Source organism: Marmota monax, unplaced genomic scaffold, assembly GCF_021218885.2.
Source record: "Marmota monax isolate L192 unplaced genomic scaffold, Marmota_monax_Labrador192_F-V1.1 WCK01_AAM20220418_F8-fsc00534, whole genome shotgun sequence".
NCBI classification, from domain to species: Eukaryota; Metazoa; Chordata; class Mammalia; order Rodentia; family Sciuridae; genus Marmota; species Marmota monax.
This window is the reverse complement of record NW_026692813.1, coordinates 110,564-254,742: the sequence shown is the minus strand read 5'-3', so window position 1 is coordinate 254,742 and position 144,179 is coordinate 110,564. Positions and strand designations below refer to the sequence as shown.

The window sequence follows — 144,179 nt, the reverse complement described above, 5'->3', positions numbered from 1 at the left end:
TTGGACCTTGATCACCCAAAGATCCCTCCAATAAGTGTTTCCTCCCTGTCTCTTTTTCTTTACAGAGGAGCATGTGCACATTGCTCTTTACTGAAATCTCTGTGAATAAAAGAAACAGAAACTTGTCTGCTTCAATTTTAGAGCTGGGTTCAGAGTTATGAATTTAGAAACTTGCTACTTCAGTTTGCCATGACCACCAAGTGAATATACATATTAGGATTAATTCAGTTCAAGATCTCTTGGTAGTGATAGTAGAGGAGCATTCACTACAATCTTCTTTTTGGTTCTCTGTGAGAGAATCAGATTTGAAAAGCAGAGGGTTCTTGGGGAAGTAAGGTGAAACGTGGAGCTGTAACCCAACACAGCTCATTTAATTCAGCTCTTCTGTTTATGATAATGCTGAAAACAAGAAAGAATGAATGGCATTTAGGTCTGGGTCATATAAAATTTTAGTAACAGTGGAGCTTGCAAACCAGGTCTTTAGTCTTAACCCAGGGCTTGCTCCATTCACCAATAATCCCTACATTTTTTTTCTTTTGCCTGCTGGATCTAAGCCATATCCCAGAAAGACTTTAATGTGACTTACATAAATATGTAGAAAAAAGAATTAGGGAGACTAGAGAATGAAAAAGAAATAGACAAAATAATGTGGAGCCAGAAATCAGGTAATTATTCCAAACTTAGTTTGAGGAATTCTGCATATTTCTGGGAGACAAGTTGCAAATTCTGGTGTAAACTTACTAGCTGTCACCCAAAGAGGAACAAATGATTACTTTCTTTTTAAAGGTTAAGCATATACCTCCTGGATGGATGCATGCAGCCATCCACTTCTGTATATTCATTTGAGCAATGAAAGCATACAGAACTTATAAAAAATGTCATAGAAACTTTACATGTAAGAATAAAAAATTGGAAACAATCCAAATTTCTATTAACAGGTGAATGGCCAAATTGTGGAATATTCCAACAAGATATTACTTAGAAATGAAAAGGAATGAGCTGCTATACACCACAGCATGGAGGATTCTCAAAAAATTATATTGAATGAAAGAAGTCAGACTTCTGGGTGCAGCAGAATGCATCTATAATCCCAGCTACTGGGGGGGGGGGGGCTGCAGCAGGAAGATAGCAAGTTCAAGGCCAGCCTCAGCAATTTAGCAAGACCCTGTCTCAGAATGAAAGGGCTAACTGAACCTCTGAAACCTTGAGCCCAAAATAAACTTTTTCTTCTTCCTAAAAAGAAATAAATAAATAAATAAAAGGGCTGAGGATGTAGTTCAGCATTAGAGTCTTTGTATAACATGTGTGAGGTCCTCATTTCAATCTCCAGTAACACATAGACTGAAAGATTCCTTTATAAAACTCTAGAAAAGGCAGACTATTGTGATGGAAATCAGATCAAAGGTTGTTGGGAATGAGGAATGCTGGTTAGGGTGGAAGTAAGGCCATGAGAAAAGCTTTGGGGAGGCTGGTATGTTCTTTCATGATTGCTTGATGGTTTTATAGTGCACACACAGTCAACACAAAATTTACATTTAAGTATGTGTAATTTATACATAAAATAGTAAGAAAAAAAAGGTATTGCTTATATGACTGGAAAAGTACAGGTATTTCTACCATGGAGATGTGGGATAAACTTTTCCTCTTGAGAATTTCACAGTGTTGCTTCTTGTAATCTTCCCTAATGGCAACCAATGGAAATCAGTGGCAGAATGCCAAATCACCTGTGAGCAAGAACATTTCTACCAAGGGTGGGTATGTGGAGATAATTAGGAGGTGAAAATGATGCATTTTAAATATACAGCTCTCCCATGGTCTGCTTCAGCCTGGAGATTCAATTTTTCAGTGATTAGAGGAAAAGCTTATTGTTTTAGCAATCTATAGGCAACTCTTTCTAAATGCTACTTCTATCTATGGGAGTTTTGATAAGTACTGAAGAGCAATAGTATTGAAGTTTTACTCTGATAAAATTAGAGTAGAGAAGGCCGTGTTGTCTCTCTGGGAAGGGAAGAAGTAACCATTTATGTCCCTTCACTTTAATGTTTTGAGTATAGTATTTCCTTACTTTTTGTGGCTCTCTGACAGTTTTCACAGGAATCAATGTGTTCTCTCCAATCAGAAAAGACTTTCTGGGCAAAATCACTCCTGTATTTAATTGGTACTCACTACAGTGTCAAACAGAGCAATGGCACAAAATTAAGGTGTTGGGAATACTAAAAAGTATGTGGGTTATATTTTTAATTATGGATGAATTCTTGCATCTTGAGGGTATTTTTTCACTTTTTGCATTTTTAAAATTTCATTTTATTTTTTACACAAATGGAGCACAACTTTTCATTTCTTTGGTTGTACATGATATAGAGTCACACCATTCATGCAAACTGCATCACTGTAGTGTGCTGATTTTAAGTCCTTTGGGTATAGACCAAGGAATGGGAGAGCTGAGTCAAATGGTGGTTCCATTCCAAGTTTGAAGGCATTTTTTTAAATTAACTAGTTCAGCTTATTTATTTGTTCTGAGGGTCGCTGACTCCAGAGCATTTCATTGCTGTTATATTTGCTCTTCATTATCCTGGTTGTTTCTAGCTTACCTTTGTGCTGTGTGGCAGTTTCCTATCATCTTGTTTTATGGAGCTTCTTTCTGTACCTTCCTTTGGGTCTCATTGGTCCCAGTGCCACTGATACAAAGAATATCCTTTTTTCTCCAGTGAAGGCATGAAATATGAGCTGGATGTTATGCTCTGTGATGATCTGTCTGACTCATTGTTGAGAAGTTTTTGAGATACTAGTTTGTGCCAGATACTAAACTTGGTGCTTACAAGTCTATAAATTCTCACAAAACCACAAAGAAATAGATTCCATTGTTATTTTGATTTTATGCATAAGGAGATTAAGGCTCAAACAGATTACATCATTTGCTTGTTGCAAGAAATTAAATTCAAATCTATCTGACATCAGAATCTATTCTCTTAACCACTGTGTCGTGCTGATTTTCACATGAACTTACCTTCATTGAATGTTTTCTGGCCCTTCTTCACATTTTAGGAGATTTGCTTTTTGACTAGGAACCGAACCTCCATATGACCTAGCTACACTACTCTACAGCATTTATCTAAAAGAATTAAAATCAGCATACTATAGTGATACATGTTTACCTATGTTTATAGCAGCAAAATACATAATAACCAAAGTATGGAACCAATCTAGGTGTTTGTCAGTGGGTGAATGATAAAGAAAATGTGGTATATAGTCACAATGGAATTCTACTCAGTCATAAGGAACAAAATTATGTCTTCTGCAAAGAAAATGGATGGAACCTGAGAATGTCATGTTAAGTGAAATAAGTCAGTGCTTTCTCTCAGATGTGTAAGCTAGAGAGAAAAACGGAAAAGAAAAAGGAAAGCGGTTGGTGGAAACTCATGAAGATAGATGAGTTCAAAAGAGTAGCGGAAGGGGACTTAGGAAGGGAGGAAAGGAGGCAAATTGAAAGTACTGATGAATGAAATAGACCAAATCATACTGTGTACATGTCTAAATATGTGACAAGAGAGCTTGCTTGCTAATATGTATAATTATAATGCACCAATAAAAATTTTTTAAAAAGAGATTTGTTTTTTGCCTGGTGATAGATTTTATTAGGGATAATTACATATTGCTACCATATTAGCCAGGAGTATTACCCAGAAAACAAATGTCTTCCCTAGAATGTATAAATGTTAAATGACTTTAAGGATCATTGCTGAAAATTTTATTACCTTGACAGTCTGGTGGAGTTGTAACTTTTCTCTTAGTTTTCAGATTGTTCTTCTTGTAAAATTGATCCTCTATCTTGAGTTTCATGTTTATTTAGATTATGTGAATACCAAGGGGGTTTTCAGGGGCTTGACTCCAAGTAGTTCTTCAGGCTAAGTCTGTCTTCTTGACAGGGTGGTCCTACCCCAGGTGAGACTCATGCCTCCTTTGCTCCACCCCTTCCTTTGCTCCTCCATGTTTTCAGATTGACTAGGGGTCCTGGCTGCAGTCATCATTGTCGCTCTCCTTGTCAAACCTCTGCAGGCCCCATTTTCTGGATGGTTCTCTTTAGGGCAGCCTTGACATCAGTGTTCCTCAGGCTATAGATGATGGGGTTGAGGATAGGGGTGATCACAGCATAGAAGAGATACAGCAGAGGGTCAGTGGCTGGATCATAGCTGGCCTTTGGGCGAATATAGATAAAGATGGCAGTGCCATAGAAGAGGGAGACCACGACCAGGTGGGAGGAACAAGTGGAGAAGGCCTTGTGGCGGCCAGCTGCAGATGGGATCCATAAGATAGCAGCCAGGATACGCCCATAGGAGCTCAAGATGAGGCCAAAGGGGCAGAGGATGATGAGGGCAGCAGCCAGGATAATCTGCAATTCATTGAGTGAGGTGTCTCCACACACCAGCTGCAGGACAGGCTGGATCTCACAAAAGAAGTGAGGGATGGTGTTGACCACAGAAGGGCAAGGAGAAGATGAAGGAGGTGTGGCCCAGCCCCACCATGGCTCCGCAGGCCCAAGCTGAGCCGGCGAGCTGCAGACACACCCGGCGGCTCAGCAGTAGCGGGTAGCGGAGGGGCTCGCAGATGGCTGCGTAGCGGTCATAGGCCATGGCCGCCAGGAGGCAACACTTGGTGGCACCAAAAAAGAGGAAAAAGAACATCTGGAGGGCACAGCCCCAGTGGGGGATGTGGCGCTGACCAGTGAGGCGGTGGTGAAGCAGCAGGGGCACCGTGACCGACGTGTACCCAATCTCCAGGGCCAAGAGGATTCAGAGGAAGAAGTACTTGGGGGACCTTAGTGCAGGGTCCACTGAGACCAGCGCCACAATGAGGAGGTTGCCTGTGACGGTGAGCAGGTAGACCGTGAGAAAGAGAGAGAAGAGCAAGCCCTGAACGTGGGCCAGGCGGGAGAAACCTACAAGAACGAATTCAGTTACCACCATGGAAGCATTCATGCCCATCCTGCTCACATCCCTTTTGATGGGAAGAAAAAGACACGGCAAAGAAGAGTCGCCATAGTGGAATTGTGACGAGGTCAAAAATGACCTCTCTCTGCATTGGATCAAAGCCCTGGGACTCCCTTTCTTTTAGGCTTTCAGTGTCTTTGAAATGAGGCAGCCCAACTGCCCCCACCCTGGCCCACTCTTGGAACCCTGGGCAAATATTTGTCTCTCTGAGCCCAGCTGTCTTGATCTCTTCCTGATGGTGCCTACTTTCAGGTGAAGCATTGAATTTGGTTTGGTTTCTCCTGGGTGAAGTGTTGGATCATTCTAACCCCCTTTTCTCCGTTTCCTAGCCTTGCTGCAGGGCTGGGGATGGAATTTTCCCTCCCAGCAGATGTTTTTCTGCTCAAAGCCAGACTTTGTTCTGTGTTCAGGACATGAAAAAACCTATTCCAAGTAAAGAGGATTTCCTTTCCTTTCCTCTCTCCTGAAGCCTTTTGTGTTTCTTTTCCTTTTTTCACATGTTTTTCTTTTCTCTCAACTTGGCTTTTCTCTGGCCTAATGTTTACCTCTTCCTCTCTATTTCCTGCCCCTTTCCAGGTATTATTCCAGTTACCAGATGCCCTCAACCTCTTCCTTTTCTATCATTTCACCATGAGATGAACTTCAAGGTTTTCAGTGGGGAGAGAAGGGATTGGATAGATCATTTCTTTTAAGGCAGTTAAGCAGTTCAATTTTCCAGAGGATCTTTCTAGTTTAAAAAAAAATGTTCTGGAAGGAGATAACAAGACCTTTCTAGTTGCTTATTTCTGTATCTTACAGCCTCTCAAACTTCATCCCTTTATATCATAACACATATACAAATCCCCAGACCACTCACATAAACTCTACATATGCATACACTAACATATTGTGTTTCTAAATATAAGCACAGGAGAATAACCTAACATCCTCAGATGCTAGATTCACTTAAAGTCAAATACACACACTGTATACAAATACGAATTTCATTACAAATAACAATGAAAGTCAAAACTCATTAAACATAAAAATATTAACACAGAAAGATACACATAAATAGATACATAAATCCAAATTCTGTGCAAAATAACCATATTTAAGAATGCATATTAGAAATACAAGTGCACACATTGATATCCTTTTGCAGTTGAGAATCTCTGGTTTATTCCATGTTGTTCACTGTTTTCCAGGATATTGTTGGAATAGTGTTTTTCTGTTTGGAGAAATAAGTAGTCTAAAGGCAGGTGGCTTTGATGATTTGCTTATTTTATCCTCTCTTTACATAGCAGATCCTCATGAGAAACATACTCATAGGTTTGGTGTCTCTGTAAGGTCTCTGACGACCTGAGTCTCCAGTATATTTGACTTTCCAATGGGAAATAACTAATTAATCTGTTATTTTAGATTTAGTTCCTTAGATCACCAAAAGTATAGGATGACCTGTCAAGAATATTTCAGAGACAATGTCCAGGAATATTGGTTTCTTTTAACTCTCCCATAATACCTCTGGGTTGATCTTTTTATGTTCTTTTTCTTTCTCAAAATTTTCTTCTGTCACTGTCAATGTCCTACTACACCCACAAAAAGTAATAATGCCACTTTACCTATCTTACGGAATTTGATATAGTTTAATAATAAATTTATTTTTAGCTATACACAGAATCTCATGTATTTCAGTTATTTTACATAGAGTTAAGAATATAGATGATAAATAAACATATTTTGACTAGTGAGCTGATTGATAATAGTTATTTTACTGATCAGAGCATGTCACATAGCTATGCCTAACTTCAAAGGGATTGTGGAAGATTGTACTTTCTAAAGATACTGTTGGGTGTGTGGGAGACCTTGCCTTTTTGGTTTTATTTCCCCCATTGGGTTTCTCCCAGCTGAATTTAAGTTTCTGTCTCGCAGAGAAACATCACATAATCCCTTACCCCTCCCTCTCCTCTTTGAAGGGCGCAAAATCAAAAGTTTTCTGGACCAATCCCTGGGAGACACAGTGTCCACTTGCTGTTCCTGAGTCACCCTGCCAATCAGCACCCACCAAGTCACCGAGCAACCCTTCTTAAGCTGAAGCTTGCGAGCTCACCCTCTCTGCTCTCTTTCTCTGCTCTCTTCCTCTCTGGTCTCTGTTCTCTTCCTTTCCTTTCTGCTGCTCTATTCCTTTCCTTTTCTTCTTCTTTGTGAAGTCCCCCTAATAAAATCTTTTGGTTGAACTTCCTTCTTGGGTGAGTCACTCATCTTTCAATACCCATAAGAATTCTTTCTTACCCTCATACTGTTCTATAATATCACCTTGCTTCTTCTCCATCAAAAAGTGAAGCCTATTTCCCCTAACTTGTGTAAATCCATTTGGGCTTTGATCATTTCAACCCATAGAGCAAGACTGATAGTATGATATGTGATTTCTGAGGCTGGATAATAAAAGGTGATGCCACTTCTGCCTTGTGTCTTGGAATATTTACACTTGGACCCCCTTACCTACCATGTAAGAAGTCCAGCTGTGAGGAGCCAAGACACATGCAGAGTCCACAGGAGGTACTCCAGTGAGCAAATTTAAAAATCATCTTAGACCAATACCAGACATGTGAGTGATGATTCCAACCAGAGGATTCTGGATCCCAGCTGTCAAACCACCTTTTGAAGTCTTTGAGTCTTCCAAGTTGATGTCTCATACATTGCAGGGCAAGACAAAACATGTTGCTTTGCTGTTATAGAATGACATTATATAGACATTTTCTTTCTCCTCTCGGTTTAATTCAAATGTTAAAACCTAACTCTCAGTGTGGTAGGATTTGGAGGTGGGGCCTTTGGGATGTGATTAGTGATAGACCCAGCCTGATTTTCTCTTAAAATTGGGAGCCATCTTGCCACAAACCCATGAAAATATAATTTCGGCTTTACTATAAATTACTACAAATCCTGAACTAGCTTGGAATGCCTGCCCCTGCTTTGAACTCACCCATGCCAGGCTCTCTGACCAGATTGAAGTCCTCTCTGAAACTTTAGTGATGCCTCATAAATCTTGGCCTTCCCTGGCCAGATACTGACCCTCTCTGAGGCTCTGATGACCTTCATAAATTGTGATGCCTGGGCCAGCAAAAATGTAAACTAGCTTTTTTTTTTTGTTATCTGTAAGCCCCTTTGTGTAACTTTTTGGGCTATAAAGCTGGGCTGTAAGAAAGATTCAGTGCTGTCTTGTTCCTGCAGTTTTTGTGGGGAGAGGCAGCCCAGCTGGTAGAAATAATAAGCTTGCTTTAATTTGATTTTAATTGAAGTCAGTGGTATTTTCTTGTGTCCTGATCTAACAATTAGTTCATAAGGATGGGGTCCTCCTGAGTGGGATTGCTGCCCTTATGAAAGAGTGGTGGACAGCTTTTTCACCACTGTGACCAAAAGACCTGATAAGAACAATTTTACAGGAGGGGAAGTTTATTTTGCAGCTCATGGATTCAGAGGTTGCAATGCACATGTGGCAAATTCCAATGCTCTGGGCCCAATTTTGAGGCATAACAACAAGATGAAAAGATGTGAAGGAGGAAATTGGTGGAGGAGAAAATCAGCAGGGGGGAATGTTTGGGGAGTGAGCACAAAAGAGTTTATCAGGAACAAAATGCAAACCCCAAAGGCATGCCCTCATTTGAAAGATATGGAAAATAAGTCCAAGGGCATTTTCCCCAAGTTATTGTCATTTAAAATCCAGGCCTCAGCCAGAATAGGAACATAAAAGGAACTTGCACAATTAACTGACACCCCCCCCCCCCCATGGGTCACCTGACCCCAATACAATAAGCCCCAGGAAATTCCCTGTTCACCTTCCTGTCCAACCCTAATGAATCAGGTAGACCCCAATACAATGAACCCCAGGAATTACCTTCCAGTTCCATCCTAAAAGAAGCCTGTTTAACCCAGAAGCTTTCTCCAATTCATGCCATTTTCTGCTCTGAAAATGAGCTGCACCAGGGTTCTACCAATTGAATCCACAGCTAAATACTGAATAAAGAAAATCTTGCTGATCCACGGTTTGCTTCCTGTCTCTCACTTTCATCATGTGTGTATCATTTGTCCTAACACCAGTGACCCACCACCAGCCACACCCTACCTGTCAACCTGTCTACAGTGGTTTTCAGGAAGAAATAGCAAGGAGCTTTGGAAGACTCTTAATGAGGACAGTGGAGAAAATATTAAAGGCAAGTGAGGGAAATGTTACCAGAAGCTGGAGGAAAAAGATCCTTGTATGTAGCAGCAGAAAATGTAGCACTGTGGAAATAAAAAAAAAAAAAAGGACTTTGTGAACTGATAGGCCTGGTTAAGAGTTTTTTACTTAGAATGCTGAAAGTGCCTGCAGGGGGGTTCTTTTAACCAAAGGTACAGAGAGAAGTGAATAAAGAAGGGATTTTTCCATTTTCAAGCAAAAAGTTAAAATATAGTATCTAGGTCTTGTAGGGTTTTAGATTTAATCTATGCCAAAATATCTTAGGGTAGAGATGTTGTCCATCAGTCTAACAAGGAGCCTAAGATAGAGACAGACTTCTGTTTAAGTACTATTTATACAATAAAAACTGGATTACAAATTGAGTCACAGGAAGCCTATAAAGTTTTTAAAGGAATTGTATCAACTTAGCTGAAAAGATAGATATATTACTAAACAAAGGAAAACTTTTGGATCTCTGAACTATTTTATGTGGGAGGCAGGCTGAGAAATTTCCTTAGATACAACAGAAGCTGTCTGAAAAAAGAAGGATGATTCAGAGGTAAAACGAAAGAGCCAGAAGATGGAAGCAATGATCATATAGTTGTCACTTGGTGACTGTGAGGGTTTAGTTTCAGGATTCCCTTTGCATACTAAAATTCATGGATGCTAAAGTCTCTTGTACAAAATGGCACAGTATTTGCATATAAACTGTGAATATCTCCCCTATATGTTTGAATGATCTCTGGATTACATATAATTCCTACTAAAATATAAATAGTTGTAATAGTATAAGTATTATATAAATAGCTTATACACCATGTAAATAGCTGTCATACTCGGTTGTTTAGGGAATAATGATAAGGAAAAAGGCCTCTATATGTTCAATGTAGATGCAATTTTTGGGAGGAAGAGGAATATTTTCTGTCTACACTAGGTCAAATCTCCAGATGTGGAACCCATGGGTACAAAAGACCAACGATATGTTTTCTCACCAAATATACACTATGAAAAATTATAAGTATATTATGACAAATTATACAAAAATTTTATAACAATTCTATTTTGTTTCTTCTATAGCTTTAAAAAACTTAGGAACTTAATGAATTTATCCTCTTGTCCTTTTTGCATTATGAGTGTTGATATTTTTGATTTGGGACTCACCTCTGCCATAACTTCATTATAAATTTCATCCATTAGGATTATAAAGTGCTCTTCTGCTATGATATGAAGAAATCTATCTAACAATAGAAGTATGGTGCCTGTAATTTTTCTTATTTCATCTGCTTGATGTATATTTGATCCTTCCTTAATTTTCCATCTTGTTGAATCACTTTGTTTTAGATTTGTCTCTCTTAAAAAGTAGAACTGTATTTTGTTTTGTTAAAAAAAAAATTTGTTTTTTTTTATTTCAAATAGATGAGTTTTTTTTTAAATTTACCACTTATTTATATATGTCCATCCACTATAGAAGGAGGTGGTAAGAGAGAAAAAAACTTGGAAATGTATCTTGCTTATCAGTGACTCTTAGGGTAAACCTAGATTTGAGGGTATTAAAGAATATTTGAAAGAAGAGGAAGTAGAGATAGTGGGCAGGAAACTATTTTTACCAATTTGGAAGTCAGAGATTGAGTAAAAAGAGGGCTGAAATGTTTTACAGAACTAACATAGGCCTGTATTTGGCATCAGCTATGATGTTTTTTGAAAGGTAAAGAAGCAACTTGAGATGGTAGAAAGTGCATACTATTTGGAATCAAACAAAATTGCTTTCAACTTTGACTAACACTTATCAACTGCCAAAACTCAGGTGTAAAACTGAAGACTTAAGAATAAAACAGTCACTAATATGGTATTATGTAAAAATGTCGATGTGTAACCAATGTGATTCTGCAACTTGTATTTGGGGTAAAAATGGGAGTTCATAACCCACTTGAATCAAATGTATGAAAGATGATATGTCATGAGCTTTGTAATGTTTTGAACAACCAATAAAAAAAAAGAAAAAAAAAGAATGACACAGCAAATGCCAGTTAACATTCTTTCTCTGTCCTCCTCCTTATTCAAGAATATCTGTGTTTCTTTTATGATATTATTCATCTGTGATATAAACTGAGACATGTATCTTTACTCATATTTGAAAGACTCATATATGTGTATTCACAATAAACTCTGATTCTGTTCTTTTTTTCTTTTCAGGGTTGGATCCTATATTCCCATTAGCTGTAGCATATTAATTACGCTAAATTAAAATGAGTCCTATTTTCACTATGTTTTTTTTAAACCCCTTGCAAAAGGTGCTACAAGCTAAAAATAACAGGTCACACTTGCATGTTCCATCAGGAGGCTATAACAGTGTGAGTGCTGCCACATGATGGGAATGGTAAGCAGCAGTCCACAGCCCATGCAGCACCCTCTCAGGCCTTCGTTTGGTGCATCCAGCATTTTGCTTTCTGTGTTTCTGTAAATATGTCTTTGTATTAAATAATTTTACTGTGGGCCTCTTTTGAAGCTTGTTCTGCCTTATTTCGTCCACTAATTTAAAACTGAGAGGGATACTTGTAGTGAATATTGGAGTGGTACTGTGTTCCAGGAATGTGCTGTGTTTTATAAACTTTTAATTTTTCTGATATATATATATATATATATATATATATATATATCAGAAAAATTTGAAATTTGAAGTTAGTCTTGTTATATTACTACGAATGGGTACATAAGTGAGAAAGTGCTTCTCTCAAAACTTATTCTAGGCCTGGGGTATAGTTTTGTTTTTCATTTCTTAATTGGTATATTATAGTTGCACATAATGGTGGGCTTCATCATTACACATTTGTATATGCACACAATATAACAATATAATTAACCAATATTACTCCAAATAACAATATAATTTACCAGTATTACTCCCCAGTATTTCCCTTTTCCCTTCCTTTCTCCCTGTGAGAATGTAGTTTAGTGGTAGAGTGCTTGATTAGTATGTGGGAGGCCCTGGTTTCAATCCCTAGCATGGTGAAAACAACAACAATTAAACTGGATGTAAGGATTCATGAACTTGAACAGGGAAAATTACATCTTTATTTCTTATTAAAATTTATTTAAATTTAATGATTCTTTATGAATTTGACAAAAAAATAAAAACACATTAGTATTAGTACCTGTAACTTTGTTACCAATATAAAAGTACAATCTTTTTATCCCATTAGACTTACTTAGATATCTCAAAATATTGTTTATAGTTATTATTTTTTAAATTTTAAAATTTGTTTTAATTATTTATACATGACAGTAGAATGCATTTATGCACTTTTACATGTCATACATATGTGGGATATAATTTCTCATTTTTCTGAGTGTACATGTTGCAGAATCATATTGGTCATGTATTCACATATATGCATATAGTAATAATGTTTGTTTCATTCTACTATCTTTCATATACCCACATCTCTTCCCCTTCCCTCCCATCACTTCCATCTATCTAATCTAAGGTAATGCTATTCTTCTCTAGTGCCCCCCCTCCTTGCCCCCTTATTGTGAATTAGCATTCACATATTAGAGAAAATATTCAGCCTTTGATTTTGTGAGATTGGCTTATTTTGTTTAACATAATATTCTCCAATACAACCATTTACTGGCAAATTCCATAATTTCACTCTTCTTTAAAGCTGAGTAATATTCCATCAAGTATACATACCACATTTTCTTTATCCATTCATGTATTGAGGGACACCTAGCTTGGTTCCATAGTCTAGCTATTATGAATTGAGCTGCTATACACATTGTTCTGGCTGTGTCATTATAGTATGCTGATCTTAAGTCCTTTGGGTATAAACCTAGGGGTGGGATAGCTGGTTCAAATGGTGGTTCCATTCCCAATTTTCTGAGAAATTTCCATAATGCTTTCCATAGTGGTTGCACAAATTTGCAGTCCCACCAGCAATATATGAATGTACCTTTTTCACCATATCCTCACCAACATTTGTTGTTGCCTGTATTTTTGATGATTGCTGTTCTGACAGGAATGAGGTAAAATCTTAGAGTAGTTTTGATTTGCATTTCTCTCATTGCTAGAGATGTTGAACATTTTTCATATATTTGTTGATCAATTGTATTTCTTTTGTATTAACTCAAAATTTTAGCAGTTATTAGAGTTGCTGCTGATAGGTTGGCTAGCTGTCAGGCAACTTTGCAAGTGATTTCAGAGTGATAAGATACCACATTGGTAGTGACTGAGATACTTACATTATTTTATAATGTTCTGAATTGAGTATTATTTATTGATCAATATGTGAACAGAAGTACACCTTTTGTTTGTTAAAGTTTGTTAGACTAATATAAAAATAGCAAAATAGACAGCCATAAAAAGGAATAAAGTTCTGATATTTGCTGCAATATGAACAAACCTTCAAGATGTCAAAAAAAGTAAAATGAGTGAGCCAGAAAACAACAATAACAACAAATATTATATAATTCTGTTTATGTGAAATATCTAGGATAAGCATATTCATAGTCACAGAAAATAGATTCCATGTTACTGTGGGCAAGAGGGAGGAGGAGATAAGTAACTATGATGTAATGGGTACAGAGATTTTGTTTGGGTGATGAAAATTCTGGAAGTAGATAGTGATGACCATGGCACAATATTGTAAATGTAATTAATGCTTCTGGATTATATGCTTAAAGATATTTAAAATGGCAGACTTAATGTTGATGTATTTTACCTTAAAAATAATACAAAGTTAAAAAAAAAGTACAGAGTTTAAGAAAAAGTTTGCCCAATGTTATAGTTTAAATGAGAATTCCTAACTTTTTGTGATGGTGGTATAGGCTTGTGTAATTGATTCCTGGGTCACAGTGTGCCAGTCCAATTCCAACACTTTGATGGTGAAGAAAATAGTTGAAAGGAATATTGTACTTTTGTTAACTGATGAAAAAAAGATCTTATATCGGTTATCTAAAATGTTGGAAGTTTTATAGGTAACAGAGGTTTATTTATTTATTTATTTTTAGATTCTTTTTTGATATTATTTTTGATATAAAGTTGACATTGGTTATGAAAGTTGATAATGTACACAGTTTATTAATTAATCAGAATGGATTATTGTTATACTTCCCCTTTGTACAATTAAATTTTCAGTAAAAATCATGAAATTAAATTCATCATTGCCGGGTTTCTGTTCTCACGACTAAAAGGCTCAGGGGTCACTCTAGTTAAACTGGGCTAACTGGGCTGCACGAAATAACCACACAAGAGACACAAATACCTTTTTTCTTTGGGGTTGCTGTGATGGCTCCTCTGACCTTAAGGGTCTGCAGAGTTCGAGAGCATGCGCTGACCCCTTTTATTGAGGAGAAGCTATTCAAATGAGGCAAGGGGTCAGGTTTCAGGAGGCTGAGTCTATCTTCATGATGTCCACTGTCAGTAGGTTGATGGACACCTGGGTAGGCCACACCCAAGGGCACCGTAAGAGGAGGGGACACACACAAGGCACTTCCATGGAAGATTCTATCCTAAACAGGGCAAGGGGTTATATTACAAAGAAACAAGTGAGCATAGCTTCATCCATGGGGCTGTAGCAAGACACACCCATTTCTGTGACTGAGCGCCTGAGCACCCAGCTGGGGAGTGTAACTCAGTCACCCATAAGGTTGGACTCCCACACATCATAATGCTCAGAAAAGAAGTGCAGGTAGAGAAATGTCCTTTTACTGAACTTTGAATATGTATTCATGTCAAACAATAAAAAAGGAAAAGGTAAGAAATGATATAGAAAGAAGTATATTAATTTTTTTTGCAAAAACTTGTACATACATGTTGATCTATTATAGTAATGAGAAATAAAACCTCAGTTTAATAACTATTAAAAAATAACAATTAAAAATAATATATTTCAATTGAAAAGATATTATTTAGTAAAATTTATTCAATGAAAATACTTATTTCACATACAAATTTGTACTTTAGAAACACAAAAATTACACCTTACAGTTCATGCTGTTTCACTAATTTAAGTTTTAACCACAAATAAAAACTCCAAATGACAGCAGAGAATGAAATTGAAGTCACATTTGTTTTTGCCCTTGTCTTTAAGTCACTATACCATCTTTGTTTATTTAGAATCTAATTTTTCAAAGTAAGAAGGTGGTACTATGGGGTTTAGAGAAATGGACTCAGTTCTGAAATGAACTAGAGATTCCAAATCATTTCATACTTACTCTAAATTAATGCCAGTACTTGGTAGCTGAGTTCAAAATGACCAGTGTTACTATTTAGCAGGGAATTATTATTTGAATTAACTTCCATGTAGTATATAATGTTTACTAAAGTTTAAGTGTAACAATGTACTAATTTGAAGCTTACAGATATTATTAAAACTCAATAGTAGCATTAAAAGCAGAGAGATTCCAAATAAATAAGCTTATATGCCACCTCAAGGCCATAGAAAAAGGACAAACTAATTCCAAATCCAGTAGAAGAAGCAAAATAATTAAGAACAGAGCCAAATTTAATTAAATTGAGAATAATAAAATAATACAAAACAATGCAATGAAGAATTGCTTTTTCAAAAAGATAAATAAGACAGATAAACCCTTAGCCAAACTAACTAAAAGAAAGAGAGAGAAGACTCAAATTAAATAGATTAGAGGTGAGAAAGACCCTTCTGAAACCCAGAGAATTATCAGAACCTATTTTGAAAATTTATACTTCAATGAACTAGAAAACCTAGAAGACATTGACAAATTTGTAGACACATATAACCTGCCCAAATTGAATCAGGAAGATATAAAATCCCAAACAGATCAATATCAAGTAATAAAATTGAAACAGCAATTGAAAGCCTCCCTGAAATCAGAAGCCCAGGACCTGATGGATTCTCAACTGATTTCTACCAGACCTTTACAGAAGAACTAATACCAGTCTTTCTTAAATTATTCCATGAAATTGAAAGGGAGGGAACACTCCCAAATACATTCTATGAAGCCAGTACAACCCTGATACTAAAACCAGACAAAGATGCATCAATTTAAGAAAATTACAGATCAATATTCCTGATGAACATAGATGCAAAAGTCTTTAATTAAATATTAGCAAACTGCATTACAAAATACTTCAAAAAGATAATACACCACAATCAAGTAGGTTTCATTCCAAGGAAGCAAGGTTGGTTCAACATAAGAAAATCAATAAATGTAATTTTTCACTTTTAAGGACTACCCGTATTAAGGACAAGAATCACATGATCACCTCAACAGATACAGAAAAGGCCTTGGATAAAATCTAACATCTATTCATATTAAAAATGCTGGAGAATCTAGGGATTGAAGGAACTTACTTCAATAATGTAAAGGCCATTTATGACACTCAAAGTTAATGTCATAATGCATAAAGAAAAACTGAAATTGTTTCCTTTAGATTCAGGAACAAGACAAACTATTCACTCTCACCGCTCCTACTCAATATATTCTTTGAAACACTAGCCAGTGTGACAGGCAAGAAAAGGAAATCAAAGGGATGCAAATAGGAAAATAAGAGGTCAAGATATCCTTGTGTACCTATGACATTATCCAGTTTCTAGAAGACACACAAAACTCCACAGAAGACTTCTAGAGCTGATAAATGAGTTAAAAAATGTAGCAGGATATAAGATTAACACCCATAAATCAATAGCTTTTCTATACTCCAACAGTGATTCAGCTGAGGAAGAAATCCGAAAAACCACCTCATTCCCAATAACTCAAAACCAAAACAGAAACAAAGCAAAACAAAAAGCTTGGGAATTAATCTAACCAAGGAGGGAAAAAGCCATATAATAAAATTTATATAACACTGAAGAAAGAAATTGAGGAAGACCTATAAAGATGGAAAGACATCCCATGTTCTTGAATAGGCAGGATTAATATTGTCAAAATGGCTATACTATCAAAAGCAATATACAGATTCAATGAAATTCCCATCAAAATACCAATAACATTCTTCACAGAATTAGAAAAAAAACATTTTTGAATTTGTTTGGCAGAATAAGAAAACCAGATTAGCCAAAGCAATTTTTTTAAAAAATATTTATTTAGTTGTAGATGAATGCACAGCATCTTTATTTAATATGGTGCTGAGTATTGAACCCAGTGCCTCACACATGTGAGGAAATCACTTTACCACTGAGCTATAGCCCCAGCCCCTAGGAAAAGCAATATTAAGGAAGAAAAGTGAAGCAGGAGGTATCATAATACCTGATCTGAAATTGTAGTAATGAAGACAGCATGGTATTAGAATTAATATAGACATGAAGACCAATAGAACAGAAGAGAAGACACCCAGACAAATCCACATACTTAAAAACCATCTGATACTTAATAAAAGTGCCAAAAATATATTTGGGAGAAAAGACAGCCTTTTAAACAAATGATGCTGGGAATACTGGATAACTATATGTAGAAAAATATAAACAGATCCCTGTCTCTCATCCTGTACTCAAATCAAAATGGATCAAAGATATAGGAATTAGACTAGAAACTTTGTAACTGCTATAAGAAAACAGGATCAAAATTCCATCATATTGGTGCTTGCACCTACTTCCTCAACAAGACTCCAAAAATCACGAAAACGCTTCTGCCCAGGAAAAGAAATGATTAAGAGGGTGAAGAAAGAGCCTACAGAATAGGAGAAAATCATGGTCATTTACTCCTCTGATAGGGGATTAACATTCAGAAGATATAAAGAACTCAAAAAACCTAATAACCCAATCAACAAGTGGGCAAAAGAATTAAATGGAAACTTCTCAAAAAAACAAAACACATATGGCCAACAAATATATACACACATACATATACATATATATAAAGTTCAACATTTCTAACAGGAAAATGCAAATCAAAAACTACTCTAGAAATTTCTTCTTACTCTAGTCAGAATGGCAAGGATGAAGAATACAAACTACAATATGCTGGTGAGGTTGTGAGGAGAAATGTACACTTGTCTACTGTTGATTGATCTGCAGGCTGCATGGGCTTTCTCTCATCCAGGGAGGAGGTGCACGGTACAAGGAGAGTATGGCTGTGGAGTAACTAATCAAGACCTCTGGAGACCAAGCAGGAAGCAGGTCTAATTTTATAGCACAGTTACCATGTACATATACTCAGGCAGTAGCTAGGAAGATTATAGGCAGCCACCAATACAATTTCTTGCTAACTGTCCTTGTCCTTGACCAAATGAGGAGTGGGCTATGGAGCAAGTGCAGGGACTGCAACACATGGCCTCACACCCAAGGCTGTGCCTATGGGGTGAGTGGCCTGATGTTCACGCGCTTAGCAGAGGGGAGTGGCCTGCCACTCAGAGGCCCTTAACATATGCCATGTACGCAGTACTCCATGCACTTGTTCCCATAGCAGACTAGTATAACTACTCTGGAAACAGTATGAAGATTCCTTAAAAAACTAGGGCTAGAACCACCCATGACCTATCTATCCCAGTCCTTGTTATTTTTCCAAAAGATCTAAAATCAGCATACTATAGCTATATAGCCACCTCCGTGTTTATAGTAGCACAATTCATAATAACTAAATTATGAAATAAACCCAGGTGCCCATCAATAGATAAATGGAATAAGAAGTCATGACACACACACACACACACACACACACACACAAAACACACACACAATGGAGTTGTACTAAGCAATAAAGAAGAATGAAGTTATGGCATTTGCCCTTAAATGCATGGAAAAGGAGAATATTGTGCTAAGTGAAATAAGCCACACTCAGAAACTAAAAGGTCAAATGTTTTCTCTCATGTGTAGAAACAAGAGTAAAATAAAGGAAAGAGGGATAGCAGGATAGAATATCGTAAAAAGGAGAGAGAGAGACAGAGTGGAGGAATGGGAAAGGGGAGGCAACACAGTATGAATTTTTTAGAAAATCATGTTTAGTGTATATGAACTCAAATACTATGTATAATTATATGCTCTAATAAAAATTTGTAATAAATGAAAAAAACTCAAAAGAAGTCGTAGCAAGTTGGCCCAACAAGAAACATGTGTGCGTGTGTGTGTGCGTGTATATGTGCATGCGCTGGCGCTCCTAGGTGGGGAGGAATATTTTGTTACTGACATCTTTGTCATTGCATGGATATAAGACATATAGTCAGTCATATAGACTGACTACAGCTGGTTTTGTTATTGTTTTAAAATGCACTCCCTCATTGCCCACATCTGAGCAAACTTGCTCCCGTGGCCTTATCCTTAGTACTCCACTGGTACAAGTTGTGTTCTTACAATATTACTTTTAAAAATTTCCTGTATTTAAAAAATAAAATCATGAGCAGATGGAGAACCACCAGAAACAGAGATCATTAATTTTAGAGAGACTTAGAAGCATGTGCAGCAGTAGCTGAAATTCATTCAGGGCACTGCTTGTAAACTACTGTAAATAATATAACCCAATTTTAACTCCCACTTAAACCATAAAAAAACTTAAACTTTAAACAAATTATAAAACTACTTTTATTTGGAGTAACTTTTTTGATTTTTAAAATATTAAATATAATGTTTAAATTTAACTATTCTAAGAAGATACTTAAAATATTCTGCAGTTTTATTTGGCATTGAAATTTCTTATTCAATGTAGATAAAACCATGTGAAAATTTAGTCCAAAAGTGATTTGAATAAATATTTTATTTTAGCTCTATTTTATATTTTATAGACTTAATTAAATTGAAATGTTAAAGAAAGTTTGATGAAAATTTAGCATTTTAGAATTTCACTTGTATTAACAAATAGGTAAAGACATACAAATGCCACAGTGTAGTGTGGAAAAATTCTTTTGAATAGAAACATGAAGCCAGACAAATTGAAAGACTACCTCAGGTCTGTTTATTTTTAAAACACACAAAAATGGATATATATATATATATATATATATATATATATATATATATATATATATATTTTTTTTTTTTTATTTTGGGGTGTGTGTGTGTGTGTGTGTGTGTGTGAAGATCACTCAAACTGAAAAAACTGGAATACTGAAAATCATAGATTTGCTGATTCATTGAAATCATTTATTTACTTCCTTTTTTGCAGTGCTAGAGGTGGAAGCCAGGGCTTCAAGCATGCTAGGCCATCACTCAACCACTGAGCCACAACCAGCTCTCATTGCAACATTCTCTTAGCACACACAGATTGTTCCAGATCTCTCAATAAAAAAGCCTGACTTGGAGTACTTTAGTGCAGCTGCCTAATCTGAGTATGGGGAGACAGATTATGAGTAAGAACTGAATATCAACTTGTAGCTGTTCAGTTGTTAAAGAGGAGATTTATCCTGGTGTAGGCCATTTTCTTTAAACATTTCAAAATAGATAATTCAGGAACAGCAACCTTAACATTGCTTTTCTGTGTACAACTGGTGAAACTGTAGCAATCTGTCAATGTGCTCTTTTCTTTTGGCCTTGCTCATGTTGATGCTATCAGAGAATTATAATTTAAAAAAAATGAAGGCTATTGATGTTTTGGAAATGGTAAGTTTTTTTTTTTCCTAAATAAAGGTTGAAAAGGAAAGCTTCACACTGCTGGGAGGAAGTTCTGTGATGTTTGACAAGACATTTGACATTAATTAGTGAGGAAGGAAGCTCCCACATTCTTGTCACTCACTGCATTTTATACCAGCCTGCTCTGGAAATGCAGATGTTTCCCACAACACTGGAAGTCAATCAAAGGCTAGCATAAGCAGGGCTCTGTATTACTAAATTAAGAAAAAGATTTTGTCAAGAAATAAGGATAATAACATTAAGTGCCTATCTGTGATATAGTCTGGCTTTCAGAAGTTTAGTATTTCAATGAAAGTTTAGTATTTTAATAAACATACTCCAAAGTTTGGAAAACTTTGGAACACAGATCTTTCAATAATTCAGGCTCATCTGACTGATATTTGTAACTATACATAGGAATACAAAATCTTTTATTTGCAAGTTTTAAAAAATTTCAAACTGTTTAGTTAAATTTTCTTTTTGACTGAAATGGCTATAAGCAATTCCTAATCAAGACTTTCAAATTACTATCTCTTATTTTCTTTTTTCGCTTTATTAAGGTAGAATTGACAAATAAAAGTTGTTTGTATTTATGGTATATAACATTATATTTTGAGACATAAATGTATACTTTGTGAGATGATTAAATGAAGTTAATATCTATCACTTCACATACTTTTGTGATTATACTATTTAATATCTACTCTCTTGGTAACTTTTACTTATACATTACATTTTTATTAACTATAGTCAATGTCTGTATAGTAGATCTCCAGAATTTATTCATCTTGCCTAACTGAAACTTTGTATCCTTGGACCAACATCTTCCCATTTCTGCCTATTTACCCTCAGGCCTTCGCAACTGCTATTCTACTACCTGCTTTTGTGAATTTTACTTTTTTAATGTTCACATAAATGAGATCATGTAGTATTTATCTGGTATATTTCACTTAGCATAATGATGTTGTCCCAAATGACAGGACTTTCTGATTTTAAAGGACTGAATAATATTTGTATATGTATAAATATATTTTATACTATTTATATACACATGCACAAGTGTACACACACGTACACATACATACACACCAACCATATTTTATTTATCCATTGATGGATCCTTTGGTTGATTCTTGGCTACTGTGAGTAGTTGAAAATCCTGAAGTCACCATTATGGATGCTACTGAAAAATTAAAATCTTTCTTGATTAAATTAGAAGATGTTCTTTTATTTTCTGTGTCATGCAGTGTGCATCATTTGACTTCTTGATAATGAGCATCTTTTATCTTTATATCCAGAAAGAACTGCATTTCGTTAAAAAATGAGTATTTGAGCTGATCTTTGTAATTATGCTTGATGGAGACTAATGTAATCAAATGAATCAATACTTGTTCATTGCTTTACATGTTATTAAGTCAAGAACAGTCTTCTGAGGGAATTTTTTATTGTTTTTTGTTACATTTTTATTACTTTTTTAAAATTGTTCTTTTATTACTTCCCCAGAAGTCTTATCAGATTCACGAATTGATAACTGATGCAAGCTACTGAGGAAGGACTACAAACATCATTTCCATTTCATTATGCTAATATTAATGTGAAATTATCCATTTCTTTCCCCCTAAGAACAGCTGGCCAACTGAAGGAGCAGGCAGCATATGGACAGTATGCTTTGTAGGAGAAGACTTTTTTTTTTCATTTAAAATATGCCCAGATAACTCATACAAGGCAAATAAATAAATTTAATATTTTTTAAAGAGGCTACATGACAAAGAAAATGAATAAAGAAGATTTTATTCTGGATAGTCATCCAGCTTTGCTTTCTTCTGGTTACCTATGTGGCCCCATCACTGAGACTGCTTGCTTGCCTGGCAGATTCTTTGGATCCGGGACACCAACACCTTCAGAGATTCCTTGACATCCTTGTGACAGAGTGTATAGATGAGAAGATTAAGAAGTGGGATGACTGAGTAGAAAATAGCCACAATCTTATTGATGTTTGACTCATATTTTACTGCCGGGCGGACATACATGAAGATGAGGATACCAAAGTAGATGGTGGGCTGTGCAGGTAGAGAAGGCTTTGCGTTGGGCTGCAGCTAAGGCCATAGCTAATATTGTGGCCAGGATTTGGGCATAGGAAGCCATGGTAAAGGCTAGGGCTCCTAGGATACTGGCAGTGCTAAAAGCATAGCCTACTGCTTGAATGACATATGTGTCTATGCAGGAAAGGTGGAAAATGTGATCTGCATCACAGAAGTGGTTGATCTGGTTTGGTGTGCAAAAAGAGATTTGTGCAAGGAGAAAGGAGTGGAACATGGGACAGAGGAAACCCACAAACCAGCAGATCCCAGCCCGGGTTGCACACGTTTGGGGACTGAACAACAGTGGGTAGTGGAGTGGGTGAAAAATGGCAGCATAGCGGTCAAAGGCCATGGTGGTGAGGATGAAGAGCTCAGTGGCAGCCAAGGAGAAAAAGAAGTAATACTGAGTGATGCAGCTGGGAACTGAGATGACCCCTTGGGCACTTAGAATGTTGGCCAGCATCTTGGGCAGAGTGACTATGGTATACCAGAGCTCTACTAAGGAGAGGTTGCAGATGAAGAAGTACATGGGAGTGTGGAGGCGCCCATCCAGGGCCACAAGGAGCACAATGAGTGCATTACCTACTAAGGACAAGAGGTAGACCAGGAGGAAGAGGGAGAAGAAGAGCACCTGGAGATGTGGGGAGCTGGAAAATCTCAGGAAAACAAATTCAGTCACCAATGTGCGGTTGACTTTCTCCATTTAGCCAGTTGAGTCAACTGGACAAGGAAAGGGGAGGGGAGTGTTTGAAGATCTTAGATGTCCTGGGTTATGTGGTTATCTAGTTATCTCTGGTCAACCACTATGGATGCTCAGTCTCTCAATATTCCCTTCTGTTTACTCCTTGGCTACCTACAACTTTCTAAACAGTCACAAGTACCATATTTCTTAAAAAGTAGAATACTGAATATTCAAAGCCATCTCTCTCCCCTAATTGAAATAGATATGCCACATTTCCCAGGAGTACCCATAATTCCCAGAAATTAGAGGAGAAGGCTCTGAATCTATGGATCTTTCTAGACTGAGCATGTGACATGCCTTACTTCCACATATAGATTAAATCATATGTTGATATGTTGATGCCAACTTCTTTGGCATAAAATCCCCAGCAATTTATGAATTATCCTGAAATCTCTACATATTGATTACTGTATACCCTTGTGCCCTCTCTGACCCTAAGATTCTTTCACCATCAAGATTGTAGAGGATGTGGAATCTTCCTGTTCTGTTATTCTCCTGTTCTGTCAATGGCCATTGGATCTCTTGAGGTAAAGATGGAGAGTGTGTCTGCCCTTTGTACAGGTTTCAATATGGATGGAATAGAGGCCTTTCAGAGAGACTTCTGGATTTGTATCTCTCAGGCAGAATAGGAAGGACCTTGCTTAGTTAAAGGTAAGAAGAGGAACATGTTTCAAGAGGAGAGGGTAAATTCAGGCTGGAATTCTCAGGTGGGAATTTGGGGATGGATTAGGGTCTTTAAAAGGAAAACAACTATTATTGATGTGAGAGCAAACTCAAAGAGACCAGAAATGCAAACTCAGAGGAAACAGGTTTTCTGGGTTAACATTAACATTGGGAAGGATGGAGATAATAGTGTTGACACTATAAAGTAGGAGTTTTACCCAGATTTCCAATTCTTGATTTTCTTTCTTTGAAGTGCCTCTAAAAATGGAAACATCAAAAGTATTCATCATTAGGAGTTAGGCTTATATGCTACACATCAAAAATCATGGGTAATTGTTCTGACACAATGTAAAGAGAAAAAGTGATACAATGCAAAACCCAATATCTGGTATATATTCTCAAGGTGTCAGATTATTGTAAGATTACCAGTCACTTTAAATGTAGGTTTCTGTATCCAAATATCTTATAATAAAGACATTTTTATATCATCAGAGACTATTTTAATTAAACTATTTATTTTGATGTCAGAGATTTGTTGTTAACAGAGAAAAGACTAGAGATATTGTTAAGTGTTAAAAAAAAAGTATCACCTGAAATTTTCATATTCAGTGACTGGCAATGTTTATATTTGGAGTGTTTATTTACAGGCTACTTAATTTGAATGCATGCATTTAAACATGCTTATATCCACACAGAAATGCACACTTGAAACCATAAAAAGACATTACCTTAATTGCTCATTTTCTTTCAATTCTCCTTTCACCAATTTGGTGAGGGTTTCAGCCAGTTTCCCTTGTTTAGTAGTCCTTTGTAGACCCTGCAAATATGGTCTCACCCTGTATGTCCATAAAAATGTAATTTTAGGTTTACTAGTGGGATTTTTTTCTCGTTTTCCCAAAGCTCATTCTAAATTCACATTTCCTGAGCAATCTGCCCGCTCCTGGCATTGGTTGCTAAGTGATATGTTAGTAGAAACAAAACTCCAGACCCCAGCCTCCACCTTCTCCAGACCCCAAGTGTTTAAGAGGGAGTTGAGAGGAGAGAAGTTGGTTATGCTTATGAGGAAGGCAAGGTTTGTGAAGACAGGCTGTCCCTTCTTCTGCCCTTCCAAAGGGGTAAGAGAATTAATTTTCAATTTTTCTTTCCAGCCAGAGAAAAGGGGAGTCTGTGGAGAGAGGAGGCTTGATTTCTGGTTTCTTACCTGGATTCAGCCACTGGGCTTGCTTACCAGCAGTATCTAACAAGAAAGGAGCCATATGGGAGATGATGTCATGGGACCTTAAGGCAGAGAAGAAAGAGACAGGCCCTGATTCCTTGAATTACTGCTTTTTCAGGGTCTGAAAGGTTATAGAAGATGAATTCTATCTACAGGGATAGGCCAAAATTAGGGTCAGGAAGGGTAGATGAGTTCAGGGCTGTGCTAGATTTTAGATCAAAGAGTACAAGCATTAGGAATTTGGTATGAGGCCTGTAGCTGAGACTTAATTGGAAGATGAAGATGAGTAGGTGGCCAAGACTATGGGAGCTGGTTACCACTGTCTAAGTGAATCATTCCAAGAGCTAAAGCAGAAGCTGACATCAGCAGAGAAGAGATGCAGCTTTACCAATACTTTGTTCTGTCCCCCCTCACTCCCAGCACCAGGTGGGTGTGGGGAGCTGGTAAGAGAGGTCAATTCTGTCCTATGTACTCAAGCTGCTAGTGCTGGCTGTTGACTGGTGTTATTGAAAAAAAAAAGGAAATTTAAAGTAAAAATTGTGATCGAAACTTAAAAATAAACAGGTCTTTGTGTGCAAAATTATACCTTAACAAAAAGAGGAAAAGGACAGCTTTATTAACAGTTTTAATACTTTTAAACTAAAGGTGACTCACAAATGAGGGAATCTGACTGAGGATCATTAAGAAAATCAGCTATCCAATAGATAGAGAGGGAACAAGCAGAGTGTAGCTTATGCCAGTTATTACAAACATAAAACTGTTTCAAATTTACAACCCATACCTTGAGATGCCTTAGTAAAAAAAAAAAATCTACATATTTTTACACACACACACACACACACACACACACTGATGCACATTTAACATTCAGCAAACATAATTGTCAAAGGCAGCTTTTCTTGTTCTTCATAGAACCAACAGGATCCTTCCAGCCTCAGTCCCTTTGGTTTGTAAAATAGCAACCATCTTTCTTGATTTATTTAAGAAGACTTAACCAGCTGTCCTAATGCAATGACCTTTATATTCTGGTGTTTACAGAGGGCTATGGAGTTTGTTAGATTGGCAATTGGACCTACAAGTTCTAAGCCAAACACTTCATCTATATTGAGTGGCCTGAAGCCCAGAGAGGAAATAAGTAGGTGGCTTTTTGAGTCATAAAAGTGGTGTGTACTAACGTGAGAACTGGAGCCCTCTGTTCTTCTGGTCCCCAGGTTTATCTGTTGGCTTGTATTTTTAATCATATCTTTAATTCTCACGTGAATGATTTTGTCTTTCCTATGGGACTGGGAAATTTTCTCAGCATCCATGTATCACAAGACCCTTCTTTTTCCAGGGACAGGTTCTCAGCATGCTGCCAGACTCAGGATGGGAGGAATAGATTTGTGCCTGACACTTTTACTTTTTCCCCCATTTATATTTTTTCCCTTCCATATATTTTTTCTCCTTTTTAATGATACTGCTGGCCAGTGATTGGTACAGACATAGAATGGGTGAGGTCAGGTGGTTTTACAGGGAACAACCCAAAATTCACCTCTAACCATTGAGTTAACTCACATAGAGAATTCTGTGGATGGCAAAAAAATGTGAAAATTTACATTGTTCATTTCTCTCCCACAAAACTGTGGCTTAATCTTTACCTTATATTGCTCAACAGTGGTTGCTTTCATGTGTATCTCTTCTAATCTGACTTTCTTCACAGTTTTGCAAAGAAAAGTGACATAATCAATTGTTTTCTCAGAGATATCTTAAAGTTAATTTTTAATAAAATTATATATTTACCTGGTTTAAAAATTAAATAGTAAATGAAAGTACAAAATAAAAAGTAATCTATTTTATACTTCTGAAGAAGTTTCAGAGGGAAACTAGAATGAGAGAAAAAGTGAATTCTCTAACGTGAGAGAGTTGAAAGTGCAATTCCTTAATTACTAGCTCAGATTCTAGGCATGAATATTACAGTGCAAGTGATGATAAGTACAACTTCCTGTTGGAGAATGGATAGAGTGGGGCACAAGGAGTTTCTGAGTATAATTTAGCCCTCTCCCTCACCTCAGAAACTGATGGAGGATTTTTTCTTTCTCATTAATCACCTCACATTTTATCTAGATAGGGGAAGAAGTACTCCAAACTCCTCTTCAGTTCAATGAAGCTCCAAATATCCTTTGAAAGCATCCTATGCTGACTTTTCTGGGCTTCAGTTGGCTCTCTCTCTTCCTCCCTCCCTTCTAAAATAGGGATAGCTCAAAATAGTTCTGAGCTATTGGAGAGACTATCTGGCTCACCTTCATTAATTACACTCCATCTTTATGTTTCTAATCTGTTTTGAATGATCAAGGACAGGCTTTAGGCAGAGGTCAGGAATGGAGAGGTTAATACTCACCAATGATGAGAATGAGCCCAGAATGATGCTCAGCTGGTTTAAAAAGAAAGGGCACAGTTTTTGCCATAAAAAAACAGTGAGAAAGATCAACTGAGGAAGAAAGTTTGGAGAGAAGTTCCAAGTGCCCCTCTTTTGGAACTATATTCAGCCTAGATGTTGGGGGCTCCTTGAGGATGTGAATCTTCAGAAAATTCTTCCAGTTTATTTCTCATTTATCAAGCCTTCAAGCTCTGGGATGGTTGCCCTGGGTGTGGATTGTTATTGGTGTGAGATTCTTCTTGTGGGAATGTCCCTCCCAAGACCCAGGCACACAGAGGTGGCACACAGAGATGATTGTCAGAAACTTGGCAGACAAACACCTTCCTCAGGGACAAAGAGCCCTGTCAGGGCAGGCTGCTCTCTGGAGAGGGACCACGTCTACCTGTCCTTGTGGGGAGCAGGCTTATTGGGCCAAGTTCTTCTCTCCTGCTTTATGAAATGTCAGCACTGAGACTACAGGTTCTTGAATTCCGTAAGATGTTTTGTTCTTCAACCACATCCACTGAACAAGCCCACCCCACACAGGGTCCTGTAGTTTCAGGATCTTCTGCTACAATCACTAATGACGTTTATTAATGGGAAGTGCATCTGATACTTCTTTTGGTGTTGAAAACAAATATTTTCTCTTAGGCATTAGGCAAAACATTCCTTTGTGGGAATAAAGACAATCAGGAAGGCATGGAAAAATCAGCAGTCATTTCCCTGAGCCCCTGAAGGAAGAAATCCTTCCTGCAGATCTGTGATAGGAACAGAAGACCCCCCACCAAGTCTGAAGAAGGATCATTACAGTAAATGTTATATTATTTACTCTAAGATAATACTTCTTCTTTTTTTCTTCTTCCAATTTTGGAACCTAAACTTTAATCAATTTCCTCAGGATATGTTTGAGTGGTGACCATTTTTTGATGGTGATACATGTTTTTCTATGTTTTATAAAATAAAGGGCCATAATGGCCCAGCAGGATTCCAGTTTGTTAGCATTTCATATTTATAAGTCATGTTATAGAATTCTTCTCTTCCCCTACATTACTTAAAACTATCTCTCTGCTGTCATGTATAACAAATTAGAGTAAATAAACAAAAAAAAAAAACAAATAGGAAGGGATCCTCTGAAGAATTAAATGATGGTGTTCTTTATAGAGATTGCATCAAGCTTAAAACCAGGAATGTTATTTTTGGTGGGATTTTCAGAGCATAATTGGCAAATAGCATTTTTATTTATTTGGTAATCTCAGATGAACTTTTATAAGAGTTTTTTCTAATACAATATTCTTTGTCAGAAGAGTTGACTTACTAAAATAATTTGGTATCCTATATCATTTTTAATTGCTATCCTATAGTTTTGAGAAAAAATACCACCATATGAAAAACTACAATACTATAATCCTAATATTTTTGTGATATTGTCTTTGTGATATTGAATACATACATATGCTCATGCATAATTTTCTGGTCTGAGTGTATAGGCTAAACAATTGTCCTTATTTTCAAATTCAATAAAACTAGATAAAGCACACACACACAAAAAAAAAAACAACATAAACAGACATTCAAAAAGCAATGAAGTAGGGCTGGGGTCATAGCTTAGTGGTAGAGCACTTGCCTAGCCTGTGTGAAGCACAGGGTTCGATTCTCAGCACCACATATAAATAAATAAAGGTCCATTGACAACTGAAAAAATATTTTTTAAAAAAGCAATGAAGTGAGTACCATGTATTGAAAAACTTAAGGGACTCCTTATTTAAAATATTTAAATAGTTAAGGACTAAGCCAAGCTGGAAAATAATATTGGAGGGGATATTTCTGTTGTAAATTTTAATGTTGAATCTTCATGAGCTCTACTACTTCTCATTAAATTTCTTTGTTCCACTAAGTATTTTGTCCAAATTTGATAACCTGACTTAACAAAATTCTATGAGAGTTATCTGATAATTCTTTCATATGCTTATAATTGAGGGCAACATATAAGCTAATTTTATACATTCCTCATTCACTTCATTTCTGCCTAGACCCTTATAAAGTTAATTGATTAAAATTACTATTACTGGCATATCACAATAGTTTCAATGTCAAAGCAACAGACTTCAATTTCCATGATTGGTAACATCTTATTTACTTTTTCCAATCCGTACCACCCAAAGTTATTAATATTTTGACCTCTATTGACATAACAGTTATATGCATGTTTTAGAAACATATGCTACTTGATATCAATAAATGGATTTTCTTTTTAAAAAATTGGTTCTTTTTTCTTATATATGAGAGTAGAATACATTTTGACATAATTACATAAGCATGGAATGTCTAAGATAATACTTTTAATGTACTATTTAGGAGGCTGTTTTAAAGCCAACCCTTTTTGAAACTGGAAGTACACAAAAGCTCATCTGATGCATGCTCTTTCTCCTCTCCCCTATTCTGTGTTTCTTTTTTTCTTATTGCATCCTAGGATATAGCAGAGAGCTATAAATAAAGCAGAGAGCTGTGATCCTGGCCAGAGATCAAATTCTAGCTGTATGACTGACCCTTTCTGTAAGGTTGGACAGTTCACTTTACTCTCCTGAGTTTTCTTTAAAGTGAAAATAGAACTTATTATTTGCTGCAGTTATGCTTTATACAGTACCCTTGAACATGGACATAGCCAGTATCGAATCCTGCCTTGATATAGTGAAAATGCAGGGTTATATTCCTGTGGGCCTATGGTCACATTTTCATCAACTGATTAATAAATAGCCATGTTTGTTTTTCTGCTTAAAGACACCTTATTTAATAAATATTGTTGACTAACATTGAACTCATGACTCAAGTCTCTCTAACAACCTACAGAATGGGAGAAGATTTCTGCCACTTGCTCCCAGAAAGGGTATATCCAGAATATATATAGAATATGTCAGTATTCTCTCTTTCCATATATATATATATATATATATATATATATATATATATATATAATCTAAATAATTCAAAAAACTTAATACTTCCAGACCTCTAAATGACCCAATTAATAAATGGACAAAATACCTAAACAGATACTTTTTAAAAGAAGAAATACAAATGGCAAACAAATTTATGACAAAATGTTCAACATCTCTAGAAATAGGAAAACACATATCAAAACTACTTTTAGACTTCATCTCACTACAGCCAGAATACTCATACATTCTTGGTGGGACTGCAAATTATGATAGCCACTCTCTGGAAAGCAGTACAAAGTTTTCTCAAAAAAAAAACTAGAAATGGAAACATCATATGACCTGGTTATCTGACTCCATGATATTTATCCAAAAGAACTAAAATCAGTATAGTATAGCAACACAATTCAAAATAGCTGACTTATGGAACCAGCCAAGATGCCCTTCAACAGATGAATGGATAAAAAATGTAATACATATATATAATGGAGTTTCAGCCATAAAGAAAAATGAATTATGACATTTGCTTAAAACTGGATGGGACTGGAGAACATTATGGTAAGTGAAGTAAGCCAGACTCAGCACATCAAAAGGTGAATGCTTTTTCTTGTATATGGAAGCTAAAGCAAAATTAGGAAATAAAAAAGGTGGGGGTGGGGGGATCCCATGAAAAATCGAAGAGAAATCAGTGGAGTAGAAGAAGAAGAAGAAGATTGAAGGGGACAGAGGAGGGATGAGAAAAGAGATAACAGTGAAATAAAAGTGAGAAAACTATCCTTTGTACATATATGAATATACCACAGTGAATTTTACCTTATATTTATCTATAATACACTAATTGAAAAAACTATGAATAATAGAAGACTGGTAAAATAGAGGAAAGAGATCAGGGGGACAGGGGAAGTACTGGGGACTGAATTGGAGCAAATTATGTTCCATTCTTGTATAATTACGTCAAAATGAACCCAATATTATGTATAACTGTAATGCACTAATAAAAATTATATTAAACATTTATCCAACACATGTATTTTCTCAGTAAGGCCCATCCATGCTTAGGAACACTAGACAGCACTTCAGCATCACACACAGGGCCGTTTTAATCAGTGAAATCACAACAAAACTGAAACAAACAAAATGTAACACTAACTATACTATGAAAAGGACACTTGCTTACAGTATGAGAGCTGAAACAAGAAGGCAAAGCATTTCCTTCTAACCTCTAGCTGGGAGAGTACATATTGCAAGGTTCAAACCTTTTGTACTCTGCTCATGCCCATGTCCATGCATTATTGGGAAAGTTGACTTGGGGGTTACAAATACCAATTTTGCAGACCTGCTCCATGTTAGGAAAATAAAATGGAGGCCAATAATCTTGAAATTCCTTCAGTTTGGAATATGTACAAATTGCTTAGTCTACTAAGATTAGGGTTCTTTTATCAACCACAAATTGCTGAGGAATGAAATTAGACAATGTATGTGAAACTAATGGGAGAGTAAGTCTGTGGTTCCCACTCCAGTCTTGATACAGAGCCCTCTCCCCCCTCTCCCCCTCCCCCCATCTCCCCCCCCCATGCCCCAGTGAGTTTGTATTTTATAGGGTGGGCAGGGGCAGTGAGGTGGAGCTATGACTGAAATCAGACTGGTTTAAGTCCACGCTCCATGTTCTTAGAGTACAGAACTGTTCTAGGTGCTAAAATTAAAAACAAACAAACAAACAAAAAAACCCATTTGATTCTCTAAATGAACTTGGGTTGTACTTGGACAAAGGATAGGCCTTTCCCTGATACAAAAAGAAATTCTGAAATTAATAAGAAAGATAATCCATATCAGAATAGGTAAAAGATATGAAAAAGTGAGCACAGAAAGACAAAATAAACAAATGGAGGAAGATATTCAGGTTGCCATTGCTTATTGGAAATGCATATAAAAACAATGATTAGACAATGTATTTAGATTAGCAAATATGAAAACTGTGTTAAGACCCGATGCTTATGAAAAGTCTGAGCATTTCTTTTTATGTTCTTTTGAGAATTATAATTGCAATCTGGCAATACTTATTGGAGTTATGAAAGTGCATGTATTTTGAGCCAAGAATCACTTTGAAAATTTATCTGCTGAAAAGGAGAGATTGATAGGTAAAGACTTATAGAACAAGAAATCTAGTGCATCACTGTTTGTAATAAAATATACTTATAATGATCTAAATATATAGTCTTAGAGAAATGGTTGAGTTCAATATGGTATATTCAAGTTAAAGACTCAATATAGGAACTAAAACCATATCAGTGCTGTACATGTATGTGAGGATTTATTTATAAAAGTATTTTCATACTCATGGAGCAAAGTGGAGAAAGATACACAACTGATTCTGAGCCTGGGTTACATGAGGAGGAGCTGAGTGGAGGTTTTATGGGGGAAATGCATATGAAAGATTAAAGAACAGTAGAAAGTCACAAAAAGAAGGACTCGACAAACAGCTCTAAACACCCTATGCATACATTATATAGTACTGTTATATGATACACAAAATCATATTTTGTGTATATTTTTCTTTCAAAGAGACATTTTAACAAGAAAATCTCTACTACTTTGTAAGGATACCTATGATGTGTTGAGGTATATATACATTGTTTAGTGCAAGAAGTAATCTTTATTATACCATGTATATTGTGAACCTACTTTGTTGAAAAGAAACATGTGAACACTGAAGTCAACAACTAATTCACCAGGTAAGAGAAGTAATGCCTGTGTGTGTGTGTGTGTGTGTACTATCAGACTATAAGTTTGATGAAATATTTATAAAGAAGAATGATGTAATATTCAGTTTACTTTAGGACTATTTTATTTAAAATGTCTATCTGTACCTACCTACCTACCTACCTACCTATTTACCACTATCTATCTTTGTTTAAAGTAAAAATATGCAAAGAGTCCCACTAGACTTTTCCATTGGCTGGAGGGGAAAGAATTAAAAGTGTAATGTAATTATTACTTTTTTAATTAAAAAACTAAAAAAGTAAAGAGCTAGTTTACTTTTAGTTAACAAGTAAAAAATGTAGAAACATTTTTACGTGGTAAAACGTTAAGAATACATTCAATAATAGTTTTATCTTTTTAATACTCCAGATTTCTGCTACTCTTAACAGGAATCTAGGCACACCTAGAGATAGTAATTTCTTTCTTTTTTTGTTAAATATATTTTTTTAGTTGTATCTGGATGCAATATCTTTATTTATTTATTTTGATATGGTGCTGAGGATCAAACCCAGTGCCTCACGTGTGAAGCAGGTGCTCTACCACTGAGCTACAGCCCCAGCCCTAGAGATAGTAGTTTCTTGACCATGCATATACAAACATATGTGAGCGGTATGTGTGTGTGTGTGTGTGTGTGTGTGTATATATATATATATATATATATATATATATACACATACATATATAAACACAAATGAGAACACACCAAACATGCTGTTTTTCACCCTTTTTTCATTTAAAAAATTGTTGAACACTTTGCTACTTATGGAAATAAAAATAAAGGGAAAAATATGAAAGACAGTCACCAATATCTTGACCGGTTTCATCAATCAGTTGAAATGTTCAGGGGAGGAGAAAGAGTAAATCTAATTTTTCTTAGAAAATAGTATTTTAAAATGTATGATATGTCAAGATCATTGTATTGTCATGAGCAACTAATAAAAAAATTAAAATAAAATAAAAAGAAAATAGTATTGTAGGGGGAAGTACTGATAATTAATATTGGCCAAATTATAGTATTACATTGTGTGTATGAATATGAAACATCAAATTCCACCATTTATGTACAACTTTAATGGACCAATAAAATATGGAAAAAAGAAAATAGTATTTTATTTTAATTGTTACAATAAGGATGCATCACATTTATGATTTAAACTACTGAATTAAAAAACATAGGGTGGTTCATGGGCTAACATCCATGATGAACACAGATGTAAAAATCCTCAGAAAACACTAGCAAATTGAATTCAATAGCGTGTTGAAGTGATCTTTGGAATATAAGAATGGTTTAACATATACAAATCAATAAATATGATATTTAACATAAGCAGAATGATCAAAATTAAATAATTACTTCAACGGAGTACACAATGGAGAAAGGATAGTCACTTTGGTGATGGGAAAATTTGATTCCATGTCCACATATTGAAGAATGACCTTATACCCTTATTACACACCTTATACAAAAATAAACTTTAAATGGATTAAAGACTTAAATGTGAAACTGAAACTGTAAAACTACTAGACAAAAAGATAAAATTGCATGACATTGGTCTGGGTGAGATTTCTTGGATATGATCCCCAAAACACAGGAACAAAAGCAAAAATAAACAAAAAGAATTGTATCAAACAAAATCTTCTACACAGCAAAGGAAATAATTCATAGAGTGAAGATACAACTCATGGGTTGAGAGAAAATACTTGCAAACCTGTATTTATAATAAGGGGCTAATATCCAAAACATATAAGGAACTCAAAAAATCAATAGCAAGAAAAAAAATAACTCAATTAGAAAATGGGCACAAGACCTGAATAGACATTTCTTAAAATAAAACATAGAAATGGCCATCACATATATGAAAAAATGATCAACACCATTAATCATCAGAGAAATGCAAACTGAAGCCACAATGAGATATCACCTCGTAATTGCTAGAATGGCTATTATCAAAAAGAGGAAAGATAACAAGTGCTGGTGGGGATGTGGAGAAAAGAAAACTCTTTATACTGTTAGTATGAATGTAAATTAGTACAGTCATTATGGAAAACAGCATAATGATCCCTGAAAAAAAAATAGAACTATCATATGATTCTGAAATCCCTTGTCTGTGTATGTATTCAAAGAAAATGAAATCAATATCTTGAACAGATATCTGAATGCCCATGTTCATTGCAGCACTATTCATAATAGCAAAGATATGGGATCAATTAAGTGCCCATGAAAGAAGAATGAACAAAGAAAATGTGGTATGCATACACAATAAAATACTACATAGCCTTGAAGAAGATCTTGACAATTGTGGCAACATGGATGAATCTGGAGGAAATCATGTCCCCGACCAAAGGTGACATCTATTGAAATAGTAGCCTGAGGTGCTGAGAGGGCCTGGGCTGGAATGAGAGTTGAAATCAGGCCTCTGGAAGGACTGCTACTGGTGGTGAGCATTTAGGGTTGCTGCAGGGAAATTAGAGATATTCAGAGGGAGGGATGGGGAAGAGTTTGGGAATCATGGGAAAAGATGTCTGGAGAAGTTGACAGCATTTGTCCCCAAGGGGATGAAAAGGAAGATTGCCACATGGCTCTTTCAGTTTCTGCTCCATTTTTGGTCAAGTCAACAGTTTAGGAACCTCTCCCAAAACAAAACAAGAACCTTAGGGGCTGTTACATCTTTATTTAAGGCTACTGTCTAGTAAAGCCGTAATTGGTTCTCAGGGGCCTCTCCCTTCTCAGCAATTGCCAGCCCTCCCTGGTGATAAAAGCAAGGGCTTCCAAAGGACAAAGTAGTTTGGAAGCTAGAAAAGGGGATGGAAGCTGGAGAAGAGAATGGCTCAGGGGTGGAGGGTCACAAGGCTAATATTTATCCTGAATTATTTCAGTTTGAACTCAAAAAGGGAGGGAACTGAAAGTAAGTAACTCCACCATTCTGAAGTCTTAGCCAATCTCAGCAGGTCGTCTTCTCTGCACAGTCTTGTCTTTAGAGAGCAGGGATGTTATTTCAGGTGAGCATCCTATTTTTGAATACATAGATCCTTTAAAAAAGTTAAATGGTTGGTTTTTATAGCCATTTCTCTTCTAAATAGTAACAAATTTCAATTAATTTAGAGTCCAAATATCTCTATTTAAAGAAGCATTTTATGAAATCCCACAGTCTTTCTTCAGAATCCTAATGTTGGTATTTCCTTCATTGGAGTTCAGAAGTTGATGTGTATTCCTTTTGGCTGTACTAGCTTACTCCCTCCCCCTTCTTTCTCCTGGAGAAGGAAATTATAGCTATGCATGTTCTCCAACCCCTAGTTCATGTGCTGTGGTGTAGAAAGAGGCAGGGCCCTCTCAATTTTTTTTTTTTTTTCGTGGTGGAAATTTGTCCTTCTTCATAGCATGAAAAAAATTGGATTGTGCTTAAAATGATAAAGTTTTCTTTTAAAGCCATTAACATGTATTTTTGCTATGTTATTCAGTAATTGCCAAAGAGAACTAAAGAATCAAAAGATTAAAAAAATCAAACTAAATTAAAGTTTATTTAACGATTGTTTCTGTTTATAAAAGCATGTTCAACAGACATTGAAAAAATACATGAGAATAAGTTTTTCTTTAATTTCCTGAAGATAAATTGAAATGTATAGTTTGGTATATATTTCTTTAAATATGTTTTTTCTGGAATATTATTTAAATTTCTCTTCCAGAAATAGTGATAGTTTTAAATGAAGGCTCTTGAAATCTGGGTTGGATGAGGGCTGTGGATTTATCTAGGCTTGTTTACAATTGGAATAGACAGATATTTTGCACTATTCTCATTTTCTTACCAGTTATTGTGATGAAATTCGTTTTTTGGGGGGGGGGTCAGGTTACTGGGATTGAACCCAAATCACATCCCCAGCCCTTTTTATTTTGAGACAGGTTCTTGCTAAATTGCTTAGGGCCTTGCTAAATCACTGAGGCTGGCCTCAAATTTGTGATCCTCCTGTCTCAGCCTCCTAAGTTGCTGGGGTTACAGGTCTATGCCACCATTCCACCAATTAAAATTCACCTTGATTTCAAACTTTTCCTGCATGTTTTGAATTTTTCAAGTTCAGCTTCATTCCTTGGCATTTCACAACTCAGTAGCTTCTGCTATTGCTTGACCGCATTCTGTTTTTAGGAACAAAGGCCTTTCATCTACCCCACTGTTGCTATGTGTTTCCGGTTTCTTTATAGTCCTCACATCTCACTACCTTCTACTTTGTCCTCCTCTCCACTCCCAACACTTTGAACAATAGGGCTGGAAATATGGTGTTCTAAAAATTCAGGATGATGCTTGTTTCTTACATGAGAATAATATTCATATGGAAGAACTTTTGCACACTTCAAAGAACAATATGGCTATGGAGATGAATACAGCCATATATCCATATACATTGTTCACAGACTATGAACACACACACACACACATACACACACACATTTGAATTAGGAGTCCAATTTGTAGATAGAAAGTATAAGGATTTGTTTGTTTGTTTGAGGATAACTAGCTCTTGTGCAAGTGGGGTTTACTACTTTGGCCTCATTTGAAAAATTTCTTCATACCCTAAGTTGTCTATAATAGTTTGGATGTGAGGTGTCCTCTGAAAGCTTATGTGTGGAATGTAGGAATGTTCAGAGGTGAAATTATTAGATTATGAAGCTTATAACCTAATTCAGTGCATTAATCCGTTTGTAAAGACTACTTTACTGGGTGGTAACTGTAGGCAAGTGGAGTGTGGCTAGAGAAAGAAGGTCACTGGGGCATGCCTTTGAGATTTTTATTTTTTTTCTTTTTTTTATTTGTTTAAATTAGTTACACATGACAGTACAATGATCTTGACATATCATACATTTGAATCAGATGGGATATAATTTCTCATTTTTCTGAGTGTACAGGTTGCAGAATTACACTGGTCATGCAGTCACGTATATACCACAGCACCAGGGAAAAAAAAAAAGAAGTGAGGTTTTTATTTTGTCCCTGTGCCCTGGCGCTCGCTTGCTGCCCCCAGCCCCCCTGGTTTCCTTCAGCTGGGAAACTTTCCTGTGCTACACCCTTCTGCCCATGTGTTCTGCCCAGAACAATGGAACTAGCTGATCATTGCTCTGCAATCATGAGCCCCAAATAAACTTTTCATCCTCTAAGTTGTTATTTTAAGGTATTTTGATCCCAGCTATAACTAACACACTGTCCATAAAATTTATATTTTAAGTTTTTTCTTTACTTTTATTCCTCTAAGCTGTTGTTTTTTAACAACAAATCATTATTGTTTAACCTTGTACAATGGCTTATGAAGGTAAGTGGTGCCTGGAGATATTGCAAATTTTTCTCTTTCCATATTGGTTGAAGGGTAAGGTATTCAAGACTGTAGTCTTTCTGATGTCCTATGGATTGTCACCCTGGATAGATGACTTCAATTTCCTACTCTCTTTACTTTTGCATTTAGAAGTAAATGAAATGTCTTCTTTTTATTTCCCGACTTGCTATTGTCCTAATTCTGCATTTCTTGAAATAGACTGTCCAGAATGATTGGAATGAGAGTGATGATAAAGGTTTCTTTTGAGCAAAGTCATCAAGTAGATTGGAATAGGCACAGGTCAGCTTTACAAAAAATAATTGTGAAATTTTCATTTATCCTTACTACCCTTTCTTCTATCCCACCTCTTACAAATTTCATGGAACTAAAGGGCTGTCACAAAAAAGGAATTTTCTTTATGAACTAGAGCATAAATGAGAGGAAACTCTAGGAAAGCAAAACCTGGCTCACTTTAGAAACAAATTGCCAAAAGTCGGTGTGATCCATGATGACACTGGGGGAGTGGTGGTGGTGAGCTTTTTATTACTGAAAGTGTTCTAGCCTGATTTGTATACTCACTTCTCTTCTGTGAAGGATAACGCATAAATAATCCAAATGGCAGATTGGATGTGGACCAGATAAAATAATCTAGGAGTCAAAGTAAATCCCAGAGGAGTGCTAAATTCATATCACAAGGAAACACAGATGGGAACAGAGGGTAAGGGAATAGCTTCTAGAGGTAGGAGTTGGAGAATGGTAACAGAATCTGTGGATTTTATGGTGTATAAAGTAATGAACTTTCTACTTGTTGCATACTGTAGTAGATACAATATTCTAGTTCCTATCCTAAATAAATTTGTAATCTTTTGGGAAAGAAAAGTGCATACAATAAAATAAGGAATGAAGAATTCAAGGCAGTGTGCATTTGCACACCAAGTATCAGTTGGGTGGGGACATCTTTTCTTTCCTTCTTGCTACCTGGGATTTAGCCTCTTATCTAAATATAGGCTGAGCTATTCCACTCTACTGTTTAAAAGCCTTCAGCTGTACCTTGTTGCCTCTAGGATACAGCTGCTGCTGCTGGCCCGCCTCTCTTGTTATTCACCTGCATCCTAATGCTCCCTCAGAGACAAGTTTAATTAATACTGGATACTTAACCCTCCCACACCTCTTTTCTTCTTCACTTTCTGCTTTTTTTTTTTAGCCTCAGTGTCTACTCATGGTTTTCTCTTTACCTGGAATGCTCTCATCTCCATTATTTCCATTTTCCAGAGTAATGGGGAGTTAGTCTAGCCTCACTTCCTCCTGGAAGATTTCTTTCAGGTTGAATTCCCTAACTTTCTTTCAGTGTATTGCCATTATCTGATGATGTTACATAAGATTATAAACTTCTTAAGGTCATGGCCTCAATTTATTTGACCTGGTATCCTTGGAAACTAGTGTAATATCTTCTATAGACCAGATACTTAGTACTTGATTACTCAAGAAATAAAGGGCTCCATTAGTGAAGGAGGCTTCTTGGGGAGATGAAATTTAAGCTGGTCTTTGAGAATTTAAAAGTGAGCAGGGGAGTGGAAAATGGGATTCCTTGCCTTAAAATAACATGCAGTGAGAAGTCTCCCAATGACTTTGGCCCTGAGTCATTCATTTTCCCACCTCAAATTGAATTGAGTCATTCAATTTCCCATAGAATTGCTATTCTATGCTGTTTGCATTAAAGAACTTACATTTTATGTGATGATAAATATGTTTATGAATCTCATAATATAGAAATCAACACTTAAATTTTATATATGTGAACATAAATGATTAACCCTATTTTTTCCTCTATTATTCTCCTCTGCTCTGAATTATACAACATATTCTCATTGCCTTTAGTAAAAATCACACATCATCTTGGATAGTATCCAAAAATCCACCCTAATGGTATACAAATTCATTTTTAATATCTTTAAAAAATGCCATGCTCAATTATGCCTCCTGATTTTCATATATGCTCTCCTGTTAGGGGTACCTTACCCAATTCCCTACCTTTTACCTGGTCCTCTCTTACCTGGCCTTCAAAACAGCCTATAAGTTGCATTCTTCAGGAAGACTTCCCTGACCTTGATTCCTATACCCTTTGCCCCACAGCCTTGATCACGTTTTTTTTTCTCTCTGCACCCATACTTCCCTCTCATAATTATTCATCACATTTTAACTATTAACTCTTGCACAGTATTGAAAGAATGAAGCTAGTAGTTCAAGAAAGTTATTTTGGTAAGAGAGAGTCATAAACAGAGACTAGATGACAACACAGTAGATCATCAGCCTCATGTAAGAGTAGGAAGAGAGGGAGAAATATATATATATATATATATATATATATATATATATATATATATATATATATATATATATATATAAATTTCCCAGGGAATAGTTGATGAAATTTCACTGATTGTAGATGGAGAAGGAAAAAGGGTGTTGAAATAAAGATGACTCTGAGAGAGTGACCACGGGATTCACATAGAACTTAAAAGCCACTCATAAAAATGCTGGCTATAGCTGTGGAGGGTAAAAGGGTCTGTTGTTTTGGAATATGTCTACCAGACATTTGGAGGAAATAACACTGGTGCAGATGAAGGAAACCATGACTGGTTATACAGATTTGGCTGCTAGAATTCACTGTATAATAGCAGGTGGAATTAGTAGGTCAAAGGGTTTTGAGAGACTAAAATTGTGTTTAATTCTCTTGAACCTTGAACATGCACAATTAAGGAAGGCAGAGAAGAAAGAGAGCTGGAGAATGAGTAACAAATGAAGAGGGGATAGACAAAGACTTTTTAAAAGTAATTCTCATTTGAAGACTCATTTTCATCCTTTTTGTTTTAGTCCTATGAATCTTATGTTTGCTATAGAAGAAATAGAGATGCACAACAATTTCTCCTAGAGATGCACTAAAATTTCTCCAATTACTGCCAAATAGAAACCTGGATGATCCACATGCAAATTGCCTCCTTAGAAAACCAAACTATTGCTGAATTTGTCCTCCTTGGCTTCTATGACATCCCTGAGCTTCATTTCCTTTTCTTTATTGTGTTCACTGTTGTCTACGCCTTCATTGTCATAGGGAATATGCTGATCATTGTGGTAGTGATTAGCTCCCAGAGGCTGCACACGCCCATGTACTTCTTTCTGGCTAATCTGTCCTTCCTGGAGATCCTCTATACATCCACAGTGGTGCCGAAAATGCTGGAGGGCTTCCTGCAGGAGGCAGCCATCTCTGTGACTGGTTGCTTGACCCAGTTCTTCATCCTTGGTTCTCTAGCCACAGCAGAATGCTTCCTACTGGCTGTTATGGCATATGATTGCTTCTTGGCAATTTGCTACCCACTCCGCTATCTACTCCTGATGGAGCCTAGATGGTGCATGGGGCTGGTGGTCACAGCCTGGTTGTCTGGCTTCATGGTAGATGGATTGGTTGTGGTCCTGATGGCCCAGCTGAGGTTCTGTGGCTCCAACCACATGGATTGCTTTTACTGTGACTTCATGCCTTTGGTGGTCCTGACTTACTCTGATCCCAGAGTAGCCCAGGTAACAACATTTGTTCTCTCTGTAGTCTTCCTAACTGTTCCATTTGGACTGATTCTGACATCCTATGCTCACATCATGGTGACTTTGCTGAGAGTTCCTGCTGAGGCCAGCAGGAGAAAGGCTTTTTCCAGATGCTCCTCCCACCTTGCTGTAGTGTCCACCTTCTATGGAACTCTCATGGTCTTGTACATTGTGCCCTCGGCTGTCCACTCCCAGCTCCTCTCCAAGGTCTTTGCCTTGTTCTATACTATGGTCACTCCCATCTTCAATCCTGTCATCTACACCCTCAGGAATGAGGAGGTTCATCAGGCACTACAAAGGCTTCTTCAAAATAAAAAAAAAATGGAAACATTTGGTTGAAGAAAGAGGGTAGTGAAGATTTTGTTTTGGATTTTGACGACTCCACTGAGAAGTCTCTAGAAGTGGCTGGAAAGGAATAACTGTTCTATTCCAACCTTCTCCTTTGGCTCTCCTGTAGTTAAACCAAAATACAACAAAAAAGAAGATGCAGAGCAGTACTTTTCAAATGTTAGTTTAAAAACTTATTTAAACTTTTTTTAGTTCTTTATTAAATATGCCATAAATATTACCCTGATTTTATCATTACCCATAGTACATGCTATATATGTATTGAATATGAATATATGAAGTGAATTTTCACATTGTTCCCCATAAATAAGTAAAGTAATAATAAGAAAAATGAAAATAGAGAAGCAAAACAGTAATATCAAAACAAATTTAGAAATATTAACTATATTATTGCTAGATGATATTTCAAAATTTCTTTCTACTTATTTATGTATCATAGAGCTTGAAATCTGGTTTTTATTGAGCACTCTGTCATGAACAACTTCCTGTATTAAAAATATCTACTTATTTATTCTTTTGGGCTTTATAGTATTGCTAACCATGATTTGCTTAAATAATCTTCTATTGGTAGGAATATTTTAGTTGTAATTAGTTCTTTTATTATGTGTACATTGTGAACATTCAGGTTTTTCTATAATACATTTTTTGGACATAAATTGCTAGGTCTAAGGATATGTATATTTAAAAATATTTAAAGATGAATTCATTTTACTTATTTATTTTTAATTTTTTATTGTAGAAGATTTAAAATGTATACAAAAATAGAGAGAATGGCACAGTGAGTCCCAATTTGCCATCTGGCTTCAACATAAACATTTGGCTAACTTTGTTTGAATTCCCTACAGCTCCTTTTTGCTTGTTTGTTTTGCTAGAAAATAGCACCACACAAATAAAAGTAGATGTAAAGTAATGCATTCTGTCTTATCAATGGGAAGGAAAGAAACAAATTCCAGATGCTGGGTAAATATGTTGTGCACATATATATTCCACATGTATTTAGTATATTCCTTTCCTGATACAGACATTAAAAAACCATGCCCACCAGGACATTAGAGTACTTAACAAAATTATCAATATTTCCTTAATATCATATAATACACAAGACATGTTCAAATTTCTCCATTGATCTTTAAATAATTTCTTAAAATTAGCCAGAGGCTATATCAGCTTGGATTATCCATTCAATCATTATTGGCTTGAAAATAATTTCTGAATACCTGCTCTGGCAAGTCATTAGATTAGAATTGAAAAGAAGGTATTAACTTCTAGATGAGCCAGGAAGAAATTATAGACTCAGATGTGAACATGGATAAGAGAATGTAGTCTGAGAACTTCAGAAATATTCTTCTTAAGGCAAAGTTATATCTACCCATGTATCAAGTTATTCACCCAAATAGAATTAATCATTAAGTATTTCAACTGATCACATAATTCATAATGTGCAATAATATGAAATACAGTGGATGATACAAATTAATAGAACACATAGTCTTCTTTTGATATAATGTATATGGTGTATAAAGGAACACAGGCCAAAAACATCATAATGACTAAAAAAATAGTGTGTACTGTTTTTATAATGCAAAGATATCACCCACATCACCCATCGTCAGTCTGTATTTGAAGGATCAGTTCATTCATAGAGCAATAAACTATTTTATTTTTTTCACTTAAAACTTAATAAACACATAAACATATGTAAGAAATATTCATTTGTTCTATTTTCAAAAAAATAAGTGTTTTCAAAAAAGCCCTCTTGGTTTTAGCTGTCTTCCAATTCTCAGCCATAGTATCAGAAACTAATCAGAAAGTCTCAAACATCACACAAACACATGGATATATAAAATGTTCTGAAAAGAGAGAAACTAAAGGGGGAATAAGTTTGGCATTGGCCCAGTTTCCTTTCTCTTATTATTGATGATGGTACTGATAACATCGATTATCTTTGTTGATGACAGCAAAAATGACTTTGACTATAGAAAAGTGATGGGGAGGAACTTCAGTATTAAACCCCAGAGAGAAATGCTCATGGTTATCAAATGTTGTAGTGATGTGAATGTATAATCAAAAGCTATTTAAAGAACAGCCAATTCAATCCAGTGTTCTTTTCAGTGGATCATATCATGCTCTAGCACAGCCATGATTTTGACCAACTCTCTTTGTTACTGCGGTAGTGAAATAGGGAGTAATTTTTCTAAAAGTACATGGTTATTGGGATGATCCATAATCCTGAGAATTCTCCATGTCCAGGATCCTGTTCAATGAATTCTTTACATCCTTATTTCTCAGACTATAAATGAAAGGGTTTAGAGTGGGAGTTACCAGGGTATACATGACAGCAGCAACCAGCTCCCCAGAGGAGTGAGAAGTTGATGGGGGCTTCAGGTAGGTGTCAAATACTGTGCTGTAGAAGAGGATGACCATGGAGAGGTGGGAGCTGCATGTGGCTAGAGCTTTCCTTTTCCCCTGTGCTGATGGAACTCTGGCCACAGCATGGAAAATACTGGTATAGGAACTTATAACACAGAAGAGAGCACTGATTCCCAAAACCCCCGCCAAAGCCATTGTCAGGTCCTCATTGAGTAGGGCATCAGAGCAAGAAAGCCATAAGAGAGGGCCAAAATCACAAAAAAGTGAGGAATCTCTTCATTAACATGTAAAGATAGCTGGGATAGCAACAAGATATGGACTAGAGAGACCAAGTGGGCTACTCCCCATGACATACCCACAAGCACCCCACATCTGGAAGGTCTCATTACAAGTGGGTAATGCAGTGTATAGCAAACAGCAGCATAGTGGTCAATGGCCATGATCGCTAAGAGTAGGTTTTGCATGTCAGCAAAAACAGCAAAAAAGTATAATTGGGTCAGACACCCAGAGAAAGAGATAGATCCATTGTGGGTCCACAAATCCTTTAGCATTTTAGGGGCTGTGGTAGTAGTGAAGCAAAGATCCACCAGGGAGATCTGGCTGAGGAAGAAGTACATGGGAGTTTGGAGATGAATGTCAGTGCCAATGGCCAGCAGAAGGAGTGAGTTCCCAAAGAGGCCCAACAAATAGAGAAACATAAAGAGCCAAAGAGGAAGTGCTGGTTTTCTGGATCACTGGACATCCCTGAGAGGACAAAGTCAGGAGTCTTGCTGCAGTTCATTCTGGTCCTTATTGTGCTTCAAGAAGGATTTGGTGTGAAGAGAATGTCTGTACTCCCTGAAGACACAGGTGTGCAGTAACCTGGATTCTGTCTTCTGTCAATGTGTCTCTCTTACACCAACTGAGGCTTGTAAACTAAGATATCAATGGGAGGGACAAGAGTTGGAATTTAGAAAGGAGAGTCAGCTGAGGAGGCACAAAGACAATGGAGTGAGGGGAACAGAGTTTCCCTAGCATTCTATAAGTGTGCAAGTTCTGTTTGGATTAAACTTTGTATTATGTGATATTATAACCAATGGTTTGTGATTCTGTTTTTGAAGATGATTTTTTTTAAGGCAAAAGCTGCATCTCAGTATTTATCTCAGTGCTAATAGTTGCAGCTCAATAAATGTTCCTATCTACATGGTATCTATTCTGGTTCATGCTTTGGTTGATTGACTAGAATATCACCAGCCTTCCATCTGGTGTACCATGCTCATTCTTGCCCCATCTAATGTGTTGTTCACAATGCAGACAGAATTATATTTTCAAAAAAGAAGATAGAACTATGTTATTTTGTTTAGGTAGGCAACCACAGAACCATTGTTTTTATGAAAAATGCACAATCTTTATCATGTCTTACAAATCTCAATGGCTTTGATTTAATTTTTTTTTTTTTTTTTTTGTAATACTGAGGATCAAATCCAAGGCCTTCTACACTAAACAAGGGCTCTATTTTTGCACTTTATTCCCAGTCCTCCTCAGTGTATCTGGTTTTGAGGTACCTCCCCAGCCTCATATTGCACCACAGTCTACTTATTTTCTGTTCTGTAGCCCCAGTGGATGTGCTGCACTCCCTCAAGCATACCCTCTTGCTTCCTTCCACTCTTAGCTTCTACTCATTATATTTGTTTGTCTTCTGTTGGTAATAACACAATACCATAGACTGAGTAAGTTATTAAAAAAAAAGGTTTATTTTGGCTGACAGTTCTGGGCTAAGTTTGAGGGGTTGTGTCTGGTGATGGATTTTCTGGCAGTGCCCCAAGTTTGTGCAGAGCATCTTATAGAAAGACGTGTGTGTGTTTGTGTGTGTGTGTGTGTGTTTTCTGTTCTCTTTATTCATATAATACCGACAGTATTAAACCATGGGGGCTCTACCATAATGACCTTTTCTAATCCTAAGGACCTACCAAAGTCCCACCTCTATACACCATAATCACTCTCTTACTACCTCGCATGAGAATTCATATCTTAAATGAATTGTTCTTTGGAGTTTGGGTGGTGGCAAACCATATTCAAACCATAGTATTCCACCCCTGTTCCCCTTGACTCATTCTCACATACAAAATACAATGATTCCATCCAAACAGTCCAAAGTCTTTAACTCCTTCTAGAATTAATTCAAAACTTCAAAGTCTAGGGTCTCATTTGATACTATGGCTAACTTCTTCCAACTATGAGCTTATGAAATCAAAACAAGTTATTTACTTCCAATATTCAGTAGTGGGCACAGGGTAAACATTCCATCCCAAAAGGGAAGAATAGGCAAGTATAAGGAGTAACCAACCCAAAATGAGTTCAAAACCCAGGAAGATAGACATTCACTCTTAAAGTGCCATTTCTGGCATCTAGCACACAGTGGGACTAGGGCTGGGCCTCACAAGACCTCAAGAGGCCCCACCTCCATGGCTTTGTTGGGCTTATCCCCTACTTTAGCTCTTTTGGTTTGGAACCTCATGATTGCAGTTCTCTCAGGCTACAGTTCTGAGGTCTTGGGGGTTCTGTTCCCACAGCTTCATTAGTCATTGTCCCAGGGGGTTCTGTGCAGCTCTGCCCCTGTATCAGGCCTCTGTCTGGCCTCCTAGACTTTCCTTTGAACTCTCAGTGGAAGTGGCTATGACCTCATCATTGTCATGGTAAACCTGCTTGAACCATGGCTGGAGCAGCTGTGGTGTGCTTCACCAGAGAGCAGGGAGCCAAATTCCAAGTTGGCCCTGGGTAGTAAGACCATGAAGAGCTCTGCTACCTGTGATGGCCTGTGATGGGATATGCCTGGTAGGCCTTTTCCCCTTGTCCTGAAGATTTTGGCACTTGGCCCTCTTTTATCCATGCTAATTTCTTTAGAAAGTGGCACATGGGTTGCATGCTTTTTATTCTTTCTTTCCATGGTCAGACTTTGAATTTTTCTTAGCTTTTGGCTTTCTTTTCCATTTAATTATGTGCCTGAGTCTGCCTTCAGGTTATACCATTGCTCCTGAATCCTATTGTATACAATTAAAACTTACCAAGAAAAACCATGACTGGATTTTGTAATGTTGTTTAGATATTTTCTTCACCAGCTATCACAGTTCATCACTTTTAATCCTTTCATAAGCCTCTGTGGTATGGACATAGTCCAGCCAAGTTCTTTGCAGTGGTGTGGCAAGTGTGGCCTTTACTTTAATTTCCAATAGAAAACCACTCATTTGTATCAGTTAATACAAATGATACTCATTTGTATCAGATAACCACCTATCCCACCTGTAAGATGTTCAAGATTTTCCCTAGTCTTTGTGTCCTCTTCTAAATCCTCATCAGAATTTAGCCATTTTATAGCCTGCTCTTCCAAATTCTTCCCATCTGTGCCCCATTTCCAAAGCCACTTCCACATTTTAAAGTATTCTTTGCTAGCAACAGCCTTTTTTATCAGTACCAATTTTCTATATTAGTCTGATTTATGTTTCTAATAACACAACACCACAGACAAAGTTATAAAAAGAGGTTTATTCAGGCTTACAGTTCGGGTTAAGCAGCTGTATCCCTTGATGGCCTTCTTGCTGGTGGAGTCCTAAGGTGGTACAGAGCATCACATAGCAAGAGAGAGAGTGTGTGTTTTCTGTTCTTTTCTTATAAAGCCACCAGTATTCAATTATGGGAGCTGCACCTTAATGACCTTATCTTGTCCTAAAGACCTTCCCAAAGGCCCATTTCTAAATATCATACTTAGACTAATTTCTACCCTCTTAATATCTCACAATGAATATTAAACTGCAATATTACTTTCAGGGGTAACAAATCACATTCAAACCACAGTACTTATCCTTGCAATCTCAGTTTAATTGGTGTCTTTATTACAGAATTTTGATTTTTTATCATCACATCTACCCTTTATATCCTGACATCATACCTTTATAGATTACCACAGTTGTAATATAGTGGATGCTGTCATACTTATTTTCTTTAAACATTTAGGATTTTTAGTTAACATCAGTCTCCTTCACAAGGCACTGAGGTACATTGTGGCAGAAAGTGCATTTAGTTGTCCTCTCTAAGGTACTCCCTGTGCTTGACAGGAAGTATTTGTCACAAAATATATAAGTTAATAGATGGAAATGAAAGGCAGGTGAGGACAATACATTGTACTGCACAAGTAGTTCCTTTCCATTTCAATATTTCAAGAATAAAACTCCTTTTCTTCAGGTATTGTCCCAGTAGCATAGGTTGGAAACATTGTTTTATCTATTTCTTTCATTTCTCTCAAGTCCAAATTGAGTGTTTTACATATTTTTCTTAAAAAAATGATTTTCACTCCAGTCTTTTATCACCTTTTGTAAACCTTCTAACTTTGGTTCATGAACTCACTCCGAGCTTATTTCATTAGAAGTTTAACTGGCTCCACTGACTTCATATTCTCTAATCACTATGATTAATACTGCAGGCATTTCACAGAAATTATAAAACTTTCTGTTTGGCCTGATTTTTCATTGCTTAAATACCTCTAGCCTTCTTATTTCTTATTGATCATATGTGCCCATTTGTGCCTGGTTATCAAGAACTTCTACATATGGTTCTCATACCTACCAAACAGGACTTCACATTTTTCACCAATTTCCTTTCTCTTTGGCTGATCACATATAGTTCCACTAATATTCTCATTTCTAACCTTTTACACTTACTCCTATTGGCTTTAACCCCAGTTTTCTTCTTAGTGATTTTCCTATCTCAACCAATATTATCAGGCCTTCATGGTTAGTTATAATTTTACCTCCCTCCCCTGGATGAAGCTATCCTTGAATATTCTATCCCTCATTATCTCATGTCTTCTTAAATATATAGGTAGAATGACATAGTCCTTAATTGGATACTATCTGAATAAGCTTTCCAATTTCTCTGACATAAATTTTCTCTTCTCAATTAAATTATAAATTCCTTGAGAGTCAGAACCATATTTTATTTTTAAATGTTATTTATAGTAGCAGTCAAAGAATTAAACACATACTTTCTCTCAAGGATTACTGTTCATTGTTCTCTAACAATGAGATTGTCTAATTCACATGTATAAGTGGAAGAGAAAGTGTCCTTTAGATCATAATCAACAAAGAAATAGGTAATGTTATGACACTGGAAATAATTATAACTGAAGACAAGATTCATTAAGATGTGACTATCATATTCTTTTAAAATGAAGCATCTATGATTGAAGGCTTATGATGGATCTCATGACAGACACAGTTTTCTTCTCTTTTTCCATTTATATATTTATTGCCTCCTTGTTTGTAGCAACCTTTAGATGTTCCAAAGGACAAGTGCTTTAGGATAAAGGGACATTGTCTTTCCCCTCTTTATGCAGGGCATTTTTGAGTATATAAGAGCAGAGAATCTAAAACTTTCACATATTTAAGAATCACATGGAAACCTAGTTAAGTCAAGGATATATGGTTCCATTATAGAGACTGTTTTAGTAGGCCTGAGGTGAGATGTGAGAATTTGTGTTTCTAACATCCAGTGGTGCTGATGGGGTTAGTCAGCTGAGCTGAATTAAAAATGTAGAGCATTCTATTTGGCTGTCATATATAACAAATTATAATAAACTTTAAAAGAATGCAGGGCATTCTGATATTGGCCAAATTATATTGTTATATTGTGTGTATGCATAAATATGTAGCAACACATCCCATAATTTTGTACAACTACTACACATCAAAAAAAATGTAGAAAAAAATGTACAGCATTCTATCAACCATAACTTTATCACTCTTTTCCATCTCTTTTCATTTTCCTTCCCATTTTATTGAGAATTGGAAGATTTCTTTTTCTCATGCAAGATGAAGTCTACACTTACTCTTTGATCTCTTAAGAACAATACTTCCTTCAGCCAAGACTGTTCTGTCCCTCTCATGCTTTCACATTTCTCCCTAGATTGGATCATTTTGATGATTTTGTTTGAATACTCTAATTCTATGTCCACCTTTGGCTAATTCGTACAGAACATATATTGTTCACATTGGATCTCAGGGCAGGTGTGGTTCAGTATTGAGGATGGCTGAGTAATATTTCAGCATCTAAGTGTTGTGAGATCCTATGCATCCATCTGTGAAATTTCATCCTCTGATGGACCAATCTGAATACCCTGAGGTATCCTCCAAACCTCAACAGCTCTTGCTACACTTTTCTGTGACTTAAAAAAATACATCAAAACCCTAATTATTTCCTGCACTCATTACTTTCCAATCTAATTGTTTTATTTTTTTCCATGTTCCCATAAACCCTGTTAAACTTTTGAAATTATCATTCCTCTGAAATCACTCTTGTTAATATCAAAATTCAATGGTCAGTCTATATCTGGTCTCTTAATAAGACTGAATGCAGTTGATTCTTCTATATTTCATCTTTTTTTGCATGGGTTTATGTGATACTGGGGATCCATTATGCACCTCATACATTCTGGATAAGTGCTCTACCATTGAGCTTCACCCGCAGCCCATTTCAAACACTTTCTTTGTAATTTTCAGAATACACACAATACACTTATGGGTTTCTAGTAATATCATTGATGATTCCTCCTCAATCTTCTTGGCTGGTTTCTGTTCCTCTTTTTAATTACTGTAGTCCCTTACCTCTGTCATCTACTTTCATGCTTTAAATATCTATAAACAAATAACTCCCATTATGTTTTTAATTCCAACTTCTTTCCTTAGCTCTGGATGTGTATGTATATGTATGTGTGTGTGTGTGTGTGTGTATGTGTGTATATATATATATATATATATATATATATATATATATATATATATATATATAATATGTGTATATACATATAAAACTTCCTAGTAGATATTTCTACAGAAGCAATTTTACCATGTAATATATATATATTAAAAGCAGATCTGGCTTACATACTACTTTGGATACAGACACATAAATAAAATGTCCTTTCACTTGCACCTTCTATGTTCTATGAAATATGAGTCCATTATTCTGTCAAATACCATATTTGACTCTTACCTACTGACTTCTCTAAATCTCTACCTCATAAGTGATGACCTTGGAAATATTGATTTTATCCAGTGCTGCTGTTGGACCAGTGGAACAAGCAAGAAGCCAGGTCATTTGCCTATGTTACTGAGACCATGTATGAAGGTGGAGATGATACAGTTTGGAAACTGAACATTACCCAACTTTGTCTCTCTTAGGATCAGAAGGGGTTTGGATATAGAATGAATATTTCTTGGCCTTTGAGACCCAGTTCCCAGAGTTACTCATTAGTGGCAAATCTGGAAGAATTTTCCATTGAAAAAATTGCCTGTGGATGGTTTTGAGAAGTAAAATCTCAAATTAAACAGAAGCATAACATTGATGATGATTTAGGAGTGAAATTGCAAAGATTACTTAAAACTTACAGCCTATCTCTGGTCATACCCTGCCTCCTTAAGTCAGAAAAACTTGAATGGTGGAAATATGGCCATAACATTTTATAGCCTTTAATAGAACCCACTCTATTTAATGTGCATATTTTGGGTTGTCCTCTTTTAAACATATACATTCAAATATTCATGTTGCCTATTTTTTCATTCATGCTTAGACATCAGATGCATCTCAAACTTAATTCTATCTAAATGAGAACTTTTGTTTCAACCCCTTTTATCTTTCTTCTTTCTCACCAATATTCAGCATTTTAACTAATGGCTCTATAGTATATCATTTGTTGAAGTCAGCTAGAAATCATATTTAGCTGTTGAGTTTTAAATAAGTAAAAGCTTATTTTTTTTCATACAAAGGAAGTCCAGAGGTTGGTTCTATAGATATGATATAGTGTATTACAGAGGTCAGAATTATCTTTTTATATCTGCTGTTTTTCAAGTGACTTTAACAAAAAATTGTCAATCTGCCAGGGTGTATATTTTTAACTCCTTTAAGAGGATATGGCCTGTCACATGGCAGGTGTCTAGTGAGATTCCACCTAACATGAACAAATACTAATGCTCCTTGACCAATGTTGGGGTTACATCTTGATATACCCATCTCAAGTTGAAAATAGTGTAAGTAAGATACATTTTGTATGCAGCTGTGATGTCAGAGTAGCATATTTTAAATGTACCCACAACGCTTATATTGCTTACAGTTGGACAAAATCATGTATCACAACCTTACTTTATAATAAAGTGCTGAATAGAGCATGTAATTTACTAAGTACTGCTCTGAAACTGAAAAACATCATGGTTGTAGGGGTGTATTTTTTCACCATCATAAAGTTAAAAAAATCATAAGTCAGACCATTGAAAGTCAGGGACCATCTGTATAATCAGGGGATTCTTTTCAATCTGTGAGGCACAAAGATAGGAAAAGAAGTGACAATGGTAAGGATAAAGTTAACAGGATATGGCTAGAGATTTTAGCTGTAGGACCAGTCTCCTTCACCAGCCAGTTTCATATCTTCATTTGACCACTTTTAAGACAAAAGCAATCAATCACTCATCACAAGGGCACTCTGAGAAGCAGACCAGAGATTCAACAAAAGCTTCTCCTGGAGATACAATTTCTCAGATAAGACAGAGCTATTGTTATTAGATGTTCCAAGTTCAATGAACCAGATGTTTATGCTAAAAATTAATGAGGCTCCATCTACTGTGTGTGTAAATAAAATGAAGAGTGTGCTGTTGAGAAGGAGTGTGAATTTTCTTGGTGTGATCTTAGTTGCAAACAACATAATTCATTTTGCCTAAGGTAAGCTGATCATTATTTATTTAATCATATTTGGCAGCTCACAGACTGTCCTGGGAAATAATGAAATTCAGACTAAATTTTTCTGTTAAAAGTTAGACCAAAGAATGTTGAGAGGGTCTGTCTGGAGAAAATATCTCTGCCATTGAAAAGTAGCTTTTAGACAACTTGGGACTAAATTCTAAATCTGTCACTCATGCTCTAGGCGAACCAGATTTCACTGCCCCATGTAGAGAAGACATTTCCACATGTATGATATTGCCAATTGGCAGAACCCAATGCTCATTCCTCAGTTTTTAAATTGGTATATTATAGTTGTAAATTTTGATGGTATTTGTTGTTACATATTTGCACATGCACACAATATAACAATATAATTTATCCAATATTACACCCCAGCACTTCTCACACATGTTTTAAGCTGTTAAGAAATCTAGGGAATGATCACAGTGATATAAGGGTGTTCATAGATGTTATAAGACATAGTTCATTAATGTCTAGTTGTAATGGTTAATTTGAATTGTCAACTTGACTGGATTAAGAGATGCCAAAGATTAAGAGGCTTCTGTGTGTGTAATGAGGGTTGTCTAGGAATGATTGGCATGTGGGATAGTGAACTGAAATGGAGACCCTCCCTAATCATGGGCAGCACCATCCAAGAGGATGATAGCTTGAGTGGAATAAAAACTGGAATAACAAGGAAGCAGCAGCAGATGCAAGCTTTATTCTTCTTGAATGGGTTCTTGATTGCTGCTGCCATCACCTGAGGATATCAAACTCTCACTCCTTTATTCTTCTAAACAGGACTCTTCCAGTGATTCTTCAGGGAGTTTCCAAAGCCTTCAGTCTCAGACAAGGGTTGATTCTTCTTGTTCTGAGGCTTCAGTCTCTTGGACTGGTTCCTTTAACTCTCCAGCCTGCAGACAGCCATTATGGACTATCCAGCTTCTGGTTGTATAAGACAATCTAATAAATCTCCTTTTTAAATCATACCTCTTGTTGCTTCTATTTCTCTAGAGAACCCTGACTAATACGCTAGACAAGGTATAGAAGGATAATGTTAGCTATAAATTTTAATTAAATTTCAAACATGCCAAAAATGTTCTTTCATTTGTATTTCCTCCCACTACTCCCTATGCTGCCTATGTTATTTTAAAGCAAATTTGAGCCATCATATTATTTCATTTGTTAGTTAGCATGTATATATAAGCATTAAGTGTTCTGTTTTTTTAAAGTAACTTTGGTATGTTTATTTCACCCCAAAATGTAGACATATTTCAATTATCTTTCTGTTATTGATTTGTAGCTAAATTTAATTATAGTCTGAGAGAAGATATTGGATGATTTGCATTCTTTTAAATTCATTATGATGTACATTTAGAGCTCAGAATATGGGCTACTTGTTGAATTCTCCATGTAAGTTTGAGAAGAAAACATACTCTGGTATTTTGAGTAAAGTAGTCTACAGCTATCAGTTATATCCAATTGATTGATGGTGTTATGATATTCACTCTTGTCCTTACTGATTTTCTGACTGCTGAATCTTTGTATTTCTGATGGAGGGGTTCTACAGTCTCTTCCTCCAAAAACAACAACAACAACAACAACAACACACATGATACATTTATAAGCATACATGATTGAAAACCTTGTAGTATTGTTATTTTGGATAAAATTTTGTTAGGTCAATGAAGAAGAGAATAAAAGTTTTTCATTTACCTTCACTTAATCCCTTCTTCCATGATCTCATTTCTTATGTATGTCTAAATTTCTGATATGTGTAATTTTTTGTCTCTCATTTTAACATTTTTTTAATTTTTTACTTGCACATTAGAAGGATAGTTTGCAAGTAGGCAATTACAGATTTTTTTGTTGCTTCCTATATGAGGTAAAAAAAAGGAATACACATAATTTTTGGTAGTACTGCAGATTAGTACAACCACTCTGGAAAGCAGAGGAATGAAAAATTCCTCTAACTAGGAATGAAACCACCATATAACTCAGATATCCTATTCCCTGGTATGTATGACTTGGTATGTAGGACTACGGATATAGCTCAGTTGGTAGAGTGCTTGCCTTGCATGCACAAGGCCCTGGGTTCAATCCCAAGCACCACAAACACACAAAAAACATTTATTTATTTTTAATTGATGCTTTGTAGATATACATATAGTTGGAATTTACTGTGTATTTTATACATACATGTAGTATATTTTGTCAAATTCATTATACATTTTCTCCCATTTCATATCCTGTCCCATTCATATATATATATATATATATATATATATATATATATATATATATTCTATTATATTTATTATATATCTCTATATATTTGCATATAGATCCTATATATGATATATAGGATCCTATATAGATCCTATATATCATATATAACCATATATATTTGTATTTACTCAAGTATATTTATATTTACTCAAACACAAAGAAGAATTTTAATTCAACCATAAAGAAAATTGAAATTATGGCATTAGCTGGTTAATGGATACAACTGTAAAATATCATGCTAAGTGAAAAAGCCAGACTTGGAAAATCAAAAGTTGAATATTTTTTCTGACATGCAAGAGCAAAGTAAGAAGTGGGGGATGAGTAACATAAAGACACAAGAAAGATCAGTGCAGCAGAAAAAGGAGATTGAGGGGAAGGAAGAAAGGACAGGAAAGGGAAGAAAATGTATAATGAATTTGACAAAATATAATATGTGTATGTATAAAATAGCACAGTAAATTCCACCTATATGTATATCTATAAAGCACCAATTAAAAATATAAAAATGAGCAAAAGGAAGACTAGTAGAGTAGAGGAAAGGGAATGGGGAAGAATAGGGCAGAGGAAAGGGGACACTGGGGACTGAAATGGAGTAAATTTAATCCCAGGCATGTATGATTACATCAAAATGAAACCAATTATTATGTGTAACTTTAATACACTAATAAAAGCATAGAAATTTAAAAGCCTTTCTAACAGGTGTATGATGATATCTCATTGTACTTTTAATTTGCATTCCCCTGATGATAAGTGATGTAGAGCATTTTTTAAATATACATGTTGGTCATTTGTGTATCTTCTTTTGAGAAAACAACTGTTTTGATCATCTGCCCATTTTTTAAATGGATTATTTTTTCCTTAATATTGACTAGTAGGAGATTCTTTTGTATTTTGAATATTAGCCTCTAAATGAGACATAGTTTTGCAAACATTTTGTCTAATTTCCTAGATGGTCTTTTCATTTTTTTAGCTCTTTTCTTTGCTGAGCAGAAACTTGTTACTTTGTCATAGTCCCACGTGTCTATATTTGCTTTTGTTTCTGAACTTTTGATGTCAAATTGAAAAATCATTGCCAATAATAGTGCCAAAACATTTCCTCATTTTTTTTCTAGGCATTTTACTTTTTCAAGTCTTCAGTTTACATTTTTAATCCATTTTGAGCTGATTTGTGTGCCCATATGTGTGTGGCCTACAATAAGGATCCAATTTTATTTTTTTGGCACATGGATATTCAGTTGTTCCAACACCATTTATTGAAGAAATTGTCATTTTCCCTATATGTGTTTTTGACTCCCATGTGTATTAATTATATGTGGTTTTATTTCTGTACTCTTTTTTGTTCCATTGGTCTATGTCTGACTTTATGCTGTACTATCATAATTAATAAAAGGCATTAAAATCAGAAAAGAAGTAAATTATATGGAGATAGCCTTAAAAACTCCCCAAATCTCTTAGAACCAATAAATAAATTCAGTAAGGTTTTAAGATATAATATCAACACAAAAAATCAGATGGGTTTCTATAAACTGACAATGAATTATCCAAAAAATGAAATAAGAGATCAATCTTACTTAAAATTGAATCAGTAATAAAAATTTAGAATAAGGTAAACCAAGAAGGTGAAATATTTACACACTGACATCTACAAAATACTGATGAAAACTACAGCAGACACAAACAAATAGAAAGACATACTCTGTTCATGGATTGGAATAATTATTATCGTTAAAATGTCTACATTACTCAAAGCAATCTACTGATTCAAGGGACTCCCTATCAAAATCTCAGTGGCATTTTTTTCTAGAAATAGAAAAAATTATCATAAAATTTATGAGTTTCCTAAAAGACCCAGATTTTTAAATTTGAATTTGTTATATATGACAGCAGAATGAATTACAATTCATATTATATATAAGGAGCACAATTTTTCATACCTCTGGTTGTATGTAAAGTAGACTCACACCATTCATGTCTTCATAAATGTACTTAGGGTAATGATGTCTGTCTCATTCCACCTTATTTCCTACACCCAATCCCCTTTCCTTCCCCTCCCTCCCCTTTGCTCTATCCAGAGTTCATCTAATCCTCCCATGATTCCCCCCAAACCCCCTTTATGAATCAGCATTCTTATGTCAGAGAAAACATTCAGCATTTTGTTTTTGGGATTGGCTAACTTCACTTAGTATTATATTCTCCAAATCCATCCATTTACCTGCAAATGCCATGATTTTATTCTCTTTGAATGATAAATAACGATAAATAACATATATATATATATATATATATATATATATATATATATATCTCACATTTTTTACCCATTCATCAACTGAAGGGCATTTAGGTTGATTCCAAAGTTTAGCTATTGTGAATTGTGCGACTATAAATACTGATGTGGCTGTGTCCCTGTAGTATGCTGTTTTTAAGTTCTTTGGGTATAGATGGAGAAATGGGATAGCTGGGTTGAATGGTGGTTCCATTCCCAGTTTTTCAAGGAATCTCCATACTGCTTTCCATATTGGCTACACCAATTTGCAGTCCCACCCACTAGCAATGTATGAGTGTCATTTACCCCCACATCCTTGCCAACACTTATTGTTGTTTGTATTCTCAATTACTGCCATTCAGACTGGAGTAAGATGAAATCTTAGAGTAGTTTTGATTTGCATTTCTCTAATTGCTAGAGATGTTCAACATTTTTTCATATATTTGTTAATTGTTTTATATCATCTTTTTTTTAAAGTTTTCATCATTTATTAAATGATTTGAATAAGCATAATGAACTGAAATTTTTTCAGGCACAAAATATTTAATAAATATTTAATAATGAAGGTGTGTATCATTAAAGGCAGGTTACTTTCCACAAAAGTGAAATTTGGGCCTCTGACACATGAAAAATAATATTAACGTAGATATAAAATAAAAATGGTAAAATCAAATCAGTTTAAAAGCACATGAAAGAAAATTACAGCATTTTTTTTACCTAATCAAATTTTTTTTACAAGATGCCCTGAAAAGGGATTCATACTTTTTTTTTCTCCTGAAATTTAAAATGTAATTAATGGTACTCCATGAACTTAAAGAGAAAAGTGGTGAATACAGAAATGCAACTTGTCCAGACTTCTGAAAATTATAAAGCATCTTACATAAGAATTCAGCATAAACATTTTTTTTGTCAGTCAAAATAAGCAAAGAGAAAGAGCAAACACTTTAATGAGAGGAATATTTCAAGGCAAGCTATAGTCAGTTATGATTTTTTAATATCTCAAGCTCAATACCAAGAACAGAGATCACAAAATTGAGTAATAATGATTTGTTTTTATCTCCTATGGCATCAGTGCAATGGAGAGAAGGGAGGTATATGAAATGAAGGAAAATATAGATAAAATTTAAGCCATACCTATAATTTAGGAATAATCATTTTTGTGTTGGTTTTATAAAAACTTATGGGTGCATTATAACTAAACATGTCCCAGAAAATGAAAATAAGGTAATAACAAAGACATAACAGACATAAAACCTTTTCTAGTAAACTATAGACATTTTTTTTTCTCAGCAGGGAAAAAAACTTCAATTGAATTTTACCTTATTAGAAAGGCATTGTTTCCTCCATAGTCATAAAGTATATTTAGGGAATATCAGGAGCTATAATAGTTGGGGGTATTCTATTCTGTAAGTACCACAATCTACTGGAGTTAGTTTAGGTAGAAACTAAATTTATTAAAAAATATTGGACAGCTCAGAGAACTTGGGTGGGCTGGAGAAATACTCAAGACTAGCCTCTTGGAACAATTCCAAAAACTACACTAAAGAGCTGACCAGAGCAGAGAGTTACCATGACCCGGGCCACCCCACACAGCAGCACAGCCATCCCCAACCTGATTCTTCCTACGCTTCATCTTCAAAGTTAAGTCCCATTTCTGCCTGGGAGTCAAAACTAAGATGGATGCCTATAGCTTTGACAGGAGGGAGTCTACTAAGGGATGCAATTTTATTCAAACTACCCTAGGATTATGGAGATATAGAGAAGAAATTCAGAGCACTTGGGGAATTTGGTAGGGAGAATCCTTTGCTGGCCCCTCCACATCTCCACTCCTTGGGGTTACACCTACGATTAGTCAAAAGCCTTAAGGGGATGTAATTCAGGACCTTAAATAGTTTACTTTGAGTTAATTCAAGGGGTTATTATCCTTGGTGGGCTTGAACCTTTAAAAGGGAATATGCCCTTTCTGGAGATTTGAAGTATGAGAGGGTTTTCCTGCAGGTCTTAAAGACACAAAGTCTATGTTTGACAGCTAAAGGAAAATGAGTTCTGCCAATCACCAAATAGACTTGAAAGCAGACCCTAAGTCTAAGATGAGACCCCCAACTTCAATTGACACCTTAATTTTAACATTGCAAGACAACCCTGAACAGAGAACCCAGTTACACATTGCCCAAATTTCTGGATGCACTATAACATAATAAATTCAGTTGAAAGCCACTAAGTTTACGGTAAGTTACTATGTTGCAGGGTAAAATAAATTCAGGCAGCTCCAGACAACAGGTACCCACAGGTAAAATATATCAATATTGGGATTGTAAATTATTAGTAATCTTGTCAAGCATTTTCAAAAAGAAGATTAATTATGGCAGAGGTAATTTATATTTTAACTTAAAACCATTATTAATGTCTCTTTAGATATGGTTATATGTTTACTCTCCAGTATAAACTGAGATTTAGAAACAAAAAAGATAACATTCGTTAAACAACATTTTCATACTACAATGCATTATCTGAGTACTTTATCTAAGAGATTATTATGGTAAAAATTAAACTTGTTTGATTTCATAGCACAGTGAAAATATTTATCAGGAAATAAGGGTTTTAAAAAAGAGGGAGAATAAGCAAAGTGATATAGAGGCTAATCAAATTTCTGATTGAGGAACCATTAATCACATGGTTTTGTACAATTTACATTGTGACTAACTGGCATAACCTTATTAACCATGAGGTTTAAAAGCAAAACAATAAAAATAGATATGCTCTTTCTCTTCTCCCTTAATGGTTTCTTTAATGACATTTAAGAAAACATGATCGCAAGTCTGAGAGCAAATATTGAAGAGGATTTTTTATTTTATTTTTTTTCAATTGGCTGAAATCACTTAGTTGAGGCTCTCATTTTGAAAAAGAGGTAAATGGTTCAAATATCAAACTTGTTCACCCCCTCCCCACAAAAAAATAACCCTGAGTCAGTATGAACAAAATACAGATGTAATAGGAGCTTTCTGGTAACAATTCACACACACACAAGCACATACACCAACTTTGATGGCTGAGTATCCTGTCTATATGACAGTTAATGACATTTTTGAGAACAGCGTACTGGTTTGTGATCATTGCTCCTAAGCAAGGCATACTAAAAATTACTGCATCTATAGATAAAAGCACATTTGCTCTCAGGAGGCCATAACTAAACAAAGACGGGCAATGATAACTGGAAACATGTGGCTATTGAGCCCTTAAGCATTACCTATGCCAAATTGGGAAGGGCTATAAGTATAACATACACACCAGATTTTGTTCAAGGGGAAAAATAAAGTTTTATATCATCTTCTGAGAAGACCCAGATCTTTAAAAAGAAGAACAAAGCTGAAGGCATCATACATGCTGATTTTGAAGCATATAATAAAACTACAGTGAATAAAACAGCGTGATACGGACATAAAGATAGACAGATGGGAATTTTAAAGGTGTTGTTCCATAATATTCTGACTCTCAGTCTAAGCTATAGAGAAGCTGTCTTAAGGACACTTGTGGATATGGTATTTGTTTAACTGACTAAAACCCCCAAAGAATCCCTAAATTATGTTAAAAAAGAATTGTTTTTGTATTATCAATTTCAATTACACCATCCTGCAATATGGAAGACAGAGTAAGAAAAATGTCCACAACCAGATTTACAATGGCTATGTGACTGTTACGGGCTCAATATAGATGAAAAGAAAAGAAAACAAAACAAAACACTGAACTTTGAGTTGATGCTATAATGAGATGAGAATTTAGGATTTTAGGTAGAGGTAGTAAGTGAAGTTTGCATACGGCGACAATGTGAATTTTTAGCAGTCAGAAGTGGGAGTGTGATAGATTAAGGGTGTCCACAAAATCTCTGATGCTTTTTCTTTAGGAGTGCTAACAATTTTCTCTTCCCATGAAGTTAATTGGGCTTGCAACTGTTTTGGCAAATGGAGTGTGGTAGAAGTTATGTTAATACTGATCATGGTTCTATCTTTGAGATAACTGGCAATTTTTACCTTGATCTGTTGGTTCCATGAAAAAAGTCTGACCTTAAGCTTCCCTGCTGAAGGAACACATGAAGCAATTGGAGAAAGATACAGAGAAATAGAGAAAAAGGCCTTGTCAGCTCCCACCTATCTCATGACATCTATTGAATTAATCACAGCCAAGGTCCCAGACAAGTCTGGGTCAGAATCAACTCTGACTCACAACACTTCTGTGGGTAGCTTCTTACCCACAGAAATAAAAAAATAATTGTTTTAAACCTTTAAATATTTCAGGTCCTGGTGTGTAATGCAGCAATAGTTACCAGAACCCTACACACTCCTTTATAGTTCAACTCCATTCAAATTTGATGATGTTACCAATTTCACCAATAGAAGTGAGAATAAAAATGGTTTATTAGAGCTAGCATGAGCCAGCTCAGAGTGGAAGTTGCCTTCTCCACACACAGTCTTTCATAAACTAAATGGGATAAGAGGGACCAAAGGTGGAGTTGAGACACAAGTATAGGAGAAGGGTCAGAATCAAGTTGTTTGGAAAATGAAAACAGACTGAAAAGTCAATATATCTGCTTAAAATATCTCTTCATAGAATATGTCCAAATATTTGTAAATTCTGGAATTTACAACTCTTTCAAGGCCAGTTACCACTTGTAGGAACCTAGAAAGAAAATAATATAATAATTGTTCTTGCCTATTAACTCTAGAAATACTTCTATAATTGTGACTTCTATTCTTTTACTTAGTATGAGTTTGGTGCCAAGTAAATAAAAGAGAACAACTTTTTGATGAATTCTTTATATTTAACCTACATTATATCATATTGCTTCACATTAGAATTTGTCAAAATAGGGGCTGGGATATAGCTCTGCTGGAAGAGTGATTGCCTCACATGCACACTGCTCTGGGTTCAATCCTCAGCAACCCCCCACCCGCCCCTCGCAAATTTTGTCAAAATAAATATAAACATAGGAAAATAAAATTTAAAAAGGAAAAAAAATTTGGAAGTCATAATCTTTCATCATCAAAGGCTGAGGGAAAATTGACATGTTAATGAAATGGAAAGACTTTTGAAAGTTTTTTTTTTTTTCAATCTGCCTTCGATTTTAATAACATTTTCTAATAATACTTAACAGTTTTACCAGATGATTTCTAAAATATCTATGGGGAAAGAGACTCTAGAACTCTTCAGATTAACTCCCAGTTATTTTATTTTTGTTCATTAGTTGATTACAATGTCATTTATTTAATTGCTTATTTATCCTTTCCATTTGAAGAAAAAGAAATTAGGACATACTTCCTAAAAATTATCTTAAAGTCATATGTCTCTTAGTGTTAACTTTTCCAATAATGGAATCCTGGTCTTATATTAAAATCTTCAAAATATAAAACTATTATAATTTTATTCATCACATTTTGATATGTTAACCTGAAGGGACCCTACACTAAACATACTGAAAAAACATACCCATCTACTCAGTGCATGGATAACACAGGCATATTTGTTTATTTGATTTCATACAAGATATATAAGAAAATGTACCAAATTAATTTTATCAACAGATATCCCATCAAATATTCAGCATTAGGATTATATGACTAATATCCAATTTGTTTAAATCTCCCCTATGCTAGCTGGAATGCATTTTAAAATACAATTAGACTATAGTTTCTCTTTATCCAGTTATACATATTTTAACATATCCTGTTATACATATTTTAAATAATTTGAGAAGCAATATATTTTCACATTTCAACTTCCTTATTGCCGGTTGGTTATGTATATTTTAGAAGAGGTCATTAGATTCCTTCAAGTCAGAACCTCCTTCTGATTGCCCTATTCAAGGCACCCTTCACTTCCTTGTTCCTCAAAGTATAGATCAATGGATTTAGTGCAGGAGTGACTACCGTGTATATGATGGCAATGAGCCAGTCCATGTCCATGGAGCTCCTTGAGGTAGGGTGAATGTAGGTGAAGATAACAGGAGCATAGAGAAGAACAACCACCATGAAGTGGGAGGCACAGGTGGACAGTGCTCTGTGAAGCATGCTGCAGGACTGGGTCTTGAGGAAGAGGTAGGTGATAATGTAGAAATAGGAGAGAAGGGTCATTAAGAAGGGGCCTGTGGCGATGGTCCCCGTGACAGTGTTGAGCAGCCTCTGGTTGAGCTCAGTGTTCCCACAAGCCAACTCCAACAATGGCTTAATATCACAGAAGAAGTGATGGATGTGGTTGGGACCACAGAAATTCAAGCGAGATGTCATTATGGAGTGCAGCAGGGCATGGAAAAATCCAATGGCCCAGATGGTGATAGCCATCTGGGTGCAGAGCTGGGGATTCATGATGACAGTGTAATGAAGTGGTTTGCAGATAGCCACAAAGCGGTCAAATGCCATCACTGCCAGCAACATGGCCTCTGTGCTACCAAGGAAGTGGAAGAAATGAAGTTGGCTTATGCATCCCATGAAAGATATTGCTTTGTGTGTAGAGAGGAAGTTCTCCAGCATCTTTGGCAGTGTTACTGTGGAATAGCAGATATCTAGACATGCCAGGTTTCCCAGGAAGAAATACATAGGTGAGTGGAGTCTGGAATCAGAGATGACAATCATCAGGATGGCTCCATTCCCAGCCACATTCGCAAGGTAGATGGTGAGGAGAACAACAAAAAGAAAAGGCTTCAATTCTTGAATGTCTGTCAATCCCAGAAGAAGAAATTCAGTGACTAAAGTTTGATTCAGCATCACTTAAAAGGAAAAGAAAAGACAGAGTAATTTCTGGAAATCTATGTCTAATGAGATTCAGTCTTTCTAGCCCAGGATTTTCTTGCCAAGACAAAAATTAGTTGTTTTAAATAACAACTGCCTTAGATTGCATAGTTTTTGGCCATCAGACTATCAAATATTAAAGGTGAATATTTATTTTGAACTTTGGCACAACCATTTTTTAAACTTATTACATTTGTCATTGATTTTGTTTTTTCTCTTAGGGATTAAAGACAGGTTTTCAGCCTACTATCTTCTCTGCCTGTGAACATCTACATTCTGATACAACTCTCCTTTCATCTCCTAAGTATCACTAACAAGGAGCAATGTTTTAAATGTTCCACCAGGCGGCTATCTCTGGAGTAGTCAGAAGTCACCTGGATGATGTAAACTTGAGAAAAAGATAAGGATGAACTTGTTATAATTACAAAGTCTTTAAAGACTTTTCTTCTTTAAAGAAGGAATGCTTTTTAACAAATTATAGTTGCACTTATTCATCTGAATGAAAACAGGGTTAGAGACATCCTCTCTGAGATCTCTTTCTGACCCACATACTTGGAAACATCATGGAACCCTACTGGAATAGGAAACATGACCACATACATGAGGCTGTATCACTACTACATCTGCTGATAGGTTTAGAATTTTCCTATTATCTGAGCCATTAAATATTTTCAAAATATAATCCAAAATTACTTATTTCATGACAAATTTGGCATTATTATACTTCTATTCTTTGGTTGTCTTGAGACTTTTAAAAGATACTTTTCTAAATTCCTGAATCTCTGTATAAGAAAAATTGTTCCTTTGATAGAGTCAAGAATTCATCCATTCTTTTACCAATACTGACCTCTTCTCGAAATGTCCATGACTTCAGTCCCCTTGAATTCCATCCCCTTCTGTCTTCCCTTATGATCTATTTTCTTAAGTCTGTTTTTATTTATTTTTTCCTGAAATCAACTCACTCTTCAGATATTAAGGACATTCACCTTCCTCTTTTCTAGTTTCATTAACTGGTAGTTATGTCATCTTCCATGACTCCAGAAGTCTTTCTGCTTCATATCAGTTCTCTCCACAGTTGCTAGGAATTTCCAGCTCTCCTCATTTAAAAAATATATTCTCTTTATTTCTTTCAAATAAAGTCTTATTTTCTCCTAAAGAAGGGCAATTTTTTATTTCAGTTAATTTGAAGAATTGAAAAAAATAGTATTTTTTTTCACTGCATGTGAAACTCCTGAGGAATTGCAACTACGCTAATTGTAAGAAGGTTTAATATCTGAATAAAATTGCACTGTTTACTTAGAGGCAGAAAACTTTTTGAACGGTTATTTTTCTCCATTATTTGCAAAATACCTGCAATTATCTGTCTCCTTGAGGTACATCAGCAAAAGTAGCCAAATTGTGTGAACTAACTTTGTTCTTTTCATTTAAAGATGTAGTGGATTAGCTTTTGAGTCGTAGAAGGAAAAAGCAAGCATTCATGGGAAATGTAGATATGGGAGGCATTGAGAGGACTATAAGAACTATAGGGAAGTTTAACAGAGCTGCTGATATTCAGGTCCTTCCTACAAAAGAGTTTCATTTAAGATTTCAGAAATCATTGATGGGAGAAGAAAATAATTTTATGACTAAAGTAAAAATTAACAAACATGAGTTAAACTGCAAGAGAGTACTGGGATTCTAAGCTTTATAGATGGAAGACATTTTAAGAAAGGAGGAAACTAGTTCTATGTCCTGAGCATTGGGTTTTAGGAATAGCAAGCAGATCAGTCAAAACAAGTTTGTATTCTGTTTCATTCTCTTACCTGGTTTAATGTTCAGAAGCACAGATAAGAACATTTTTCAGGTTTATATTCCCAGCAATTATAAAAGTTGAAAAGTATTTGAAATGATAGTTCATATTGTGACTATGGCATAAGCTTTTCACCTTCATAAATCTCTCTCTCTCTCTCTCTCTCTCTCTCTCTCTCTCTCTCTCTCTCTCTCTCTCTCTGTCTTTCAGAAATTCTTCTGGTACTTTAATGAGACACAGATCTCTAGACATAAATGTCCTGAGACAGCATGTCCCCTGGTGATGAGCAGGAATGTTCTAATAAACAGGAGACCTCTCCATACCAATAATTTGAGGGAGCAGCCTTGGGGAATTCCTATGTGGCATTGTATATTTTTTTTTTTCTATTTTCTTTCCTTAGGTTTATTTCTTAGTTTCAGAACCAGGGACAGCACAGGTCTCGAGGGCCTAATATGTTTTCATGAAGTTCCTTTCATTTTCTCAGAAAAAGTATGAGTTCTTTTTCTTATCTTGGTAACTTCCCTGGAAAATATTCTAGTTCATACATTGGAAAGAAATTGGCAATAAAAATTAAGGAACTGTTGGCAGTTGTGCCCATTTGATTAGGACAGAAAGGTGATTACATCTAATATTCTACTCATTTATTATTGTGGTTTTAAGGATAGCAAAGAAAGAGGAATGGAAAGAGGTGATTTGATTTTGCTCTTCCTAGATCTGACTCTTAACTGTTGCTGACAACACTAAATTCTTTTTTTTTTCCAAAAAGTGCATTTGTCTCATTCGGAATAAATCCTGGTCTTTTCAATGTGAATTCTTCCCTACTTGTGACATCTTTTAGGTTAAAATCCGGGCACCTCTATGAATTATCCAAAGGATAAATCTATGTTTGATCTGCCATTTATCCAAAGATTCTACTGTTATCCCTGCCATGTACTTTGTCCATCTTTTTATTGAGTTTTTATTCTTGTTTCTTATAGGAGTTTATTACATATTCATCACATTAACCATTCATTATTTTATAAATTACAAGTGTAATGAATATAAATAACATGTATTTTGTGCTCAATAAAGTTATTGTTCTGAGTTCTTTAGATGCATTTGCTTATTAAATTCTCAAAAACATCCTGTGGAAGAAGTATTAAAATAATTTCTACTTTACCAAAACAAAACAAAGGTTCAAAAGACATAGGTTAATATCCTCATTTCTTGCAATAATTATGAAGCTAGTATTCCAACTGAAGCTCTTTAGTTCTAGAGACTGCAGCTATGTCATCTCCATATTTTCAAGTTGTGACCAAGCTTAGTTTTACCTATGAGTGGACTAGAAATCCAAAATTTTGATGAAGTTCTTGAAAAGCAAATTTTCTTTAAGTTTTATCTTTTGGAAGTCTTGTTTACATACTCTTTCTCTAGTCAAAGTAAATTTATCTTAACATTTCTTTTATTACACAGCAAGCTTTGTGGGCTTATGTGCTGTGCAGTCCCACAGGACACTGCTCTCAGAAGGGTCCTATGCTTGGTTTAGTGCTTTGTGGTCACTATCTTGAAATTCTTAACATTTTTTTTAGAAAACAAGGGAAACCAGATTTTTATTTAGCAGTGAGTCCCATTGGTCTTATTTACTGGATATATAGTTTTTACTTTCTACCTTGAATCACAGACTTTTAGAAGTTACATTTGCATGTGCTGTGAATTGATCAGCCAGAATTGGCTCTATATTTTGTGGCTATTTTTGCCACAGATTTTTTATACCATCATATATATATCTTGCCCAATTAGTTTATTGTCTTTATCTGAAAAATCTTCATAGAAAAGCTATTGTTTTGTTTAGCTCTCAGCAGCCTTTTCTTGAGCTCTGAGGAAGCTTACCTTTTTTTGAGCTACATGATCTTTCTTCTGGGCAAGGGACATTACAGAATGGTTCCACCTCTTCTTTTTAACTTCTCTTTTGGGCTTCTCTTTATAGACTGGATTCTCTTCTATAGCAGAATGGACTTTCTTATACACATCCTTTATCATGTCAGGGGTAACATTGTTCTTTATATACTGAGAGAATTGTTTTTTGTAAGCACCTTTATCTTCTTCCTTAGATAATGCAACATTCTGACTCATGATGTGCTTCCAATGTACTTCTTCATTGAATTCCTTGCTTTCAGAATCATATCCAAGGAATTGTTTGGGATAGATAAGCCCTTTAAGGCCCCACAAATTTTATTGCCAGTTGTAGTTCTGGCAAGGCCTGAATCCAAATATCAGGGGAAGGTATTCTGAATATTCTGAAGGTACCAGTTTGAGCATCAGTGCTTTTCACATTGTATGCATCTCCAGTCACCTCCACTTGGCCTTCATAGATCTTGTCCATGCCAAACCTATTGAGAAGCCTGTGGGCCAGCAGCAAGCCAGTATAATATGATACAGCATAATTTGTTGGACCTACGTTCACACCATATTTTGGTAGTTCATGGGCATATGCTGCACAGACTATCGTATCCCCTTCTATATGGGCATTAGAAACGTGGCGAATGATATCTCTGTTAGTTACATGAACTATCATCCTGTGTTTGGTTGTGTTGTACTGATTTTTGTCCTATATCACCAAGTGTGTACAAGCACGGGAATCAGTTTTTCCCTCTCATCTTCTAAATTTCACTTGATATCTCTTAAAGTAGGCCTTATTCTTCCTTAAGATTTTTCAATTTGTTCTTTTTAGTTATATATGACAGTAGAGTGTATTTTGACATATTATACATACATGGAGTATAACTTCCCATTCTCTCAGTTGTACATGATGTGGAGTTACACTGTGTGTTCATATATGAACATAGGAAAGTTATGCCTGATTCATTCTACTGTCTTTCCCATTCCCATCTGCCCTTCATTTCCCTCACACACACACCCTTCCCCATGCAATCTGGTGATGGCCCCCTCCCCCCCACCTATTGTGAGTCAGCATCTTTATATCAGAGAGAGCATTCAGCCTTTGTTTTGGGGGAATTGGTTTATTTCACTTAGGATGATGATCTTCAGTTCCATTGGTTTACCAGCAAATGCCATAATTTCATTCTTCTTTATGGCAGAATAATGTTCCATTGTGCATATGTACCACATTTTTATCCATTCATCTGATGGGCAATTGGGTTGGTTCCATAGCTTAGCTATTATGAATTGAGCTGCTATAAGCATTGACATAGCCGCATCACTATAGTATGCTGATTTTAAGTCCTTTGGATGTAGATTGAGGAGTGGAATAGCTGGGTCAAATGGTGGTTCCATTCCATGTTTTCTGAGTTATCTCCATACTGCTTTCCATAGTGGTTGCATCAATTTGCAGTCCTACCAGCAATGTATGAGCGTACCTTTCCCTCTCATCCTCCCCAACACTTATTGCTATTTGTGTCCTTGATAACTGCCATTCTGACTGGAGTGAGATGAAATCTCAGTGTAGTTTCTCCAATTGCTAGAGAAGTTGAACATTTTTTCATATATTTGTTTGCCAAATTGTATTTCTTCATTTCACTTTTGTGAAGTGTCTGTCCAGTTCCTTTGTTCATTTATTGATTGGGTTATTTGTGGGGGTTTTTTGGTGCTGTTTGAATTCTTTTTATATCATGGAGATTAATGCTTTACCTGAGGTGTGTGTGGCAGATTTTCTCCCATCCTGTAGGCTCTCTCTTCACATTCTTTATTGTTTCCTTTGCTGTAAAGACATTTTTTATTTGATACCATCCCATTTGTTGATACTTGATTTTACTTCTTATGCTTTAGTACTCTTGTTGAGGAATTTGGTTCCTAAGCCAACATGATAGTGATCTGGGCCTTTAATGTAGGCCTTATTCTTGACAACTTTAACAACCCCAATCCTGTGGAACAGAGACCCACATCTGTGGCTTGATACAGATCTCTCACTATACAATATTCTGAGACATTCTAAAAATACATGGTCTGTTCCTAAGCTTTTAAATTATTTCCACTGACCAAGCTGTATTTTAGTTACTACAACTTTATTATGTTCTGGTAGAAAAGATATTAGAACTTCCTGTAGCTTAGGTCTGATCTTTTCTTTTGTAAACACATTGAAGAATTTTTATAGCTCATTTCCAAAACAATTTCAATGTTACAAATAATTTTCTTTTTAGGAGATAAATCTGAGACCTGGATAGAATATTCTGCATATGTCTGATCCTTATTCATTTTGAGATATTAACAGATTAGCAGACATATGATTTGCAAACATTGTCTCTAAATTTATAGTTGCCTTTTCACTTTATTTCATTTTTGATATGTTTTTTAGTTTGATATTTTCCTAGTTTTTTGGGGGGTGGGAACTGGGGATTGAATTTAGGGGCACTAACCTCTGAATCACATTCCCAGCCCTATTGTGTATTTTATTTAGACACAGGGTCTCACTGAGTTGCTTAGCATAGAGCTGAGGCTGTCTTTACATTTGGGAACCTCCTGTCTCAACCTCCCAAGCTGATGGGTTGAGCCACTGTGCTTGGCAGTCCTACTTTTTTATTTGCTTTGTTGCCCATGTTTTTGATATCATAGTTGAAAATTTCTGACAATATCAATGTCAAGAAGATTTTCTTTCTTCTAGGAATTTTAAAGGTTTCATGCCTCCTGTTTAAATCTTCATTTCAAGTCTAATAAGTGTCCATTTTCATCCTTTTATGTGACTATACAGTTTTCCCAACATCATTTACCGAAGAGACTATTCATTTCCCCTTGTTTATTCTTGGCATCCTTGTTGAAGTGTGACTTACTGTATATATTTGCACTTATTTGTTTAGGGAACCAGGGATTGAAGTCAGGGACACTAGATCACTGAGCCACATCTCCAGACCTATTTTTTGTATTTTATTTGGAGACAGGGTCTCCAAATTGCTTAGTATTTCACTTTTGTTGTGGCTGGCTTTGAACTCACAATCCTCCTGCCTCAGATTCCTGAACTGCTGGGATTACAGGTGTGTGCCACCATGCCTGGCTGCACTTATAATTTCTTCAAAATATCAACTCTTAGATTTGTTGATTTTATCCTGTGTTTTTCTTTTTTTTCTATTTGATTTATTTTTACTCATTTTTATTATTTTAGCAATTGGCTGAAATAATAACTGCTCTTTGTATAGATTTTTTTTTGAACTGTAAAGTTAGATTATTTAATATCTTTTTATATTTTTTACTTTAGACTTTATTTTCAATTGACAAATGAAAATTGTGCATATTTATGTTGGGTAACAAAATGTTTTCAAATAAGTATACATAATGGGTGGCTTAATTCAACTAATTAACATTTATTTATTTATTTATTTATTTTTGTGGTGATATCACTTTGAATCTCCATTTAGTGATTTTCAAATGTATAATACATTGTTATTAACTATAGTCTCCATGTTTTACTATAGAACTCTTGAACTTATTCTTCCTACTTGAAATTTGTGTTCTTTGGCATTTCCCCAGTCACCTCCTAGTGATTCCTATCCCCAGGTAAGCATGTGCTATGTTTCCAAATATAAGTATGATCAGTCAGTATTTGCCTTTTGTGCCTGGTATATTTTACTTAGCATAACATCTTCTAGATTCAGCCATGCTGTCATAAATAAGAGTTTAAAAAATATCTTTAAGGTGAGTGGTATTCTATTGTGTATATATATGCTACATTTTCTTAAACATTCATCTACTGATGAATTTAGGTTGATTCCATTTCTTGGTTATTGTGAACTCATCAATGAACATGTGAGTATAGATATATCTCTTTGAAATAAATTTTGTTTCCTTTGGGCATATACTTATTAGCTGAATTGCAGGATTGAATGGTAGTTTTAGTTTTTATTTTTGAAGAACCTGCACACTGTTTTCTATAGTGGCTATTCTGATTTACATTCCTACTAACAGTGTACAAGGGTTCCTGTTTCTTGCCATACTTTCCAAAATTTTAATTTTTCTTCTTTTGGATAATAGCAGTTCTAATATTCTAAGTATGGAGTGATATCTCATTGTGGTTTCAAGTTGCATTTTTGTCATGATTAGTGACATTGAACAATTTTGTCTTTGAGAAATGTCTATTCCAGTGCTTTGATACTTTTTAAAGAGTATTATTTATTTTCTTGCTATTGTGTTCCTTCTATGTTTTAGATACTAACATTTTATCAAATGTTCAGACATTTCCCCCTGTTATATTGTTATATTTCTCTTCACTCTGCTTATTGCTTTCTTTGCTCTGCATAACTTTTTAATTTGATATAGTTTCACTTGTATTTTTATTTTTTGTTTTTGTTGCCTGTGCTTTTCGAGAGGCCATATGAAAAAAAAAAATCATTGCCCAAATCAGTATGATTTCCTTTCCTCCTTTCTTCTAATTATTTTATAGGTTCATGTCTTACTTTAAAGTTCCCAATTAATTTAGCTCATTTTCATATACCTGGTGAGAAAAAAAGTTTAATTTCTTTAAATAAATAGTCATGTTCTGCATGAATATTTCCAATTTTTCCCACATCATTTATTGATGAGACCATTTCGTTGTCAAAAATCAAGTGATTGTAAATGTATGGATTTGTTTTTGGATTCTCTATTCCACCCCTTTGGTCTATGTGTCAGTTTTAATTCTAGTGTCATGATATTTTGAAAATCTGTTTTGCTTTCACAGATTAACAACAAAGAGAAATTTTGTTTCAGGATGAATCATAACTCAGGTTTCACTCATTCTTTTTTTTAATAACACGATTATTTTATTTATTTATTTATTTTTATGTGGTTCTAAAGATCAAACCCATGGCCTTGTGCATACTAGATGTGCACTCTACTGCTAAGCCACAACCCCAGCCCATCACTCATTTTTAATAAATCTTTGGACTTAATGTTGATGCTGAAAAGAGTTAAGTATTAAGTGATAGCAATTCTATATATACAGCATTATTTTGGTGACATGAAGTCTTTATTTTGAACCATTTCTTAAAAGAATTGATGAATTTCCAATTCTCTCTCTTCTTTTATGTTCAATATCAGAGTCTATTTCTTCCTCCACTACTCTCTCTTTCCCAGAAAATCTATTTGGACAGTTATTTTAAGCATAAATATTGTACATATTTTTTGAATCCAGGGCTGATCTACCACTGAGCAACATCCATAGCCCTTTTAATTTTTTAGAAAATTTATTTTTTTATTTTTTGGTACTGAGTATTTAACCCAGAGGTGCTTTACCAACAAGTCACATCCAAAGGTTTCCCCCACCCCCACTTCCCTTTTTGAGAAAAAGTAAAAGAAAGGTTTATTGTTTTGGTAGCAAAAGAAGCACAGAGGATTCTAGCACAGAGGCTGTGGTTCCACCCATCTAGGGGAACAGGAGGTTTTTAGATAGGCTACATTCCATGTGTTTTCTGTCTGGAGTTGTAATTTTCTTGTTACTTTAGGAGATGTTAATTTCTGGAATCTTTGGTGCCATCTTCAAAGTCTGAATTACTTAATTCCTGTGGTGGGTGTGTGCTCAAGGACAGATAAATCTGCCTAGGATTCCACGAAAGATTATCATGTTTCCCCTGATAATAGGGAGGGGGAGAGATTAGGGAGAAGTAGGGAGAGATGAAGAAAAAAGAGACATGTCCTTTTAAAAATAAGTTTCAGTAGCAGAACAGCATTGATTAATTCAAACCATAAAGTGGACCACTGTCCCATTTCCCCATTGTCAATTTCTACATTCCATTTCTATGGAAAATTGTTGATGACATCTCCAAGCTTCTTCTTGTTGAGAGAGGTTGAAGGTGTGGGGGAATTGAACAGAAATCCTTATTCTCTCTCAGGTTGGGTGTGGACAGTTATATTTAACATCAGGGCTGTCCAAAGGTCCATGGTGACAGTTGGTGAGTAACTTGACAAGGCATGTTTAGGGCAGGGATCATGCTAAGTCAACAATAAACAAGACATGAAAACATTACTTTTGGGAGGAAGAAGATGGCGGCGAGGGGAGTGCATTGCCCCCGTGTGCCGTGTCACTGTGTGGGAGTATGATGAGTCAGGACAGCTAAAGACTATCTTGTTAGGAATTTCCAGCAATAGTGGGGTGCTCCGGAACCTGGAGGAAGGATTTCCATCACACGAGGATCGGCTACGGGGACTCAAACGCGAGAGATTTGTTGCATGGAGGGTAACACTGCTTATTCAGCAAATCACCCCGCGGCTAGAGTCTGCAGCGCTCGCTGGGAAATGAGGAGATAGCGGCGCAGGGATATAGCGCTGGAGTTTCTGCCAGCCATGCAAGCGCCGTACTCAGTGCTGAATTCTGGGTTCGAGAAGGGGGAAGGAAGCGGTCCATCTCAGTTCTCCATACCGGTCAGACCACAGAGGAGGCCAGCGGCCACCATATTGGAGAGCTGACGTCACCATCCCTGTTTTTGACTGACCGCAGCTCATTCAGCCATAGAGCAGGTAATTTCAGGCTGCCATTCGCCTGCGGCTTGCAGACAGATTACTCAGGCTCAGTGCCTGAGTGCTTCTTGGAGCCTGCTCTTATCAGAGCATACACCAAGCACGGAGCGGCTGAGTTCCGGCTCCCAGAGCTGCCCTGGCCCAGGGCTAAGGAGCCCACGGAAACTGCTTCTCGGTCCGGGTCCTGCTGAGGACTGGTCAGGAATCACCCGTTGCTTTGGTTACCCGGCAAAGGGAACGGAATGCTGCCATTCGCATAGGATACCAACATGGCAGAGATCTGATGTCATCAGAAAGCGGTGGAGGAGAGAACTTCATCAATACCAGCAGCGACAGAAACAGTTGGTCTCCTGGTAGGGAGGGTGAGGCACAGACACCCGAGTCTCTCTCGATTTGTCGTCGAGCCAGAGTGGAGGAGCCGGGCCGCCGCCCGCGCCCAGAGCAGGCCCAGCGGCTTGCCGGCATGGTGGTCACGGGACCCCAATTGGAGAGGGGGCTGAGCGGAGCCGCCACCCGTGCCTGAAAGGTGGGCAGACCTGCGACCCAGTGGTACACGGGTGTGGTAGGAGGGGCAGGGCAGAGCCACCCCCCGTGCCTGCAAGGTAAGCAGACCTGCAACAGACTGGCGGGTCAGGCCCAGCAGCCTGCCAGCGTGGTACAAACGTCACCCCAACTGGAGTAGGGGCAGATCAGAGCCTTGGCCCGTGCCCAGATCAGGCCCCGCAGGTGTGGTGGTCACATGACCCCAATTGGAGTGGGGGCGGAGTGGAACCGCCACCCATGCCCGCAGGGTGAGCAGACCTGTGACCAACCTGCAGATCAGGCCCAGCGGTCCGCAGGCGTGGTAGGAGGGGCAGGGCAGAGCCTTCGCCCGCGCCTGCAGGGTAGGCAGACCTGCGACAGACCGGCGGATCAGGCCCAGGAACCTGCCGGCGTGGTACACATGTCACCCCAGTTGGAGTAGGGGCAGAGCAGAGTCGCCGCGCACGCCAGGAACAGGCCCAGCGACCTGCCAGCGTGGTAGTCACAACACCCCAATTGGAGTAGGGGCAGAGCAGAGCCGCAGCCCGTGCCCGCAAGGTAGGAAGACCTGCGACCGACCGGTGGAACAGACCCAGCGGCCGGCAGGGGTGGTAGGCACGTCACCCCAATTGGAGTAGGAACAGAACAGAGCCTTCACCCGCGCCTGGAACAGGCTCAGCGGTTAGCGGGTGTGGTAGACAAGTCACACCAATTGGAGGGGGGGCAGAGCAGAGCCACCGCCCGCGCCTGCAGGGTAGGCAGACCTGCAACCGACCGGCGGATCAGGCCCAGTGGCCTGCCATCATGGTACACTCGTCACCCCAATTGGAGTAGGGGCAGAACAGAGCCACCACCCGTGCCCGGAACAGGCCCAGTGACCTGCCGGCATGGTAGTCATGACACTCCAATTGGAGTAAGGAGAGAGCAGAGCCGCCACCCGCGCCTGCAAGGTAGGCAGACCTCCGCCCGACCCTGCAAGGGAGACTTTTCAACTATACAAGAGCAATATAAATATATAGGGGGAAAAAAACATTTCAAAAACACAACAGTTTCACCAAGCAGAAAGAAACGCAAGCAGTATGAAAAGACAAGGAAAGAAAGGACCACAAGCAATGCAGGTCAACTCAACTTTAGAAGAGGTAACAGCTGCAGCAGATGGAATGTCAGATAAAGAATTCAGGATATACATGCTTCAGATGATCTGGAGTATCAAGGAAGACATTAAACAGCAAAATCAGACAATGAAAGATCACTTCGACAATTAATTACACAAACAAATCCAGGAAGCAAAGGATAAACTATACAGGGAGATAGAGGTTATACAAAACAAACAAACAGAAATCCTAGAAATGCAGGAAGCAATAAACCAACTTAAAAACTCAATTGAGAATACTACCAGCAGAGTAGAACATTTAGAAGACAGAACATCAGACAATGAAGACAAAGTATTTCAACTGGAAAAGAACATAGAAAGCTCAGCAAGACTGTTAAGAAACCATGAGCAGAACATCCAAGAAATATGGGATAACATTAAGAGACCAAACTTAAGAGTCATTGGGATACAGGAAGGTACAGAACTCCAAACCAAAGGAATGAGCAATCTATTCAATGAAATAATATGAGAAAACTTCCCAGACTTGAAGAATGAGACAGAATCCCAAATCCTAGAAGCCTACAGGACGCCAAATGTGCAAAATCATAAGAGATCCACACCTAGACACAATATAATGAAGATGCTCAACATACAGAATAAGGAGAGAATTTTAAAAGCTACAAGAGAAAGGAAGCAGATTACATTTAGGGGTAAGCCAATCAGGATAACAGCTGATCTTTCAACACAGACTCTGAAAGCTAGAAGATCCTGGAATAACATATTTCAAACACTGAAAGAAAATAGGTTCCAACTAAGAATTGTGTATCCAGCGAAATTAAGCTTCAGGATGGAAGATGAAATTAAAACCTTCCACGATAAACAAAAGTTAAAAAAATTTGCAGCTAGAAAACCATCTCTTCAAAACATCCTCGGCAAAACATTACAGGAAGAGGAAATGGAAAATAACAAAGAAAACCAACAGTGGGAGGTAGGACACTAAAGGGGGGGAAATAATCAAAGAGGAAAACAAACCATATTTAGTAACATAAATAAAGAAATATGGCTGGAAGAACACCCATATCTCAATAATAACCCTAAATGTTAATGGCTTAAACTCACCAATTAAGAGACACAGGCTAGTAGAATGGATCACAAAACAAGACCCAACATTATGCTGCCTACAGGAGACGCATTTGATACGAAAAGACATACATAGGCTGAAGGTGAAAGGTTGGGAAAAATCATATCACTCATATGGACTTCGGAAACAAGCAGGAGTGTCCATACTCATATCAAATAAAATAGATTTCAAGCCAAAGTTAATCAAAAGGGATAAAGAGGGACATTACATACTGCTTAAGGGAACCATACACCAACAAGACATAACAATCATAAATATATATGCCCCAAACAATGGTGCAGCTATGTTCATCAAACAAACTCTTCTCAAGTTCAAGAGTCTAATAGACCACCATACAATAATCATGGGAGACTTCAACACACCTCTCTCGCCACTGGACAGATCTTCCAAACAAAAGTTGAATAAGGAAACTATAGAACTCAATAACACAATTAATAACCTAGACTTAATTGACATATATAGAATATACCACCCAACATCAAGCAGTTACACTTTTTTCTCAGCAGCACATGGATCCTTCTCAAAAATAGATCATATATTATGTCACAGGGAAACTCTTAGACAATATAAAGGAGTAGAGATAATACCATGCATCTTATCTGATCATAATGGAATGAAACTGAAAATCAACGATAAAAGAAGGAAGGAAAAAGCATACATCAATTGGAGAATGAACAATAGGTTACTGAATGATCAATGGGTTATAGAAGACATCAAGGAGGAAATTAAAAAATTCTTAGAGATAAATGAAAACACAGACACAACATATCGGAATCTATGGGACACATTGAAAGCAGTTCTAAGAGGAAAATTCATTGCTTGAAGTTTATTCCTTAAAAACAGAAAAAAAACAACAAATAAATTATCTCATACTTCATCTCAAAATTCTAGAAAAAGAAGAGCAAAACAACAACAAAAGAAGTAGAAGGCAAGAAATAATTAAAATCAGAGCTGAAATTAATGAAATTGAAACAAAAGAAACAATTGAAAAAAATTGACAAAACTAAAAGTTGGTTCTTTTAAAAAATAAATAAAATCGACAGACCCTTAGCCATGCTAACGAAGAGAAGAAGAGAGAGAAAAATTACTAGCATACGGGATGAAAAAGGCAATATCACAACAGACACTTCAGAAATACAGAAGATAATAAAAAATTATTTTGAATCCTTATACTCCAATAAATTAGAAGATAGTGAAGGCATAGATAAATTTCTTAAGTCATATGATCTGCCCAGATTGAGTCAGGAGGATATAGACAACCTAAACAGACCAATATCAATTGAGGAAATAGAAGAAACTATCAAAAGAATACCAACTAAGAAAAGCCCAGGACCGGATGGGTATACAGCAGAGTTTTACAAAACCTTTAAAGAGGAACTAATACCAATACTTTTCAAACTACTTCAGGAAATAGAAAAAGAGGGAGAACTTCCAAATTCATTCTACGAGGACAACATCACCCTGATACCTAAACCAGACAAAGACACTTCAAAGAAAGAAAACTACAGACCAATATCTCTAATGAACCTAGATGCAAAAATCCTCAATAAAATTCTGGCGAATCGGATACAAAAACATATCAAAAAAATTGTGCACCATGATCAAGTAGGATTCATCCCTGGGATGCAAGGCTGGTTCAATATACGGAAATCAATAAATGTTATTCACCACATCAATAGACTTAAATATAAGAACCATATGATCATCTCGATAGATGCGGAAAAAGCATTCGACAAAGTACAGCATCCCTTTATGTTCAAAACTCTAGAAAAACTAGGGATAACAGGAACATACCTCAATATTGTAAAAGCAATTTATGCTAAGCCTCAGGCTAGCATCATTCTGAATGGCGAAAAATTGAAGGCATTCCCTGTAAAATCTGGAACAAGACAGGGATGCCCTCTCTCTCCACTTCTGTTCAACATAGTTCTCGAAACACTGGCCAGAGCAATTAGACAGATGAAAGAAATTAAAGGCATAAAAATAGGAAAAGAAGAACTTAAATTATCACTATTTGCAGATGACATGATTCTATACCTAGCAGACCCCAAAGGGTCTGCAAAGAAACTATTAGAGCTAATAAATGAATTCAGCAAAGTGGCAGGATATAAAATCAACACGCATAAATCAAAGGCATTCCTGTATATCAGCGACAAATCCTCTGAAATGGAAATGAGGACAACCACTCCATTCACAATATCCTCAAAAAAAAAATAAAATACTTGGGAATCAACCTAACAAAAGAGGTGAAAGACTTATACAATGAAAACTACAGAACCCTAAAGAGAGAAATAGAAGAATATCTTACAAGATGGAAAAATATACCCTGTTCATGGATAGGCAGAACTAACATCATCAAAATGGTGATATTACCAAAAGTTCTCTATAGGTTTAATGCAATCCCAATCAAAATCCCAACGGCATTTCTTGTAGAAATAGAGAAAGCAATCATGAAATTCATGTGGAAAAATAAAAGACCCAGAATAGCAAAAACAATGCTAAGCAGGAAGTGTGAATAAGGCGGTATAGCGATACCAGACTTCAAACTATACTACAGAGCAATAGTAACAAAAACAGCATGGTACTGGTACCAAAACAGGCGGGTGGACCAATGGTACAGAATAGAGGACACAGAAACCAATCCACAAAACTACAACTATCTTATATTTGATAAAGGGGCTAAAAGCATGCAATGGAGGAAGGATAGCATCTTCAACAAATGGTGCTGGGAAAACTGGAAATCCATATGCAACAAAATGAAACTGAATCCCTTTCTCTCACCATGCACAAAAGTTAATTCAAAATGGATCAAGGAGCTTGATATCAAATCAGAGACACGCCGTCTGATAGAAGAAAAAGTTGGCTACGATCTACATACGGTGGGGTCGGGCTCCAAATTCCTCAATAGGACACCCATAGCACAAAAGTTAATAACTAGAATCAACAAATGGGACTTACTCAAACAAAAAATTTTTTCTCAGCAAAAGAAACAATAAGAGAGGTAAATAGGGAGCCTACATCCTGGGAACAAATCTTTACTCCTCACACTTCAGACAGAGCCCTAATATCTAGAGTATACAAAGAACTCAAAAAATTAGACAATAAGATAACAAACAACCCAATCAACAAATGGGCCAAGGACCTGAACAGACACTTCTCAGAGGAGGACATACAATCAATCAACAAGTACATGAAAAAATGCTCACCATCTCTAGCAGTCAGAGAAATGCAAATCAAAACCACCCTAACATACCATCTCACTCCAGTAAGATTGGCAGCCATTATGAAGTCAAACAACAACAAGTGCTGGCGAGGATGTGGGGAAAAGGGTACACTTGTACATTGCTGGTGGGACTGCAAATTGGTGCAGCCAATTTGGAAAGCAGTATGGATATTTCTTGGAAAGCTGGCAATGGAGCCACCATTTGACCCAGCTATTCCCCTTCTCGGTCTATTCCCTAAAGACCTAAAAAGAGCATACTACAGGGACACTGCTACATCGATGTTCATAGCAGCACAATTCACAATAGCAAGACTGTGGAACCAACCTAGATGCCCTTCAATACACGAATGGATAAAAAAAATGTGGCATTTATACACAATGGAGTATTACTCTGCATTAAAAAATGACAAAATCATAGAATTTGCAGGGAAATGGATGGCATTAGAGCAGATTATGCTAAGTGAAGCTAGCCAATCCCTAAAAAACAAATGCTAAATGTCTTCTTTGATATAAGGAGAGTAACTAACAACAGAGTAGGGTTGAAGAGCAGGAGAAGAAGATTAACATTAAACAGGGATGAGAGGTGGGAGGGAAAGGGAGAGAGAAGGGAAATTGCATGGAAATGGAAGGAGACCCTCAGGGTTATACAAAATTTCATACAAGAGGAAGTGAGGGGAAAGGGGAAAATAATACAAGGGGGAGAAATGAATGACAGTAGAGGGGGTAGAGAGAGAAGAGGGTGGGGGAGGGGAGGGGAGGGGAGGGGTGATAGTAGAGGATAGGAAAGGCAGCAGAACACAACAGACACTAGTATGGCAATATGTAAATCAATGGATGTGTAACTGATGTAATTCTGCAATCTGTATATGGGGTAAAAATGGGAGTTCATAACCCACTTGAATCAAAGTGTGAAATATGATATATCAAGAAATTTGTAATGTTTTGAACAACCAACAATAAAAAAAGAAAAAAAAAGAAAACATTACTTTTTTTGTAAACAAGTAGCACAAAAGCAATTAGTATTTCAGTCTCTGAAAATCATGAATACAGTCATCCATGATAATTATCAGTGAAAACAGATTGATTTTATCTGTGTAGGAGGTTAAGAAGGTTTGGAGGTCTGTGAGATTAGGCTAAAATTAACTCAAGACAAACTTGTGATTCTAGAGTACTTTGTGATCATTATCATTAGGCACTCCCACACAATAATCTTTCCTTTATAGCCTCCAGCTTTCCTTACTTTTGGTAGGACTGACTCAAGTGAACACCTTAAGTTACATTAAAAAATGCCTTTCCTTTTAAATGTCCATGTAGACTCTCCTGCCACGTGTTTGAGACCAAGCTGGTTAAAACTGACCTTGTTCCTATTTATTCTTAAGAGTTAGCTGAGATTCCTCAGAGATCACTCTTGGGGAGCTGTGGGAAGCCTTTTGGTTCCTTTCCTTTTTCAGTGGTGCCACCTGCCAGTATGGATCAGTGTCTTGTTGAATATACATGGCTTATCTTGGAAGCATGAGAGATATTTACCTCTCCAATGACCCTCCTCTTTGCAGAATGTGCACTGGTTGGCTTCCTGTTCTCTAGGGTCCTCTTGATTTTCCCAAGTCAGCAGATAAGGTGACTCACTGGAGTTGCAGTGCCCATAGAGGAGCCCCATTGTTCTCTGGGTCCTGCTGACCTTAGAGAACAAGGGCCAACATATTGGCTCATTTTTCCTTGGCCCTTTTACTTCCTTGACTTTGCCTTCCAGTTTTTGGTTTTAAACATCTGGCAAGCCAGTTTCAGTCTTTTTTTTCCCACAAAGTTGGGTTATTTACAAGGTATCAATGGATTTAGAAGCAAATGAGACATTTATATGATGTCAATGAAACCTCAAGTCTTTTTTCTGGGTTAGAGGTGGGAAAGTTCTTGGTATTATCACTTTAAATCTAAGCTCTTCAGTGCTAGAAATGGCTATGAAATATTTTCAATTCAGTTTATTTCCTGTCCCATTCAAACTATCTTCATAAATTGTTTTCATTTTCTCATAATCTTTTAGACTATTAAAATAGTATCTAAATGAACAATTTTTAATTTTTGGTTTGCTTCCATGAAGAGTTCTCAGAAATAAGAACTACTTTTCTAACATTTTCTGTGTAACTTTTAAGATTGCTTTTCTTTTTTGAAAAAATGAGTAGCAAAATGACAAGCATCCCTATCAGCACTTTAAAACATTGTTTTATAAGAGACAAAGAGAATCAAAAAACTCTTTTGGGTAGGTTTTTGTGACTGTGTCTTCTCAGGCTTAAAACTTTACACAATTAAGCCCAGGTTCAAAGATTACAAAATTCATTAGAAAGATGAAATTATTTCTGCAAAAGATTAAAGTGAAGCTTTCCCTCAATTACACCCCATTTGTTGTTACCTTTCTTCATGCTCCCATGTTCATTCACTGGTTCATTTGCTCATTTATTCCCTTACCCACTCATTCACAAATAAACATCATACAAAGTCAAAGAAATCAAGTTTCCTCTCCTCTGGATGTATGCAAGTTGAAGAACCACTGTGTTGAAGAGAAACATACAGCTGCTTCTTATGGAAAAACAGTGGTGGGGAAATCTACACCAGAGGAGTCAGAATATTTTAGCAACTCAAGCTGAACACTGAAGGGTAAATAGGAATGAGATAAGTAGGAGGGAAGGACTTCCTAGGGTGATAGATTTGCAAAAGAATTAGGGATGGAACAACTTGTTAACTTTGAGGAACTCTTAAGTAGATGACAGATCTAGAGGGGCATAAGTTTTATGCCAAGTTCAAATTTTGTCCTGCACTGAAACATTTCAAGTAGAGGAATAAAATGATCAGATGTGAATTTTAGTAAGGCCACTTAGCCAATTATGTGAAAGACATATTGGGGGAGGCATAGAACAACTAGAGCAAGGAAATATTAGGGGTCTACAGGAATAATGTATGCTTATAAAGAAGGTAGAAAATAAATTTATAGCCTCACTGCACTCAAAGTGATCCTCAATTAGCAGCATGCAACCCCACTCAGAGCTTGTTAGAAATAAAGAATAATCTTGTACTGTATCTCTTACCTTCAGAGTCAGCATTTTAACAAGCTCCTCAGGTGATCTGTATGTCTGGGAGGTACCATTCAGAAATAGGGAACACAGCAAGAGTAGTTATGGGGGAAAATAAAATTGCTATTTTAGGTATGGTGATTTTGAGGTGTTTGAGGAATATCCAATGAGGGTGATCCATAGCAGTTAAATTTATGGGTCTGGAGGCTAGAAATAAGTCTGTTTGGAGATGCAGTTTAGCATTTATCAACCTGTTGGTATTTGAAGTCATGGTCTGACCCGTTTCCTGGGATTTGCTCAGGAAAATTATATCCAGTTAGTCAGGCAAAGGCCTCAGGAAAGAGCTCTAAGAAACATTAAAAGTCACAATCAGCAAAAGGTACTCCACAAGAAACAGAAGGAATTTCCAGTGGTAGAAAGAAACAATGTGAGGAGTGGGACAAAGGTTCCAAGTGGCAGGATGGTCAACATTCTCACTTTCCAGCAGAGGTTACATAAGAATAGACAAGAGTCCATTGGATTTGGCAATCCTGATGTCAGAATAAAGCTAATGGGTGGAAATTATTCACCCATTAAGTTCTTTCTTGACCTTAGTATGTGGGGATGCAATTTATAGAGTCTGCTTTCAAAGTTCAGATGAGTAGAGTATGTGGGAGGAGCTTGGTGTGGAGCCAGCTTGCAAATGTTCTCTCTTCCACTAGATGGTACATTCTTAAAGGATGGCACGCTGAGCAAGGAATGTTCTTATTCTTTGTAGGAGCTCCTTCTTTACACTGTCAGGTACCAGAGCTCTGCCTTTTGGAGTGATTTCAGCCACCAAGTTATCAACAGTAACATGTTCTAGTCCTTTTTCTTTAATTACCTCTTTACAGTGTGCCTTCAACTGATCCTTCCAGCCATTTTCAATTAATTTAGCTCTCAGCAACTCTTTGAGGTGTTCTCTTTCTCCAGTTTCAATTAACTTTTGGTGAATTGCTGCTCTCATCTATGCATCTTTGTTCATCTTGATAACCACCATCAGCGTGGGCGAGGGCCGTCCCTTCCCAGTGATGAAATTACCCTTGCGCTGATGACCATTACCTACCACACTCTTCAGCTGCCTGGCCAGTTTCAGTCTTAGTGTTAGAGTAATGGGTTATAACTTCAATACCTATAATTTAACTGGAGTAAATATTGTACTGGAAGTCAGCATTATATCCTATCTGTCCTACAGGTGTTGGATTATTGTATCTGTGATAGGAGAAGCAAATGTGACTCCATTTTGTTTTATGACTTCATCCTGTAAAACAACCATGCCAATAGAAGGGTCATGACCAGGGCAAAATGTTCTTTTCCTTTTGCTATAGAAACCTTTAAGAACTATCTAATGGGGCATTGTTCCTGTAACTAGGGTAACAGGGCTCTGTTTCTATAACTGGGGTGATTGGGCTAACTGTGATTGGTTAGGCTTCCCTCTGCTTGACTGCACTCTCCTGCTTCTGTAACCTGGCTTGCTTGCATTGGATGGACACCTGAACATCACTTTTGTGGTTTTCAGGCTTATAAGGAGTGCCCTAGCATTTATTCAGGGCTGATCAGGGGAACAGCTTTATGTTTTGGTCAGCCACCACAGGTGTGCTTCAATAAAGGCTTGATTCAATTATATGTGAGTGATCTGGAAGTCAGTTTATGAAACCCCAGGATAAAGCTTTAACTATAACATATCAAATCAATTCAGGTTACTCTGTTAGAAGTAGTACTTCTACAAAACACTATCAGACAACAGTTATAAAGTTGAAAAAAACCCCACTAATGTCTATTTTGCCTTTACAAATACTCATATATTTAATACTCAATTATATACAACTTTTACTTCTTTTTGGTACCAGGGATTAAACCCAGGGGTACTTTGTCAGAAAGCCACATCCCCAGCCCTCTTTTGTATTTTATTTAGTGACATGGTCTCATTGAGTTGCTTAGTGCCTCATTTTTGCTGAGACTGGCTTTGAACTTGTGATCCTCCTGTCTCAGCCTCCCAAGCTGCTGGGATTACAAGCATGTGCTACTGCACCTGGCAAGTTTTACTTTTCTTTCTTTCTTTCTTTCTTTTTAATATATTTTTTGATTGTACATGGACACAGTACCTTTATTTTATTTATTTATTTTTATGTGGTGTTCAGGATTGAACTTGGTGCCTCACATGTGCTAAGCAAGTGCTCTTTCACTGAGACCCAGTCCCAACCCCAACCCCAAGTTTTACTTCTTTTAAAATACTTTTACAAGCCTCAATACCTTTAACAATTTACCTAAACCTTTACGTAAGTTTTCTATTATATTCCCTGTTTACTTTGAGATCACAGTAATCTTTATAACAAAAAATTTATCTTTTGAAAACAACTTTAAAAAAGCTTAATTCTAGCCTACTTCAGAGCCATCTTAACATAGGGAAGAACAGGAGGCTTAACTCAGATGAGGCTGACCTTTTGACAAATCTTAAAAAGTGTTTTATTTCTGAATCTGACCTTTGCTCCCTTATAAAATATCATTCTACAAAGTTCTCATGTATTATTTCCTGAGTCTAGCTGAACATCAGTTAACATAATACAACATTATATCTGAAATAATGAGAGAGGTTAGGAGAGCTCTTAACTTCCCTTTTGTGGAAAAGGTGGCAGAATATTTTCCTGTTCCCCATTGTCAATCTTTGAACAAATCAGGCTCTACTTATTGTCTTCCAAAAATTCATTTTAATTTTCATCCCAGTGCAACAGTAACACAAGTTTTATATATAACATTGATAACAGGTTTTCTTTATTCAGTTAAAAAACCTTAAATGACAAAAAAAAGAAAGAAAGAAAGAAAAAGGAAAAAAAATTAGCAGCCACATTTGTTATTGCTATATAAATTTGAAGGAGACTATTGCTACAGACAAGTTTATATTGAAAAAAACCAACTTGGTAAACTATTCTACTAAGCTTTACGTTTAACTAAGTTTAACTTTTAAAGTAAAATTTAGAATCCATAGTGTATGGTAACCATAATACATGTCTACATGGGTGAGCAGTATTAGCAAAAATCAAAGAATAATCTTGAATCTCTTGTACATTTAGAAAACACTGTTTATGAACAGAAATAGGCTTAATCAAGGCCAACAGATATAAGACAGAGCCCTTCTTAATATGTAAATATGTATGTATTTATTTATATCTGTTGGCAGAGACTGCCATCAAAACAAGGGTTGACTGTAGTTTCTGTTTTATTCTTTTTTTTTTTTTTTTGATGCAGTTGTTCATCCTGCCAGGACCCAAATGCGTTTAGTTTGATGGGATACTGTCATAACCAGAATTGCTCTCCTCCAATGACAGATATTCCCTGGCCAAATACAGGGTTCTGTCAGATCTTAAAAGTGGAGACTATTCCTGTCCCCAGGTCATAAACTAACAGTGCTGGAACTTACTGCCATGTCCTTTGTGGTCAGTACCCTCCACCCTCCTGTGTGCAAAAGGGGTTGGAAGTTGCCCTCTGCCAACTTTTTTTCAGCCCAGGAAGCTTTCCTGGGATTTTTTTCCCAGCCTTGGGCTGCTGTCCTCTTGTCCTTGCACACCAGAGGCAGTACCTTTTTGTGCCTTCAAATTAATGCCTGATTGTTAAGACTCCTTATCATGCAACTTCACAAATGCCTATACATGGAGAATCTCTTCCATATACTTTACCTCTGGTAGACCAAGTCCAAATGTAAGATTGTATAATAATCAAGAAAACCATTCAAAACCACATCTTTCTCTTAGATAGGAGTATGAGGAAGAGATAGGAGGGCTTAGGGAGCCATGGCAAGGTGGTGAGTGAGGAGGTTAGGGGCAGGGCCAGAACAAAGGTGCATGGAGAGGGTCTTCTGATGAGGTCAACTTCCTGCTTTAGGAAAGTGCTTGTGGACACAAGCAGGGGACCTAATCAGACAGATACTTTTTTACTCATGTTCCTCAACTGGGGATCCAATAGAAAAGCTAAAACAAAGGAGGCACCCAATCAATAATAGTGAGAAGAGCATGGACAGGGGAGGAGATAAGTAAATGAGGAAATTCCATAGACCATAAAGAGAATAAGCCCCTAACTCACCAATTGGATCTCAAGCTCTGGGGTCTCTTCTCTTTGGAGACGTCTATATCTGTATCTCTGTCACTTTGCAATAAATCTACTTCTTGCTTGCTATCTCTGTGTCCTGGTCTTCAATTCTTTGGTAAATGGAGACAACAAACCCAGAACCCCTAGATGGTAACAGTTATACCCAATAGGTGGCCCATTCAGTCAAGATCTCTCTTCTCAAGAGACTACCTACTAGTAAGATGAATGCAGCATGGCCCTTGTCTTAAAGGGCCAATAACAGTTACAAAAACCAGAGACAGACAAGAGGATCACTGAAGCCATGTTTGACAGAAATGTGGTTAAATAGAGAGAACTGCATAAACAAATTTCTTTCACATAGTTTACCTTTGAGAGATCAACTCCAACTGCCAGATTGTACAAAAGGAAACACACAACCAGAAAGAATCTCAAAAACCATGGCCAACAAATGGGAATCTTTAAAATGGAGAGAGCAGCCAAGATCTTTCCCAAGAGGCTATCAATAGGATTGACACAGTATTGCCCATATCTTAAAGGGGACAGCAACAGACACAAACAAAAACATAGATAGACACTAGAGGGAATTCATAAACCCAATGTGGGCAAACATATGAGAACCAAGAACAGACCTGAAGGGTGTAAAAATACCTGGGTTCTTGAGTTCTACTCAACCATGACTCCTACACCAGTGGAACCACAGATATCTCTACAAGGAGGGACTAGATGTTCCCATAAAGAGGAGCCATATGCGTGGAATCAGGAGTCTGAGTGTGCACACTGGGGAACTTACCTGGTGCCTAAGCGTGTCTCAACTTCACTAAGTTCAGTTTCCTTTTTCTCAAAGTAGACCAAGAGAGAGCAACCTGTACATTTTAGGGAGAAAAGGCTGGAGTTCCCCAAAGCAAAAAGCATTGTGGCAGCTTCTGAGATACTCCCCCAGTTCTTCCCTTTATTCATAGGAATAGCTTCTCTTGTTCAACCTGAGGCAAACTTGCCCAGTGTCCTAATTCACAAGCAGTCAGCTCTCAACATGTTTGGAAGTGGGATTGCTTGGACAGCCAGTTCTGCCCAAGAAAGCAAAAGTGGAGGCAGCTCTCAGGCCTCATCTGATGTGTCAGATTTGTTACTGAAAGTTTGATCATCATCCGTGATAGCAATTTAATAATGAGGACAGACACAGTTTTGGGAAAAAGGAAAAAGGTTTATTGCTTTGCTAGCAAAGGAGAAGCACAGACTCCAGTCTCAGAGGCTGTTGTTCTCCCCAGTCCCCGCCCTCTTTCTTAAGTTTTGAGCCAGCATCTCACTAACTTTCAGAGATTGGCCTCAAACTTGCCATCTTCCTGTCTCAGCCTCTAAAGTCACTGGAGTACAAGTGTATAGTAGAAATTCTATGTTGCAATAAAAGGTTAACTAAAGGACCCACCACCTTCCAGTATTTCACCAAAACGACAATCACAGGGGGAAAGAGAGGCACTTGATATGTGTTCTCTAGGCCTTTTATAAATCATAGAACTGTTCCTTTGGCTACATACATGTGAATATACAAGAAGGGTTACATTGTAGATGGCAAGGGAATGTGTACTGTTCAGAAGGGACTGCTACAGTGTTACCCAGCATGCTGTTGGTGCCATTGTAAACAAATAAATTAAGGGCAAGATTATTGCCAAGAGAAATAATATGATTGTTGAGCATATTGAGCACTCTAAGTCAAGGTAACTTCCTGAAATGTGTGAAAGAAAATGATCAGAAATAGAGGGAAACCAAGAAAAAAGTTCCCTGTGTACAACAGCAGCACCAGCCTGCCCTGACCAGAAAGACACACTTTGTGAAATCCAGTGGGAAGAAGCCTGAGCTTCTAGAAACAAGTCCCAATTAATTTATGGTATAACAGGTAAAAAAAGCCAATTGAGACTGAAAAAATATTAGCTAAAATGTTTGGTCAAACTATAATGAGTAAATAGGAAATATAAAGAAATTTTACATTCTTCTGGGTAGGAATATAATTTTTATTGGTTTTCATATTTATTGTTTGAAGTTATAAGATTTTGAATTACTTAGGTAATTATACTGCTCATTAAGCATTTGGTTATCCTAATCCACCAATACAAATTTAATTTGAATATGAATAGTTATAAATTTGAATGTCAAATTACAGTTTATGAACAGAGAAATCCAAGGTTTACAGAGATAGTTCCTTAGTTACCTTATCAATCTTTTCTGACTGCACATCATGTTTTTCTTTTTGCAATTTTTTTTTATCATCCACTATTTACTATATTCACCTAGAATTATCTATATGTATTTAAAAGATTCTTCAGAATCAATCTCTGTTATAACTTTTATTTTATTTAATGAAGTGATATCCAATAATAACATGTTGCAAGTATCTGAAGTTCATAAGGATCATAATATTTTGTAAGTAAAATATTGTGAATATTTGGAAAACAAGGCAGGTTGTTAATTTTTTAAAATTATCAAATTTTAAATATCTAATTAGATAGAACACATAAAATATTTATACTAAATATGAAGATAAACCATCTCATAAATTCTACAAATTTATAATATGAAAAATGGTATATAAATGACAAAGGCAAACATTATTGTAAAGCTGCATTTACTTTTGTGAAACGTAAATATTCAGACTTAGTAATAATACTTAAAATTGTTTTTGCAGTGTCTTAGAGTACAGATTTAGATCTAAAATATTTATTAAAAGAGACTGACTGTTGGGCTGGGGATGTGGCTCAAGCAGTAGCGCGCTCACCTGGCATTCCTGTGGCCCAGGTTCGATTCTCATCACCACATACAAACAAAGATGTTGTGTCTGCCAAAAACTAAAAAAATAAAATGTTAAAATTCTCTCTCTCTCTCTCTCTCTCTCTCTCTCTCTCTCTCTCTTTAAAAAAATTTTAAAAAACAGACTGATTGTCATTTTATGCTGACAAAATATGCATAAGAGAGTTACCTAAGTTAACTTATCAATACTTCCCTATCAATATTAAATCTTCTGTCTCATCTCTGAAGCTTTCTCTGTGAGTGAGAAAGAGCAGAAAAATTTCTGGCTGTACATAATCCCAGATGCCCTTGCTCAAAGAAAAACAATAAAATATCCCCCAATAAGGCAAATTGTTAGATAATGATGTTTTATATTAGGCCTTCTCACTTTTAAATAAACTACAGACATCCACTGCCTATAATACTATCAAATGTGAGCGCTAAAAAGCAAAAGGAATCATTCTCAGATAAATTTAAACTTCTGAAGTTATTATCCAAATCCTACCTTCACAAGGTGTAGGATTTCCTTTTATGGTAAGAAAATGTATTTGTCATATCCATGTCAGTCATGTTGTTGGTCATTAGAGTAGTAACACTAAGATTTATTTACACATACACATTCCATACACATTGATTCACATACAAATATTTATTTATTCATAAAACTCTTTTTTTTTTAATTTTTTTTTTATTGGTTGTTCAAAACATTATAAAGCTCTTCACATATCATATTTCATACATTAGATTCAAGTTGGTTATGAACTCCCAATTTTACCCCAAATACAGATTGCAGAATCACATCGGTTACACATCCACATTTTTACATAATGCCCTATTAGTAACTGTTGTATTCTGCTACCTTTCCTATCCTCTACCATCCCCCCTCCCTCCCCTCCCATCTTCTCTCTCTACCCCATCCACTGTAATTCATATCTCTCCTTGTTTATTTTCCCATTCCCCTCACAACCTCTTATATGTAATTTTGTATAACAATGAGGGTCTCCCTCCATTACCATGCAATTTCCCTTTTCTCTCCCTTTCCATCCCACCTCATGTATCTGTTTAATGTTAATCTTTTCTTCCTGCTCTTCCTCCCTGCTCTGTTCTTAGTTGCTCTCATTATATCAAAGAAGACATTTGGTATTTGTTTTTTAGGGATTGGCTAGCTTCACTAAGCATAATCTGCTCTAGTGCCATCCATTTCCCTGCAAATTCTATGATTTTGTCATTTTTTAGTGCTGCGTAATACTCCATGGTGTATAAATGCCACATATTTTTGTCCATTCATCTATTGAAGGGCATCTGGGTTGGTTCCACAGTCTAGCAATTGTGAATTGTGCTGCTATGAACATCGATGTAGCAGTATCCCTGTAGTATGCTCTTTTAAGGTCTTCAGGGAAAAGTCCAAGAAGGGCAATAGCTGGGTCAAATGGTGGTTCCATTCCCAGCTTTCCCAGGAGTCTCCATACTGTTTTCCAGATTGGCCGCACCAGTTTGCAGTCCCACCAGCAATGTACAAGAGTACCCTTTTCCCCACATCCTCTCCAGCACTTGTTGTTGTTTGACTTCATAATGGCTGCCGATCTTACTGGAGTGAGATGGTATCTTAGGGTGGTTTTGATTTGCATTTCTCTGACTGCTAGAGATGGTGAGCATTTTTTCATGTACTTGTTGATTGATTGTATGTCCTCCTCTGAGAAGTGTCTGTTCAGGTCTTTGGCCCATTTGTTGATTGGGTTATTTGTTTTCTTATTGTTTAATTTTTTGAGTTCTTTGTATGCTCTGGATATTAGGGCTCTATCTGAAGTGTGAGGAGTAAAAATTTGTTCCCATGATGTAGGCTCCCTATTTACCTCTTTTATTGTTTCTCTTGCTGAGAGAAAACTTTTCAGTTTAAGTAAGTCCCATTTGTTGATTTTTGTTATCAACTTTTGTGCTATGGGTGTCCTATTAAGGAATTTGGAGCCCGACCCTACAATATGTAGATCGGAGCCAACTTTTTCTTCTATCAGACGCAGAGTCTCTGATTTGATATCTAGCTCCTTGATCCACTTTGAGTTAACTTTTGTGCATGGCGAGAGGAGGGGATTCAGTTTCATTTTGTTGCATATGGATTTCCAGTTTTCCCAGCACCATTTGTTGAAGATGCTATCCTCCCTCCATTGCATGCTTTTAGCTCCTTTATCAAATATAAGATAGTTGTAGCTTTGTGGATTAGTCTCTGTGTCCTCTATTCTGTACCATTGGTCCACCCGCCTGTTTTGGTACCAGTACCATGCTGTTTTTGTTACTATTGCTCTGTAATATAGTTTTAAGTCTGGTATCGCTATACCGCCTGATTCGCACTTCCTGCTTAGAATTGCTTTTGCTATTCTGGGTCTTTTATTTTTCCATATGAATTTCATGATTGCTTTATCCATTTCTACAAGAAATGCCATTGGGATTTTGATTGGCATTGCATTAAACCTATAGAGAACTTTTGGTAATATCGCCATTTTGATGATGTTAGTTCTGCCTATCCATGAACAGGGTATATTTTTCCATCTTCTAAGATCTTCTTCTACTTCTCTTTTTAGGGTTTTGTAGTTTTCATTATATAAATCTTTCACCTCTCTTGTTAGGTTGATTCCCAAGTATTTTATTTTTTTTGAGGATATTGTGAATGGAGTGTTTTTCCTCATTTCCGTTTCAGAAGTTTTGTCGCTGATATACAGAAATGCCTTTGATTTATGCGTGTTGATTTTATATCCTGCCACTTTGCTGAATTCATTTATTAGTTCTAGTAGTTTTTTTGTAGACCCTTTTGGGTCTTCTAGGTATAGAATCATGTCATCTGCAAATAGTGATAATTTAAGTTCTTCCTTTCCTATTTTTATGCCTTTAATTTCTTTCGTCTGTCTAATTGCTCTGGCCAGTGTTTCGAGAACTATATTGAATAGAAGTGGTGATAGAGGGCATCCCTGTCTTGTTCCAGATTTTAGGGGGAATGCCTTCAATTTTTCTCCATTGAGAATGATGCTAGCCTGAGGCTTAGCATAGATAGCTTTTACAATGTCGAGGTAAGTTCCTGTTATCCCTAGTTTTTCTAATGTTTTGAACATAAAGGGATGCTGTACTTTGTCGAATGCTTTTTCTGCGTCTATTGAGATGATCATATGGTTCTTATTTTTAAGTCTATTGATGTGGTGAATAACATTTATTGATTTCCGTATATTGAACCATCCTTGCATCCCAGGGATGAATCCAACTTGATCATGGTGCACAATTTTTTTGATGTGCCTTTGTATCCGGTTCGCCAGAATTTTATTGAGGATTTTTGCATCTATGTTCATCAGAGATATTGGTCTGTAGTTTTCTTTCTTTGAGGTGTCTTTGTCTGGTTTCGGAATCAGGGTGATGTTGGCCTCATAGAATGAATTTGGCAGAGCTCCTTCTTTTTCTATTTCCTGAAATAACTTGAAAAGTATTGGTATTAATTCTTCCTTAAAGGTTTTGTAAAACTCCGCTGTATACCCATCCGGTCCTGGGCTTTTCTTGGTTGGAAGTCTTTTGATTGCTTCTTCTATTTCATCTATTGTTATTGGTCTGTTTAAGTTGTGAGTATCCTCCTGACTCAGTCTGGGCAAATCATATGACTTAAGGAATTTATCAATGTCTTCACTATCTTCTATTTTATTGGAATATAGGTTTTCAAAATAATTTCTAATTGTCTTCTGTATTTCTGTAGTGTCTGTTGTGATATTGCCTTTTTCATCCCGTATGTTAGTGATTTGAGTTCTCTCTCTTCTTCTCTTCGTTAGCATGGCTAAGGGTCTGTCGATCTTATTTATTTTTTCAAAGAACCAACTTTTAGTTTTGTTAATTTTTTCAATAGTTTCTTTTGTTTCAATTTCATTGATTTCCGCTCTGATTTTAATTATTTCTTGCCTTCTGCTACATTTGCTGTTGTTTTGCTCTTCCTTTTCTAGGGCTTTGAGATGAAGTGTGAGCTCATTTATTTGTTGGTTTTTCCTTTTTTTGAGGAATGACCTCCAAGCGATGAATTTCCCTCTTAAAACTGCTTTCATTGTGTCCCATAGATTCCGATATGTTGTGTCTGTATTTTCATTTATCTCTAAGAATTTTTTGATTTCTTCCTTTATGTCTTCTGTAACCCATTGATCATTCAGTAACATATTGTTCATTTTCCATGTGATGTAGGATTTTTCCTTCCGTCTTTTATCATTGATTTCCAGTTTCATTCCATTATGATCAGATAAAATGCATGGTATTATCTCCACCCCTGTATATTTACTGAGGGTTGCCCTATGGCATAATATATGGTCTATTTTTGAGGAGGATCCATGTGCTGCTGAGAAAAAAGTATATCCACTTGATGATGGTTGATATATTCTATATATGTCAGTTAAGTCTAGGTTGTTGATTGTGATATTGAGTTCTATAGTTTCTTTATTCAGCTTTTGTTTGGAGGATCTGTCCAATTGTGAGAGAGGTGTGTTGAAGTCACCCATAATTATTGTGTTGTGGTCTATTTGATTCTTGAACTTGAGGAGAATTTGTTTTATGAACGTCGCAGCACCATTATTTGGTGCATAAATATTGATAATTGTTATGTCTTGTTGGTAAATGGTTCCTTTTAACAGTATATAATGTCCTTCCTTATCCCTTTTGATTAATTTAGTCTTGAAGTCAATTTTATTCGATATGAGGATGGCCACCCCTGCTTGCTTACGAGGACCGTGTGCATGGTATATTTTTTCCCAACCTTTCACCTTCAGCCTGTGTATGTCTTTTCCAATCAGATGTGTCTCCTGGAGGCAGCATATTGTTGGATTTGTTTTTTTAATCCATGTTACCAGCCTATGTCGCTTTATTGGAGAGTTTAAGCCATTAATGTTTAGAGTTACTATTGATATATGGTTTGTACTTCCAGCCATGTTTGATTATTTATCTTCTTTTTTTTTTTTTAATTTAGTTTGTTTCTCCATGGTTAGCTTTCCCCCCGCCCTCTGTCTTTATAGAGGCACTTCCCACTGATGGTTTTGGTTATTGTTTTTCATTTCTTCCTCGTGTAGTGTTTTGCTCAAGATGCTTTGCAATGCTGGTTTTCTGGCTGCAAATTCTTTTAGCTTTTGTTTATCATGAAAGATTTTTATTTCGTTATCGTACCTGAAGCTTAATTTTGCTGGATACAGAATTCTTGGTTGGCATCCATTGTCTTTCAGTGTTTGAAATACGTTGTTCCAGGATCTTCTCGCTTTCAGCGTCTGTGATGAAAAATCCGTTGTTAACCTTATTGGTTTACCCCTGAATGTAATCTGCCTCCTTTCTCTTGTAGCTTTTAGTATTTTCTCTTTGTTCTGTATATTGGATATCTTCATAACAATGTGTCTTGGCGTTGGTCTACTGTGATTTTGTGTGCTCGGTGTCCTGTATGCATCTACAATTTGTATATCCGTTTCCTTTTTTATTTCTGGAAAGTTTTCTGTAATTATTTCTTTCAGCAGGTTACTCATTCCCTTGGTTTGAATCTCTGTACCTTCTTCTATCCCGATGACTCGTAGGTTTGGTTTCTTTATGTTATCCCATATCTCTTGGATGTTTTTCTCGTGGTTTTTAACCAGCCTTTCTGAGTTGGCTAGGCTCTTTTCAAGATGATATATTTTGTCTTCATTATCTGATGTTCTGGCTTCTACTTGCTCCACTCTGTTAGTGATACTCTCAATTGAGTTTTTAATTTGGTTTATCGTTTCCTTCATTTCTAGAATTATTGTTTGGTTTTTTTTTATAATCTCAATCTCCTGATAAAGATGCTTAACTTCTTCTTTTATCTGTCTATGTAATTCATTTTCAAAGTGTTCTTTCACTGTTTGGATTTGCTGTCTCGTATCTTCTTTAAGGTTCCATTCCATCTGTCTAAGGTATTCCTTGAGTTCTTTATATGACCATTTTTCTGCTGACTCTAGGTCCTCCTGAATATTTAGGCTGTCCTTCATTGTTTGTACTCCTTTTCTTCCTTGCTTTTTTATGCTGCTCATGTTACTTCTTGTTCTGTTTGACTGCTGAGTTACTGTTTACTCTTATACATTTATTTGATGCTTGAGAGGAAAGATATTAGAAGGGAAGGGAAGAAGTCACTAAAGAGAATGAGAGTAGGCAGGTAGAATTCAAGGAAGGGGGAATAAGAAGATTGAAAAGAAATGAAAAGACAAAAGAAACAAGAATAACAAAGATTAGATAATAAAGAAAGAAAGAAAAGACGGAAAAAAAAATTTTAACAAAAATAATAGTGATAATAAAAAATGAAAATTAAAATTAAAAAAAATAATAATAATAAAATAAAAAAAATTAAAAAAAATAGAAACATTGAAAAAAAATTAAAGAACAACAACAAATAAAAATTGAAAATGAAAGAAAAAGAAGAAAGAAAAAAAAAGAAAAAGAAAAAAAAAAATGATAATAATAATAATAATAAATGCAGTCCTAGAGTTCTATTAACTTCTCTTCCAGTAGGTGGAGCTGTGCCCACTGGGCCAAGCTTCTCCTGTCAATAGGTGGGAACCATTCACTGTGCAGCAGCTCTTTCTCCTAGACTGGGCGGGTCTCCAATCCTGAGTGTCTAGGGCCTTGTCTTGTGTTTCCTCAAGCCAGGCCGTGCTCACCTGTGGCGCTCACCACAATACTGTCTACACGCCAGGTCTGCTGCTCCTGGGAGCCCTGTTTTCATGAACACCTGGGCTCACTCTCCCTGTTTGCCTCCCTCAGACCCTAAGTTTGTAGAGCTTGGGGCTGAGATCCCCCAGCGAATTTGCTTGCCCTCCTGTAGCCACACCCCCGGTAGCTGGTGCAAGAGACCTCAGTTGTCAGCACTGGTGGGAGCGGTAGCCGGGAGTTCCGCGCCGCGAGTCCTGCGCCACTCCTGGTTCCCTCGGTCTGGTTATTGCGTTCACAGGAGAGCTGGGAGTGGCCCTTAAGGTTTCCCCCGCTGTGTGGAGAGAGATGGCTAGGGGATTACACACCTGTCGCGCTGGTTTCAATGCAGTTATCTCCTCCGCCCGTGACGCCATTTCTCTGCCATGGTGATATCCCATGCAAATGGTGACCGTTTGTTCCCTTTGCCAGGTGACCAATGCAACGGGTGGGTCCTGACTGTCTCTCCCAATCCCCGTTTCAGTCCTGTGGCCACTGCCTATGAAGGCTCGGTTGGCTTTTACCTCTGTAAGTTCCTAAGGGCCGGCCAATTATTTCAGCGGGATCGTTAGTGCTGAGTCACATGAAGCAGGCGAACCGGAGCTTAATTGCCTCCGATTCGGGTTCTGTGTGTGTGTTCTGAGGGGCCCAGCCTGTACACCCCAGATCCACGTCAGCTCAGCATTGCCTAGTGATCCTGAGCAAACAGCATTTAGACAGTTTACGGCTCCCTATGCCCTCACAGTTGAAGATGTCAGAGACTTGATCTCTCTGCGCCTGCCACCATGTTACATCTCCTCAGTAATATTCATGTTGCCCTTACAGCTTCCTGGTATAAGCAAGTTCTTGGGATTATACAAACTGCTGCTTCTGTTTCCAGTCCAGATTTCTAGAAATGAAACTCTGGGCCGCGCTGACGAGCGTCCGCGCTTGTCTGCGACCGTAGCAGAGCCGCCCTGGCAAGCGTCCGCGCTTGTCTGCGCCCGTAGCAGAGCCGCCCTGGCCTCCGCAGCTCTTCAGCCCGGTGCCAGGCCCCAGGGGCCCAAGCGGCTGCCGCCGCGGCTCTCCGTCCCCTTCCTCCGGAGCACGGGTCCCCTGGCAGGGGGGTGCAGAACGACCCCAGAGCAGGCTCTGCCCGAAGGTGCAGCGGCGAACAGGCCACAGAGACGCTCGAGGCTGCAGTCCAGCCTTCGGAGGACAGGGCTCGGCACGCAGCCCAGCTGCAACCTCTAGGTGCGGCTGCCGGACAGTGTATATGGAGCCATCAAGACAGCAAGCAGAAAGCAAATGGCGGCTCCCGCGGAGTGGATTTTCGGCACAGAAACCACAGCCCCGCCAGCAATCCCAATCCACAAACTCTCCCTGTATAAAAAATATTCAAAAAAAAAAAAAAAAAAAAAAAGGCGGGGCGTACTGAGCTTTCTTTGCCTCGGGTACTTACAATCCACTGCTGATTGCACATTCAGCTTCTCCGCCCGGAGCGAAGCGAAAGAGGAAGCAGATGGGAGCAAAGCGCCCGCGGCTCTGAGCAGCCAAGCGTCTCTTTTTCGATTTCTTTGTTCTTCCTGCTCCTTGGCAAAGTGGTCCACTACAGATTAACGGTGAAAGGAGCTTTAACAGACTGTGCGAAATCTCTATTAAAGCCGCTGCTTTGAGCACCACGCTCAGCACTTCAGCAACCCCCGTACGCAGCGGCCATCTTCTGTCTCATAAAACTCTTATATGAAGTACTGCAAAAAGAATATGCATACATTTCTAGAAAGGAGGATAAGAAGAACTAAGAGCTAAGGTCAGTATGTCATTAAGGAAAATCCCCCACCTAGGATATTTAGCTATGCTTCTTGTAGATGAAAAAAAGAAACTATAATTAGATAAAACCTACAAGTCCCTAAAGTCTGAGAGAATGCTTGGGTGTGTTTTGCATATCTCCCTAACTTGGGTCCCTTGCCAGCAACCTTTTTATTGCCCACTTAAATTCTTTGTTTCTCAAGGTGTAGATCAAAGGATTAAGTGAGGGTGTCACCACAGTATAGAAAAGGGTGAGGAATTTTCTGTGATTCTGTGTGTACTTGCTCTTGGGTTGTATATACACAGAAATTATAGTCCCAAAGAACAAAACCACAACAATCAGGTGAGATCCACAGGTCCCAAATGCTTTCCTCCTGCCTTCAGTGGACTTTATCCTCAGCATACTCCTAACAATGCAGCCATAGGAAACCAGGATAAACCCCAGAGGTATAACTACATAGAGGAAAGTAGCTATGGAGAGCTCATTTTCAAAGAAGGTTGTGTCCACACAAGCAATTTTAATCAGTGCAGGCTCCTCACACATAAAATCATCCACTCTGTGGTGGCTGCAGTGAGGCAGCTGGAAAACAAGGGTGGTATGAACTGTGCACTCCACAAAACCACTGGTCCAGGCCACAGCTGCTAGTTGCTGGAGAAGCTTTGGGTGCATGATAACACCATAGTGGAGTGGTCGACAGATAGCATTGAAACAGTCATAGGTCATAACAGTCAGGAGGACACACTCTGTGGAGTCCAATCCCAGAGCAATGTATAACTGGATCACACAACCAGTGTAACTGATGGTCTTCTCAGGGCCCTTGAGATTCCAAAGCATCTCTGGGACAATACTGATAGTAAAACAGAGGTCCAGAAGGAGAGATTGGAGAGGAAGAAATACATAGGTGTGTGGAGTTTGGGATTCAAGTATGAAACAAGTATGATCGTTGTGTTCTCCATCAGTGTCAAAATGTAGATAACAGAGATGACCAGAAAAAGAATCATCTCCAACTGAGGCCAGTCAGAGAATCCAAGTAAGATAAAGCCTGCTGGGTTGCTAAAATTGAACGCCTTCATTGTTCCTCAATTGAGACTCATCTTTCTTGATAATTTGTATTTTATTCCTGTGGGAAGAAAAAAATCCTATACTGTAACAAATAGAAAAAATAACAAGCATTTCAATACTGGAATTATGTATAAAGGTCAAATAGCAAAACCGATTTGAGACATATGTGAACTATCTGAAAATAAACACATCAATGTGGAAACTGTTAATAAGCAAAGAAGTTGGAAATAAAATGATTTCTACATGTATTGATACATTATAGTTATACAATATATAAAATAGATACATAAATTAAAAAATATATAGACTAGATAGGACTTAGAGAACATATATCTAGTTGAGATACAGTAAGATCAATTATAATAATTATAATATTAAGCATGAATGGTTAGACATGACTATAGTTCATATTCATTGCTTTTCTATGAAGCAAGCAACTACTAAAGGTAGAATCAACCAGCAGTAAAACTAAGGATAGCTTCTGTGATTTCTCTATTGGAGACATCAGTCTGATTTACAAATATTGCTCTCTAGAAAAATCTAATTCATACTTTTTAATAAGCGACCACTACCCTTGATGACTCTTAGGCCCACAAGCTTTAAGATGCTTTTATTGTAAAAGTACACAAAGAAAACCACCTTTTTTAAAGTAAATTATATAGACTGTATAATTCAAACTATTAAATTGCAAAGAATAAGAATTGTGGTTATGAAAATCTACTTCTGATTGGTCAAGTTTAAAGTCTCCAAAAAGACTACAGCATTGATTAACTATGAGAGTGAAATATAAAAAGCTTCCTTTAAAAAATCTTTCCTAGTGAAATTTTCTGATTGCTTTCAAACAACCTAATTAGAAAACAAATACATCCAAGAACCTTTGGCCATTATGTTCAGATTCAGATAATTTTATAGACCAGTTTAAGAAGAATATGTGCCTAATTTTCTTTGGCATCCATGGTAGTAATTGCATACTTAAATTTGGATAAGATGAAACTATTTCATATTTTGAGTAATTAGTTCTTCTTCCAGAATTATAACAATAAGAAGAAAATTGACATTGATCACATTGTTTAGCATCTCTCTATCTAGCCAAGTATTGTGGTAGTAAAATAAAAATCCTGAATGCTTTGATGTGCCTGAAATGACCTTGATTTTGTTGGCATAGTCTTTCCTACTGTTGGATAACTTGAACTATGCTGTGTTGAAGTATTTGATGTCTACTGGAAGAACAAATAGATGAGTGGTCACATTTTATTCATATAACTCTACATAGTCTCAATTTGTTCCTTTTGTATTTATTTATGTGTCTCTGAATAGATATTTTCCAGGAAAACTCCAGTATGAAACTCCTTCCTCCCCCTTTCACATTCCTGCTAATAAAGATGAGGATAAGAGGATTTTTGTCTGAGAAAGAGAAGACATTAGTCATTTTTTATGGCTAAAAAACAGTAAATGATTATGTTTGCTAAATAAGATAAAATTCCCTTTATTTTTTCCCATAACATGAAAAGAAATCCTACCTTCGGGGCTGGTGCTGTAGCTCAGTGGTAGAGTGCTTGCCTAGCATGCATGAGGCACTGGGTTCAATCCTCAGAACGACATAAAAATAAACAAATAAAATAAGGGCATTCTGCCCATCTACAACTGAAGAAAGAAAGAAAGAAAGAAAGAAAGAAAGAAAGAAAGAAAGAAAGAAAGAAAGAAAGAAAGAAAGAAAGAAAGAAAGAAAGAGAAAAAGAAAGAAAGAAAGAAAGAAAGAAAGATGACCTAGCCATAGACGCTCGTATGGTTTTGATGGAAAAGTCGTCCATGAACACAGTTCCAGGAGAGGTAGTGGAGGAACCCTGTGAGGGCAACTTGTTAGCACCAACTCTCTCCTGCAATCTCTTGGCCCAAACCATCCTCAGGTAGATGTTGTTTAGCCTGTTTATTCAGTCGCCATCTCTGGAGCTATTCTTCCCAGGCAATTTCCAATTGCTATATCAGAGAGGGAGATAGATCTCTGGAGAGAAGAATTGCAGAGACTTATGCCTCTGTTTCTTCTAGAAAACAATCTATTGTACTAAGCAAAAAAATACACATAAAGCTATCCAAAAGGGAGAGGGAGTGTAATTAAAATTCTTGGCAGTGACGACATCCTTCATTTCTACTCATAATGAGCTTTGCAAAACATGTTAACATCATTCACCTACTTCCTATCACCTAGGCTACTAAATGTATAAAAATATTTTGATAATTTCTTAGAAGTTTTTTTTAGTGAATATATGTTTTATAAAATGTGTGTGCAGAAATGTGTATATCTGTATAAACATCCATGAAGTTAAAATTCATTTTGTAACTGGGCTCAGTGGGATGCACTTATAATCCCAGTGACTTTGGAGGCTTAGGCAGAAGTACTGAAAGTCTGAGGCTAAATTCCACAATTCAGTGAGACCAGGGCTTAAAAGAAAAAGTAAAAATGATTGGGGTTTAGTTCACTGGTAGAGCATCCTTGTGTACCAAATGAAATACAATTATTTGTAATCTAAGAACTGCCCCAACAGATTTCTGAGATGAGGGGAATGAACTCTGACATCCAGCATAAAAGAAGGGAGAGATTAACTCTTTTAAGTAATGGTTCAAAATATAGTCTTCATATCACCATAAATAATGCTTTTAATATAGAATTGCTGTCACTTAATACTTAATTCTTTTTAGTATCAACTTTAAGTCCAAAGTCTTATCTAAGTACTGGTTAAATTATGAATGAGTGAGACTCAAGTTGTGATTATCCTGAGACAAAATTTCTTCTTGTTAATCTGTGAAAGCCAACAAATTATGTGCTTCCAAAATTCAATAGTGGAACTAGCACAGGATAGACATTCCTGTACCAATGGAGAAACTATAAGGAAAAAAGGGATGGTAGTCCCCAGATAATTCTAAAAGCTAACAGGACAAATTTGGTTTGATTCTAAGGTTCAAGAATAATTCTCTTTAACATGATGCTCTGGGCTCCAGGCAACAAGGCTGAAGTGCTGCCTCCTCAGCTCTGGGCAGTGCTTTGTTCCTGAGGTTCTGGGCCTCAGCAGCCTGGTCTGTCTAAATCTAAATCTAGATGTGGTCACCCTGTGTGAATACCAGGACAGCCTTTGGCCAGCCAGTCTATGCACTTTGGGACTAGGGTGGGAGGAACAGTTCTGCTACTCTGTGAATAATCTTTGGAGTTCACTCTTAGTTTTTCTTGAATGATAGCACATATTTACAGTCAAATAGCTCTGTTTCCCCTATGCTAGAGAATCCAGGAAGTCTGATAGTCTTCCTTCATTTTGACCTATTTGTATCCTTTAAATCCAAGTTGATAGTGTTTCAGATGGTATAATTCAATTTCTTTTTTAATTTTTTTTTCTTTTTATTCACTCTTTTTAGTTTCACATATCATTAAGATTTACTTAATTATATATAACTTTAGAATTAATTTGAAATACGTACAAAAGGATGGAATATAATTTACTCTAATTCAGTCCCCAGTACTCTCTCCCCCTTTCCCCCAATCCCTTACTGTACTCTATTGATATCTCTGTTATTTAGTTTAAGGATTTTTTCGTTAGTGTTTTGTGGATGTACATGATGGTGAGATTCAGTGTGGTATATTACACACACACACACACACACATACATAAGAAAGTTAGGTCAGATTTATTCTGCTGCTCTTTTCTTATCTGGTTCCTTCTCCCTTACACACAATTCCCTCCATCTAGTTCACCAATTTTCTTTTATTTTGATGGAATCCTGCCCCTGTTCCCTTTCTTTCCATCTCTCTTACCCATTATTTTTGACTAGATTCTGCATATTAGGGAAAGCATTTAACCTTAATTTTCTGAGTTTTGCTTATTTCACTTAGCATGATAGTCTCCAGTTCTATCTGTTTACCAGCAAATGCCATAATTTCATTTTTTTTTTGCTGAGGAAAAATTCCATTGTGTATATATACTACATTTTCTTAGTCCATTCATCTGTTGATGGGAAACTAGGGTGGTTCCATGGCTTAGTTATTGTAAATTGTGCTGCTATAAATATGGATGTGGCTACATCCTTATAGTATGTCAATTTTAGATCTTTTGGATATATACTGAGGATTGAGATTGCTGGGTCATATGGTGGTTTAATTCATAGTTCTTTGAGAAATCTCCATACTGCTTTCCAAAGTGGTTGCACTAATTTTCAGTTCCACCAACAATTTGTGTATACCTTTCGTCTCCCCCATCCTCACCAACACTTATTTGTATTCTTGATAATTGCCATTCTGACGGGTGTGAGCTGAAATCTCAATGTAGTTTTGATTTGCATTTCCCTAATTGGTAGAGATGTTGAAACATTTTTTTTTTCATTTATTTGTTGGCCACTTGTATTTTTTGTTTTGAGAAGTGTTTGTTTAGTTCCTTTTCCTATTTGTTAATTGGGTTATTTGGTTTATCATTGTTAAGTTTTTTGAGTTCTATATATATTCTAGATATATCTGAGGAGCAGGTGGCAAAGATTTCCTCCAATTCTGTAGGCTTTTTCTTCATGATCTTGTTTTTTGCTGTGCAGAAGTTTTTTCATTTGATGTTAACCCAGTTATTGATTTTTTTGGTTTTATTTCTTCTGCATTAGGAGTCTAGTTAAGAAAGTTGTTTCCTGTGCCAACAGGTTACTGTGTTGGACCTACATTTTATTTTAGCAGTTGCAGTTTCTGGTATATTTCCTAGGGCTTTGATCCAGTGTGAGTTGACTTTGTGAAGGATGAGGAATAGAGGTCACATTTTGTTTTTCTTTTTTTTAAATTTTTTTATTGTTGGTTGTTCAAAATATTACATAGTTCTTGATATATCATATTTCAAACTTTGATTCAAGTGGGTTATGAACTCCCATTTTTACCCTATATACAAATTGCAGAATCACATCAGTTACACATCCATTGATTTACATATTGCCATACTAGTGTCTGTTGTATTCTGCTGCCTTTCCTATCCTCTACTATCACCCCTCCCCTCCCCTCCCCTCCCCTCTTCTCTCTCTGCCCCCTCTACTGTCATTCATTTCTCCCCCTTGTATTATTTTCCCCTTTCCCCTCACTTCCTCTTGTATGAAATTTTGTATAACCCTGAGGGTCTCCTTCCATTTCCATGCAATTTCCCTTCTCTCTCCCTTTCCCTCCCACCTCTCATCCCTGTTAATGTTAATCTTCTTCTCATACTCTTCGTCCCTACTCTGTTCTTAGTTACTCTCCTTATATCAAAGAAGACATTTGGCATTTGTTTTTTAGGGATTGGCTAGCTTCACTTAGCATAATCTGCTCTAATGCCATCCATTTCCCTGCAAATTCTATGATTTTGTCATTTTTTAATGCAGAGTAATACTCCATTGTGTATAAATGCCACATTTTTTTTTATCCATTCGTCTATTGAAGGGCATCTAGGTTGGTTCCACAGTCTTGCTATTGTGAATTGTGCTGCTATGAACATCGATGTAGCAGTGTCCCTGTAGTATGCTCTTTTTAGGTCTTTAGGGAATAGACCGAGAAGGGGAATAGCTGGGTCAAATGGTGGTTCCATTGCCAGCTTTCCAAGAAATCTCCATACTGCTCTCCAAATTGGCTGCACCAATTTGCAGTCCCACCAGCAATGTACAAGTGTACCCTTTTCCCCACATCCTCGCCAGCACTTGTTGTTGTTTGACTTCATAATGGCTGCCAATCTTACTGGAGTGAGATGGTATGTTAGGGTGGTTTTGATTTGCATTTCTCTGACTGCTAGAGATGGTGAGCATTTTTTCATGTACTTGTTGATTGATTGTATGTCCTCCTCTGAGAAGTGTCTGTTCAGGTCCTTGGCCCATTTGTTGATTGGGTTATTTGTGATCTTATTGTCTAATTTTTTGAGTTCTTTGTATACTCTACATATTAGGGCTCTATCTGAAGTGTGAGGAGTAAAGATTTGTTCCCAGGATGTAGGCTCCCTATTTACCTCTCTTATTGTATCTTTTGCTGAGAAAAAACTTTTTAGTTTGAGTAAGTCCCATTTGTTGATTCTAGTTATTAACTTTTGTGCTATGGGTGTCCTATTGAGGAATTTGGAGCCCGACCCCACCGTATGTAGATCGTAGCCAACTTTTTCTTCTATCAGACGGCGTGTCTCTGATTTGATATCAAGCTCCTTGATCCATTTTGAATTAACTTTTGTGCATGGTGAGAGAAAGGGATTCAGTTTCATTTTGTTGCATATGGATTTCCAGTTTTCCCAGCACCATTTGTTGAAGATGCTATCCTTCCTCCATTGCATGCTTTTAGCCCCTTTATCAAATATAAGATAGTTGTAGTTTTGTGGATTGGTTTCTGTGTCCTCTATTCTGTACCATTGGTCCACCCGCCTGTTTTGGTACCAGTACCATGCTGTTTTTGTTACTATTGCTCTGTAGTATAGTTTGAAGTCTGGTATCGCTATACCGCCTTATTCACACTTCCTGCTTAGCATTGTTTTTGCTATTCTGGGTCTTTTATTTTTCCACATGAATTTCATGATTGCTTTCTCTATTTCTACAAGAAATGCCGTTGGGATTTTGATTGGGATTGCATTAAACCTATAGAGAACTTTTGGTAATATCACCATTTTGTTGATGTTAGTTCTGCCTATCCATGAACAGGGTATATTTTCCATCTTCTAAGATCTTCTTCTATTTCTCTCTTTAGGGTTCTGTAGTTTTCATTGTATAAGTCTTTCACCTCTTTTGTTAGGTTGATCCCCAAGTATTTTATTTTTTTTTTTTGAGGATATTGTGAATGGAGTGGTTGTCCTCATTTCCATTTCAGAGGATTTGTCGCTGATATACAGGAATGCCTTTGATTTATGCATATTGATTTTATAGCCTGCCACTTTGCTGAATTCATTTATTAGCTCTAATAGTGTCTTTGTAGACCCTTTTGGGTCTGCTAGGTATATAATCATGTCAACTGCAAATAGTGATAATTTAAGTTCTTCTTTTCCTATTTTTGTGCCTTTTATTTCTTTCATCTGTCTAATTGCTCTGGCCAGTGTTTCGAGAACTATGTTGAACAGAAGTGGAGAGAGAGGGCATCCCTGTCTTGTTCCAGATTTTAGAGGGAATGCTTTCAGTTTTTCTCCATTCAGAATGATGCTACCCTGAGGCTTAGCATAGATTGCTTTTACAATATTGAGGTATGATCATATGGTTCTTACTTTTTAAGTGTATTGATGTGGTGAATAACATTTATTGATTTCCGTATATTGAACCAGCCTTGCATCCCAGGGATGAATCCTACTTGATCATGGTGCACAATTTTTTTGATATGTTTTTGTATCTGATTCGCCAGAATTTTATTGAGGATTTTTGCATCTAGGTTCATTAGAGATATTGGTCTGTAGTTTTCTTTCTTTGAAGTGTCTTTGTCTGGTTTAGGAATCAGGGTGATGTTGGCCTCGTAGAATAAATTTGGAAGTTCTCCCTCTTTTTCTATTTCCTGAAGTAGCTTGAAAAGTATTGGTATTAGTTCCTCTTTGAAGGTTTTGTAAAACTCTGCTGTATACCCATCCGGTCCTGGGCTTTTCTTAGTTGGTAGTCTTTTGATGGTGTCTTCTATTTCCTCAATTGATATTGGTCTGTTTAGGTTGTCTATATCCTCCTAACTCAATCTGGGCAGATCATATGACTTAAGAAATTTATCGATGCCTTCACTATCTTCTAATTTATTGGAGTGTAAGGATTCAAAATAATCTCTAATTATCTTCTGTATTTCTGAAGTGTCTGTTGTGATATTGCCCTTTTCATCCCGTATGCTAGTAATTTGAGTTCTCTCTCTTCTTCTCTTCATTAGCATGGCTAAGGGTCTGTCGATTTTATTTATTTTTTCAAAGAACCAACTTTTAGTTTTGTCAATTTTTTCAATTGTTTCTTTTGTTTCGATTTCATTAATTTCAGCTCTGATTTTAATTATTTCTTGCCTTCTACTTCTTTTGCTGTTGTTTTGCTCTTCTTTTTCAAGGATTTTGAGATGAAGTATGAGATCATTTATTTGTTGTTGTTTTTTTCTTTTTTTAAGGAATGAACTCCAAGCAATTAATTTTCCTCTTAGAACTGCTTTCAATATGTCCCATAGATTCCGATATGTTGTGTCTGTGTTTTCATTTATCTCTAAGAATTTTTTAATTTCCTCCTTGATGTCTTCTATAACCCATTGATCATTCAGTAACCTATTGTTCGTTCTCCAAGTGATGCATGATTTTTCCTTCCTTCTTTTATCGTTGATTTTCAGTTTCATTCCATTATGATCAGATAAGATGCATGGTATTATCTCTACTCCTTTATATTGTCTAAGAGTTGCCCTGTGACATAATATATGATCTATTTTTGAGAAGGATCCATGTGCTGCTAAGAAAAAAGTGTAACTCCTTGATGTTGGGTAGTATATTCTATATATGTCAATTAAGTCCAGGTTATTAATTGTGTTATTGAGTTCTATAGTTTCCTTATTCAACTTTTGTTTGGAAGATCTGTCCAGTGGTGAGAGAGGTGTGTTGAAGTCTCCCATGATTATTGTATGGTGGTCTATTAGACTGTTGAACTTGTTTGATGAACATAGCTGCACCACTGTTTGGGGCATATATATTTATGATTGTTATGTCTTATTTGTGTATGGTTCCCTTGAGCAGTATGCAGTGTCCCTCTTTATCCCTTTTGATTAACTTTGGCTTGAAATCTATTTTATTTGATATGAGTATGGACACTCCTGCTTGTTTCCGAAGTCCATATGAGTGATATGATTTTTCCCAACCTTTCACCTTCAGCCTATGTATGTCTTTTCCTATTAAATGTGTCTCCTGTAGGCAGCATATTGTTGGGTCTTGTTTTGTGATCCATTCTACTAGCCTGTGTCTCTTAATTGGTGAGTTTAAGCCATTGACATTTAGGGTTATTATTGAGATATGGGTTGTTCTTCCAGCCATATTTGTTTATTTATGTTACTAAACATGGTTTGTTTTCCTCTTTGATTATTTTCCCCCCTTTAGTGTCCTACCTCCCACTGTTGGTTTTCATTGTTATTTTCCATTTCCTCTTCCTGTAATGTTTTGCCGAGGATGTTTTGAAGAGACGGTTTTCTAGCTGCAAATTTTTTTAACTTTTGTTTATCGTGGAAGGTTTTAATTTCATCTTCCATCCTGAAGCTTAATTTCGCTGGATACACAATTCTTGGTTGGAACCCATTTTCTTTCAGTGTTTGAAATATGTTATTCCAGGATCTTCTAGCTTTCAGAGTCTGTGTTGAAAGATCAACTGTTATCCTGATTGGCTTACCCCTAAATGTAATCTGCTTCCTTTCTCTTGTAGCTTTTAAAATTCTCTCCTTATTCTGTATGTTGGGCATTTTCATTATAATGTGTCTAGGTGTGGATCTCTTATGATTTTGCATATTTGGCGTCCTGTAGGCTTCTAGGATTTGGGATTCTGTCTCATTCTTCAAGTCTGGGAAGTTTTCTCATATTATTTCATTGAATAGATTGCTCATTCCTTTGGTTTGAAACTCTATCCCTTCCTGTATCCCAATGACTCTTAAGTTTGGTCTCTTTATATTATCCCATATTTCTTGGATGTTCTGCTCATGGTTTCTTAACAGTCTTGCTGAGCTGTCTATGTTCTTTTCCAGTTGAAACACTTTGTCTTCATTGTCTGATGTTCTATCTTCTAAGTGTTCTACTCTGCTGGTAGTATTCTCCATTGAGTTTTTAAGTTGGTTTATTGCTTCCTGCATTTCTAGGATTTCTGTTTGTTTGTTTTTTATAACCTCTATCTCCCTGTATAGTTGATCTTTTGCTTCTTGGATTTGTTTATGTAATTCATTGTTGAAGTGATCTTTCATTGTCTGATTTTGCTGTCTGATGTCTTCCTTGATACTCCAGATCATCTGAAGCATGTATATCCTGAATTTTTTATCTGACATTCCATCTGCTGCAGATATTACCTCATCTAACGTTGAGTTGACCTGCATTGCTTGTGGTCCTTTCTTTCCTTGTCTCTTCATACTGTTCGTGTTTCTTTCTGCTTGGTGAAACTGTTGTGCTATTGAATTTTCCCCCTATATATTTATATTGCTCTTGTATAGTTGCAAAGTCTCCCTCACAGGCGCTGGTGGCATCTCTGCCCCTCCTCCAATTTGGGCAATGTGCCTACCATGCTGGCAGGCTGCTGGGCCTGTTCTGCGGGTCGGTAGCAGGTCCGCCTACCTTGCAGGCGTGGGTGGTGGCTCTGCCCCTCTGTGGGCCACTGGGCTTGTTTTGTCGGTGGTCGCAGTTCTGCCTACTTTGCAGGTGCAGGCAGCGGCACTGCCCCTCTGCAGGCCGCTGGGCCTGTTCTGCCTGTGGGTCGCAGGTCCTCCTAACTTGCAGGCGCGGGGGGAGGGGGCGGCTCTGCCCCTCAGCAGGCCGCTGCACCTGTTCTGCCGGTGGGTCGCAGGCCCGCCTACCTTGCAGGCGTGGTTGGCAGCTCCGACCCTCCGCGGGCCACTGGGCCTGTTCTGCCGGTGGTCACAGTTCCACCTACCTTGCAGGCGCGGGGGGAGGGGCGGCTCTGCCCCTCAGCAGGCCACTGCGCCTGTTCTAACACATTTTGTTCTTCTACATGTGGATTTCCCCACCCTTCTTGGGTTTGAGGGTCAGTGTCTCCTGCATGAGTGTGTCTTGCTACAGCCCCATTGGTGAAGTTATACTCACCTGTTCGTTTGTCATATAACCCTTTGCCTTGTTTAGAATAGAATCTTCCATGGAAGTACCTTGTGTGTGTCCCCCTCTCTAACTGTGCCCTTGGGTGTGGCCTACCCAGGTGTCAGTCAACCTGCTGACAGTACACAGCATGAAGATAGACTCAGCTCCCTGAAACCTGACCCCTTGCCTCATTTGAATAGCGTCTCCTCAATAAAAGGGCTCAGCGTGTGCTCTTTTGCAGACCCTTAAGGTCAGAGGAGCCATCAAAGCAACCCCAAAGAAAAAGGTACTTGTTATTTTACACAGCCCAGTTAGCCCAGTTCAACTGGAGTAATCCCTGAGCCTTTTATTCGCGAGAACAGAAACCCGGCATAGTATCTTAAAAAATAATGTTGCTAGGAAAATTGGAAATCCATATGTACCAGAACAAATTGTAACCCCTGTCTCTCATCCTGAACAAAATTCAAAGGGGATCAATGACATAGGTGTAAGGAAAATGGAAAGGAGACACAGAGACAAGATGTAGAGGCACGAAAGATGGTAGAATTTCAGAATGGCCAAACTACCAGCTTTATTTATATCAATAGGTTACATTAGGTCACTGACATCAGTAACACATTATTGTTCATTGTGTCATTAAGCAGGTTATACAGTTAGCAACATTATGCAGCTTATTCCTCAGTTACATACTGTAGTTGCAATGTGCAATGTTAGGAGCTTAGTGTAGCTCTGAAGAAAGTTCATTGTTAGTGTTATGTGGACAGATTCAGGTACAGTGGAGCTTGGTGAAACATTGTGGTTGCCTAACAAGAGAGTTTCTTTATTCCCAGGAGCTCTGTGCCTGAGAAAAGGCCATGGCTGATAAGACTCTAACACAGAGCCTCCTCAAGCAAGACATTGCTACAACAGTCAGGCTTCTTGTGTCTTTGCACAGAAACTTCCTAGCCATCAAGAATGCCACAGTCATGAAGTTACCAGAGACCCCATTCCCAAACACAGAACCCTTATTCCTAGGCATTAATTCAGAGAATCTGCACCTAATATAGAAAATGTAGGCCCAGATCTCCATCTTGTCAGTCTAGGAATTGATATCTTCATGAAGACTCCCAAAGCTCAAGAAGTAAAATCAAGAATCAGTAAATGGGATGGTATCAAACTTTCTTCACAGTAAAGGAAACAGTTAAGAACATAAAAAGAGAGCATATAGAAAGAGAAAAATCTTTGCTACCTGCAAAACAGGGCATCAGTTTCCAAGTTGTACAAAGAACTCAAAAAAATGTAACACCAAACAAACAAATAAAAGTACCCTCCCCCCACCAAATAACCTAATCATTAAATGGGCAAAAAAAAAAAAAAAAAACAGAACAGGCACTTCACAGAAAAAGGAATACAAGTGGTCAAGAAATATATGAAAAAATTCTCAATATCTCTAGCAATTAGAGAAACACAAGTGAAAACTACTCTGAGATTTCATTTCACTTCAGTCAGAATGGCAATTATTAAAAATACAAGTAATAATAATTGTTGATGAGGATGTGGGGGGAAAAGTTACACTCATACTTGAAGGTGGGATTGGAAATTGGTGCAATCTGGAAAGCAGTATGGTGATTCCTCAGAAAACTTGAACACTGGAACCAATATTTTACACCTTTATCCCATGTCTTGGTACATACCTAAAGATGTAAAATCAGCATGCTACTGTGATGTAGCCACACAAATATTTATAACAGCTCAATTCACAATAGCTAAGCTTTGTATATATAGCTAAGCTATATATACAAAATCAGATATTACTCATCCATAAAGAGAAATGAAATATAACATTTGCTGATAAATGAATGGAACTGGAGACTGTCATGCTAAGCAAAATAAGCCAGTCTCCTAAAACCAAAGGTCTAATGATCTCTCTCATATGTGGATGAGGAGAGGAGGATAGAAGTTCATGTATTAGAGAAAGAGGATTGAAGTGAAGTGAAGGGTAATAAGAATAGGAAAGACAGTAGAATGAATTGGATATAACTTTCCTATGTTCATATATGAATACATGGCCAGTGAAACTGGCCTTTAAAAGAAAGTTCTTACTAAGCCCCCAATTCTTTATCAAAAACTCCTAGGTCCAAATATATTTATGTTTTTGTTACTTTGGTACTGGGTACTGATCCCAGAGTGGCTTAATCACTGAGCCACATCCCAATCCCTTTTTTATGTTTTATTTTGAGACAGGGTCTTGCTAAGTCCTTATGGCCTTGCTAAATTGTTGAGGTTGATCTCCAACTTGCAATCCTTTTGCCTCAACCTCCTGAGTAATATACAAGTAATAATATCTGGCCCAGATACACTTTAGAATTTGGAAACATTTGTGTTTTAGAGAGAAAACAAATTGCTTTTATACCCAGAAGTAACTGGAGTTGTAAAATATAAAAATTTATTAGTAAAATTTATAAGTAAATTGGATAATTCTGAAATCAGTTTTTGTATTTATGCATGTAATAAAATTTTAAAATGAAGTATAATATCTAATGTAGACATTGATAAATATGGGCTCTATTTTTAAGGAAATCTTTCAGTAAAATTCTAAACATACATAGATTTGAACATGTCAAATACTTGTACTTATACATTGAGTAAATGCAGATTAATACTCTTTTTTTGAGAAGTGTATGTTAATATTGACTTTGCTGGACATTTGATGATGATCCACAGAATTACAGAATTAAAGAATTCTGTAATTTGGTAATTACAGAATTTTCATATAATAAACTATTGTAAGATCTGATAGTTCTAAAAATATACATATATTCATTTAAAACAATATTCAGTATAAGAACCTAAAAAATAAAGTAAAATAGGTCAAAATCCTTAATTACATACTACAGATATAAGCAATTTTATTTTTTTTCTGTTACAGTAATAATTTGATGATCTGTCTTTACTCTTTTTCAATCTCTATTCTTCCTTCTCTTTCAGAATTCTGAACATGAGTATTATAATCCATTTTTTATTTTTATGCTCATTTTTGAAATAAAATGTTTCATATATAACATTCTTCATTTAATTTTTATATAGTTCATTAGACTGATGACCTTTAACCATAACCATTATACTAAGCCTTATCCCTTTTCAATTTGTTTGACACTGTTTCTAAATGACATCAGGATCCCAACCCAGGAACTCCTGGGACCAAATTCTGAAGGAGTTGCTTGCTCCTTTTGAAAGAAGAGTCAACTCATTTACCCAAGCTTCATTTTCCCATCTCTAAAGTGTAGATAATAATTTTCTTGAATGTCTGAAGTAGGATCAGTTGAGATGATGCAAGTAAGCATTTTTGTGTAACTGCTGAGCTAACTCAAGAAAAATTAGGGTGGTAAAATGATGGCTGTTAGACTGCTAATGTTTTGTCATTTATTTTAGGTATTTGTTTCTTTTAAAAAATATTTTCTCATATTTTATGATTTTTTTCTCTTATAAACAGAGTTTAACTTTTAATTCTATGATTTCCTGTTGTTTATAAAATTGCATTTTCAACATAGTATTTAATAAAATTATGTTTTCTGGAAATCTTACTTTTAAAGGACTGATTTAGGGAAAATGAAAATTAAGATTTACAGACTGTGCATTTTGCCTACTTTTGTGTATGCCACATAATTTTCTATAAAGAACTCTATGAAAATGCCTTAAATAAATGGGAGGTAATTTCTTGTTATTCAATAAAAAATAAATTTTATAAAAACACAATACTATTTAAAATATTCTAGCTTTAAAACATGTGACTTTATGGTATGAACACTTACTTCCACATCATTTCCATGCTACTCCTCTCCTTTCAATCTCTTTTCCCTGTCTGACATTTTATTCCAGGTGAATTATTCAATTATGTCAAATTACAGAAAAATTCATTGATATTTTAAAACTTCACATAAAAATTTTTAATCCACTCAAGTTTTTAAATAATTAAATTAACTTGAATTATTACATTGGTGACCTAAAGATGTTGTTATACCTATGTATTTATCTTTTAAATTTTTAAAAATTTGTTCTAGTTAGATATACATGATAGCAGAATGCATTTCAATTCATTGTACACAAATGTAGCACAACTTTTAATTTCTTTGGTTGTACACAATGTATTTGTACCACATGTGTAATCATACATGTACCTAGGGTAATGATGTTCATCTCATTCCACCATTGTTCCTGCCCCCATGTTCTCTCCTCTTCTCTCTCTCCCTTTTGCAAAATCAAAGTTCCTCCATGTACCCCCACCCCCATTATGCATCAGCACCCACTTATCAGAAAGAACCTTCAGCCTTTGGCTTTTGGGGGGTTTGGCTTACTTTGTTTAGCATGATATTCTCCAACTCCATCTATTTACCTGCAAATGCCATAATTATATTCTCTTTTAATGCTGAGTAATATTCAATTGTGTATATGTACCACAGTTTCTTTATCCTTTAATCTGTTGAAGGGCATCTAAGTTGGTTCCACAGTTTATTGTGAATTGAGCTGCTATGAACATTGATGTGACTGCGTCACTATAGTATGCTGATTTTTAAGTCCTTTGGGTATAGACTGAGAAGTGGGATAGCTGGGTCAAATGGGGTTCCATTCCAAGTTTTCTAAGGAATCTCCATACTGCTTTACATAGTGGTTGCACCAATTTGCAGTCCCCCCAGCATCCTCACCAACACTTATTATTGCTTGTATTCTTTATAATTGCCATTCTAAGTGGAGTGAGATGAAAATGTAGTTTTAATTTGCATTTAATTTACATGAACATTTTTTCATATATTTTTGTATATTTTCATATATTTGCATGAACATTTTTTCATATATTTGTTGATCAATTGTATATCTTCTTCTGAGAAATGTCTGTTCAGTTCCTTAGCCCACTTATTGATTGGGTTATCTATATTTTTAGCTTTAAGTTTTTTGAGTACTTTTATATATCTTGGAGATTAGTGTTCTATCTGATGTGTGTGTAGTAAAGATGTTCTCCCACTCTTTGGGTACCCTCTTCACATTATTGATTGTTTCCTCTGCTGAGAAGAAGCTTTTTAGTTTGAATCCATCCCATGTATTAATTTGTGGTTTTATTTCTTGCATTTTAGGAGTATGGTTAAGGAAGTCAGAACTTAATCTGACATAATGAAGATTTGGGCCTACTTTTTTTTCTAATAGGTACAGGGTCTCTGATCTAATTCCTAGGTCTTTGATCCACTTTGAGTTGTGTTTTGTGTATGGTGAGACATAGGTGTTTAATTTCATTTTGCTGCATATGGATTTTCAGTTTTCCCAGCACCTAGTTAAGAGTGCTATCTTTTATCCAATGTATGTTTTCAGTACCTTTGTCTAGTGTGAGATAACTATATTTATGTGGGTGTGTCTCTGTGTCTTCTATTCTGTACCCTTGCTGGGTCACCTCTTTCTTTTCTCCTATTAAAAGCCAACTTCTCCTACTCTATAAGTACCTCTCCTGCCTCTCTCCTGCCTCTGCAACAAGATGGTGGCTATTAGCACACCTAGCAGGGATACCTGTTGAGTAACCAAGCCTACAGGGACCTTGGTGATGATCTTCTGGGTCTTGGCTATTGTCCCTAGATGCAAGTGGCCACATCTATAGTTGGTGGCAGGGTGGAGACAACCTGTAAATGTTGAGTTTCCAGTCAATGGGCAGTGTCCCAAGATAAAATCTGCCGCAACTAAAGATGATGGTGGCAGCAGTGGGGGTAACGTAAGATGGTCACCCAAGAGTGTGGTGACCACTTTTAGAGATGAGACTGAATGCACAAGCTGAATGATTGCTTTGGGCAGCCTGTTTGGAGATGCAGTGCTGGAGTGTGTGGCTTGACCCTCAGACAGTGGGCCATCCTGTGCCTGGGCTTGGGCTCCATGCTGGTTGGTGGTGCTGTCCTTCCTGGGCCTGCCTGGTCTCTGTACAAATTGATGGGACTGTCCTGGGCCTGCCTGGTTTCCACAGGGGTGGGAAAAATTGTACTAAGCCTGCTTTGGCTCAGAGGGGATCCGTGGGGCTATCTGGGCCTGACTGGGCTCCGTGGAGATGTTCTGGGCTGTCCTAGGCCCACCTGGTCTCCAAGGGGGTTGGCAAGACTGTCCTAGGCCAGCCTGGGCTTTCCTTGTTTTCCCACAGATTGACTGGACTGTCCTGGGCCTGCCTGGTCTCCTGTATTTGTTTTTAATTGCTATTATATTTGGAATTCCTTTTTAATGTTTTTATTAATGCATTGTAGTTATATATAATAGTGGGCTTCATTTTAACATGTAAATAGAATTCTTAATTTCCATTCAGAAGTTTTATGATCTCAGAGACAGAAGTATCAATCATACTTTTTTATGTGTGTGACATAACAAAAATCAATGCAAAGACATTCTCTTATTTTGTGTTACAATATTTTTATTCTTCATGAACCTCTTATCTTCCTTTCTTACTTAGCTTCCCAAAACATCAAAGTATCAGTATACAAGATCAACATACAAAAGTTAATAACTTTCCTATATACCAATAATAAATCACAAGAAAGAAATCAGGAAAATGATCACATTCACAACAATCTCAAAAAGAAAAAAAGTGAAGAAAGAAATTTCATAATATATTAGAAGATGGAAAGGCCTCCTATTTCCTTGGATGGGGAAAATGTATGGTTATACTACCATTATTGTTACACAGATTCAATAAAATCCCCATCAAAATACCAATGACATTCTTCCAAGTAGAGTTTGAAAACAGTTATTGAATGAGAATTCTATAACATATATCTTTAAAAAAATGTTTTGTAGTTGGAGATGGACATGATACCTTTATTTCATTTATCTATTTTTATATAGTGCTAAGGATCCAACCCAATGCCTCACACATGTTAGGCAAGCATTCTACCACTGAACCACAATCCCAGCCCCTATAACATCTCTTTTTTTGTTATTAGTTGTTCAAGACAATACAATGATCTTGACATATTTTACATCTATGTTAAAAATCAAGTGAATTTTTTTTTTCTATTAGGTGCAGGGTCTCTGACAACAGTAACAAAAATAATGTGAAATTTGTATGACTATATGTAATCAGTGAATATATTCCTGGAAAACATATTATTGAAAAATTCATAAGCTTTGTAACAAAAATAACAATATCAGAAATTTCAACATGTCACATAACTATATTTCAAATTAGTGAGGAAATATATCATTTAATGGGTCAAATGATGATCCATCAAAATAATGACAGTATTAGATTTCTGACTTACCAGTTTAACTAAAATGTACATGAGATGGTTAAATATGTGAGGATTTCACTGCAAACAATGAATCTCACAGAATAGGGATAAACTATAGACAAATACTTTTAAAAAAGGTATTCTTAAGGCAGATTAAAGGCCATAGTGATGTGTAATTTTTTTACCCAGCTGATTAGAAAACAAAAATAATCACTGAATTGGAATGACTGGGGAGACTCTTATTCACTGACATGATGGGAAATAGATTTTTTAACTCCTTAAAATATAAAATTATGACTCATACTATGAAAATTTTGTTATTAAATATATAATAATGTATTCATATCATTAATTATAAAACATATCTAATCATAAAAATATTTTATTTCAGAAATTTATAATCTATGGTAAAATTATAAACAAATCTAATGTATATAAATGTGGAATATATTCAAATAATTTGGTCTACCCTTATAATGGAATATTTGTGAGACACTAATGTTATGGTTAATAAATTACTGACATCGAAAAAGTTTATATTTGTTAGTGAAAATAACTGGTTACAAAAGAGACAACTGTTACAAAATAATTATAAAATTGTTTACCCAATTATGTAGCTAATTTTTAACAGCAATGACAATGACTTCACCCACAGCACCATAACAATGAACAGAAGGACATATACAACTGAGAATTCTGAATATGGATAAGAGAATTTGTCTGACAGGAAAAACAAACAATGTCCCATGGAGAAATGCCTTCTTTTATGTGTCTCCCTTGAGAGAGCAAAGTTCTGGACACTAAGCAACTCCATGATAATTAGAAACTTGGAAATACAGATCCCAAAGTCTTGAGAGAATCCATATCCTATATATTTTTCATTTATTCTAATCTGATTTTCCAAGGGAAAATTGCTCAAGCCATATTTTCTTTCACCTGGGTATTGGGCAGTGATGTTCACTCCAGGAGAGAAACTCAGTTATGCCAGAGTCATGTCAACAATGATATTCTCTACATGTGGATGAATGCGAAAAAGAGAGAGTGATGTCCTAGGGAATGTGAGTTACCCTCTACCTGTCTCATATCACCACATCTTTGTCCAGTAACTACTGTCATCACCAACTTAGTCAGCTATTTCTCTGACTGAGTCACTGTCTCTCCCTTCAGGAGTCCTTTTGGAGGTCTGTCCTCTGCATATTCATTAAAAATAATTGTGCTCATACCACAAGAACAATCAGAAAAAGGTGTAGGGGGGAATAAAGTTCTTGGTCTTTTTGCCAAAAGTAAAAGAATTTTCTTATAAGTAATACAGTAAAAGTTATAGACAACACTTTTATAATTTAAGGTCTTTTATTATTTTTTTTCTTGCTTTATAGCATTGGCTGGAACTTCTGGTACAGTATTTGAAGTGATGGTAACATGAATTTTTGTCTCATTCCTGATATGAAACTTTTCATATTTACACATTGAATCTGAACTTTTATTTTAGTGATTTTATAGTTCCTCTTTATTAAGTAAAGTAATTCCTCTTGTATTACTAGTTTGCATGGAATTATTTTTTTTTTTAAATCATGATTGGGAATTGAACCTATGAAGTGTAGTAGCAATTATGATGTTCTTTTCTTTCTCTAATATGGCTATTGTGTTTATTAATATTTGAATATTAATTTAGTCTTGTATCCTGAAATATATTTCATTTGATTTTGATATAGTTTCTGTTTTATTAAGATGTATATTGAGTATACACATTTATATAAATGTTCATATGTATATGTATTTCAGAATTGGATTTGTTCATTTGCATATGTATATATGTATTTCAAGATTTTGGGGTCTATGGAGAGGCGGCGGCCGCTGCTGCTGAGGCGGAGGCTCAAGCAGTGGCGATGGCGCCCTTCCCTGAAGAAGTGGACGTCTTCACCGACCCGCACTGGCGGATGAAGCAGCTGGTGGGGTTCTACTGCGACAAGGGTCTTGCTAAATTGGGCTGGCCTCCAATTTGTGATCCTCCTGTTTACACCTTCCAGTTCACTGGAATTAAAGGAGTATGCCACAACATCTGGCAGATTTCCACATTGAAAATAAATTTTGAAATAGAATTGATAACAGTGGAAGCTTTCTAAAACCAACTTTTCCAACAACAACGATTTCCGTGCTCTTCTGCAGTCTTTGTATGCTACTTTCAAGGAGTTCAAAATGCATGAACAGATTGAAAATGAATACATTATCGGTTTGCTTCAACAACGCAGCCAGACCATTTATAATGTACATTCTGACAATAAACTCTCTGAGATGTTTAGCCTCTTTGAAAAGGGATTTAAGAATGTTAAGAATGAATATGAGCAGTTAAATTATGCAAAACAGCTGAAAGAGCGATTGGAGGCTTTTACAAGAGATTTCCTTCCTCACATGAAAGAGGAGGAAGAGGTTTTTCAGCCCATGTTAATGGAATATTTCACCTATGAGGAACTTAAGGACATTAAAAAGAAAGTGATTGCACAGCATTGCTCTCAGAAGGATACCGCCGAACTCCTTAGAGGACTTAGCCTATGGAATCAAGCTGAAGAGCGACAGAAGTTTTTCAAATATTCTGTGGATGAAAAGTCAGACATAGAAGCAGAAGTGTCACAGCACTCCACGGGTATAACCCATCTTCCTCCTGAGGTAATGCTGTCAATTTTCAGTTATCTTAATCCTCAAGAATTATGTCGATGCAGTCAAGTCAACACTAAATGGTCTCAACTGACAAAAACGGGATCACTTTGGAAACATCTTAACCCTGTTCATTGGGCCAGAGGTGACTGGTATAGTGGTCCTGCTACTGAACTTGATACTGAGCCTGATGAGGAATGGGTGAAAAGTAGGAAAGATGAAAGTCTTGCTTTTCAGGAGTGGGATGAAGATGCTGATATAGATGAATCTGAAGAGTCTGCAGAAGAATCGATTGCTATCAGCATTGCACAGATGGAAAAACGTTTACTCCATGGCTTGATTCATAATGTTCTTCCATATGTTGGTACTTCCATAAAAACTTTAGTATTAGCATACAGTTCTGCAGTTTCCAGCAAAATGGTTAGGCAGATTTTAGAACTTTGTCCTAACGTGGAGCATCTGGATCTTACCCAAACTGACATTTCAGATTCTGCATTTGACAGTTGGTCTTGGCTTGATTGTTGCCAGAGTCTTAAGCATCTTGATCTGTCTGGATGTGAGAAAATCACAGATGTGGCTCTAGAGAAGATTTCCAGAGCTCTTGGAATTCTGACATCTCATCAAAGTGGCTTTTTAAAAACTTCTGCAAGCAAAATTACTTCGACTACATGGAAAAATAAAGACATAACCATGCAGTCCACCAAGTGGTATGCCTGTTTGCAAAGTTTAACTGACAAAGGCATTGGAGAAGAAATAGATAACGAACACACCTGGACTAAGTCTGTTTCTTCTGAAAGTTTCTCTTCTCCTTATGTGTGGATGTTAGATGCTGAAGATTTGGCCAATATTGAAGATGCTGTAGAATGGAGACATAGAAATGTTGAAAGTCTCTGTGTAATGGAAACAGCATCCAACTTTGGTTGTTCTTCAACTGCTTGTTATAGTAAGGATATTGTTGGACTAAGGACTAGTGTTTGTTGGCAGCAGCATTGTGCTTCTCCAGCTTTTGCGTATTGTAGTCATTCATTCTGTTGCACAGGAACAGCCCTAAGAACTATGTCAGCACTCCCAGAGTCTTCTGCAATGTGTAGAAAATCATCAAGGACTACATTGCCTAGGGGAAAGGACATAATTTACTTTGGGAGTGAAAAACCTGATCAAGAGACTGGCCGTGTACTTTTGTTTCTCAGTCTTTCTGGATGTTATCAGATATCACAGACCATGGTCTCAGGGTTTTGACTCTGGGAGGAGGGCTGCCTTACTTGGAGCACCTTAATCTCTCTGGCTGTCTTACTGTAACTGATGCAGGCCTTCAGGATTTGGTCTCAGCATGTCCTTCTCTAAATGATGAATACTTTTACTACTGTGACAACATTAACGGTCCTCATGCTGACATCGCCATTGGAACTTGCAGTGTGGTTTTCGAGCCTGCTGCCGCTCTGGCGAATGACCCTTGACTTCTGACCTTTGTCTACTTCATTTAGCTGAGCAGGCTTCCTTTCATGCACTTTACTTATAGCACATTTCTTGTGTTAACCATCCCTTTTGATTGTGTCTTGTTTTGGCCCCGTTTATCACAACTTCAGAAATCTTAATTTACCAGTGAATTGTACAGTGTTTCTCTTGCAAAATACATTTTTGTTTTAGAAAGGGGTTAGGTTTTTTCATAAGGGTGAGAGCAGTCTTATTTGATTTCTTTTAAATTGAATGCTTTGAAAAGAATGTCACTAATGCTATGCCATTTAAAGTATTTTTTAGGTTATTTTGAGTTTTAAAGTCACTGGGGTTATCGCTTCATAGAAACACTGTACTAAGCTCTGCATATCTTTTCAGATACACATTTCCGAAATTTTATTTTCAAAGACCACACTTTTTGGAAATGAATCTCTCTTCTGTAACATTTTTGTTTATTTGAACAATTATCCAAGGGCCAATTCAAACATACCCACATAGGAGATTCTTTAAGGTTGTAGAATAAATTGGCTTTTTGGTGTTAGCTCAGTGAGCTAGAAGAGCACCAGTCTATTTGTATTTGCTTTCTTGCAAGACCCCTGGTTCCCACTGCTGCCCATATATTGTCAAATTTGGGAGGGATTTTTAAAAATTCCACAATCGTTTAAAGAAATGTATAAATAAAATCTACTTTGAGGATTTTACCAAGTTAAAAAAAAATAAAAAAAAAGATTTTTGCATTTATATTCATGAATCAGAATAACCTGCAATTTTCCTTCCTAGTACATTCTTTCTCAAGTGTTAGTCAAAGTTATTCTTTCCTTGCAGAGGAAATGGAGAAGGGTACCTTTTTCTTTCTTTGAAGGAATTTGTAGAGATTGTGATAGTTTCTTCCCTATTTATTAGAATTCACCAGCAAAATCTGGACTTGGTGTTTCCTTTTTGGAAAGATTTTAAATAACAACTTCAGCTTTCCATACAGATTATCAAACTATTCAAATGTTTCTTTTACCTAGAGATTTTTTAAATTATTTTTGGATTGAGATAATTCACAAAGTTTCACCTAAACTGTTAAATTCATTGGTAAAAATTTCTTGCAATTATACCTTTTAATTTTTGACACTGATAGTGTATATAATATTACTTTTTAATTTGGCAATGTTCATCTTACTGAGTTTATCACTTTCAAATAATTGTTTTAGCTGTGTTGAATTTTTTCTATTGTACTTTTATGTTTATTTTTAGTATTCACTCATTCATTTATTTAGCTTCTTGAAATAAAATATAGACTTTTAAATTTTATTTCATTTTTAATTAGTGCATGATAATTGTGTGTGTTTATGGGTACACTCTGATATTTTGATATATGTATACATTGTATAATGATCAAATCAGAATAATTAGCATATCATTCACCTCAAATGTATATATTTTTTAATCTGATAATTTTATAAACTTTATTTGCTCAAAGTATACAATACAGTATATTTTGATACATTTATACAAACACGGAGTATCTCTTATTTTAATTAGGATTCCAGTCTTGTGGATGCACAGAATGGGGAGATTCACTGATTGTATTCATATTTGTATACAGGAATGTTATGTCAGATTCATTCTACTGCCTTCCCTTCATTCCGATTTATCTAATACACTAAACTTCTATTTTCTCCTCTTGTTGTCTGTTAGCATCCATATTAAAAAGATATATATCAAATGTATATCTTTTTATTATTATTTTCTAATTCCATCATAGTCAAAGTACACTGTTTGAATGGTATAATCTTTTCAAGCTTTTTTTGTTTTTGTTTTTGTGTTTTTGCTTGCTTGCTTTTTGAAAGACTCCATTTTATTATTTTTATTTTAATCCTTATTCTGATTGATGATGATCAAGGGAAGGGGCTTGCCAGTTTTTCCACTAACACAGATGAAAATATTAGCATTCTTGAATCAGTTTTCGCTAAGTCATCTGCATATTGTTTAAACAGTGAGGTTGGAAGACTTCTTTGTTTCTGATCAGACAACGTTAATGTGTGGCCCTTCTAATCTGAAATTTCTTAAGTATTTCTTCATTTAGAGAAAAAGCCAAGGATTAAGGCGAGGAAGGGCATTGATTGCAGTCAGAGCTCAGCCTTTCATCATTCTTTCATCTGAGGTTTGGCTCTGGTCAGGTAGGCATTCCAATCAAGCCAATTTTCCCTTGGAAACAGGTGGTTTCCAAGTCTACTCAGCACTTCAAAGAAGTGGCTTCCAAGGAAATGCAGCGGTCTCCCTGGGAGGAATTTCAGCGAAGTCAGTGTCTTTTTTACATTTCAGTGATATTTTATTACTTTATCAAAACGTGCAATAGATCTATCCAGGTGCTGAACTAAAATGCTTGCTCCCTGCACCAGAATTCCAGGCGAGGGCTGCAGACTGGTTTTCCAAGCTCCAGGGTCATTATTAACAGTTCCCCAAAGGTGGGGCCTTTGTCCCCTCCTCGAGGGCCTGGGCCTGCACAGGGCTCACAGCCTCTCCACCATGGGCTCCATCAGGACACTCTGATCCGCAGCACCCTGCTTCCTTTGTCCCAAAGAATGCGGCCCCCAGCTTGGCGTCCACCCCACCATCTGTGCAGCCTGCACCACCAGGACGCCCCCGCCCCCGCTGCCCTCCTCACTGAAGGGCGCCCTTGGGACCGCCGGAAGTGACCTCTTTTCAATTTTTTGAAGATTTTTCTTTTTTAAGACAGCCTATGTTTGATATTGTTCAATGTGTGCTTGACAATCATGTGAATTCTTTTCTTGTTGAATTCATTGTTCTACATGTGTTCATCAAACATGTAAATTTTGTTGTTCAGATTTTTACATCCTTACTGGCTTTTTGGCTGGTTCTTCAAGTATAGAGATATGGTAAAACTTCTTATTATGATTGTGGATTGGACTTGTTCTTTTGTTGTTGTTGTTAAATTTGAACAATCAATTTCTTAGTTCTAGAGTTTCTTTTTCCTGCGAGTCAGGAGAGATTATTTTCTTTTACAAATGGCAGTTTCCTTTGGTGTTGTATTTTCCATGCCTTTTCTCTCCATTTCCCTCTGTGTTTAGGCCATTCCTTGTCTTATTCTCACCAGTTCCTCTCCACCCCCAACAGAACTTTCCATTAATTGTGGGGCTCTTTTCTTCTAGGTTAAAATATTGGAGACATTTTCAAAGTTTTTCTACTGTTAGTACCTCTCATTATTTTGAGGTTTCCTCTACTACACCCATGACCTAATTGCCATGCTGCAATCTTATGGATAATGATGCAAATTCTGCTGTTTATCCCCCTCTACTTAGACAATATTAGAATTTTGTGGGCTTTAATGTCTCTTAGTTTCACTGAAGGTTTAGGTTGTCAGGAAGGATGTGTCTATCTCCTGTGAAATTTTTGCACCTTAGAAGTGGAGAAATTCCTATTAAATTACATCTATATTACTGCTAGAACCTGCAATCACAAATTGAATAGCTATTTCCTTTGTATGTTTAAAACTTATCCAAACTCTAATTCTAATGCTATACATGAGATTATAGTCAGGTCCTATACATATATAAAAAAGTTCCCTTTATCCATACCTGATCTATTCATAATATGATGCTTTTATTATTCTAAAGTCATTTTATGGATGTACTAGGTATGTTGACCTTTTTAATTTTGTTGTATGTAAACCAGCTTTACAATTTTTTTCAAGTGCTGGGGATGAAAACTAGGATCTCTAGCATGCTAGGCAAGTGCTCTACCACTGAGCTACATCCCATCCCTTTGCTATTCTTAAACATTACTGATACTATAGTTCACCCCTAGATTAATCCAAATAGTAAACTTGCTTAACTTACGCCACACAGTTTAAAATTAAGCATTAGAAAAAAATAGCTAAATATTATTTCATTTGCTCCCCAGAGTGAGGGAGAATGTCTCTACAGTGGATGAGTTTCTTTTACTCAGCCTGACCAGTGTTCAGGAGCTTCAGCCAGTCTTCTTTGTGATGTTCTTAATCATTTACCTGATCAACTTAGTTGGAAATGGAGCAATATTAATAATTGTAATTTTGGAAACCAAACTCCATCCCCTATGTATTTCTTTTTAGGAAAACTTTCTTGTCTGGATATTTGTTATTCTTCGGTGACACTGCCCAAGGTGCTTATGAACCTGCTCTCCACTCGCAGGGCCATATCTTTCCTAGGCTGTATCACTCAGCTACACTTCTTCCACTTTCTGGGAAGTACTGAGGCCATCTTGTTGGCACTGATGGCCTTTGTCCGTTTTGTGGCCATCTGCAACCCACTTTGTTACACTGTCATCATGAACCCGCAGCTGTGTGTCCTGTTGGCAGCTGTGGCCTAGCTCATTAGCTTCTTCTATGCTCTGATGCATTCTGTCATGACTGCATGCCTGGACTTTTGCCATTCTCTGAAACTTAACCACTTCTTCTGTCATGTGAAACCCCTCCTAGAACTGGCCTGTGGTAACACAGAACTCAACCAGTGGATTTATTCTGTTGTCACAGGGAGCATATCCATGGGAGCTTTCTTCCTCACTCTCCTCTCCTACTTCTACATTATTGGCTTCCTTGTGTTGAAGAGCAGGTCCTGCAGGATACCCCATAAGGCTCTGTCCACTTGTGCCTCCCATTTTATGGTGGTGTGTCTCTTTTATGGATCTGTGGGTTTTACATATATTCGTCCTGCTTCAGCTACATCCATGAGTGAGGACCGGACAGTGGCTGTCATATACAGTGCAGTCACCCCAGTGCTGAATCCACTGATATAAACCCTTAGGAATAAAGAAGTGATGTTGGCTCTGAAGAAAATCTTTGGGAGGAAGCTCTTTAAAGATTGCCATTAGCACCTAGGGGACTAATGAGACTTATATCTGTTTTACATTAAGACTTTCATAACTTTACTGTAATGAATGATTGTTTATTTGATTTCTGTTTTTCTCTCAGGAATTTTGAGCATGTATTATATCATGCAGTGTAGTAAGTTCAACAAACATAGGAATGAACGAACCAAATTCCAACAACTCATAAAAGTTAACTTTCAATGTGCTGGGAGGATATAATAAACAAACCCATAAGTACCCCTTATCAGGTAAATTAAGACCTATGGAGAACTAAAATAAAGTAGGATGAAAATGGAAGGATGAGAGTAGGTACCTGATGTATAATAAAAAAACTTGTCTGGTCTTTGTCTTGGTTCCTAGTATAGAGCTTCTAAAAACCTAGGAATTTCCCAAGTGGCAAAAGTATCTTGGTTATTCATGAACCACCTGGTTCATAGTTGTTTATCCTCATGTCATGATTTTTGGTAGGCCCCAGGTTAGCTTAGGATGGGGGCTGACCATGCTTGAGTGATTATCCATATAATTGGAGAGTTGGGGCTTTGAATCATGGTGATAGTATACTGACCTTCATGAGACAAGGAGGGAGGATAGAGATTGACTTTAGGTACATGGTCAATAATTCAGTCAACTATGCCTATGTAAGAAAGCCTAAGTAGAAACTTGACACTAAAATACAGGCACTCTTCTTGGATGGCAGTATTGTCCACAGTTTTGAACACCAGTGTGCCAGAAGAGTAATGTACCTTAACAAGGCAGGAGGTGTGTGTTTGGGACCCTCACAGAGCTTGCTTGGTGTGTCTCCCCTTTGTGTATTCTTTCCTCTGATAAAACTATAATCATAAGTATATCACTTTCTTCAGTCCTATGAGTCACTTGAGGGTGTGATAGAGACTTCCAAAATTGTAGCTACATGTCCATGAGTGAGGATGGTCATTTTTGATCCTGAAACCTACAGTTTATACCGAATGAGGACAGTCTTTTGGAGGACTGTGCTCATAACATGTGAAATTTGGTCTAATTTCAAGTAGTTGGTATCAGAATTCATTACAGTCTGTCACTCTTTTTACGCAGACACATGCACCTATGCACACATACGTGTAGTCCCCTGTATCCTTAAACTATCTTAATTCTTCTACACTTTTCAACTATATGTGATTCTGATAATATGATGATGTTGGCCCACTGGCATGAGATGGTTGTTGATGGAGAGAAACATTGTATCCCCTTAGAGATGTGATTAGCAGAATATCTGTCAGACTAAAATGGATGAAATTATTGTAGCAGGCAGCAAATTTGGAAAGACAATCAGGGAATTTTGACCTTCATGGTTTATACTAATGACAAACTGATCATGGGAAAAGTTCTACGCAAACCAGTATGAATATTGACTGCTTGCTGTATATCAGGAGTGGGTGAGCTGAAAGTTGATATTAACTGATTCAATGGAAAAAAAAAAACACAATTGCTCCCTCACTTAGTTTCCAGTCCTGAGCCAATTCTCAGAGGCTGTCAATTGATGGAGATGCAGGGCACTCATGAAGGAAGACATGCAGCACCACAGAAAGAATATATAGCAACAAAATTTTTTCCTAGCTTTTGTCCAAAAGAGAGCTTTGTCTGTTTACCTGAGTGATTGCACACTTTGGAAAAAGAAATATTCAGATCTTTTAGAAGCTTTGGTTATATAGCTTTAACCAAGATGGCAACAGGTAGCACAGACTGCTTTTATGGTCCTGTGTTAGACTGGAGAGTGGGTGTTGCTGCATTAAGGTCAGGTGATAAAAAGATCACTTTTCTAACTCCACCTCACAGTGTGTTCACCATTTCCACAGGACAACACTAGCCATTTCTTGGTTTCTGACCATACAACTGAGTTGCCTATACTTGGTAGTTGTCATGAGTGATTTGGTGAATGCATTATTTTCAGTACTCATTAGTAAGAGGGATCAGAAGTAATTTGTACTTTCTTGAGATGAACAACAGTCCATATACACAGTCTTGTCTCAAGGCCATATTAATTCTCTGAATCTGTCACTGAATAATACAATGGGCTATTTATCATCTGAAAATATTGTCAAAAATATTACTGACTTACTATATGGACAACACTATGCCAACTGGACCTATTGAGCTGGAAGTGGTGGAGGCTTTTTAAGAAATATGTACTCTACAGGCAGAGGGATAAACTCTCAAAAGCTCATGGACTTTCTAACTGATGAAGTGTTTCAAGGTGTAGAGTCATCTGGAGAATGTTATACTATTCTTTAATGAAAAAAAACAAGTCATCAAATATGGCACCTTCTATAACCTAGAGACATGTTTGAGTTCTGGGGGCAGCATAAGTCATATTTAGGAGTACTTTGTTGGCCCATTTATTGGATGCTTAGAAGACCAACATCACTGAGTAGAGCCTAGAATAAAACAGGGATTTTCAGGCAGTCCAGATTCTACACAAGTGACCATATTGCTTAGAGTGTTAAGATCTAGGAGATGCCACAGTACTAGTATTATCTGTAAGGATAAAAATTCCATGTCGTATCCCAGGAAAGACAACAGGAAGGTTGGTTGTTTACCAGCTGTTGTCCTTCACTGCCAAGTGCTTAAACTTTAAGTGACAAAGAGAGTATCTGTGGTGACAAAGAAAGAAGCTATATGTGGGCCCATTTGCATAAGCTATATCCCAGCAAAGTTAATCTAGGTACTACTCCCAAGTATATGACCTGCAAGCAGAGAAAATAAGCTTAGCTTTAGTTTCTTCCTACAGGGTTTGTGTGAGCACCAATTTCTGATGGCTCAGAGAAGGTCTGGTGTCTATTATAATACTTCACAGCAAGGAACTCACCTTTCTATGTAGTCACTGGTGTTACCAATAGATATTATTACTTTGTTCCTGCTACATAGTTGAGAATATAAGAATGTATGAAAGTACAAGTGGCCCATGACATCATTACTTATTTTCTCTTGAGTGCTTTGTGCCTCTTGGCTTGCAAGTTTAAGTTCAATGAAAGCAGAGGTTCTATCTAAGAAGGATAATGTTTCCACCAGCTAATACAACATGATTTTCACTAATCCCAAAACTATAGATGTTATCTAGTCACTTTTTACTATTCATATGGTGTATCAGACAAAGAGTTACCATAGTGATAATTGACCTTAATCATCAGAGGTGATAGAATTACTGCTGCATACTTGAAATCAGGGGATCCAGTGTTGAATCACTTGAAGTTCTGGTGTGAGGTTTAAAGCAAGAATGACAAAAACTAGCATCCATAGACTAATAAAGTAAAAATAAATAGTGGTTCAGGTCCTTTGGATTAAAAAACATAATAAGATGAAAGCTTAGATAAACAGGACTTCTGGCATGGTTAAGGGAGTTTAAATTAGTGGTAGAAGAGGGAAATTTTAGATAAATGTCAGTAATGACCTAAGATTCACCTGTAGGAGTGAAGGCTGTCTTTCTACCTATATGCTCTTTTCTGTTAGTGATTATTTTCTCCTAGAAATTATTGCCTTGTCTATATTCCGAAGAATAATTGAAAATGAGGATCTTAATATGGATCTGAGTGATTCAAGTGGAGAAGATGGCAAATTCTGTTAATCCACTGCCTATATTCTTTCAAAAATTATTATTATTATTAACACTGTTTTGCTTTTTTTCTTTTACTTTCAATATCCAGTAACTTCATTTTTTTGTCAGAGGATTGACCATGGACAGCCAGAATCTGCACTTCTTTTATATCAAAAGCAATGGACATGCCTGAGAATTTATCCCTCATAAGTGATAAGCTTTAAATAGTGAGTGACAATGTGGGATGTAAAGGCTTTAGTTCCTGATAGGACAACTTTGGGATATGACCCAAAGTGTCACTAGAGGGATTTTGTAGGATTTTGTTTTATACTAGACCCTGTATTGGTCTATTTTTACCTTTGGAATCTTTCTAACTTTTCTCTGAAAACATTTGCTAATATATAACTTTCTAAATTTGAACACAGAATGCATCTTGATGAGGCACCAAGTTGATTATGCTTAGAATGAGGCAGGCAGAAGAAGGTCCAGCTTCATCTCAGGACATGTCTCTATGATTTTTAGTTAAGTCTATTGAGGAATAATTTACATATAATAATATACCCATTTCAAGTGTACAGTTTGATGAAATTTGACAAATATATACTTTGATGTAACTACCACCTCAATCAATATTTAAAATATTTTTTTAAATACTGAGAAGTTTCCATATGCTTCTTTGCAATCAACCTCCTAACCTACCCCCAACAGAACCTCAGGTGGCCACTAATCTGCTGTCATTATAAATTTGTTTTGCTATTTTACAACAGGAAATTTATATTTGGGATCTTTCATTCAGCATGATGCTCTTGAGATTTGTTCATGTTGCTACTTTTATTGATTATTTGCCCTTTCTAAATTTTTATACTTTTATTTTTTGTTAGAAAAAGATCTAAGGGCAAAAACAGGGAACCCATAGGTAATAATTGCAGGAAGCAGTTGCCATCTAGAGCTAGGTCAAAAAAGAAGGGAAAAAGAGACCTGCAATAAAAATGAAGAAACATGGAGGAGAAGCACTGCAGAGCTAATGTACACAGCTCTACCAGGGACTGCACCCAGCTTGGGTTGTTCCTAAGGAACTTGGAAGAGGTCCCTGTTGCGATGAGGGCAGCAACAGGAAAATGTTATTAAATTGCTTTCAATCTACTTTTGTCCTCAGAACTTTACTGGTTATTCCTATTAGAAGAAGTTAATGCAAAATCAAATGGTAAAAAATAAAGTTTTCAGAACTCAATCCTAAGTATCACACAACATAGAGAAATGTGGCTCTGGAGCACAGAGCCTATAGTTAATCAATCATCACAGACTGTTATATTTCACATGTCCAGGTGTTACCTGACATACTACTGCACCCTGGGAGAAGAGGTAGGCTCCATTGCATTCATCCACAAACATTTGTAGTCAAATTGGTAGGAAAACAGGTTTTATTCAAAGCTGTCTTTGAAGGAAAATAAAAGAAACATTTTTATTGTTGTTGTATCCATTTTCCATTTGGGGGAGTTTCTTGGGGTGAGGAAAGCTTTTGAAAGTGAAGAGGTAGCAAAGTGAAATGAAAGATAGGAAGTGTACACATGAAGATTTAGTTAGCCTGTTTTAGGCAGGATAGGAGAGGGAGAAATCTCTGTTCTTAGCTTCCTTTCAGTGCCCCAGGCCTGAAGTCAGCCTGTTTAGCCTTCACTTTCAATATGAGGAAGAGACCCTCAATTGTAGAGGTGCCCTTAATTTCAGTCTGTTTCACAGGTAAAGAATAAAGCATACATGTTTAATCTCCAATTCATTATCACTTCTACTCAGAACCACAACCACTTTGGCACTTTTATCTTTGGCAAAATTAAGATACATGGACAAGATCATTTTTGAGCAGGTTAAAAAATTTTACAATCTTTTTAGGTATGAAAAAACTTTGAAATATTAGTGAGTAAGCAGTGTCTAGCACAATGCTCCCTGAGCTGAAGTATTTCTCTAATTCTGTGTCAATCTAGGAAAGCAACCCATGGTATTCGAATCACATTGAAAACAGGCTTAATATCTTCTTATGGAAGGGAAACCAATAGAAAAACAGCAACAAAGAAATGAAAAGGAAGGGATTAGAGATTTTGATGCTGTTAGAGATTCCAAGGAGCTCTGGATTCTTGGTTTGGATCACACTCTCAATTATTTTTTAAAAATTATTTTTCTATAGTTATAAGGTGACATTAAATATGAAAAATCTGTATAAAAAACATGTAGCTGAGCAAAGCAATTCGCTTCTAAAGAGCAAACAGAATAAGGTAGAAGAGTGAGCATAGACAGGTTCTGGATGGTCCTTAGTGAGCATGCTAGTCAAGATACTGCATCTATTGTTTAATAGCTAGCTGGAGCTACCCAAGAAGTGGGCATGGCTGGACTCCAGAATGCCATGAAAAGCCATTGAAGACATCAATTGAAGTGAATACTTAGTGAACACAATGAGCAGGGGATTACAAATATTCAGGGATCTTTTGTCCTACATATTTGATCTCCTTCCATAGCCAGGGGAAGGAGATCTTGGATTACACTGAGATTGAAGGCTTAGGATAATCTTCAGTATAGTAAACATTTTAGTACCATTTTACCATTTTATATGTAACTTATGTTTTTAGGCAGTATTTAGTAAAGAATAATGGAATAAAAACCAGTAATGTATCAGGGTCATGTTGTTTTTTTTTTTTAATTGTCTTTAAGACCAATGATTAATCAAGCAAATTGTAGAACAACAACAGGTGTACTAACCCTGGAAATAAACAGGTGGAAACAAGGCCAATTAAAAATATGTCAAGAAGAGAAGGTCTGTGGGGCTAATTCTACTGGGATCATTGTAAAGGAAGGATTTATAGCTATGAGTTTCTTAAAGTATGCCAGAAGGGAAATTTCATTAGTAGCACAGGGGCACTAAGATACAGTTTGCCTGGTGGTCAACTCCATCACTCCTTTAACCTAGGTTATACTTGTAGATGAAATACCCCTGAATGGGATGGTCATCATAACAGTTACTGAAAGGACAAAAACAACCCTTCTCAACATGAAGGAGGAGTTAAGTGTCAGGATGGTGATGATTACAGAAGGTAGATCCCTATTTTCCTGGGAAACATCAAACAGTAATAAATTTGGAAGAAGCATTATGTTTCTTCCACTTGGATACAATTCACTCTCTCTTGTGAGTGTTTTTGTAGTTGCCTGAAACTTACTTCACTTAAAATAAAATTCTCTTGCTTGGCTTTTAGTGACTGACTTTACATTTTCTTTTGTTGGAACACAAGAGATGAGACTTGAAGCTTGCAGTCACCGTTTACCCATGACAATTTTGTGTAGCTTAAATATATAAATACAATATTAAAAAACAAACAAAAAATGGGTTTGGAATCTGATTCTACTAATATCTACCTGCATAATCTCAGATTAGCTTTTTGTTTTCTGGACTTTATTTTTCTTTTTTAAATAAATGGGGAGAATCCTTTCTCACAAAATTTCTGGAAATACTAACATAAAGGTATTTTGTAAAATACAAAGTGCTCTGCATTGTTCACATAAATATTTTTTGTTAAAATTCTGATAATATTTTATTAAGATATTATGAAGGTTTATGTGATGTCTGAGTCTCTTAATTCTGTCTTTCACAAAAGACTATGACAAGGACAAAATTTAGTCAAGCTCTTTGTTAGATTCTAACAAGAATAGACTTTACTCCAGTTTCCGCTAATATATTTCTCATTTCTGCCTGACACATCATCATGATAGGCTTTACTGTTCACATTTCTAACACCATTCTGTTCATGACCACTTAAGTAGTCTCTGAGAACAGAGGATTTCCCTACAACTCTTCTCTTCTGAGCCTGAGTCCTCACTGGAATTGCCTTTAATGCTATTATTGTCAATCTCACATTTTGCTACAGGTACCTCAAAACCTTTCCAGCCTTAACCCCCTACCCTGTTTCAAAGCTATTCCACAATTTTAGCTGTTTGCTATAGCAATTCCCCACTCTTGGTACCGATTTCCTTCTCAGTTCATTTGTGTTTCTATAACAAAATCTTTGATACTGGTAATTGAAAACAAAAGCATTTTTTTCCTTCTTCTGTTTCTGTAGGATGGGAAGTCCAAGATCAAGTCACTGGAAAGTTTGATGTGAATGAGGGCTGCCCACTTGCTTGCAAAATGTCACTCTAGAGGAGACAAATATGTGTCATCACATGGCAGAAAGATGTAAGGGCAAAAGGTCTTAGGACTCTGGCCACTAAGGTCATTCATGAGGACTGCACCCTCATTACTTTATTGACCCCCCAAAAGACCACATCTTTTAATACTATGACATTGTACCTTAGGTTCTAATGTGAATTTTCAGGGTGGGAAAACATACATTTAATCCATAGCTAATGATAATATAAAATAGATACTATTTATGCTTATTATATTAGTATCAGTGCTTTATCTATCTAGACAATTCTCAGCTAAATATGATGTTATTTTGTTAAGTTTACAGTAGTGAAATGCCAGGGGCCACCCTGCACATGAGCTAAGCACCACCCCCATCAGTCCTGAGTGATGAAGGTATTGAACTGGCAGCCCATGCCATAAGCTGTGCAAGAAGCAAGTTGGCCTTACCTTTGCTGGGCAAAGAAATGCTTCAGTTCTGTGTTTGAGTGTTACTCAATGGGATTGGACAACCCCCCTTTCCTGTAACATTATCCCTTGCCTTATTTGCATGGAATATTTTATTGAATGCCCTTATCCTAATACATAGTGGGGTTCTGGGTGTACTTGCTCTCTTGTTCTCTTGCCTTCCTGCATAGAAAAGGACCTGTGAGGTTAAAAAGCCTTCCCAACTCCACTTAGTGAAAAAGGTACTTCCATGTCAGTGTGGTCTTTTCATCTCTGCCCAAACCATGCAGAGTGATACTGATTCATGGAGCTCAGGCTGTGAGTCATAGTGAAAAATGAGAAATTGGAAATATTAAGCATTTATCTTAACGTTATCTTGTCAGTGAGGATGGGCTGGGATTACAAACCTCAAAATTCTGATTATAAATGATGCTCTCTAAGTTTTTACTTTAAATCTGGAGATTCTAGAGAAAATTGAGTATGAAATCAAGTAATTTTAAAATTCAAAAGTCTAACCCAGATTATTTAACAGTAGTGAAAAAGACAATCTTATATTTGTGAGCTTGGAAGTTGTCTCTGGGACAGGAGAAAAAGGAATTTGTTTAAATCTGAAGGCATTTTTAAGACCTGTTCTCAGCAGCCACAGACCACAGCAGAGACCAATTGCATCAAAAGCTTTTGTTTCCTGAAACATGAGTGCACTGTGATGCACTGACAATGGTTATGGATTTTGTGTGGAGAGCCAGAGCCTAGCAGTGTCTGTGCAAGTAGTTACATTGGAAACTGTCTATTGGGGAGTGGATAATTGTAGTACATTATGGTACATGGCATGGGACCTCATTAAGAAAGTAAATAGGCAACTGTGTATTAGACAATTATGTGCTACAAGGTAAATGGGTCCACATTTACATCTACAAGGCTGTAATAATTAATTGTTTTCATTGTTGGGATTATTTCCTTTGAAGAGATCAATAATGCTGCAACCCACACCAAATTTCTTATTAAAATAATTCCCAGAAGTTATAACTTTTCTAAAAATCCCCTGATGTAATTAACGAAACTCTGGCAATTAAAGAAAATTTTGCCTCTGCAAGGCAAGCTAGATAACAAGCAGCTTTTAAAGAATTGTTCATAATAAGATGTCCCAGAGGGAAGCAAGCTCATGACTTGTAGAGGATTCACATGTTTAACAATTGAGAGAGTTTACTGTTGAAAAGGAAAATAGGGTTTTCAAAACCCTCCTAGGGGTATATTATGTCTCAGAACATAAAAGCTCCATATCACGCTGTAATCATTATAGCACACATTGACATATTTATAATTTATACATTGAGTTTGATCTGTCCTGTCAGATTATTCCCACCCCTTCCTCATACTGGAGATTGAGCCCAGAGGCTCTTTTTCACTAAGCTACATCCCAGTCCCTTGCCCCTTTATTTTTATAATTTTAATATGGAATCTTGCTGAATTGCTTAGGTTGTTAAGAATTTGTTGAAGCTGGCCTTGAACTTGTGATCCTCCTGCCTCAGTCTCCTGAGTTGCTGGGATTACAAGTGGATGCCACTCTGCCTGGCTCAGATTATTCTTGTATTGATAAAAAGGAAACAGCCTCTTTGTTCCACTGTTTAATTGGGCTAGAGAATAAATTCTATGCATGGAAGTAAACCCATTCATTTTTAGTCAACTGGCTGTTGATAAAGCTGTTAAGAGCATGTGCTAGAGGGTAATTTTTCAATAAATGGTTCTGGGAAAACTGTATATTCAAATGAAGAAAATGAAATTATATCCCTCTCTCTTACCTGGTACAACAATCAACTCAAAGTTGATTAAAGACTTAAATATAAGACATGAAATTACAAGAAGAAAACATAGGAATGTTGAAAATCTTTTGGATATAATCCAAAAGCCACAGGAAACAAAAGTGAAAATAAGCAAATGGGATTATTAAATGGAAAATGTTTCTGCATGGCAAAGAAAACAACACAGTGAAGAGGCAACCTATAGAATGGGAGAAATGTTTGCAAACTATATATTTGACCAAAAGTTGATATGCAAAATATGTAAGGAATTCCAAAAACTCAATAGCAAAATTTAAAAAGATTAATAAATGAGCAATAGACTTAAATAGACATTTCTCAAAATATACACAAATTTCCAACAGGTATATGAAATATTCAACCTTACTACTCATCAGGGAAACACAAATCAACACCACAATGAGACATCACCTCACCTTCTCACCTGGGTAAGAATAACCATTATCAATCAACTAAAGATAATAGGCCCTAGCAAGGATGTGGGAAAAATGGAATCTGTTCACGTTGTTGGTGAGAATGTAAATTATTACATCCATTATGAAAGAGTGTTGAAATTTCTTCATCAAAGTAAAAATAGATCAACCATAAAAGCCAGCAATCCCACTCCTTGGATATATCCAAGGGAAATAAATCTATCTGCACTCCCATGTTCATTTCAACAAAAAATGGAAATAAAAATGTAAAAATGGAAAATAACCAGTGTCTATCAACTCATGAATGGATGACGAGGTACCTATAAACATCAGAATATTATTCAACTATACAAAAGGATGAAGTTTTGCCATATGCAACATGGATGGAATTAGAAAAGGGAAATGAGCCAGGTATAGAAATACAGGTGCCTCCTTATCTTACTCATGTGTGGAATCTAAAAAAGTTGAACTTACAGAAGTTAACAATAGAATGGTGATTGTTGGAGTCTGGGAGGGTAGCAGGAGGTAAAGATGAAGAAAGTCGATGAATCTTTACTAAGTTAAACAGGAGCAAGATGTTCTGGTGTATTATCACATAGTAGGGTGACTATGGATAAAAATTATATGCTGTGAATTTCAAAAAGCTAGAAGAAAATTCTTGGAAAGTTTTCACTAAAGAAATGATAGGGTTTGAGAAGAGAGATTCTCTTTAGCTTGAGAAAACTATATGGATGTTGTAAATTTATGCATTCATAATTACAAAAGTTTCAGACTAACTTTTTGATTTTTAAGTGCTTAGGTTAATAAAAAAACTATTTTTAGTCACCATGGAAAATGATGGAGAAAGAGATTAGAAGGTTAAAGTACTCACTCCAATTACTTTTAAGGTTTGCTAAAGTGATGGACATTAAATCATATTTTAATGTTATTTTAATTTAAATAATTTTGATATTAGGAAGGTGGGTATACATTCATTTTTTAGTCAACTGTTTTCCTTTGTGAATTTTTTCTTTGTCAACCTTTCCAGTTTTGTTTTCCTATTTATGCTTTATGAAAGTTCTTCATAATTTTTTGTAACACATTATTATCATGGTTTTTGAAAAATACAGTCTGGTAAACTTCATCTTTTAACTGTGGTTTATTGTCTTATTAATATACCTTTGAATTTATTTGTAGCAAATGTTAATCTGTGTGATCAATTTGTTCTATGTTTACATTCTGTTTCTTTCATAACTGTAAATTTAATATGTTTTATCATTCTGTTCTTTTTTCTTCTTTTATTCTGGAAATTTTGCATTCTGCTTTCTTCTTTCATCTTTTAGCCTGAAATTATGATTTGCACCTTTTATCACTATGAAGACTTTAAAACACTTTAACACTGTAGAAACGCAATTTGTTTCATATACTATAAAATATGTATTCCTTTTTATCACCAACAAATTTTAATAATATTTTATACAAATTTTATTTAAAATTTTCAGTCATTGACTATGTTCTTTTTTTGATATTTATCTATTCTTAAAACTCAGAATTTCCCCATTTTCTTCCAATTTAACTATATTCAGAATCTCTTTTAAGTGAGGGTTTACTGGTTTCAAGTCTTATGATTTGGGTTTACTGGTATCAAGTCTTATGATTTATATTTTGTTTGAAGATATACAAATTCTATTTTTTATTTATGAATCTTTTGGTCGTTGGACATGCTATTTTACATGGATGGATATTACTCTCCCTGACTTCTGTTTCCTGTTGTTGCCAATGGCCTCAACCATCCTACTGTATAACAATCTGATGCTCCTTTGAAGGGGCCCTATCTTTCATCCTGCTCTTAAAATTCTTTTCTGCTTCTGTTGTCTTTCTCTGTTTCATGTTTCTGAGGTCAACTCATGCAACTACTATATGCCCCAAAGCTTCAGTTTAAACTTGTAATTGTTTTGGTTTTCAAAATTTCTCTAAGTGATGATCCATGTTGCATCCAATAGTTATTAAATTTCCAAGGCTAAGGCTTTGTCCTTTCTTTCAAATCCTTGTTTTATTTCTCTTTTAGTGAGCAACACAAAGCTCTGCACAACAATTACTTAAACTTTGGAAAAATTCCTTAAAATAATACAAAAACTTTAAAAAATCAATACTTTTGGAGAAAGAAAGAATAGACAAATCAAGGTCTCCAAGAGGAGATTCTCAAGACATTTATGCCTGGGACACCACGTGTGAGAGTCAGAGGGCACTCAGATTGTTTATTTTGTTGTCAGACCATGAACAAAGCCAAGTCTTGTGTCATTTATTTTTACACTTAATTGTGTGAAGTTCATAACAAGGCATGAAGTTCATAACAAAAATCTCTATTAATTCTATTCAAAGATACAATCAAAGCCTTATATCCTGATTCTTAAAATTACATAAGTACAAAAATATCTATTTATTGCAAGATATGTAAAGATAAAAGAGTAAGGTGAATTGGTCAGGGAGAAGATATTAAATTGGAATGATTTTTTTCTTTGATAGAAACAAATTGAGAACATTAAATGGGGTAAGTCAAAGTACTTTGGAAAACTTCTTGAATTTAGGTTTTTGAAATTACCAGATGGAACAAGTGGGTTTATGGTACAGGACATCAGTTAGAAAATCTTGTAATTTACTCATCTATTTAATCAGATTTTGTTTCAAGTAGACATACCTGTTTACGTGCTTTTACATGTAGGTGTTTATAAGTGTTTTTGTTGTTATTGTTGTTGTTGTTTTTGTGTGTGTGTGTACATGTAAATGGTTAAGGTGAATAAATAGCTACTGTATTTGTTTTAATATTTTCCATATACTGGAAATAAAAATTTTCTATGTACTGGAAATTAAACTATTAAATTTCCCTGAGCTCATTTAGTTGGAGTTTCAATACTTAAATCAATACTGTGGTAAATTATAATTTTTGACATATGCAAATACATCTAAAGAACAAATTCTGGGAAGTTGAATTGCTAGTTCAAAGTATATGAATATTTTCATTTTTGATAGTTATTGCTAAATTGCCCCTTAGAGATTGAGTCAATTTATATCCCCACCTGTATTATACCACGCTTAAGCAAATATGGTGCATTGTCAAACACTTTGATCTCTGTTAAAATTGTATATCATTACATTTTACTTTGAATTTCTATTTTTTTCACTTTTTTTTCTGGTGAGATTTCTTCCATTAAGAAAGTATGACTTTGGGAGCTGGGATTGTGGCTCAGATGTAGAGCGCTAACCTTGCACCCATGAGGCACTGGTTTCAATTCTCAGCACAACATAAAAAAATAAAGATATTTGTACACCTACAACTAAAAAATAAATATGTTTTAAAAAAGAAATCATGACTTCTTATTTTTTATTTCTTTCATAAGGCTTAGATTGCAGGGAGTTTATTTATTAATTCTTTTGATTAACATAGATAAATTGTACATATTCATGGGATTTAGTGGATTTTTCAATGCATAGATACTGATCAAATCTAGGCTCACTCTAGCCATTGTCTTCCAATTGCCCAACCTCTTGTAATCACTATTTTATTTTATTTTATTTTATTTTTAATTTTTTATTGTTGGCTGTTCAAAACATTACATAGTTCTTGATATATCATATTTCACAATTTGATTCAAGTGGGTTATGAGCTCCCATTTTTACCCCATATACAGATTGCAGAATCACATCAGTTACACATCCATTGATTTACATATTGCCATACTATTGTCTGTTGTATTCTGCTGCCTTTCCTATCCTCTACTATACCCCCTCCCCTCCCCTCCCCTCCCCTCCCCTCCCCTATTCTCTCTCTGCCCCCTCTACTGACATTCGTTTGTCCCCCTTATATTATTTTTCCCCTTCCCCTCACTTCCTCTTGTATGTACTTTTGTATAACTCTGAGGGTCTCCTTCCATTTCCATGCATTTTCCCTTCTCTCTCCCTTTCCCTCCCACCTCTCATCCCTGTTTAATATTAATCTTCTTCTCATGCTCTTCGACCCTACTCTGTTCTTAGTTACTCTCCTATAATCAAAGAAGACATTTGGCATTTGTTTTTTAGGGATTGGCTAGCTTCACTCAGCATAATCTGCTCTAATGCCATCCATTTCGCTGTAAATTCTATGATTTTGTCATTTTTTAATGCAGAGTAATACTCCATTGTGTATAAATGCCACATTTTTTTATCCATTCATCCATTGAAGGGCATCTAGGTTGGTTCCACAGTCTAGCTATTGTGAATTGTGCTGCTATGAACATCGATGTAGCAGTGTCCCTGTAGCATGCTCTTTTTAGGTCTTTAGGGAATAGACCGAGAAGGGGAATAGCTGGGTCAAATGGTGGTTCCATTCCCAGCTTTCCAAGAAATCTCCATACTGCTCTCCAAATTGGCTGCACCAATTTGCAGTCCCACCAGCAATGTACAAGTGTACCCTTTTCCCAACATCCTCGCCAGCACTTGTTGTTGTTTGATTCATAATGGCTGCCAATCTAACTGGAGTGAGATGGTATGTTAGGGTGGTTTTGATTTGCATTTCTCTGACTGCTAGAGATGGTGAGCATTTTTTCATGTACTTGTTGATTGATTGTATGTCCTCCTCTGAGAAGTGTCTGTTCAGGTCCTTGGCCCATTTGTTGATTGGGTTGTTTGTTATCTTATTGTCTAATTTTTTGAGTTCTTTATATACTCTGGATATTAGGGCTCTGTCTGAAGTGTGAGGAGTAAAGATTTGTTCCCAGGATGTAGGCTCTCTATTTACCTCTCTTATTGTATCTTTTGCTGAGAAAAAACTTTTTAGTTTGAGTAAGTCCCATTTGTTGATTCTAGTTATTAACTTTTGTGCTATGGGTGTCCTATTGAGGAATTTGGAGCCCGACCCCACAGTATGTAGATCGTAGCCAACTTTTTCTTCTATCAGACGGCGTGTCTCTGATTTGATATCAAGCTCCTTGATCCATTTTGAATTCACTTTTGTGCATGGCGAGAGAAAGGGATTCAGTTTCATTTTGTTGCATATGGATTTCCAGTTTTCCCAGCACCATTTGTTGAAGATGCTATCCTTCCTCCATTGCATGCTTTTAGCCCCTTTATCAAATATAAGGTAGTTGTAGTTTTGTGGGTTGGTTTCTGTGTCCTCTATTCTGTACCATTGGTCCACCCACCTGTTTTGGTACCAGTACCATGCTGTTTTTGTTACTATTGCTCTGTAGTATAGTTTGAAGTCTGGTATCGCTATACCGCCTTATTCACACTTCCTGCTTAGCATTGTTTTTGCTATTCTGGGTCTTTCATTTTTCCATATGAATTTCATGATTGCTTTCTCTGTTTCTACAAGAAATGCCATTGGGATTTTGATTGGCATTGCATTAAACCTATAGAGAACTTTTGGTAATATCGCCATTTTGATGATGTTAGTTCTGCCTATCCATGAACAGGGTATATTTTTCCATCTTCTAAGATCTTCTTCTATTTCTCTCTTTAGGGTTCTGTAGTTTTCATTGTATAAGTCTTTCACCTCTTTTGTTAGGTTGATTCCCAAGTATTTTATTTTTTTTGAAGATATTGTGAATGGAATGGTTGTTCTCATTTCCATTTCAGAGGATTTGTCGCTGATATACAGGAATGCCTTTGATTTATGCGTGTTGATTTTATATCCTGCCACTTTGCTGAATTCATTTATTAGCTCTAATAGTTTCTTTGTAGACCCTTTGGGGTCTGCTAGGTATAGAATCATATCATCTGCAAATAATGATAATTTAAGTTCTTCTTTTCCTATTTTGATGCCTTTAATTTCTTTCGTCTGTCTAATTGCTCTGGCCAGTGTTTCGAGAACTATGTTGAACAGAAGTGGTGAGAGAGGGCATCCCTGTCTTGTTCCAGATTTTAGAGGGAATGCCTTCAATTTTTCTCCATTCAGAATGATGCTAGCCTGAGGCTTAGCATAGATAGCTTTTACAATATTGAGGTATGTTCCTGTTATCCCTAGTTTTTCTAGAGTTTTGAACATAA

The 144,179-nt window shown here is 36.5% G+C and overlaps 4 protein-coding genes and 6 pseudogenes across 4 annotated transcripts; 3 read left to right on the top strand and 7 right to left on the bottom strand.

Moving 5' to 3' along the window:
• Nucleotides 1–4,042: 4,042 nt before the first annotated feature.
• On the bottom strand, nt 4,043–4,982 carry LOC124095285 (olfactory receptor 10C1-like; annotated as a pseudogene).
• A 17,718-nt stretch (nt 4,983–22,700) lies between these two features.
• Nucleotides 22,701–23,483, bottom strand: LOC124095297 (olfactory receptor 6N2-like). Its single transcript, XM_046448453.1, has one exon. It carries the CDS (start codon nt 23,481–23,483, stop codon nt 22,701–22,703), a length of 783 nt encoding a protein of 260 aa, XP_046304409.1.
• An 18,289-nt stretch (nt 23,484–41,772) lies between these two features.
• On the top strand, nt 41,773–42,723 carry LOC124095296 (olfactory receptor 11A1-like). The gene has a single exon (XM_046448452.1). It carries the CDS (start codon nt 41,773–41,775, stop codon nt 42,721–42,723), a length of 951 nt encoding a protein of 316 aa, XP_046304408.1.
• A 2,217-nt stretch (nt 42,724–44,940) lies between these two features.
• Nucleotides 44,941–45,883, bottom strand: LOC124095295 (olfactory receptor 1G1-like; annotated as a pseudogene).
• An 18,344-nt stretch (nt 45,884–64,227) lies between these two features.
• On the bottom strand, nt 64,228–65,154 carry LOC124095293 (olfactory receptor 12D1-like). The gene has a single exon (XM_046448451.1). The coding sequence runs from the start codon at nt 65,152–65,154 to the stop codon at nt 64,228–64,230; it is 927 nt and encodes a 308-aa protein (XP_046304407.1).
• Nucleotides 65,155–68,794: 3,640 nt separating this feature from the next.
• Nucleotides 68,795–71,686, bottom strand: LOC124095292 (large ribosomal subunit protein uL18-like; annotated as a pseudogene).
• Nucleotides 71,687–84,794: 13,108 nt separating this feature from the next.
• On the bottom strand, nt 84,795–85,444 carry LOC124095301 (transcription and mRNA export factor ENY2-like; annotated as a pseudogene).
• A 14,481-nt stretch (nt 85,445–99,925) lies between these two features.
• LOC124095291 (olfactory receptor 2G3-like) lies at nt 99,926–100,857 on the bottom strand (annotated as a pseudogene).
• A 1,774-nt stretch (nt 100,858–102,631) lies between these two features.
• On the top strand, nt 102,632–123,623 carry LOC124095290 (F-box/LRR-repeat protein 5-like). Its single transcript, XM_046448450.2, is given in 5 exon segments — nt 102,632–102,692; nt 120,630–120,754; nt 120,915–122,666; nt 122,669–122,855; nt 122,858–123,623. Coding segments are annotated over 5 exon segments (2,175 nt in total). The 3' UTR covers nt 122,908–123,623.
• Nucleotides 123,624–125,485: 1,862 nt separating this feature from the next.
• Nucleotides 125,486–127,769, top strand: LOC124095289 (olfactory receptor 12D3-like; annotated as a pseudogene).
• The last annotated feature ends 16,410 nt before the right edge of the window (nt 127,770–144,179 follow it).

Coding starts and splice junctions, on each gene's coding strand:
- LOC124095297 (XM_046448453.1), bottom strand. CDS start 23,483: ATGGAGAAAGTCAACCGCACATTGGTGACTGAATTTGTTTTCCTGAGA.
- LOC124095296 (XM_046448452.1), top strand. CDS start 41,773: ATGCAAATTGCCTCCTTAGAAAACCAAACTATTGCTGAATTTGTCCTC.
- LOC124095293 (XM_046448451.1), bottom strand. CDS start 65,154: ATGCTGAATCAAACTTTAGTCACTGAATTTCTTCTTCTGGGATTGACA.